The sequence below is a fragment of the Lycium barbarum genome, chromosome 6 (genome assembly GCF_019175385.1).
Source record: "Lycium barbarum isolate Lr01 chromosome 6, ASM1917538v2, whole genome shotgun sequence".
NCBI lineage: Eukaryota > Viridiplantae > Streptophyta > Magnoliopsida > Solanales > Solanaceae > Lycium > Lycium barbarum.
Window position 1 is genome coordinate 16,473,389 of NC_083342.1, and position 118,832 is coordinate 16,592,220.

At 36.1% G+C, this 118,832-nt stretch overlaps 4 protein-coding genes, 2 long non-coding RNA genes and 1 pseudogene across 9 annotated transcripts; 4 read left to right on the top strand and 3 right to left on the bottom strand.

Annotated features, from left to right (window-relative positions):
- Positions 1-1,475: 1,475 nt before the first annotated feature.
- LOC132643509 (aquaporin TIP1-2-like) lies at positions 1,476-3,114 on the bottom strand. The gene is made up of 3 exons (XM_060359941.1): positions 2,863-3,114; positions 2,519-2,769; positions 1,476-2,014 (listed from the first exon to the last, which is right to left on the bottom strand). The coding sequence occupies exons 1-3, from the start codon at positions 2,990-2,992 to the stop codon at positions 1,619-1,621; spliced, it is 777 nt and encodes a 258-aa protein (XP_060215924.1). The 5' UTR covers positions 2,993-3,114; the 3' UTR covers positions 1,476-1,618.
- Positions 3,115-35,737: 32,623 nt separating this feature from the next.
- LOC132643877 (uncharacterized) lies at positions 35,738-39,171 on the bottom strand. Its single transcript, XM_060360399.1, has 2 exons — positions 36,877-39,171; positions 35,738-36,761 (listed from the first exon to the last, which is right to left on the bottom strand). Exons 1-2 carry the CDS (start codon positions 38,519-38,521, stop codon positions 35,977-35,979), a joined length of 2,430 nt encoding a protein of 809 aa, XP_060216382.1. The 5' UTR covers positions 38,522-39,171; the 3' UTR covers positions 35,738-35,976.
- A 25,724-nt stretch (positions 39,172-64,895) lies between these two features.
- On the bottom strand, positions 64,896-67,612 carry LOC132599606 (uncharacterized). Of its 3 annotated transcripts, XR_009566891.1 has the most exons (5): positions 67,055-67,612; positions 66,299-66,644; positions 65,955-66,061; positions 65,674-65,745; positions 64,896-65,264 (listed from the first exon to the last, which is right to left on the bottom strand). It is a non-coding gene; the product is annotated as an uncharacterized LOC132599606 (long non-coding RNA). The 3 variants fall into 3 exon arrangements; XR_009566890.1 differs by having other exon boundaries at positions 64,896-66,061; XR_009566889.1 differs by having other exon boundaries at positions 64,896-66,644.
- Positions 67,613-71,662: 4,050 nt separating this feature from the next.
- Positions 71,663-76,356, top strand: LOC132643510 (uncharacterized). 2 transcript variants are annotated; one of them, XR_009583635.1, is made up of 2 exons: positions 71,663-74,496; positions 75,194-76,356. It is a non-coding gene; the product is annotated as an uncharacterized LOC132643510 (long non-coding RNA). The 2 variants fall into 2 exon arrangements; XR_009583634.1 differs by having other exon boundaries at positions 71,663-72,146.
- A 15,815-nt stretch (positions 76,357-92,171) lies between these two features.
- On the top strand, positions 92,172-94,748 carry LOC132643878 (uncharacterized; annotated as a pseudogene).
- A 13,713-nt stretch (positions 94,749-108,461) lies between these two features.
- LOC132643879 (uncharacterized) lies at positions 108,462-109,790 on the top strand. The gene has a single exon (XM_060360400.1). The coding sequence runs from the start codon at positions 108,462-108,464 to the stop codon at positions 109,788-109,790; it is 1,329 nt and encodes a 442-aa protein (XP_060216383.1).
- A 3,077-nt stretch (positions 109,791-112,867) lies between these two features.
- On the top strand, positions 112,868-113,950 carry LOC132643881 (uncharacterized). The gene is made up of 2 exons (XM_060360401.1): positions 112,868-113,170; positions 113,234-113,950. Exons 1-2 carry the CDS (start codon positions 112,868-112,870, stop codon positions 113,948-113,950), a joined length of 1,020 nt encoding a protein of 339 aa, XP_060216384.1.
- Positions 113,951-118,832: the final 4,882 nt, after the last annotated feature.

The following is a 118,832-nucleotide window of genomic DNA, read 5'->3' on the forward strand; positions in this document are numbered from 1 at the left end:
CAACTTTCCCCATATTCTATATCAACTCCCGAACATTCATAACAACATTTACAATATAAGAGGCAACAATCATCATTCATCTATATTACCCACATTTCACAATTTCACTCCAATTTCTTCATAATCATGATAATAGTTCATTATTGCATTTTCTCACATATAATACTTATCCCACGTTCTAAATGTCATCCATAACATACTTACAATCACAACACATCAATATTCATAATTCACTCCAAACTACTGTTCAACAATGGCACTATTCACACATTCATGACCCAATTTCTATATCTTTCTACAATCCAAGTGTTTTAACTTTCAACCCCTTAAACAACATAGAATGATCATAAAACTCACCTTAGATAATGGAATGATAAGCTTGGAGTGGAAATTCTCTTCTTGCACAAAAACCCTAGTCCACTTCCCTTGGGATTTCTTGACTTAGATGAACTTTGGTAGGTTTCTTACACTTGATTTTGTGGGTTTAATGTAGTTGGTCATGGATTTCTCTTGGTTTCTTGTGGATGGAGAGTGGAGAGAATTCTAGAGGTTTCTATGTCCAAAAATGGTGAAAATATGATTTTGGGTCAAATTTGGTCTATTTATAGTGGTCCAGAAAATTCTGGACCGACACAACATGCTGCGAGCTTTGCTAGCCGCATGTTGTGTCGCAGACCTCGCAACATCACCAAATTTCACTGTCACACTTTGCTGCGCAACTGCGTGGCCGCAAAGCGTGCTTTGTTGCTCGCATGTTGCGCCACAAAGTGCGCCATAAAGTGACATTTTGCCAAACTTCCACCGAAACTTAACTCCGATGATCTGACAAGTCTTAAACCTTCTCGAGGCTTACTAAACATGGTTTTTCTCCATTATATACCCAAGATGGACATATCTATCCCCATGACCTCGAAAACTTTATCCTACTTCCCAAGGCTAGGACAATTAGCATTCGGCGAAACTCAACGTATGAAAATGAGAGGTGTAACAGATATCTCAATATTAAGTTTAGTACTAAGTATGCCTTATTTGGTTGATTGTATAATAGATGCAATCACACTATTGGAAAGAGTGGGCACAAGTTTTTTCAAAGAAGAGGGGGTGATGGCGGGTGGTGCAATGATAATTCTAGTTATTATATAGTCTTAATCAATTATTGAGCATTAACAATAATACTCCTATAACAAAAATAAATACATAAACCCAATCAAATTGGGGGAAGGCAAGCAGGCAAAAGTTAAGTTCTCTTTTGAAGAAAAAGAAAGAAGGTTGTAGCTGGTGGTGCTGTGATAATTATGGTTATTATATAGTCTTAATTAGTATTATTATTTAACAGTTTAAGATGCTTTCCCACATAAGTTAATCAGAAAGAGTTAGCCAATGAGCTGTTAGTCCAACACTACATTGAAGTAGGTAATGGTGGGCTTAGAATTGACAAAAGAAAGCATCAAAGTTAGCAGCAAAATTCCAGCAAATACAAGACAAATGCATCTTTTTTTTTTCTTTCTTTCTTCAAGGTTTTACAATTAAACAAAAACCAAGCAACCTAGCTAAAGTTTGAAACAAAAGAAAGAGTGCAATATGTCCACAACTTGAATATCCAACATTTGGTTCTGGACTAAACAATTGGATGATAATATCCTTTATAATCATCAGCGGAAAGTTGCTCATGAGTGTAGTTATCACTGAAGATAATTTCATATACCAAAGCAGCAGTGGCTGAACCGACGAATGGACCGAGCCAGTAGATCCAATGGCTATGCCATGTCCAACTAACAACCGATGGACCGAAGGATAAAGCAGGGTTCATTGATGCACCATTGATACCGCGAGCCAAGACGTTGGCACCCACAATGAAACCAATTGCAACAGGGGCAATGATTCTCAAGTAATCTCTCTTGGGGTTAACTGTAGTTGCATAAACAGTGTAAACAAGACTAAAAGTCATTACTATCTCGAAAACAACTGCGTTCCATGGTTTCGCTACTGCTGAGAGAGCGAATGCTGATGTTTCCTGCACCATTTATTTTCAAGTTCATTAGCTAATATAAATACATGTAAACCTCTAGGCTGAATCTACACAATAGCACTTCTTAGCAAATCATTTCATTATTTGTGTGTATTTCTCTCATAGACAAATCTAAGATCTAGAGTTAGTAGATTTAAAATGTGTATGATCCATTTATATGTATATATTTACAGTAATTTTTTGTGTATATGCGTACATAATTTGAGCTGAAAGCAATAAGTTCATGACTTGATCTCACAAAATTCGCCCTAGATCCACTTCTAGTTATTGTTATTTACGAAAGTCTTTGCTAATTTAGTGAGTGTTGACTTATGGTTATTAGTGAAGGAGACTTATCCATTAAAGTAGTTTTAGTTAAATTAACATGATTCTTTTTCTCAAAGAATCTCAAACTTTCTATTACTTCTATCGAAGTCTTTCCCTTTATATTTATGATGATGAATATGAGTTACTAGCTAGCAAAGTTCATGGAGAGGGAAGTGACATTACCAAGCCATTATGAGCCACCTTGAGGAGCAAGCAAGCTGCAGTAGATCCAAGCAATTGGGCAATCCAATACAAAACAGTCCTACAAAAGCTAAGATGACCTCCAATAAAAGCGCCAAATGTGACAGCAGGATTTACATGACCTGCAGATATGTTTGTTCCCACTGTAATTGCCACAAAAAGAGCAAATGCATGAGCTATTGCCTCCCAAATCAGCCCAGCTTGCGTGGCCTTTCCACCACTCGTTAACTTGGCTGTAAAAAACATACAAATATTTCATTAAATCCAAACACGAAATGCACAATCATCAGTATGCCTCAATACCAAACAAGTTAGACTAGACTTACTGGCTATGACGGAGCCTTGAGCTACAAAAACAAACATAAGCGTGGAAAAGAATTCAGCTGCGGCAGCCCTGAGGGTATCAGGATGGGTAGCCTCTTTCAAATTTCCAATGACAATTCTTGGAATTGGCATATTTGATTTTTGGGAGAAGAAAAAAGGTTTAAGATTTAGCTGCTACTACTACTTTTTCTTTCTACCTCTGTTTTGCTTTATTTCCAAAAAGGATACGTTATATAGTGGAATAAGAAACATTTTATTTTTGGGTACGAACGAAACTACTAAGAAGCATGGTATGATTTGGGAAGAGCAGGCTTTAGTAGACTGGATGGTTATTTAATTAATCACTTATTCAAAACGTGTCGCAAGTAGTTGAGCTTATCTTATCAAAACTCTTGACGTTTAAAATAATTGCCTATCATATGGAGTAACTTAAAATAAGATATCCGCGTTAAAAAAAAAAAGGATAATTTCAATAATATACCGTATCCAACATAAATATTACATTCACATAGCCATATTTTTAATTTATATTCGCGTAGTTAATTTTTTTTCCGTAACAGTGTTCATACACACGATATACAACATTATACACTTATTGTAGATAAGAGATAAACCTGTATAAAAGTGTATAATAATGTATAAAAGGATCATTTCGGATAATATTAGAAATATGGGCCATTTGGGATAAATATTTTCGCCAAATAGACATAGAGTGTTATTTTCCCTTAAAAAAATACAACTTCAATTTCTGGTGTTTGACTCTTGGAATGCGTGATGATAGTTGAGGCAACATATCCTTTTCAGATTTGAAGACAACTATATATATAGAGAGAGAGAGGCGGGGGGGAGGATAAAATGAAAAACACAGGCGATAGAACAGATATGAACGCAGGATCTAAAGTACTTATTAACAAGTTCCGGATTTGGATAATTTTGTAATGTATATATATACACACAATTTAAATTTCTTTTGTAATTGAACCGGTCTATAGAACCAGCTCTAAATCTACCTCTATTTCACAGAGGCGAGGTTCAATTTCTAGGACTTAGAGAATCATGCACAAAGTATATTGTTCTTTTTATACAAAAAAAAAAAAAAAAAAAAAGGGAGAAGAAGATTTTTGTCATTGACGATAAAATTGGTCAACAAATTTGATCCAGGCAGACCTAACAATAATAATAATAATATAGTACTACAAAAATTAATAAATAAATAAAGATAGCGGATTCAATGACATTAGATTAGTCCTTTTATTTTTCCTAAAAAAGAAGAAGAGGGAAGGTGGTGGCTGTTGGTGCTGTGATTTATTATATAGTCTTAATTAATAATTATTGAACAAAAAAGTATGAGAGGCAATGCTACACAATATTATATTAAATACTTTAAAATATTAAATGTAGAAAATTTAAAATATGCATTATCCAAAACCCTTAAACAGGAAGTGAGCATGGTGACTTGATAAGATATGTCTTTTTTCACAAATAATGCATTTTGTACACGTAAGATGTTCTTAGTTTTAATTATTTTTATGTTTAATACATGGACTTTTTCATTTTTTATTCACCATTTAAATTTCAAAATTAAAACACTTGAACTCTTTATATTTGAAATCTTACGGCACTTATTGTAAGATTTCTAATATATAGGAAGTTTAAAAGTATTTGATTTCAAAATATAGAAATAACTCTTATATATATCTGTATAAGATTTTCATCAAGTATAGGAACTAGGAAGGTGTAGATCTTTAATTTTGAAATACAAAAATAAGCTAAAATATGCTCCTCGTGGTTTTGTCTTACTAGATTTTTATATGCATATCAGTATATTGTTCCTGATTTGTACATGCACAATGTCTTTTTGATGAATTTTTTAAATTTTTATCTATTACGATCTAATGTAAAGTGGACTATACATTCAAGATGTTTGATGATATAACTATAAACATGATCTCTATTTTAGCTAAAACTTTTCCAAGTATATGATCAAGCTCTGGTGGAGGACTTTAATAGTTCTATTTCTTTTTAAAAAAAATTCCCAGCTGACATTTGGGGGTGTTGGATCTCATACGAAAGGTTTAAATTACAACACAAGGATAGGATCTATCCATAAAAAAGAATGAGCTTACAACAAAAAACAACTTATTGCTCATTCAACTTCTATACATGAAGTTAGTTTAACTAACAAAAAAAATTAGCCTTATTAAACTTTGATCTAATGGAAGACACTTGTCTCTTATCCAAGAGGAAGGGTCCTTTTCGCACCATAAACTTAATAATTATGCTAAGTAATTGGTAAAGTAGTAGTATAAAGTATAAACTTCAAACTTGGAAGAAAGGAAAATGGGTTTAGAAAGGAAACAAAACAAACTCAACAAAAAATAGAAATAAAGGTGCTGCAAGCGAGACTCGAACCTAAGTGTCATATAAGGAACTAAGGGGCACAACAACCAAATGTACCAAAGCAATGGATATCTCTCAAGGGTCTTTTTAAATACACATACATTCGTTAAGGTATATACATCATATATGTATAGGGTATTCCCGAGGTTAGGGGGGACACGTGACCCCCTCCTAATAGGGTGGGTCCGCCCCTGACCATAAGGGAGATCATGATCAGATAAATATGTATACTCCCTTCGTATTAATTTAAGTGTTTTACTTTTCTTATTTGTCTGTCTAAGAAATAGTGTTTCTCTCAATATTTAGTAAGTTTTGACAAGTTTTAGACCACAAGATTTAAAGGACTACACACATCTTCAACTTAAGATCACAAGATTCAAAATTCTCCCTTTCTTTTTTAAACTCCGTACCCAATCAAACTAAGACACTTAAATTGGGACGGATGGAGTATATGTTCCTATCTTGAGAGTTCAAAGCCATGGTTGCCAGCCAATCTGCAAGCTTTCCTATAGCAGTGAGAGAACTTGACAGTAGCATTTTGAGTTTTCTTATGTCTCCTCAATAATCCTATTGTGTCTGAAGCTGCTTGCCTTCTTGTCCTTAAGCATCTCAGTGATCACCACAGAGTCCAATTCAATAATGAGATGATGTGTCCATTATGTATACACCAGTTTACTCCATACTAAGATGTCCTAGCTTCTGCTATATAGTGGCAATGTCTATTCTCATCTCTGAGTGCCATGATAAGATATCTATTCTCATCTCTAAGTGCCCCTTCAAGTACAGCCTTGTCATTGTTTTTGTTGAAAATTCCATTTGTATTGAGATTGAGAAATTCTGGTTCTAGTTTTTCCCTGCAGACCACCAAAATTATGGCCACTGGTTGCAGTTTACCAAGTTGTGGCAAAATTCTTTCCATGGGAAGGTGAGCTTGCATCCTGGGAAGGTCTTTTGAATGATTTCTTGTATTATCCATCCCAACCGCTTCTCCATTTTGTACCTACTAATTGTTTTCTGACTTCCATACCTGCAAGCATAAGCTTACTTCCAAACAACCCAACAAATAATGATAGAGCAGTTTGGAAGGAAACTTGATCAAAATTAATCTCCAAAAAGCCTATGACTCAGTTGAATGGGTATATTTGAGGCAGGTGATGAAATGAAATGGGATTCCCAAGCAAATTTACTGGATGGGTACTAGAGCGTATGTAGACAGTGAGTTATTCCATATTGATCAATGGGGAATCTTCAGAACCCTTTGATGCTGCCAAAGGCTTAAGGCAAGGGGATACTATGTCCCGCTTCCCATTTGTCATTGCTATGGACTATCTCAGTGGAGTTTAGCAGGACTGAAGTACAACAGGCAATATGAATATCACCCTAAGTGCAAAAAATTGAACATTACTCATTTGTGCTTTGCAAATGATTTAAGTTATTTGCAAGGGGTGATCTAGACTTTATTACTGCTATGAATGCTTGTTTCTCCTAGTTCTCAAAAGCATCAGGACTCCAAGCTAATCTAGCCAAAAGTTCAGTGTATTTTGGAGGGGTGGCACAGAAAGACAAAGATCTATGCATCAATCATTTAAGATATGTTTAAGGGGAATTACTAGTAAAATATTTAGGGATTTCACTATCTACCAAGAAGCCCACTCTATTGCAGAGGCTACCCTTAATTGCAAAGATCATTGCCAGAATCACTTCGTGGACTGCAAAAAAAACTTTTATATGCAGGGAGAGTTCAACTTGTACAAACTGTCCTATTTGGAATACATGCCTGCCGGCTCCCAAACTGTCCTATTTAGAATACATGCCTACCGGTTTCAACTAATGTTGCCTGTTCAAGTTATGAAAACTATAGATGCATATTGCAAGAGCTATATTTGGTAGGAGTTAATACAATTACTAAAAGAGCTCTTGTATCATGGGAAAGGTTATGTTCCCCCAAGTTAGCTGGAGGATTAAATCTCATTAACCTGCATTTGTGGAATCAAGCTGCTATAGCCAAAACAGTTTGGGACTTATCTCATAAACAAGACACTTTGTGAACAAGAAGAGCATCATTAGATAGATTTACTTGCACCTGTTGGGGGAAGTTCTTAGAGTATCTTGAAAGTGTCTGCTATTCCAAGCTACAGCAAGACCTACAGCCCAATTTATCATGTGGGTAGCTTATGCACATTATTTTTTTCTCAATGAAGACTAAGAAGAAACACTTCCTACCCCTAGGCATGGTACGGTATGATACGGTATTTGACACTTCGGTTCGGTAATTTCAGTTTTCGGTATTTAACAATATTATACCATTGTCATACCAAATTAATTCGTCATACCATTATACCATGGTTCAGTATTCTTAAGTTTGGTTTCAGTATTGTACGGTACGGTAATTCGGTAACCATAGGTTATTCGACTCCGACTTACATATATACATATAATAGAGAATTATGACTTCGGCTATTCAAGAAACGTCTCAATTATATTATACTAACACCTCTACACAGGTAAAAGTATTCAAAAGAAAGTACAAGTAATGCCCTTCATTAATCAAATACACAAAAAAGACATTTCAATCAAGATATATATACTTCGGTACACAAAAAAGGCATTTCAATCAATTATATCGTACTAACACCTTACACATGTAAAGATATTCAAAAGAAAGTACAAGTAATTCTAACATCTAAACAATTAGTTTGTACTAATACTAATTATGTATTTGTTAGTATTGTAATAATATATATAAATTGTATATGTAACTATATGGAGTATTTCGGTATGGTAATTCGGTATTTCCTTTATAAATACCGAATACCAAACGCTTTAAAAATGCATACCAAATACCATAATATCGAAACTGTGGTATCAAAAATTTCGATTTTAGTATGGTAAACGGTATATACCGTACCGTGCCCACCCCTACAGTTCCTAGTAAGAGACTTTACGATGTATGTACTCTAGAATTACTGGTTTGAGAATTGTGTTTCTCATATTTGGTTGGTCAAAATTCTTAGAAAATAATTTTTCTAGGAAAATAAATTCATTAAAAATAATTAAAATGACCTCCTTAGTGAAAGTAGGAAAAACAAGTTTTATTGTGACAGCCCACATTGATTATCTTATCTCCACCCTGCAAAACATCAAAAAACAACAAATGACACCCCTGTGATAAACTGGACTCTGTCCAATATTTTTCTAAGCATTTGGTTACCTATTTGATAGCTATAAATTTCATTTGGGCAAAAAAAAATAAAAAATTGTAGCTGACACTGAAACGTGAAAATTTGATACAAACGGGAATGTAGTTTAGGTTACTTGACACCTCTAATTTTCCAGTTCAAAATGTGATTCTAAGCCTTACAATTAAATCTGTCTATTGGGCCGGGCCGATTCGGTTAAAACCCCAATCGGAACGTCCCATTGGGACTGGGCCCGATGAGGTCCTGGGACTGGTCCAGGTACAAGTCCGGTCGCAGCTTATAGTGTGTTGGGATCGAAATAATCAGAGCACCATGCGGAAGCCAATAATTGCAAATATTGAATGACGATAAATCAAAAACAAAAGATAACATACTAAAAGAGATAGAATAGTTTAATATGGTTTGATCTGATCTACATATGAAAAACTAATATGAAATATAAAAAATATTGAGAGAATAATCTACTCCTAAATAAAATTATTTAGCTACTATATTGTGCATGCTCTTGTGTTTCTGCAGGAAGGAATCAATGATCCTCAATTTATGGAAGTACGTACTAAACTTTTCCTCCGGAAAAAGGACAAATATGGAAGAGTCCTTTTCTACCAAGAAAATTTTTTTCACCAAGAAAACTTTTTTGAAGTAAAATACAAGTATGATATAGAATCCAAATAAGTCAGGAAATTCAGGACAAATTCTAACAAGTTGAACCACCCCGATTAGTAAGAATTTTTTTTTAGAAAAATATAGCTGATTCACTTATTAATTCTAGGACTTGGTCCAAAATCCAAATTCCACTATCAAATTTCTTGTTTTAGTCACTTAAACATGAATAAATCAATATAATCATTATGGGTAAATGTAGAATCAGTACTTGAGGTTCTTTGATGATCCCAAGTTAAAATTCCATTAATCCCGTAGCTAGTTCCTCCAAAAATGGTTAAAGAATGACAAATATCCCGAAACTTATTCCCTTTTATACTAGGTCTCGGCATAGATGGGGCATCGAGTCCTCAGTGGAAATCCAAACCAGGTCCAGGGCCACCGGGACTGCGACCGAAAGCACCAGAAAAGTGGCTAGGAATAAATCCGCAAAAGCGACCCGAACCATCCCTCTCCCTTTGCAAAACCTGGTGTTCAGATTTGCGATGCACCAGATTCAAACATGCACAAGCATTGGTTCTAACTGAAAAACCATGTGCTAAAACACCCCCTAGCTCGTCGGATTCCAACTGAACCTCACCAACAAGTCCCAAAATATACTACCAAGCAATCCAAAGGTCTCAAAACGAGGGGTTGGAATATTATTACAATCAGATTGACAGCCTCTTTCAAATTTGCAATGACATTCTTGAACTCGGCATTTCCATTTTCTGGAAGAAAAAATGCTTATGAGTCAGCGCTCTATACTAAATTGGCCACTTTATATAGTGGATGAAGACATGAAGTAACAGATGATAATTTTATAGACAATATAGCTGATTGCAATCCGGATAAGGAGATTTTCCAAATGATTTAATCTCAAAGGAGTGAGAGCCAAAGAGTTTTAGAGTAATACTCCCACTAAGTAGGTAATCGCGAACGATCTATACTGGGTGGGGGGGGGGGGGGGGTGTTGTTTGGTATGGAGGAAAATGTTTTTCACTGAAAATATTTTCCTGAAACATGTGTTCTTGAAAAATAAGTGAATTTTTTACTTATTTTCTCATGTTCAGTCGGTTAGTGGAAAATAAGTGCATTTTTTGCTTATTTTCTCATGTTCGTTTGGTTAGTGGAAAATAAGTGCATTTTTTGCTTATTTTCTCATGTTCGGTTGGTTAATAAAAAACATTTTTCGGAAAATACCCATTCCCCCGCCAACCCCACCCCACCACCCACCCCACCCCACGGCCACTACCCAACCAAATCCCACCCCGGCCACACAATCACCACCCTCGATTGCATTTCATCTTCACCCACCCCTAACCCACACCACCACCCACCCCCAAACCACACCACACCCCACCCTACACCACCGCTCCACCCAACCAACCCTCCCAAATTTTCTATTTCATATATTTTATTTTACTTTTATAAAAATGAAAAAGAATTTCTTACCCCAACCCCGCCCCTTTCCCCCTCACCCGGGTGGTGGGTCACAATGCGCGGGGGGGGGGGGGGGGGGAGGGGGTGAGTGGTGTAGAAAACCAAAAAAAAAAAAAAATTAAAAAACTTTTAATTTCTTTTTTTTTTTGGGAGGTGGATTGGGGGTGGGGGGGGGGGGATGAGGTGAGTTGGGTGGTGGGATGGTTGGTGGAATGTCACTTGTAAGACTTGTTTTCCCTACAAGTCATTTTTCTCATTTTTAAGGAATTTGTTTTTAAAAAATATATATATATTTTAAAATTTTTGACCAAACAAACATGACAATATTGGAAAACATTTTTCCTCCTTCCGGAATACACCCTAGAAATTGAAAAAAAAAGTAAAGAAGAAAATAAGGACAATAGCTTAGATCTTCAAACGAGTCATATTGGTTCTTCTCCCTTTTTTAAAATATTGGACCCAATTCTTGCCAAGTATTAATTCTCCGCAGCCCCCAAAAAATAATCGAATCTCTAAAATTAATCTGTTCGACAGATTAGTTCTTCAAGATGAATCATATTTAGACACAATATACTTCTAAGAAGAGTTCCCATCCAGAGATATAAGAAAGGATCCCCCGACTTAAATAAAGTTTCAACGTCAAATTAAGAATATGATCTAGTAAAATTATCACATACTTATTCAAGTGGAGACATTGCATAATCCTCATCTAACATAAGTATTACTCCATCTATCCCAATTTATGTGATGCACTTTTCTTTTTAGTTTACCTAAAGAAGAATGATACTCCTTCATAGATCAAAGTGGGTGCTCGAGCACCCATTGACCGCGTCTCGAGCTTTATGTATTTATATATAAAAGTCAATAAACAGGATATATTAAATGCCTAAGCACCCTTAGGACAAAAGTGATGTTGGGTGCGTTGGTTAAAAAGGGATAATAAAAGTTGTTGCTTGCATGAGATTCGGGTTTGATCCTCGCTTAGAACCTTATCGTTTTACTTCTTTTTGGCTTTCCTTTCTTTTCCACTGTTTATTTGCTTTTCTGGATTTTCAATTAGTTTGCTTAATCGTGGTAATAGAAAGAAAATAAGTATCACTTGTATTAATGTTTCATAGCCTTTTCTTTAGTGTCCTAACCTCAACACAATAGTTTTTCTTTTTCTGCCGCTTTACGTTTTTAGACTACCATAGTTTGTCGTTTAAGGCAAGCACCCATGATCATAAAATCCTGGGTCCGCCACTGCCTTCCGTCCCATAATAAGTGTCATCTTAGCCAAAAAACACGCATATTAAGAAACTAATAATGCAATGTGAAGTTTATCAAATTATCCCTATATAATAAAAATAAATTACTTTTACCTTTTGATTAGAACATGCACAAGAAATAAATCTTTTGACATTGAGAATCCAATAATACCAAGTTACTATGTGGCTTTTCGAATCATCATTTAGATGTTACTTTATTGTCTAAGGGTAGAATTGAAAAAAATTAGCCAATTTATGTCTTGGTTTCCTAAGGTGACACTTATTACGAGACAATTTTTTTTTTTGCTAAGGTGACACTTATTATGGGACGGAGGGAGTACCTTTCAATAGTTAAATATAATTTTACTTAAAATTTTCATTTACCCTTAATGATCATGATTTAGCCACACAAATATCTATGACTTGTTTTGGATCACGAGTTTCAAAAGTCTTTCTTTCTTAAACTCTATGCCCAGTGTATCATGTAAATTGGGACGGAGGAATTAAGAGTCCTTTAATAAGCTAAGCTCCTTCCGATATTAATAACATTCACTTAACTTCATACATCTGAGCGCTCGTTACAACCATCGGATAGTCACTTCGCATACCCTTGTAGACTCATAGGAATATATACAATGGACATACATCAATAAATTTGCATGAACATATCACATTGACTGATCGAGTTGCTTTAGGGTAGATGAATATGAAGAATTTCTATTCAGAAAGGAAAAAGGAAAAAAACAAAAAGCAATCATATTTCAGGAGCAATCTTAGCATTGAACTAGGGGTGGGCGTTCAGTTCTTCGGTTCGGTTTTCTCATACTTCGGTTTAGCTATTTCGGTTTCGGTGTTTTGAAAGTGAATACCAAACACCGAACCAAACTAATTCGGTTCGGTTCTTTCGGTTTCGGTTTTTTGAAGTTTGGTTCGGTTCGGTTCGGTTTCGGTTTTTTCAATTCGGTGTTTTCAATTCAGGCTTTCAGCGGCAGCAGCAGCAGCAGTTCAGCAGTAGACAGCAGCGGACAGTTTTCAATTGAGCAGCAGTTTTCAGTTTTCAATTCAGTTCAGCAGTTTTCAATTCAGCAGCAGTTTTCAGTTTTCAGTTCAGCAATTTTCAGTTTTCAGTTCAGCAGTTTCAGCAGCAGTTGAGCAGTTTCAGCAGCAGCAGCAGTTCAGCATTTTTAACAGCAGCAGCAGCAGTTCACCTATTTTTACCAGTGGTCTCAAAATGAGGAACCTATTTCATTTATTACAGATTCCATGCACACAGACAGACAGAACTCAATTGGCCAGATACATATAAAAGAAATAAATATTTGATAAAAGACAAAACACAAAGTAAACCAAGCACGACTCAGAAGTCAGAAAATACATAAGCAGATGGAATAGGAACACTGGGAGTCATTATAAGCTGCATCAGTTGCAATGAACTTTACCATAAATGAGAGAAGTCCTGTGAGTATGCTGCATGCAAAACAGGGAAAAATTAGCCCAAGCAAAGACGAAGGGTATTTATCCCATTTGATAATAAAACTTCTCATTTCTTAGCAGTAAAAAGATATATAGGACATGTTTTTACTGTTTTTTTTTTTTAAAAGAAATCAGAAACATGTTGAATATGCTTCAACAATCCCTTGTTATTGTTCTGCGGGAAGGAATTTGAAACAGAGGTTGTGCTACACTCATAAACTTATTGAAGTCTTCCTTTTCTACAAAGCTAAATGGTAGTTCATCAATAATTATCATCTCAACTAATTGCTATCAGTATCATTGCTATCAGTATCATCTGTATTAGGTATGCTACTAGTTGAATCGACAACACTTAATTTAGTTTCATCCTCCATCTACGAAAATTAAAGAGAAAATATAAGGCATTGTATTTGTAGGCCACCACGTTAAAAACCAAAACCTCAACGAAAAATAACAGCACAACCACCAGCCACCAGGTATGATAAAAGTCTTTTTCTTTTTTCCATATACATAGAGATCTCAAACAACTACTCATTTAATTACAACAAATTCACAACCACCACATATCATGTTACAACAATCAAAACAGTAGCAAGAAGCTCACATCAACTAGTGAAAGAACAAATGAAGTCGATTAGGAGAAGTGTGAGAGAGAGAATCTGAAATTAGGTGTTATACCCCGTATTTTTATACGTCAAATTATTCATAAGTTAATCGACATAAGTTAAGGACGGGATTATTTTGGGATATGTAATAGGAACTTTTAACTCTCAATTTTAATGAGTGCACGAGTGTTTATAAGTTTCAACTAGTATGAAAATATTAGTGGAGATTAGAGATTTATTTAACTATGATTAAGTTATTAAGTGGCACATATTGATTAATTAAATTTAACCAAGTAAATTAGTGGGACATGTGTCAATGTTATGGGCTACATATATATGGTCATAAGATGACTCATAATACACCATTTCATTCACAAAATTCATCCATCAAAATAGAGTTAGTGAGAGAAGCTCTCAAACTAGAGAGAGAGAGAGAGAAGTTCGGTCACTGTTCACGACGCCGGAACTGTTCACGGCGGCTACTGTTCACGCCGGAACTGTTCACGGCGGCTACTGTTCACGCCGGAACTGTTCACGGCGGCTACTGTTCACGACGGACTGTTCACGACGGCGGAACTGTTCACGACACACTGTTCACGGCGTCACTATTCACGGCCAAGAGGAGAAAAATCCAACCCCATTTCTAGCCTTCCCAAAAATAATTCCTTGGTGTTAACCCACTATTTGGATGTCCCTAAGTAGCGTGGAAGCATTACTGGAGCGATCAAACCATCCATTTTTGTAAATCGCAAACCCTAACTTTCTTGTGGAGTAAAGAACAAAGGTAAAAATTTCTATTGTTTTATGGGATATAAATGTTTTATGCATATTGTGGTATGTTAATATGGATGAAATTGGTGAAATATCGTATGTTGGAAGTGGGTTGTGTGCTTGGGGAGTTAGCCGTGTAAATGGGGGTGTGATTGGGTTAATGAATAAAAAAAAATTTTGTAGCATGTTTGATTGTTGTAGAGTGGAGAAGAGAATAAAAATCATTAATATATGTATATGTGTGTAGTGTGGCCGTGTATAGCCCCAATGTTTGGCAAAGGATGAATCGATATCGCTTAGTGTTTTAGTTGTCGTCGTTATGAATTCTAGTTTGGAAATGAGAGTTTAATGTCCCAAATTGATATGGTGAATATTGCGGACTGATTTGGAGAATTTTGTGAAATTAATGCAATCTTTATATTTATGAGAATTATATCGTTATAGTGTAGATTGTTGATACAAATCATGACTTGAAAATGAGGAATGTGGTAAAGGGGCTGCTCTCGGTTTTGGGGCTGTTTTCGGCCCAATTTGGAGAAATTGTTGGATCGTTGGAAATATTATGTGAATTGTTTAGAATGTTCTTGAATGTTGTTAGTATGGGTTTGGGTTAGTATTTGAATGTATAGGCGTTGATGTTGGCTTGAAGGTAAGCCATTAATTGAATATTTGGAAAGTTGTCGAATGATGAAAAAGAGAGTATTAATGTAATATTGTCTTTCGGATTGGTTATTGGAGTTGCTAGGTTGGTTATTGTGGTTGTGGTTGTTGATTTTGAGCGAGTTAAATTCTCGGGATGGCCTATTTACAAGGGAAATGCTGCCGAATTTTCCATAGGATTTAGAGTTAGTTTGGAATGAATAATTGCTTAAGTGCCTATGGTTAATATTGGATATTCGTTGGCATATTTGTAGACCTTGAGGAGCCCGAGGCGTAGATTGGGATTAACTTTAGATCGGCTAGCTTGGAGTGCGTACGAGGTATGTAAAGTAACCTCCTTTCTTTTTGGCATGTCTTAGTTTTACATAGGCTAAATTAGAGCCTTAAGGAAATTCCAAATCCGAAATCCGAGCATGTTTTGATTCGTATATGTTCTTTGGCACTCTTATGTATGATTTGATGAAATATGAACCCTTATGTCTTTGAAATAATCGTTTTCCGAATTTTGCATAAAAAGGGTTCACTTTAAAGAAGTTCGTAACTTTTGGAATGCCATACCTTTCACAAATATGCTCGGATTACTCAAATATTTTTGTAGAAGTCTATATGACATATGATATGTATGTTTTCTATAGGCGGGCCCGACTCGGGTAAATACCCACCCGTGGGTCCCGCGACTTTCCTTTATGAAATTTGGAAACTTTGGAAAGAATTTGTTAAGACTATTATTTCGATTTTCAAATATGATCATTTTTACTTATGTTTGAATTTATGATAATGATTTTATGCATATGACTACTCACGACTCTACTCGTGCGTTCTTTTATATCTTTCGCCGGTTCCCGGGCCGGTTCTGTTATCGTGCGCACTTTGATATACTCCGAAGTTATGCTGTGTTATGGTTCTCCGAGCTACTCGCTAATGAGGGTCGGGTTCCACATATATTTGGTGTTATGCTGTGTATGGCGTTATGTTGTGATGTGATATGTGACGGGGATACGGAGATTTGAAACTTTCTGGTGTTATGCTGTGTTATGGCGCCATCGACGGGAGTGCGACCATATTCTTCTGTACCCTATGCATGACTTACATGTTTGAAACTAAACATTTTGATATGATTCGATTTGTACTTATGTTCGGCACTTCTGCTTCGTTTATGTCTCAGGTTTGTTTTCTGTATATTCTGCTTTGCATACTCAGTACATATTTCGTACTGACCCCCCTTTCTTCAGGGGGGGGGGGGGGGGGGCTGCGTTTCATGCCGCAGGTACAGACGCACAGTTTGGTGATCTACCCATTTAGGACATCCTCTTCTGCTGTTTGGAGTGCTCTTCTCATTTCAGAGCACACATTTTGGTATACATTTGTTCGCTATGTATATATGTAATTGTTCAGGGGTACGGCGGGGCCCTGTCCCGTCATATGATTCTGTCGGTCTGCTTAGAGGTCTGTGGACATGTTTGTGGGTTAGGTTCTGTATGGATGTATGTACATGTCGTTTGGGCGATCCCATACGCCGAGGCGGCCGGTCCGCATATGTTGTTTGGGCGATCCTATACGCCGAGGCGGCCGGTCCGCATATGTTTATATATTGCTTGGTTAGCCCTGTGTGGCTTTTGTTGGTATTTTCTGCGTGCAGGGTATATTGGATAGTCCGTAAAACAAAGGAAACTCTGCCGAAATTTTTCTGGAAATTACCTAAATCTGAAATAAAGCCTTGTCGACGTACATATATATCGGCATACGGTTGCGTTGAGATGTGTTTGAACAGTTTGATATAGTTTGAGACGGCATATAGTAATTATGGTCGTATATGCTATCTGTTTGTGATTTGATTTGGATAAGTGTGTTACAATTTGATATGTTTGTCTGTCTGGGTGTCCAAGTAGGGCACCAGTCGCGGCCCACGGGGCTGGGTCGTGACATTAGGAGAACTGAGAGAGAGAAATACTTACTCCGTCGCCGCCGGAACATGGAAGAGAAGTCGCCGCCGAGATTGGAAGAGCAGCCGCCGCCGGAGCTGTGAACAGTGAAGCTCTGAGATAGTGAAGTGAGAAGTGAAAATTAAATGAGACAGTCAACTGAGAAGTGAAAATTAAATTAGGAATAGGGATACGTTAGGTTAGAACTTAGATCAGATGTGTGAAGAACTGAAGATGGAAGAATGGAAGATGGATACGTTAGGTTATTTGATACAAAACAATGAAATGAAAGTGGACTTTTTTTTTTGTACTTATCTAACCTCTGATGATTGATATTTGATACAAAATAATGAAAGTGGGCTTGGGTTTTATTTATTTTGGGCTCAAATTTAATGGGCATGGGCCTAACTATTTAATATTTCGGTTTAAACCGAAAACCCGAAAAACCGAATACTAAACCCCGAACACCGAACCGAATCCCGAAATTTTTGAAAATTGAAACCGAACCCGAACCGAAAACCCGAAAAACCGAACACCGAAAAACCGAATTAATTCGGTTCGGTCCGGTTTTTCGGTTTTCGATAATAATACCCACCCCTACATTGAACTGTATGGCGTAAACATGTGAGACCTATTGGTCAAAGCGGACAATACATGCATCACAAGCATAAAAATATTTAGATCTTATAGATAAATAAAAATAAAATGGTTTGGTCCAATCTTCTCTTTCCATTTAGGACCATTATTATTAACGAATCTCCACTCCATTGGTTTACAACATTATTTTGATGAAAATGATCTCAAAAGGTGAAGTAATAATTTTATCTCTTGCAGACAACTCCACGTCCATAAATTCCATCGTTGCAGTTCAAACTTGGCAGCTCCAAATTCAACGGAGCCTTATAAATGTTAGATTGTTCTCCATTTGCTTGAAACCTAGCCACGGAACAGTCAGTATCAAAGAGTCCTGAAGCTGCAAACTTTTTATCGCCTCCCATTATTGGCATCAAAACACCCATCTTAACTCTGCTCACGTAGTCCTTCCTATAAGTCTGCCCTAAAACGCCATTCACTTCATCACTCAAAGATAAAAACTTGAATCCAAGTTCAAGATGAGCAAAGCAGTCATCATTCGTTATGCCATAGTTATGAACTCGGGATTACACCCTATAATTATAGAGTTACTTTTTCGTTTTTTTTTTTTGTTTTCTATTATTTTAATGTCTTTTGATTTTTAATTTGTTTTTTATTTCTATTATTTTTATTTATTTTTTATTTTTACTTTATAATTATTTTTATTTTTTAAAAATGTATTTTTCTTTTTATATTATTTATTTTTCATTTCCTTTCTTCTCATTCCCAACCTTTACTTCTTGTGGTTTCATGTAATTGCTCGTATTTTTGTATTTTTTAATTTATTCATTTAGCATAACCGTGTTTTTATTCTAATTTTTGAAACTACACCTCTTAATATTGGAGAGAATGAGTCATTAACAAACTTAGTATATAACGAGTGACGTTATTAAAGTAGAATTTCGTTGTGAATGAGGTTATAGACTTATATTTTCCCTTTCTTTTGAGTTATTTACTTAAGTTTCGTTGAAACTTACTTATGTAATATTGGAATTTGGCATAAGAGTATTATGTTAAACTTTTTCTTTTGGATTTTGAATTTAGGTCATATTTTCAATTTTAAGTTATTTGCTTTCACATTGCATGTTGTTTATTTTCACTTACATTTGATGGATTTTTTGTGTCAAACATTTGAATAATGTTATGGCATTATATATTATTTTTTTTGGTAAACATCCAATCCATGACGTTCTCACAAAAATCTTCTTTTAAGTTTTATAATTAATTAAAATGAAATATTATTAATTTGAAAAATATATATCAATTAGATTAACATATACATTCTTAAAGGTCCAGTAATTGAAGTTTCTTCTATCATCCACTTTGACAAAACATAAATATTAACAGTATAATTTTTATTTTTTTAATTACACCTATAAGTGAATTTAACATGTGAATATTTAACTTGATTGGCTGTTTCCTGAGATTGGGCGGCCGAAGACAGAACATGGCAAAACAATAAATCACAAATGTGAAATTGTTTGTCTTGTGAGTAAAGGGATTAATGTATAGGGTGGTGTTTGGGGTGTAAGTTATGTGGAAAGCAATTAATGTGAACATGGATATTTAGAACCCTAGTATGTTACTCAAAGCAAACACCTTTACAACCAATTCGATTGAATCTCAAGTATTGTATGCATGATTTTCTGTAGCTCCTGGCAAATACAGAGCATAGTATCACTTATTATTTCTGCATCTATAGTTTAAAATTGTGATTTATCTATGAGGGGATTTTAACATATATTTGTTGTATTTTATTGTTGCTGATGTTATTTATTCCTGTTCTCATTATTCTTCTTATTATAGTTTTTGAGTGCAAATCATTTACACCTTTAACATTTAAACTGCCCTTTCAACTTTGAACAATAGACATTCTCTCTGCAGCCACCCCCCACCCCCTCGCCCCCCCCCCCCCAAGAAAAAAAAACTTATCCTATGTGATGTCTATTTTATCTTTTACATTTTCAATCTTTCACCTATGTATTACTTGTCGGGTTGATTACACTAAACACCCCGGTATTATGATTCAGTTTCTGATACAACTGTCTGTATTTTAAAATCAAACACTTATACCCCCTATACGATGAAAATCCTACAATATGCCCACTATCAGGTATATTCGAAACTAAGTATATTGAAGTATCATTATTAAATGCTAAATTAATCATAAATAAGAAAAATTGTGTTAATTTAAGATAATTTTGAAGTGGAAGATAAACTAAACAAACTAAAATAAAAACGGGAATTTCCTATATCGTAAAATATTATCTATACATACCATATTAAGAAATAAGAACTCAAAAGTTAAAAAGTTGAATTACTTAAATACTCCTCCTATTAATCTAATAAATAACACTTGATTAACCCTTAAGCGACCTACAAAGAGCGCCTACCTCCACCCTTTTAGTGCCCATTTATTAACTATTACACTAATTCTATTTGTTTGTCATAGTTACTATTTAGAGAGTCAAATGATATTTACTTTGACCATAATTTTTTCAAATACGTTCTAAATATTTTGAAATGTTAACTATTGTGACTATATATGACAAGAAAAATTCTATACGACATCCGGAAGATGGAAGTATATGTTTCTTCTAATGCATGAAAATTAGAGATTAAAAATTATGATACACACATGAAAAATAGGTAGACATGAACAAAATTGTTCATTACCAATAGTATTACACTTTTGCCACAATTTACTAAAATCTGCACCATAATTAATTTATCAAGAAACTAGCAAAAATTGATACCAATACCATATGTACTTGATAGAGATGTAAATTAGGTGTCTCTATCACAAATTGATGATGTTATACCGGTCATGCTAAGGAAGTATATATTGATCGAATTTTTATACAATTTTTATAAAATACTATTTTTATTTTGCACGACTACTCAATATGTATGCAATAATAAAAAGTTTGAGGTTACACTTTCTTAAAGATTAAAGAAAAAAATTTAAGATGTGAAACATTTACAATCATAGTCAATGTTGCTCATATTTACATTTAAACAATTAAACTTTACAACAACAACAACAAATCCAGTATAATTCCACAAGTGGAGTTTGAGGAGGATAGGATGTACGCAGACGTAACTTCTACCTTTTTGGGGAAACTTTGTTGTTGAAATATATAAAAATAATGAAACAATTATGCTGAATATTTTGATACATTAGAACTGTTAAAATTACTGTATAAAGTTTTATCTTCAAGACATATTAACAACATATAATATAACAAAAAATAATGGTAAACACGAAAAATAAATTTTAACCGAGTGAAGTGATAACGTCCAAATCGACTCCCTAAAGAGAAAGTGTACTCGGTCGTATGCAATATAATTTACCCAACTATGAGTTGGGGTCGATCCCACAGGGAACAACATAATAAGCGATTAAGAAAGTAAGGAACTTTCACTTACTAAGCTAAGCCAAACACTTGATAATATTTTGATTTTAAGAAAATTATAACTAATGCGAAAATATAAACTAATATAGAAAGCAAGTAAAATGATCGATGACCACAAGCATGAATACAAGATAAATTACTCTCAAGTAATGATCCAACATATTTTACAATTTTACAACTATGAGCGGGTTTATGTTAATAGATAATGATTTCTAAAATCTCATTAAAAGTCTCTCAACCAAATCAATGAATTTCACTCTAAGCTTTCTCAAGTCTTAGAGTGTGATGTTCAACACAATCAATTCAACCTCAAGTTAACTATTGTATCTCTAGCTCAAGTTATTAGATGGATTTAATGACCCAAATCCTTACTATGTAACTCTTTTCCTAACTTTCACTTTCTTTCTCAATCAAAGTAAAAGTATTTAGGCACAAATAATGTTTGCAACCATTAAGAGACATTTAAGCATGAAGAGTTGATAGAAAAACATTAACCCACTCCATCCCAGGTCCAGGGCCACCGGGACTGCGACCGAAAGCACCAGAAAAGTGGCTAGGAATAACTCCGCAAAAGCGACTCGAACTATCCCTGTCCCTTTGCAAAACCTGGTGTCCGAATTTTTGATGCACTAGTGGTTCTAACTAAAAACCCATGTCCTAAAACACGCCCTAGCTCATCGGATTCCAACTAAACCACACCAACAAGTCCCAAAATATAATACCAAGCGATCCAAAGGTCTCAAAGTGAGGGGTTGGAATATTATTACAATCAGATTGATAGCCTCTTTCAAATTTGCAATGACATTCCTTGAAGTCGGCATTTTCTTCTTCTGGAAGAAAAAATGCTCGAGTCAGCTGCTAGTCCTTTTTCGTTCTAGCTCTATACTAAATAGGCTACTTTATATAGTGGATGAAGTAACAGATGATAATTTTATAGACAATATAGCTGATTGCAATCCGGATAAGGAGATTTTCCAAATGATTTAATCTCAAAGAGTGAGAGCCAATGAGTGTTAGAGTAATACTCCCACTAAGTACGAAAATTTAACTCCAGGTGACTTTTAAGTTTGGAAATTACTAGAGGTGACTTGTAGGGACCACATCAAGTCAAAATCCAATTAAATTTGGGATTAAGAAAATTGGGGTTGAAAATGTATTTTGCCAAACTTGTTAATCTTTTATAAAATACAAAAAAGACCCCAAACCATTTAATCCAACCCCCCATTTATTTCAAACTCAACATCGGTCCATATCAAAACACATGAACTTCATTCAAAACACACGATCATCTCAACTGCTCCTTTAAACTTTCAAGTTCAAACCCACGAACTGATCTCAACTGCTAAATGTGCTTCTTCAAACCGTCGTCAACCTCTTCAAAAGCCGACTCAACAACGAACTGCTGCTCTCCATTTCTCTCAGGTAAAATCGCTCAACTTTTTCTTCTTTTAAAGTTAGGATTTTGAAATCAAAGTGAGAAAATGATGATTTTGGTCAGAGAAGAAGAAGAAGAATAACATGGGTTTGTCTGCAATGTTGTTTATTTTGTTGTTCAATGCTTGAGAAACCCTTATTTGCTGTATTTGTTCGAGTTGTTGGGGATTGTATATTTGTAAATAGTGTATGTGGTTGTGAAATTCTGGTTTTTGGTGTTGTTTGTGTTCTCGTTCTCCTTAGGAGTTCTTGGGCTTGACAAAACCCGTATTTGCTCTGTTTGTTCCACTTGTTGGGGTTTCTGTGTTGTTAAATAGTGTATGTGGTTGTGAAATTATGGTTTTTGATACTGTTTGTGTTCTTGTTCTCCTTGGGGTTTCGAAAAAAGGGTTTGATTTTTTTTTTGAATTTTTTCCAACAGCTGAGTAAGTTGTTGCAGCAACTTCAGCACTTGTTTGACAGTTGAGGTTGGTTTATTTTGTTTAACTTGTGATGGTTGTGTGTTTGTATTGAAATAAATGTTTTTTCTGGTTCAAAAGTTAGGGTTTTGAAATAAAAGTACGAAAATGATTAATTTTGGTTAAAGAAGAAGAGGAAGAACATGGGCAGGGTGTGTCTATGCAATGCTGTGTATTTTGTTCAATTTTTTACTGTTGTGTATTTGTAATACACTGATATTGCACCTTGATAGTGAAATAGATGTTGTTGTCCTGTTGTTGTCCTTGTAACGCTTAGGAAAAAGGGCCTTTTGTTTTTTACCCAACAGTTGAGTAATCTGTTGCAACAAATTTCTAATCTATTGGTAAAAACCCAAACAGTTGCCGAGGAAGCTGCAGCAACTGTTCTGATGGTTTCCAACAGATTAGTCTGTTGGAACAACTCAATCATATGTTCCAACAACTTTACCAGTTGTTGCAACAGATTATACATCTGTTGGAAATAATCAATACAGTTGCTGAGGAAGTTGCAGCAACTGTATTGATATTTTCCAACAGATGTATAATCTGTTGCAACAACTTATGAAGTTGTTGGAACATATGATGGAGTTGTTCCAATATATTACACACTTGTTGCAACATATGCTTCAGCTGTTGTAAAAATTCATTATTTGTTTACTTTAAATGGTGCACAAATCAATTGAAAGTGTTTTTGCTTATCTCCTGTGTGCAGATAAAATGTCTTCACGAAAAAGAGAAGGGGAGGAATCATCTACAGTTAGTAAAAGAGCTAAGGGGGCATTATTAGATGATCTTGCTGAACAGGAAAATATTCTTTCTGAACAAACTGCTGAACAGGAAACCTCTCAAGTAGGAGTTTCTGGCCAAGAAAGTAAAGAAGATCAAGTAGAAGAACAAGAAGATAATAAAGAAGAAGAAGAAGAAGAAGAAGAAGAAGAAGAAGAAGAAGAAGAAGAAGAAGAAGCCAAAGATAAAGAAGAAGAAGAAGAAGAAGAAGAAGAAGAAGAAGAAGAAGAAGAAGAAAACAATGATGAAAATGAAGAAGAAGAAGAAGAAGAAGAAGAAGAAGAAGAAGAAGAAGAAGAAGAAGAAGAAGAAGAAGAAGAAGAAGAACATGATGTAAATAATGATGACAATAAAGAGGATAAAACTGCATCTTTTGAAAGGTTGACGACCGGGGCTGTTGATTCTTCTATTGGGACTGATATTGAAAAACCTTCCACTGATGAAGTTGTCAAAACTTTCAGTATTGAGAAGTTCCGTGTGCAGATGCCGATGGATAAACTAGGTGATTTGAATGGTGATCTTGTTGTAAAATCAGTCATGGGCAAGCCCTTTGATTACTTTAGAAAAATACTTCAAGAGGAGGACTTGGAGGATTTCTTCAGGGCCATATATTTTGGCATGTATCTAGATTTTCCTGGGGACAACAATGCAAGGTTTCAAATGATCATTGTGTATGGTCTTCTCAAACGAAGAAATATTTGTAGCAAAACTGATGAGATATGGATAAACTACTGCGGCATGCCAGTTTGTTTTGGCATCAACGAGTTTGCCATAATCACCGGACTGAAGTGTCATGCTCCTTCTCAGCCTCTTCTTACAGTTACATTAAAGAAGGGAGCCAAGACACTCAAGTCATCCAAGGGAGCCAAGACACTCAAGTCATCCAAGGCAGCCAAGAAAGGAAAAGCCAAGGTTGATAATGATTTGGATTTAGTGGATGTTTGTGGAAAAAACTACAAGGTAGCAGATTTGCTAGCAGACTTGAAGTCAGAAACTATGTCAAGAAAGCACAAGGAGTCATTGCGCTTAGTTTGGTTTGTGAATTCTATCCTTTGGGGAAAGGGATGTAAAGAATAATATACAACTTAGTTTGATTAAAATCTCGGAGGATCATGAGGCATTCAATAACTATCCATGGGGTCATAAAAGTTTTAAGTTGACTGTTGAATATTTGTGCAAAGCTTTGAACCCTAATGTGAAGACTTCCAACATCTATGTCTTCCCTTGGGCCTTGATGGTAAACTTTCTTTCTTCAATGTTTTATCTTTTTAATTCTTTTTCCTTCGTTGATTATTCTGATTTTTGGTGGCATAAGGAAAGGACAGGCAGAAAGCGCGCTAATCAAATCCTATCCCTTCTTAGTCCCAGCTAACCAAGTTCATTTGAAGCCATTCCTCACCTACGGAGTCAAGTCAGGGACTATTCGGAATAATTTTGTTTTCCAAGGATCCTCAGATGGTTGACTACCAAAAATAGCAACAAAAAAATGAATCTTGATCCTTTTAACCCCCCCAAGGAAGCGGTAAGTCAGAATCTGTTGGAAAATATCCCTGAATAGTTTTATAACAAGTAACTACTTGTTGCAACAGATACATTTATCTGCTGCAACAACCTCAGAATATGTTGAAAAAATCAAAACAGTTGCTGAGGAAGTTGCAGCAACTGTTCTGATATTTTCCAACAGATAGTGAATATGTTGCAACAACTCCTAAGATGTTGGAACAACTTACTCAGTTGTGGCAACAGGTTCATAATCTGTTGGAAAATATCACAACAGTTGTAGAGGAAGCTGCAACAGCTGTTTTGGTTTTTCCAACAACTAAAGAATATGCTACAACAACATAGGAGGTTGTTGAAACATATGTGGGGGTTGTTCCAACAGATTACACACTTATTGGTTGAATATATCTGTTTGTTTGTTGTAGGTTGTGCACCCAAGGCTTATCCCGACAAAACAAGAGGTGCAAATGTCATGTCTTGTTAGTTTAGGGCATAGGAATATGTGCATGATGAATTGATTGATCAAATAAAAGAAGAATTGGCTGGAGCCACAACCATCATAAGGGTTGGTGTTGTTGATGGTGGTGGTGGTGATGGTGATGGTGATGTTGATGTTAATGCTGTTGGTGATGGTGATGGTGTTGGTGATACTGTTGATATGAATGTTGTTGTTGATGTTGCAAGACAAGCAGTGGAAGGTCTTGCTGATAAAAGAAGAGATGATGATGGTGGTGGTGATGGAGTTGGTGGTGGAGTTGGTGGTGGAGTTGGTGGATATACTCCCCAAAGTGGTGGTGGTGGGCAGACCACAGATATCCCTTATACGTTGGGTAGATATTCTTCAGTTGGTGCCGGTTCCTCCAAGGTGTATTCTTGTGCTTGTGAATGCAGTACTTGCAGGCTGAAAATGGAGGGTTTGATAAACAAGGTTGAAGAGTTGCTTCAGGCACAAAAAGATACGAATTCAGCTATAAAGAATTTGATGTCCAAAAGGGGTGTCCAGCCATCCAAAAAGCTCAGGTCACCCTATACTCCTATTGGGATTCGCAAGAGGGCAAAAATAATTTCCAAGGCACTTGCTGATTGTAGAGCAAGGAAAACAAGTACCCCACAGAAGTCTATTGCTACTTGTCCTGCTGAAGTTGTGCCACAAATGCTGAAAAAAGTTGATATTTTCAAGCGTGTAAACCCCCCCCCCCCCCCCAAAAAAAAAGAAGAAGCTTGAAACCTTGATCAAATCCAAAAAGAGTAGGAGAGCACTGTACTCAATGCATGAATTTGGGGCCGAAGACTTTAAGGTTATGACAAACATGCACGAATGGTGGGAGGATTGAGTAAGTTTCAACACTTATATATATGTATATAATTCAGTATGCTATTTGAACAAGTCATGTAATTCGATGAACTTGTTGCAACAAGTTAACTAGTTGTTACAACAAGTTACTAACTTGTTGCAACAAGTTAACTAGTTGTTCTAACAAGTGAATAACCTGTTGCAGCAAGTTCACTAGTTGTTCCAACAACTCTAACTACCTGTTGCAGCAAGTGGCTGACTGTTTTGATACTTTTACTGCAGTATGTTGATGAAATCTTATTGCTGATGCGTATGAGGCAGCTCAATTTCCCTGAGCACTATGATTCCTCTGATAGAATCATGGACCTCAACTTCTACCATCACTGTCGCAACAGGTACTTAGGGTTGTCCGATGAGTCTACAAATGTGGGTGCCATACCCTATGATCAAAGACTTGCTCTCTTTAGGTGGGACGATAATGGTCTCGCTTTTCCCAGAGGTAGTGTGCCCTACCCAGGTAGATGCGAGTGGATTGGTGCCAAAAGGATCATAACTGTCATGAATATTAATGACAACCATTTTGTCACTATTGAGATCATCATTGAGGAGGGTATCATAAATGCTTATGATTGAAATATCCCATGTAATGAAGACAGTGCTTTCTTCTACCACATGCAGCCGTTATTGGATTGTTCCCTAAGTTGCTAAAGCAGAGTGACATGTTTTCACACTTACCTGAAAAGTTGCTGAATGAATCATGGAAGTATGATCGGAAGAAGGATATCCCCCGCAATGAGACCAATAAGGCATGTGCTTCCTAGTCACTTCCTTTTGTTGAAGCTTTGCTTACCCGCATGAATATGACCAAGCCCGATACCTTATTGAGTGACAATACTGTAGAGAGGATGCAATGGAGGTGGGCTTGTGGAATTATTGATAAGGTGTTGGAGCCCTAATGTGGGGACAAACAATTTCTCTTAAACTATGTTTGCATTAAACAATTTCTCTCATATTTTTCTTGCATTTGAATTATGGTGGATGAACACATTATGTAAATTTGTTAAATATATATTCTATGCTCAGTACCCTTATATATTGTTTAAGTTGTTTCAGTAGTTTTAAGCAAGTGACATATATGTTGGAACAAATACCTAAATTGTTGGTAAAAATAAAACAACTAGTGCAAATATTGCAACAGATGTAAAGATGTTGCAACAAGTAAGAATCTGTTGGAGCATATGGATCTTCTGTTACAATAATTTATTTAGTTGTTCCAACAATTAAGGAATTTGTTGGAACATATGGATCTTCTGTTGCAAATAATCCAGCAACTGCTGAAGATGTTGCAACAAGTAAGGAATCTGTTGGAATATATGGATCTTCTATGGCAGTAATTTACTTAGTTGCTGCAACAATTAAGGAATCTGTTGGAACATATGGGTCTTCTGTTGCAAAATAATCCAGCAACTGCTGAATATGTTGCAATAAGTAAGGAATCTGTTGGAACATATGGATCTTCTGTTGCAACAATTTACTTAGTTGTTGCAACAAGTAAGGAATCTGTTGGAACATATGGATCTTGTGTTGCAACAATTTACTTAGTTGTTGCAACGATGTACTTGCATTGTGACATAAGTATTCCATTGTTTATCACTAAATATGGTTAATTTCCTTTGTTTATCACTAAATATGGGTGAATCGGGTAGTTCACATTAATTCACTCTAATGATCACTCGATTTAGTGCATACTGACTTAGGAGATCCTCTTTGCTGACTCAAAATACATCAAATTGATTAAGTATTCCATTGTTTATCACTAAATATGGTTGATTTTCTTTGTTTATCACTAAATATGGGTGAATCGGGTAGTTCACATTAATTCACTCTAATGATCACTCGATTTAGTGCATACTGACTTAAGAGATCCTCTTTGCTGACTCAAAATACATCAAATTGATTAAGTATTCCATTGTTTATCACTAAATATGGTTGATTTCCTTTGTTTATTACTAAATATGGGTGAATCGAGTAGTTTACATCAATTCACTCTAATGATCACTCGATTTAGTGCATACTGACTTAGGAGATCCTCTTTGCTGACTCAAAATACATCAAATTGATTAAGTATTCCATTGTTTGTCACTAAAAATGGTTGATTTCCTTTGTTTATCACTAAATATGGGTGAATCGAGTAGTTCACATCAATTCACTCTAATGATCACTTGATTTAGTGCATACTGACTTAGGAGATCCTCTTTGCTGACTCAAAATACATAATTGATTAAGTATTCCATTGTTTATCACTAAATATGATTGATTTTCTTTGTTTATCACTAAATATGGGTGAATCGAGTAGTTCACATCAATTCACTCTATTGATCACTCGATTTAGTACATGCTGACTTAGGAGATCCTCTTTGCTGACTCAAAATACATCAAATTGATTAAGTATTCCATTGTTTATCACTAAATATGGTTGATTTCCTTTGTTTATCACTAAATATGGGTGAATCGAGTAGTTGATCACTAAATATGGGTGAACCAAGTAGTATCTGTTGCAGCAAGCGTAGTATCTGCTGCAGCATGTGAGGAATCTGTTGCAACAACTGTAGTATCTGTTGCAGCGGCTATAGTATTTGTTGCAGCAAGTGTAGTATCTGCTGCAGCACGTGAGGAATCTGTTGCAACAATTGTAGTATCTGTGCAGCAAGTGATTAAGTTGTTGAACAAATCCTTACTCTTGTTGGATAAAACACAAGTTGTAACATATAACTTAGTTGAAAAAGCCCCAACATGTAACTTAGTTGTTGCAACAGGTTTATTACTTGCTGGAAACTATTCAATAATTTATTAACAAATACACACATTTGTGATTTGAACAAGTTAAACATAAATTACCATGCTAAGAAACAATAACATTAAAATGTCATAAAGTTCCAACAGATAACTATTATTAAAGCATAATGCAATTTACAACTATGGAGCATTTAGGCTTGGACATGTTGTTTTTTTTGTGGTCAGCTGTTTTGCATAAGGAGCATTTGTTTTTCCTCGTTGGAAATGATTCCCCGATTCCACGCCTCCTCTTTGTCCGCCTTCTTCCGGGTTTGCTTGGATCAATATATGGAGGAGGTATTTCTCTCTCTAAAATCTCCAAAGGAACTTCCCAAGGTTCTTCAGAAGGCACATGACAAATTTCCTCACAATATGCAATTATGTAATTCTCCACCTTATAATATGGAGATGAGTAGTCATAAATCCGCCTTCCAAAGTCGTCACCATATTGGACACGAAGCGCTGCCATTTCATGTGGACAAGGTATTTTGTCCAGGTCAAAAACTCTACAAGTACAAGATCTACTTTGCAGATCGACTGTCGCAACTGCACCGTGACCGATGACGCTGAACTTGTAGTTGACTATTTGATGGGCTAATAACTTGTTCCCCAAGTTGACAAATTTTGAATTTTTTTTTCAACTGAAGGAACAAAGATGTTTGGTGAGTCCATGAACTCCATACGCCTCTCATGAAATTTTTCTGCAAATCTCGTGTTTATGGCATCAAATAAAGCAGTAATAGGAAATTCTCTTTCAACATTGAACATTGAGTTCACCGACTCAGCAATGTCGTCATAAGATTATACCTGTGAAAATAAACAATAACGTAATCCTTAACGTACAAACGATTATAGCTGTTGGAAAATATCAAACAACTGCTTAAATATGTTACAACAACTAAGTGACATGTTGTAAACAAGTGAGTTAGTTGTTCCAACAGATGTGTTACTTGTTGGAAAGAGCTTCAACTATTGTCTTTGTGTCATAACAAAATGCAACAACTAATTGAGTTGTTGGAACAACTAACTTACCTGTTGTAACAAGTGAGTTAGTTGTTCCAACAGATGTGTTACTTGTTGGAGAGAGCTTCAGTTATTGTCTCTGTGTCATACCAAAATGCAACAACTAAGTGAGTTGTTGGAACAACCAACTTACCTGTTGCAACAAGTGAGTTAGTTGTGCCAACAAATGTGTTACCTGTTGGAAAGAGCTTCAGTTATAGTCTCTGTGTCATACCAAAATGCAACAACTAAGTGAGTTGTTGGAACAACTAACTTACCTGTTGCAACAAGTGAGTTAGTTGTTCCAATAGATGTGTTACTTGTTGGAAAGAGCTTCAGTTATAGTCTCTGTGTCATATCAAAATGCAACAACTAAGTGAGTTGTTGGAACAACTAACTTACCTGTTGCAACAAGTGAGTTAGTTGTTCCAACAGATGTGTTACTTGTTGGAAAGAGCTTCAGTTATAGTCTCTGTGTCATAACAAAATGCAACAACTAAGCCAGTTGTTGGAACAACTAACTTACCTGTTGCAACAAGTGAGTTAGTTGTTCCAACAGATGTGTTGTTTGTTGGAAAAGTAATGTATGAATACCTATTTCCGGGGAAGAATACCCTGCTCCATCTGTGGAATCCAACACGTTCAAGATGTTCGGCGGCCCAAGGAACGGTATCTTTGATTTGATTGAAATGGTCATTGAACTCATCTATATTGTATGATTTTGCTGCTTTATAAAACTGAGATACGACCTTCGTATTGTGAAAGGTGGTTCGGAGATTTTCCCCAAGGTGCTTCATGCAACAACCATAATGAGATAAAGGGAAGACATTGAAACTGCCTTTTTGATACTTGGATGCCTATCATAAAAGAAAATTATTCATATTTACCATAAAAAAAAATTTTAAGAGTCATGAATCTCTAACATTCTTGGAAATGAAAATTTTCATGGAATTCATACATGGTTTGGTAGGAAAAGAATCATGCCTTTAGAATCTCAATAACATTATAAGGATCATGAATTTCGTGGATTTCTAGCATTTGTGAAACCAATAATATTATGGGTATGACACAAAGGTTTAAAACGAAAGGATCATGCCTTTAGAAAGAAGGGGACTGGCCTTAACATACCTGGAAGATAATTTCTCGACTTCCATCTTACTTCCTGTCTTGCAATTCACTTAAGATTATTCGTCACCTCGTAATCTACATATACAACCATTCATACTATTGTTAGAATCATCATCATACGCTCGTCTTAAGCCCTTAATTAAAATCCTTTTAAATTCTGTCGAAATTCGGGCAACATCTCCCCTGTTTATATGCCTAGCTCAAAATTCCAATTTAGCAACCAACAACATCAACAACAATATCCTCCACATTCTACAAGATAATTATATGTATTTTCATCCAAAATTCTCTTCAAACTCAATCCATAAATCAACAACATCAACACAACAAACTATAATCTCTATTCTTGCAAATATTCCTTAATCAAAGTTTATAAAGAGAGAGATTCAATGATTCATACCTTATATTTACTAAAGTAGCAAGATCTTCAATATCCACTTGTTTCCAAGCTCACTACAACACCAATTGAAATTATAATCGCGTCTACACATTGTCCGGACTTCGATTAGCACTCCGTAGCTTGAAATTTTGCTCAAAATCCTCACTTTTATGTGGCACAAAAGCCTCTCTTGTTTGCTGAAAATTCTGGAACAATTTGGAGAGTTTTGATGATGAAAATGGGGGGGGGGGGGGGGGGGTTAGCCCTTTTATAGTGAATTGGGTCGGCAGTACTGTAGCGGTACTGTAGCAGTCCTGTTTCTGCTTTGCAAGCTCAGTTTGCAACGTCTATAATTCTCTACTACGATGTCCTATCAACGAGCGGTTTGTTGCCTTAGAAACTAGACTCGACAAACTTAATTTTAGGCTTTTGTTTCACCTTAAAACTCCTAATATACTAGGAGATATGCCCTCCAAAGCTGACAAAAAATCTGCCCAACATTTCTCAAATTTTCGTCAAACTTATTTTCTTCAATTTGCTTGATCTCGAAATCTTTCGAAACTCTCCATACATGATATTTATCATTTATTATACATGACAATGGCCATGTTCTTGTGTTTCAAAATAGTCTTTCCCGATTATGACTTACGAGATCATAATCATCCTTTACTTAAACAATATACTTAATAATGCCTCGTTCCTCATACTCCAAAGTTATTTTACCTAGCCATAACTCGACATACTTACATTCAAATTTAACCAGTGCTTCTCCGAGGTACGGGGTGTAACAACTACAATAGTTGTTGCATAAACTACAGCAGCTTCTGCAGAAACTACAACAGTTGTTGCAAAAATTTAGAAGCTCTTATACAACAGTTTTAGCACTTGTTGCAACAAGTACAATTGCTACTGTAAATTGTTGGAAAATCAGTACCAAAACCCAGATAAATAATTGAAACAAAACAACAATATTTTACTTACCAAATGAGCGGAAATTACTTCTGAAGTAATGCCCATCCAAAAAATTGCAAAATCTGCTGGTTTCGTTTTTTCTTTGTTGAGCAAATTCTTCAAAATGCCGCACCAATGGAAGAAGAACAGACAGGGGAAGCAACAATACTTATGAAGTAATGCCCATGTAGACACTAACGAAATCCAGCCAAAAAAATTACAAATCTGGTGGTTTAGTTTTTTGTTTTGTTGAGCAGATTCTTCAAAATGGCACAGCAATGGATGAAGAAGAAGCAGGGGAAGCAGCAATGGAAGATGAGGAAGAAGAATGGAGGGAGAAAAAGAATGAGAACAGGCAGATGGAAAAGAAGAAGAAGAAGAAGAAGAAGAAGAAGAAGAAGAAGAAGAAGAAGGAGAAAGAACGAACCAAGGAAGGAGAAAAAGAACAGTGGAGGGAAAAGAGCAAAAACCGGTGCGGCAATTGGCGCCCTTTTTTTTTGGACTCATTTTGGTATTTTAGGGTTTATATTGGCTGGGTCAAAGTGTTAAAAATAAAGTTAAGGGTCAAAGTGTCAAAATGAAAACTTTTGGGAAAGGTCAAAACCTCTTAATCACTAATAAAAAACATCACATCCACTCAATAATTAAAACTTGAGTCACCTCCACTTAAAGAAAAGACTTAAGAGTCACCTATAGTTAAATGCCCCCACTAAGTAGGTAATCGCAAACGATCTATACTGGGGGGGGGGGGGGGTGTTCGGTATGGAGGAAAATGTTTTCCATTGAAAATATTTTCTTGAAAAATGTGTTCTTGAAAAATAAGTGAATTGTTTACTTATTTTCTCATGTTCGGTTGGTTAGTGGAAAATAAGTGCATTTTTTGCTTATTTTCTCATGTTCGGTTGGTTAGTAAAAAACATTTTTTGGAAAATACCCATCCAAGCCCCACCAACCCCACACCACCACCCACTACCCAACCAAATCCCACCCCGGCCACACAACCACCACCTTCGATTGCACTTCATCTTCACCCACCCCTACCCCACACCACCACCCACCCCCAACCACAACCCACCCCACCCCACACCACCGCTCCACCCAACCACCCCTCCTCAATTTTCTATTTCATATATTTTATTTTACTTTTATAAAAATGAAAAAGAATTTCTTACCCCCACCCAGCCCCTTCCCCCCCTCACCGGGGGGGGGGGGGGGGAAGGTGTAAAATACCAAAAAAATAATAATTAAAAACCTTTTTTTAGAGGGTGGTGGGTCGCAGCGCGGGGGGGGGGGGGTGCAGAAAACCCAAAAAAAAAATTAAAAATTTTTAATTTTTTTTCTGGGAGGGTGGGTGGGGAGGGCGGGGGGGATGAGGTGAGTTGGGTGGTGGGATTGGGGTGGTGGGATGGTTGGTGAAATGTCACTTATGGGACTTGTTTTCCTTGTAAGTCATTTTTAAGGAACTTATTTTAAAAAAAAATATATTTTTTAAAATTTTTTACCAAACAAACATGATAATATTGGAAAACATTTTACCTCCTTCCGGAATACTCCCTAGAAATTGAAAAAAAAAAAAGTAAAGAAGAAGAAAACAAGGACAATAGCTTAGATCTTCAAACGAGTCATATTGGTTCTTCTCCCTTTTTTAAAATATTGGACCCAATTCTTGCCGAGTATTAATTCTCCGCAGCCCCCAAAAAATAATCGAATCTCTAAAATTAATCTGTTCAATAGATTAGTTCTTCAAGATGAATCATATTTAGACACAATATACTTCTCCTAAGAAGAGTTCCCATCCAGAGATATAAGAAGGATCCCCCCACTTAAATAAAGTTTCAACGTAAAATTAAGAATATGATCTAATAAAATTGTCACGTACTTATTCAAGTGGAGACATTGAATAATCCTCATCTAAGATAAGTATTACTCCATCTATCTCAATTTATGTGATGCACTTTCCTTTTTAGTTTGCCTAAAGAAGAATGACACTCCCTCCGTCCCATAATAAGTGTCATCTTAGCCAAAAACACGCATATTAAGAAACCAATAACGCAGTGTGAAGTTTACCAAAATTATCCCTATATAATAAAAATAAATTACTTTTACCTTTTGATTAGAACATGAAATAAATCTTTTGACATTGTGAATCCAATAATACCAAGTTACTATGTGGCTTTTCCAATCATCATTTAGATGTTACTTTATTGTCTAAGGATAGAATTGGAAAAAACTAGCCAATTTATATCTTGGTTTCCAAAGGTGACACTTATTATGAGACAAATTTTTTTGGCTAAGGTGACACTTATTATGGGACGGAGGAAGTACCTTACAATATTTAAATATAGTTTTACTTAAACTTTTTATTTACCCTCAATGATCATGATTTAGCCATGCAAATATCTATGACTTGTTTTGGACCACGAGTTTCAAAAGTCTTTCTTTCTTAAACTCTATGCCCTGTGTATCATGTAAATTGGGACGGAGGAATTAAGAGTCCTTTAATAAGCTAAGCTCCTTCCGATATTAATAACATTCACTTAACTTACATACATCTGAGCGCTCGTTACTACCATCGGATAGTCACTTCGCATTCCCTTTTAGACTCATAGGAATATATACAATGGCTGATCGAGTTGCTTTAGGGTAGATGAATATGAAGAGTTTCTATTCAGAAAGGGGGAAAAAAAAGCAATCATAATTCAGGAGCAATCTTAGCATTGAACTGTATGGTGTAAACATGTGAGACCTATTGGTCAAAGCGGACAATACATGCATCAGAAGCATAAAAATATTTAGATCTTATATATAAATAAAAATAAAATGGTTTGGTCCAATCTTCTCTTTCCATTTAGGACCATTATTATTAACGAATCTCCACTCTATTGGTTTACAACCTTATTTTGATGAAAATGATCTCAAAAGGTGAAGTAATAATTTTTATCTCTTGCAGACAACTCCACGTCCATAAATTCCACCGTTGCAGTTCAAACTTGGCAGCTCCAAATTCAACGGAGCCTTATAAATGTTAGATTGTTCTCCATTTGCTTGAAACCTAGCCACGGAACAGTCAGTATCAAAGAGTCCTGAAGCTGCAAACTTTTTATCGCCTCCCATTATTGGCATCAAAACACCCATCTTAACTCTGCTCACGTAGTCCTTCCTATAAGTCTGCCCTAAAACGCCATTCACTTCGTCACTCAAAGATAAAAACTTGAATCCAAGTTCAAGATGGGCAAAGCAGTCATCATTCGTTATGCCATAGTTATGAACTCGGGATTCTTGCTCTGTAATAGGCACAATCTTGGTTGTGATAGTGAGAAAATTTTCAACATCTATGACAATCTCGTTAGTGTTGCCGATTCTTGTAATCGAGGTCATAGGTACAGTTTTAGATTGCCACCTTGCACCTTCAGTTTCAGGAAGAATTATTGGTTCACCGTCGAAGTGGAGAGCGAGGCGGTCGATGGAATCATCCCATATTGCTGTTTTTAATGCAGCAACTGAGATTTTGTGAGTGCCATAAAGGATACCAATAGATTGCACCCAAGTGAAATCTCTCTTCATGTTCTCATTTCTCCTTCCTATGAAGTGGGCATTGATGTGAAATTCAGGGTCTGAAACTAGGCAAAAATCTTCATCCTTCTTGCCATGGAAGTAGAAGGTAATCCCGTCTCCACCGATAAAACGTGGATCTTGACAAACAGCTCCGGGCTTGTCACACTCTGCATAAATAAAAAGTACTCGATAAATGCATAGTTTAGTTTTAACATAAAAATAAAGAGAAAATAAAAGGAATTCTTGCAAAAAATAAATAGGAAATTATTACTAATTACTTACTACAAACTGGTTTGCAAGAGACACAATCAACTTGACAACTGTCAGGGCAAGAGGTAGGGCATACGTGTTGGACTGCATAACAACTGGGGTAGTACTTGTTCTTACACTTGACCTTCTTAGGTGTGGGTGGTTTAGGAGCAGGTGATGGATAATATGGAGGAGGTGGAGAACCAGATGAAGGTGGTGGAGGAGAATATGGGGTACTTGGGGGAGGAGATGAGGGTGGCGATGAAGGTGGTGGAGTTGTTTCCTTGGGAGGAGATGGGGGTGGAGTTTCTTCCTTGGGAGGAGATGGCGGTGGAGTTTCTTCATTGGGTGGAGATGGCGGTGGAGTTTCATCCTTGGGAGGAGATGGCAGTGGAGTTTCTTGCTTAGGTGGAGATGGTGGTGGAGTATATTCCTTAGGTGGAGATGGGGGTGGAGTTTCTTGCTTGGGTGGGGATGGGGGTGGAGTTTCTTCCTTGGGAGGAGATGGCGGTGGAGTTTCTTGCTTAGGTGGAGATGGTGGTGGAGCTTCTTCCTTGGGAGGAGATGGCGGTGGATTTTCTTCCTTGGGTGGAGATGGCGGTGGAGTATATCCCTTAGGTGGAGACGGAGGTGGAGTTTCTTGCTTTGGTGGAGATGGCGGTGGAGTATATTCCTTGGGTGGAGACGGAGGTGGAGTTTCTTTCCTAGGTGGAGACGGCGGTGGAGTTTCTTGCTTTGGTGGAGATGGCGGTGGAGTATATTCCTTAGGTGGAGGTGGCGGTGGAGTTTCTTTCTTTGGTGGAGACGGGGGTGGAGTTTCTTTCTTTGGAGGAGAGGGAGGTGGAGTTTCTTCCTTAGGTGGAGACGGAGGTGGAGTTTCTTGCTTGGGTGGGGATGGGGGTGGAATTTCTTCCTTGGGAGGAGATGGCGGTGGAGTTTCTTGCTTAGGTGGAGATGGCGGTGGAGTTTCTTCCTTGGGAGGAGATGGCGGTGGATTTTCTTCCTTGGGTGGAGATGGCGGTGGAGTATATTCCTTAGGTGGAGACGGAGGTGGAGTTTCTTGCTTTGGTGGAGATGGTGGTGGAGTATATTCCTTAGGTGGGGACGGAGGTGGAGTTTCTTTCTTAGGTGGAGACGGTGGTGGAGTTTCTTGCTTTGGTGGAGATGGCGGTGGAGTATATTCCTCAGGTGGAGATGGCAGTGGAGTTTCTTTCTTCGGTGGAGACGGAGGTGGAGTTTCTTTCTTTGGAGGAGAGGGAGGTGGAGTTTCTTCCTTAGGTGGAGACGGCGGTGGAGTTTCTTCCTTTGGAGGAGACGGAGGTGGAGTTTCTTTCTTAGGTGGAGACGGCGGTGGGGTTTCTATCTTAGGAGGAGACGGAGGTGGAGTTTCTTCCTTAGGAGGAGATGGCGAAGGATAAGAACCACCATCATCAGGAGGTGGCACTGAGCCATCAACACAAATAGGCTTGCAAGAACGACACTCTGTTATGCAACCATTTGGACAGAACTTGGGACAGACATGAGGAAGATTTTTACATTGCTTTATCTCATCATCTGAGCAATGAGAATGGCTTGGATGATCAGCTATTCCAGGCGGAGTTTTGGCCTCTGCCAATGCTATAAACATTAGCAAGACAATCCCCAAACCCACAACAATGTGGGTTGTCGATCTAGCCATTTCAAGGACGTGTGGTAGTATCCCTCAGTATATATGCTTATTAATTGGCCGCTCTCTAATTGTTCAACTACTTGTGTTGAATGAATGATGAAATTTCCATTGCTACATCACCCCCATTTTATACTAGTGGATAAGGAAAACTCTAAGCCTATTAGTTTGGAGCTGATAATTGTACAATGTAATTGATAATTGGTATTTAGTACTTTCATTTGAAGGTTGCGTTTCACATGCTTCTTTTCCCAAGGAGAAGCTAGTTAAAAGAACTCAATATTCTCTTCAATGTTGCTATATTATCCTGCTGCTTCTAACATGAAGATGTGGTATCACTTGATCATGAAGCTAGGATACAATTTCCATATGCTTATTACACCATCTAATTATAGAGTTACTTTTTCGTTTGTTTCTTTTTTGTTTTCTATTATTTTAATGTCTTTTGTTTTTTTATTAATTTTTTATTTCTTTTTTATTTTTACTTTATAATTATTTTTATTTTTAAAAAATGTATTTTTCTTTTTTATATTATTTATTTTTCATTTCCTTTTTTCTCATTCCCAACCTTTACTTCTTGTGGTTTCATGTAATTGCTCGTATTTTTGTATTTTTTAATTTATTCATTTAGCATAACCGTGTTTTTATTCTAATTTTTGAAACTACACCTCTTAATATTGGAAAGAATGAGTCATTAACAAACTTAGTGTATAACGAGTGACGTTATTAAAGTAGAATTTCGTTGTGAATGAGGTTATAGACTTATATTTTTCCTTTCTTTTGAGTTATTTACTTAAGTTTCGTTGGAACTTACTTATGTAATGTTGGAATTTGACATAAGAGTATTATGTTAAACTTTTTCTTTTGGATTTTGAATTTAGGTCATATTTTCAATTTTAAGTTATTTGCTTTTACATTGCATGTTGTTTATTTTCACTTACATTTGATGGATTTTTTGTGTCAAACATTTGAATAATGTTATGGCATTATATTTATAATTTTTTTTTTTGTCAAACATCCAATCCATGACGTTTTCACAAAAAAAAAAAAAAATCTTCTTTTAAGTTTTATAATTAATTAAAATTAAATATTATTAATTTGAAAAATATATATCAATTATTTTTTGCAATATTAGTTACAAATATATGATTATTAATTAATATATTTTCAAGAAACAATATGTTATTAAATAATTATTTAATATCATTTATAAAGGTAAATATTTTTTAAATATTAATTTTAATTTTTTTATAATTAAATTTTATTTTAAAATTAAACTAATTGTGTAATTACACTTGTACAACCAAACAACACGCTTGTAATTACACTATAGTTACGTTATGACAAATAAACAGGTCGTTGTAAACACTACTGTGTAATTACTACCCTAGTAATTACACCAATTCCAATTACCCGGTGGCTTGCCAAACAGGCTCTAAATGAAAATGATGTAGTCTAATTGCAGAAAGAACAAGGCAAAACGATAAATAATAAAGGCATGAAGATGTGGTATCACTTGTCCATAAAGCGAGGACACTACGCTTTCAAAATGCTAATTATTGATATATGTACCTTTCCTTGAACATTGGAGAAGCTTCGAACTAATTTATAGGAAGACCCAAAATGAAGAAATTTATTAAGATGTCATATTTCTTCTGCATGCCCGGAGAAACCATATACGTACGTAATACATTTGAAAAGAAAAACTAAAGTTTATTGGGATAAAATGAAATGAAGAAAGACGTAGTTTAACTGGAAAGTGGAAACTGATGTGTGATCTAAAATGATTCATGCATGGCAAAACAATGGAGGAAATAGGTAATGGGAAATTAGATTAATATATACATTCTTAAAGGTCCAGTAATTGAAGTTTCTTCTATCATCCACTTTGACAAAACATATATATTAACAGTATACTTTTTTTTTTAATTACACCTATAAGTGAATTTAACATGTGAATATTTAACTTGATTGGCTGTTTCCTGAGATTGGGCGGCCGAAGACAGAACATGGCAAAACAATAAATCACAAATGTGAAATTGTTTATCTTGTGGGTAAAGGGATTAATGTATGGGGTGGTGTTTGGGGTGTAAGTTATGTGGAAAGCAATTAATGTGAACATGGATATTTAGAACCCTAGTATGTCACTCAAAGCAAACACCTTTACAACCAATTCGATTGAATCTCAAGTATTGTATGCATGATTTTCTGTAGCTCCTGGCAAATACAGAGCATAGTATCACTTATTATTTCTGCATCTATAGTTTAAAATTGTGATTTATCTACGAGGGGATTTTAATATATATTTGCTGTATTTTATTGTTGCTGATGTTATTTATTCCTGTTCTCATTATTCTTCTTATTATAGTTTTTGAGTGCAAATCATTTACACCTTTAACATTTAAACTCCCCTTTCAACTTTGAACAATAGACATTCTCTCTGCCGCCACCCCTCCTCCCCCTCCCCTCCCCCCCCCCCCCCCCCCCAAAAAAAAAAAAAAAAAAAAAACTTATCCTATGTGATGTCTATTTTATCTTTTACATTTTCAATCTTTCACCTATGTATTACTTGTCGGGTTAATTACACTAAACACCCCGGTATTATGACTTAGTTTCTGATACAACTGTCTGTATTTTAAAATCAAAGACTTATACCCCTATACGATGAAAATCCTACAATATGCCCACTATCAAGTATATCCTAAACTAAGTATATTGAAGTATTATTATTAAATGCTAAATTAATCATAAATAAGAAAAATTGTGTTAATTTAAGATAATTTTGAAGTGGAAGATAACTAAACAAACTAAAATAAAAATGGGAATTTCCTATATAGTAAAATATTATCTATACATACCATATTAAGAAATAAGAACTCAAAAGTTAAAAAGTTGAATTACTTAAATACTCCTCCTATTAATCTAATAAATAATACTTGATTAACCCTTAAGAGACCTACAAAGAGCGCCTACCTCCACCCTTTTAGTGCCCGTTTATTAACTATTACACTAATTCTATTTGTTTGTCATAGTTACTATTTGGAGAGTCAAATGATATTTACTTTGACCATAAATTTTTCAAATACGTTGTAAATATTTTGAAATGTTAACTATTGTGACTATATATGACAAGAAAAATTCTATACAACATCCGGAAGATGGAAGTATATGTTGCTTCTAATGCATGAAAATTAGAGATGAAAAATTATGATACACACATGAAAAATGGGTAGACATGAACAAAATTGTTCATTACCAATAGTATTACACTTTTGCCACAATTTACTAAAATCTGCACCATAATTAATTTATCAAGAAACAAGCAAAAATTGATACCAATACCATATGTACTTGATAGAGATGTAAATTAAGTGTCTCTATCACAAATTGATGATGTTATACCAGTCATGCTAGGGAAGATATATATTGATCAAAATTTTGTACAATTTTTATAAAATACTATTTTTATTTGGCACGACTACTTAATATGTATGCAATAATAAAAAGTTTGAGGTTACACTACCTTAAAGATTAAAGAAAAAAATTTAAGATGTGAAACATTTACAATCATAGTCAATGTTGCTCATATTTACATTTAAACAATTAAACTTTACAACAACAACAACAAATCTAGTATAATTTCACAAGTGGGGTCTGAGGAGGGTAGGATGTACGCAGACGTTATCTCTACCTTTTTGGGGAACTTTGTTGTTGAAACGTATAAAAATAATGAAACAATTATGCTGAATATTTTGATACATTAGAACTGTTAAAATTACTGTATAAAGTTTTATCTTCAAGACATATTAACAACATATAATATAACAAAAAATAATGGTAAACACGAAAAATAAATTTTAACCGAGTGAAGAAAGGTGACACAAACCCAGTTGATTGCGGTGTACAACTTCAAACTATAACAGTGACCGAAGTAGAAGAAATAACTAGACTACTAAAGCATCGTCTCTCTCTTCCCAGACTTAGACTCTGCTTATTGTTCGTATTCACAGGTTTAGACGAGATTCAATCCTCTTAACCTCGAGAAACAAGCCACTATATGAAATCCATATTGATCATTCACAAGAATTTGTACTTTATTCTTTAATGTATATTTATTTACTTAAAATTATATTTTCTTTTAATTATATTTGATGGACAGAACAAGTAGTAGATCCCAATTAGCTTATGATTAGTATTTCAATATTGGCATAGCTTAGGTTTAGGTATATTACTAAGATTATGATTGTAGAGTCCAACCTCAATCTAAATAGAAAAGGTATGGCTGTTGTTACGGTTCACATTTTCGCGGGCGCGGTTAGCATTCGGAAAAGCTACTTTGAACTCGTTGGTGCACTTTCGGACTTTATTTTAAAAGAGTCGCCACCTAATTTTTAGAAAATTAGGAAAACCAGTTTTTGAAGGGTTTTATTCATACACCGTGAAAAATTCTTCTTAATCCAAAATTCTAGCTAAGGGTTCTGGTGATCCCCCTAGGGAAGGTGTTATGCACCCTAGTATTAAGGATCCGTACTATACGGTTGACCTTCGAATTCCAATGTGTGAGTGTCTGCATGAACTATTTATTTGGCGTTTATTTCCCGAAAAAGAGTTTGTCATTTTGCATATCATTTTTTGACAAGAATTGAATATATTCCCTTTACATATAGGCTATTTAGGTTTGAATTTATAATATCTGAGTAAGATTAGTTCCTTTCATATATAAGGATAGTAGTAGTTTTTTTAAAAATAAAAAAAGTCTTTTGAAAGTGCGGGATGAATAATTTGTTCATGCTTGACTCATACATGGTCCGGGTTAATCCGTTTAATACGTTTTTTTAGAACGCCTTTATCTAAAACCTTATTTTTCACAAATGGGGGATTTAATTTACAAGAGTTTGTTTATATGACCAAACTAACTTTTAGTCTTTGAATTTTATCTTTAAAACCAAATTGTTCGTAGCCTATGAAATAACATTTTGACATGGGCTTTGGCCTAAACTTATGTTCCTTCTTTTTTTCTAAAAAAATGGTTAGGGTCTGTTGGGTTTTGGCCCAAGTCTTATTTCTTTCTAATTATTGGGCTCATCCCAAAACATATTTTTTTCTTATCTTTTTTCTGAAAAATTTGGTTAAGTTGGGCCTTAGCCCTCAAAAACCTCCGTTTTTCGTCTGAATTGAACCCAGAAAACTTGTGTATTTTGATATACAAATATGCTACATATGCATATGTTTAGAAATCATTTTTCGTCTGAGTTTTAGTCCAAAAGAAAGAACTCATTTTTTTAAAGCATATCATTTACACACATTTTTGAAGCCTATTTTTTCTGCCTGGACTGAAAAAGAACTTTTTGAAAACTGAACTTATAACTAGGAAAAACGTTTTTCTAGTTTAAAATGTTTAAGCCTGGTTTCAGGAAAAATGACAACAACATATGTTTTTTCAGTAAAGATGAAACTAATCCTCTTTATTCCTTTACTGTTTTTAGCCGTTTTTATTCTTTTAGGAAGTGTTTATACTAATTCGGGTTTTGAAAATCACGTTGGCGCCTAAGGTCGAACTAAACGGCAAATGCACCGTTCACCTAAGATGCATAGTCCAAACATAAATGATTCCAATAATAATGTGAGTTTTGTTTTACAATCATACAAATACAACACTTTAATCCAAAGAAGCTGGCATAATGAAATTTAAGGGAAAAAGTGGGATATGTTAGGGGTGTACCAAACCCCTAATAGACCATTTTTACCCGTGGTTGGGCCTTCATGCCATTCTCACCCATGACTGGGCCTTCTATAATATTAACTTCCCTTTCTCTTCTTGGACTTAACCGTATTTGAAAGAATATTCCTATTGGGCCTTTGACCCAATAGGCTGGTTGGACCATGGCCCAAATGGCCGTGCAGTAGGAGAAGGGGAAAAAAGAAAAGGAATCGAATTAGTCTATATTTGATGAACCTATTACTAGCATAACTATACACATATATGCATATACATCCCATTTGATTACAAGTGCATAACTAAAGGACTTGATCATACACTATTGGCTTCACTGAAAACTCCAAATCATACCATACCAGAGGGAAAAGGTTGTCACCACCCTTATTCCTGACACCACACAAGTTCCAAGGGTTTCACGAACCTCAGGCATGACTGGATATTGGGGAGTGGCTAGACCTATCCCCTAAACCATCTCAAACTCTCAAAACCCAGTATTGTCATAGTATACAACCAGAGTCCCAAAGTTGTGCACAAGCATCATCACATAGGAAGTAGTTCACATACAAGCAACATTAAAAGTAAGTTCAAAACCATGGCAAAGAGACTGAGGCAGATGTGATAATGCAATGATGTATATAGAAATAACACAACAGTTTCAGGATACTTAGTCAAGCAAGTGATACAACAAGCCATACTCTTTTATTCATGTATACATGTTGTCATAACTAACCTATTCTCTTATATACACATAGTATACTTATGATGTACACATGTGATTTGTATATCAAGTATATACCATATGTACATTCCTCTTCCTTTTCATTAACCTGTACATATTCTGTATATATCCAGACTTTATGTGTTTAACTTTTAGCGTTAGAATCATTTCATTGACTTAATTAATTCTTGTCCCTTAGAACAGTGTTCAAGGACAAAGCTAAAGCTAATTGAAGTCTAACTTTAACTCTTATACACATCAAATAAGTGATTCATCAACTCCATAGGTTAATAGACCTCATAATAGGAAATGAGAACTGTTTACTGCAATAACAGAAGCACAGTAGAAGGATCTAGACAAAGAGGAAAAAATTCTATAACTTATGATCACCAGGACAGGGTTAGAGCACCAAGAGGTTTGAGCTAAGACAACAACAGATGAACTGAGATTGTATCATTTTATATTCCCAGGAAGAACCATAGAACTGAACCTTTATTTTAATCAAACAGCAATAAGAGCACATTCACAACAAGATTTCATGTAGTTGCTACTTGACATAAAGAAAGAAAGAAAGAAACAGCTATGTATGTCAACAAACCTCATAAAAAAGTAATGACATAAAGTTCAAAACAATTCTTTGCAGACTCAGATTTTTTAAACTCCTAACAGGACACTTGTTATCAATAGTCTTAAACTTGTTCATTTCTCTTTAAAAGAAAGCAAAGATCATCCTCTGAAATAACCAGTTCCTTTTTCTTAACTTCCTAAGTTACCTTTAGACCTTTAAACAAACTAATTTTCCCAACTCTTTCTAATTCCAGCCCTTTGATAAAATGGTGAGATTTAAAGAAAGCCAATATAGTCTCAAGACAGGAATGCCCCCCCATGGTCTATAGGTTGGTCTTGACACCTCTTGTAACACTCCGTAAATTCGGGTTAGGTGTGAATATGTAAAAAGCTAGTGTTAAGATGATATTATACCTATAAGAATCCATTCTTGATGAATTCGGGTGGAAGATGGTCGTTTTGAAGTCATACCAACAGTTGGAGTTCTTAAGGGCTCTTAACTTCACCTAAGTTTTGATAGGTCTGTCTTCGGGGCGATTTTCATGAAAATTTGTTGCGAATTTGGAAAAACATCCTTCATAAAAGTTGTATATCGTTGAAATATCTTTCCAACGGTAGGTCGCCCAGCCCAAGAAAAGCTATGTAAAAAAAGTTATATCCGTTTTACTGAAAGGCACAAAAGCTGGAGAATTCGCCCAAAGTACGCCCAGAAAGTACGGGCCGTACTTTAAAGAACGGGACGTCCTTTTGGACGTGATTCTTCCGTTCTTCACTGGTATTGGCCGCCTAAATACGGGCTACAAGTACGGGACGTACTTTGTAGGCCGTATTTTCTCCGTTTCTGGCAGAAAATTGGGTTTAAAATGGGTATGGTCTTATTTTGTTTCCATTTTTTTTCATCCTTCCAAACCCTAAGCACAAAAATCATCCCTCCAAGTCTTCCAATTAGAGGCAAGAACACCCTTAACATTACTAATCTATTCTAACATCAAACCCATGATTCTTACCATGATTCTTGTGATCAAAACCTAGGGTTTGCAGCATAATTCTTCCTAAAGTGATTCAAGCTAGGGTTTGGGTGTTCTTCATTAGGAAAGTGAATTGTTAAACTTTGTTTAACATATTTAGGTATGTCTCCCTTTTAAAAACCTTGTTTTGGATGTATGTCTCTTTTGAAAAAATATTTTTTGACTATTAGGATGATTTGTATGTCTCTTTAAAAATAAAATCCTTTTTGAATATAAAGGTAATTTATATGTCTCTTTTGCAAATTCTCTTGAAAGATTGATTCCTTATAAAACCATATTTTGAATGATATGATGAATTGGTTTTACACTCTTGAAATTTATTACATGTTTTGATTAATGGTTAATGTGCGTGAGGGGACAAGCCCATATTAAACCTTGATTGTATTATCCTCTATATACGTATATGAAATCATAATATTTTTCTTCTATAAGAGATGATCAGTGATGATGGTTAATTGTTAGTATTGATGATTTTACAAAGAAACTATGACAAAGGAACCTTGTTTAAAGAAGTGGAAACGTTTTCAAGATTATCTATGAAATTATGGATATTCATAATGGCATAATGAACTTTAATGCTATTTGATGGTGTGACTACTTTGAAACAAATTGTGAATCGGCTTCTATGCTATGAACTTTGTTGTTGTGTTTGGCCTAGCCACTCGGGAGGAAGGGTAGCCACTATGGATCCTAGTGTGGTAATTGCCTAGCCATTCGGGAGGAAGAGTGGCCACTACTGAGTTTGCTACCCGGGGTGTGATTCATGCCTAGCTATTCAGGAGGAAGGATAGCCACCGCTGGGTTCGCTACCTGGGGTGTGATTTATGCCTAGCTATTCGGGATGAAGGATAGCCACTGCGTACTACATAGTCCGGTGTGATTTATGCCTAGCTATTCGGGAGGAAGGATAGCCACCGCGTACTACATAGTCCGGTGTGATTTATGCCTAGCTATTCGGGAAGAAGGATAGCCACTGCGTTCTACATAGTCCGGTGTGATGTATGCCTAGCTATCCGGGAGGAAGGATAGCCACCGAGAATTCTATGTTCCGGTGTGGTGCGCTAGGCGCGATATGATTGATTCTTTGGCCTGTATTGGCATGCGTGATATTCTCATTCCCTCATGGAACTATTGTTAACAATCATGATCAATTTGAAAGGCATAATTGAAAGTTATAAATTGACAAAAGGCTTTGTAATCGGTTTTGATAATTCTTATTAAGATACACATGCTGAATACCTGTTTTTATATTGATTAATGGCTTTGTAAACTGTTTAACAAATGATATTAAGAATCACAAAGTGGAATGACTATTTTTATACTATCCTTTCAGAACTGATTTCTTTATGTATTATCATATTTTATTTTTATAATACTTGTTGTCCCTGAGGCACTCACTGAGTACGAAAGTACTCAGGCATACCATTGTTGTTTTTGATGGTATGTTAGGTAACAGAGAAGAGCAGGTTCGTGATACTCTTGACGCTTAGGAGAACTTGTTGCTCCTGTTGATTTGGTGAGCCCACATCCTTATTCGTGGGACACTTCCTGTTTCATTTATTATTCTAGATTTCCGGGTTGTGTCTCGAAGTTAGATGATTGTTTTATCTCTTAGAATCTCCATAGATAGTTGTCAGAATTGTGGGTAGATTGTCAAAGTCTCGTACGACTTAATGGACCACGTTTATGACTATTTACTTATAAAGACTTCCGTTGATTTAATTCATATATTCATGATTTGTTACATTTAATTTATAAACTGTTGGAGGCGAATGTTGAACCTGGCGGGTTTAAGTATTATTATTATTGTGTTGTTTAGGTTCTTCTGATGTTATTCATGACGTCGGATGCCGGTCACGCCTAGGGTGGGTTTTGGGGTGTGACAATCATGGTATCAGAGCCTAGGTTTATATGTGTCCTAGGATATTTCTGTGTCTATGGAGCTGTGTCTAGTGGAGTCTTCCTTATGCAGCCTGATCACTTGTATTATCGAAAGACAACTAGGGCATTTATAAGTGTTTCTCATTCTTCTTGATTCTAGATTATGCTATAGAGCTTGAACTTCCTTTAGGATCATTCTGACGTGTTCGTTACTCGTGCTTTATGGAGATGACTTTAACTCGTGTTGCAGATGTTAACTAAGTGAACAATGGTGCTATGGAGTGCACATTGTTCTGATGCGTAATTTGATGGATGGTACAGAGTTGCTGAAATTGTATTATAGGTGTTTGGTATATGTGGTTGTTGTAGGGTTTGGTTGTTGATAAATTGAGACAGGTATAGAAACAAAAGTAGCCCTTGTTACGGGGAGAACTCTGCCACAAATCTTGTTAGGCTGAAAGGAATAATTAAGGTGTGATATGTTTCAAGTACAGGAGGTTAGGGTGAAGGGAACAATTGAGGGTCTCTTGTAGAGAATTAAGAATTATCGTACATTAAGGTTATATTCTTATTGGGTTAAAAGATCTATACTATTTTGATGTTTAGTGGAAGAACTTTATTTTATGCTTGAAACTCGAAAACAATCGCTGGTGGAATAATTAATTAAGAAGATGATGTAGTTGATTTAGGATTTAATTTGTTATTTTTAGTTTTGGCATGAGGTAAGTTAAGCTTGAATCATGTGTTGTTGAATTAGCCTCCTTGTCGGAGTATATTGTCAAGATTGACATATTGTGTGCTTCCTAGTCAAAGCATATAGTGTTGAACCTTTTGAGTAACTAACTCTTGGGAAAGTGAGATGAAGGTAGAAACCCCCTTATTCATATGAGACTTGAGTGTTCTAGTCGTTAGAAATCCTCGTAAGGGCTATGTTGTTCTTATTTGGGTGAAGATGTATTTTTATCTTTCTGGGGTCGTTTAGTACAAAGAAAGCTCTACTTCGTGATTTGGCTCATAGGGAGTTGGCTGGAGTCTCAGATGTTGTGGTCACAGGTATTCTTACTATATGTTCTTTTGAAGCGTATTCGCTGATCGATTCGAGTTTGACTCTTTCTTATATAACTCAGAATCTTGCCCTTGATTTTTGTGTGGAAGTCGAACAATTGTTGACACCCTTTTTCTATGAATACCCCTGCTTCCTTATTATCGCTTCTATAATGTATAGAGACTGCGCCGTTGTAGTTAAGGGTTGTGAGATTACTGTTGATGTGTTTGAATTAGAAATGATGAACTTTGATGTGATTTTGGGGATAGACTAGCTTTCTAAGTGTTATGAAACTCTGGATTGTCAATCAAAAATAGTTAGGCTTGAATTTGCTGAGGGACTCGTTATAGAGTGGAAAAAAAGTGATGTTGCTAAAACCTTGGGGTAGACTTATGTCGTATCTTAAGACTTGCGGGATGAACTCGAGGGGGGGGGGGCATAGTTCTATCTAGTTGTTGTAGTGTCACTCAAGCCGTGTTACCTTCATTTATTCCCTACTGCAGATATATGTTGAACCTTTTTACTATGTATTCCCTGTGAAAGTTTAGATTAGAGGCATGAATTCCTCGTCCATGTGTTTAAGCTTGAATGATGTATTCATTATGTGGTTAGTCGTATGATACCTCTGAGAATGATCCTCTTTACTAAAGAACTTTTGGAATTTTGAAATTTGAGGTTTAGTGAAAAATCTTAAGCCATGACTTTCATTCAGGGACGAATGATCTTAAGGGGGGGGGGGGGGGGGGGGATAATGTAACACTCCGTAAATTCGGGTTAGGTGTGAATATGTAAAAATATAGTGTTAAGATGATATTATACCTATAAGAATCCATTCTTGATGAATTCGGGTGGAAGATGGTCGTTTTGAAATCAAACCAACAGTTGGAGTTCTTAAGGGCTCTTAACTTCGCCTAAGTTTTGATAGGTCTATATTTTGGGCGATTTTCATGAAAATTTCTTGCGAATTTGGAAAACCATCCTTAATGAAAGTTGTATATCATTGAAATATCTTTCCAACGGTAGGTCGTCCAGCCCAAGCAAAGCTATGTACAAAAAGTTATATCCATTTTACTGAAAGGCACAAAAGCTGGAGAATTCACCCAAAGTACGCCCAAAAAGTACGGGCCGTACTTTAAATTACGGGACGTCCTTTTGGACGTGCTTCTTCCGTTCTTCACTGGTCTTGGCAGCCTAAATACGGGCTACAAGTACGGGACGTACTTCAAAGTACGGGACGTACTTTGTAGGCCGTATTTTCTCCGTTTCTGTCAGAAAATTGAGTTTAAAATGGGTATGGTCTTATTTTGTTCCCATTTTTTTTCATCCTTCCAAACCCTAAGCATGAAAATCATCCCTCCAAGTCTTCAAATCAGAGGCAAGAACACCCTTAACATTACTAATCTATTCTAACATCAAACCCATGATTCTTACCATGATTCTTGTGATCAAAACCTAGGGTTTGCAGCATAATTCTTCCTAAAGTGATTCAAGCTAGGGTTTGGGTGATCTTCATTAGGAAAGTGAATTGTTAAACTTTTTTTTAACATATTTAGGTATGTCTTCCTTTTAAAAACCTTGTTTTGGATGTATGTCTCTTTTGAAAAATCATTTTTTTGACTATAAGGATGATTTGTATATCTCTTTAAAAATAAAATCCTTTTTGAATATAAAGGTAATTTATATGTCTCTTTTGCAAATTCTCTTGAAAGATTGATTCTTTATAAAAGCATATTTTGAATGATATGATGAATTGGTTTTACACTCTTGAAATTTATTACATGTTTTGATTAATGGTTAATGTGTGTGAGGGGACAAGCCCATATTAAACCTTGATTGTATTATCCTCTATATACGTATATGAAATCATAATCGTTTTCTTCTATAAGAGATGATCAGTGATGATGGTTAATTGTTGGTATTGATGATTTTACAAAGAAACTATGACAAAGGAATCTTGTTTAAAGAAGAGGAAACGTTTTCAAGATTATCTATGAAATTATGGATATTCATAATGGCATAATGAACTTTAATGTTATTTGATGGTGTGACTACTTTGAAACAAATTGTGAATCGGCTTCTATGTTATGAACTTTGTTGTTGTGTTTGGCCTAGCTACTCGGGAGGAAGGGTAGCCACTATGGATCTTAGTGTGGTAATTGCCTAGCCATTCGGAAGAAAGAGTGGCCACTACCGACTTCGCTACCCGGGGTGTGATTCTTGCCTAGCTATTCGGGAGGAAGAATAGCCACCGCTGGGTTCGCTACCTGGGGTGTGATTTATGCCTAACTATTCAGGAAGAAGGATAGCCACCGCGTGCTACATAGTCCGGTGTGATTTATGCCTAGCTATTCGGGAGGAATGATAGCCACCGCGTACTATATAGTCCGATGTGATTTATGCCTAGCTATTCGAGAGGAAGGATAGCCACCGCGTACTACATAGTCCGGTGTGATTTATGCCTAGCTATTCGGGAGAAAGGATAGCCACCGAGAATTATATGTTCCGGTGTGGTGCGTTGTGCGCGATATGATTGATTGTTGGGCTTGTATTGGCATGTGTGATATTCTCATTTTCTCATGGAACTGTTGTTGACAATCATGATCAATTTGAAAGGCATAATTGGAAGTTATAAATTGACAAAAGGCTTTGTAATCGATTTTGATAATTCTTATTGAGATACACATGCTGAATACCTGTTTTTATATTGATTAATGGCTTTGTAAACTGTTTAACAAATGATATTAAGAATCACAAAGTGGAATGACTATTTTAATACTATCCTTTCAGAACTGATTTCTTTATGTATTATCATATTTTATTTTTATAATACTTGTTGTCCCCGAGGCAGTCACTAAGTACGAAAGTACTCAGGCATAAAATTGTTGTTTTGATGGTATGTTAGGCAACAGAGAAGAGCAGGTTCGTGATACTCTCGACGCTTAGGAGAACTTGCTGCTGCTGTTGATTTGGTGAGCCCACATCCTTGTTCGTGGGACACTTCCTGTTTTATTTATTATTCCAGATTTCCGGGCTGTGTCCCGAAGTTAGATGATTGTTTTATCTCTTAGAAGCTCCATAGATAGTTCTCAGAATTGTAGGTAGATTGTCAAAGTCTCGTACGACTTAATGGGTGCTTGCCACGTTTATGACTATTTACTTATAAAGACTTCCGCTGATTTAATTCATATATTCACGGTCTTTTACATTTAATTTATAAACTGTTGGAAGCGAATGTTGAACTTGGCGGGTTCAAGTATTATTATTGTGTTGTTTAGGTTCTTCCAATGTTATTCATGACGTCGGATGCCGGTCACGTCTAGGGTGGGTTTTGGGACGTGACACCCCTCATTTGGAGGGTAGGTACTATGAGTCAAGCTAGGCTGGACTCTTCCCTGCCCCCTCTTTGGGGTGTCTTGAAAAGACCGTCCCAGGCCAAGTTGTTCAAACTGCTTTTAAGAATACTCACCATATCCCCAAACAACAACATCAAACCAATTTCAGCTTATCACTATTCATCTTTTAAAACTCAGACTCAATATTCTGTTACCTCATTCCATAGTTCCTAACATGATAGTATTTTAAACACATCAACATCATGGAATCAAACCTTAATACACAGAGTACAACTTTACCTTTTTTTAATCCAAGTTACACTACAATGCCCACTAAAGTCTAAGCCCCACAGTTCAGGTCTAAGAACAAAGGGTTCTCACTAATCTTAGGTTAACTAAATGCCTTTTTCCTAAGTTCAAACTAAGTCTAGTACATCACATAGGCATGTCCACACATAAATGTATCACACCAATTTTAAATATACTCATCATGAAGCAAATAGAAAAACAAGCAGGTTAAACTCTGAGAACGTGGATTTAGACCCTAGTGAGTAATTTACCCCTAGAACTTAGTTAATAGCAGTTTTTAATCCCCTTAATTATGACAAAATGTGACAAACTCTTACCCTTTGTTTTAACTTAGTTTTAAATAACATGAAATTTCAAGAATCCCCTCAAGGAATGATAAACTATCCATGGCCAATCCCAAGATCTCAATGAATCCCACAGTCATGAGAACAAGGTTTAGGAGACAAGGAAGCCTGAGGGTCCTGAAAGAGAAACAAGATAGGGTGAGGTCATCACCTCCCATCCCTCTCCTGAATCTTACTTTCAGTTAAAAAGGACTAAAGGCCCCATTGGTCACTACCTCTAGTTCATACCTAAGCTCACCTTTTACTCTCCCAGGACAATCTCAACTCCTTTACCTTATCCTCACTCCTAATGGCAATCACTAAGACCTTGTGGCCAGGACTAGTTTCACACTGCCCTTAAACCAAATTTCCTCTAAACATCTAGTTGGCCACATAAGTTAGCAGTTTTAATCAACTCAGTCTATGGTCTCAACTATGAAACATTATTTTGAATTCCTTTTTAGACATTAACACTTTGAGAAGGTTTGAACATTTTAATCATTTAAAAGCTTAAGTTTAGACTTAGCACTAGCCTTTAGACTTAAACAACTCCCTTTTTCCAGTTGATTAATCATTTTTCATAGTCAAGAGAACATTAGGACTCAATTATCCTTTTAATCCCCTTAGACTTCTTTCGAAAACTCAAACATGAATTAAATATGAAAAAAAAAGGGTCTGATAGCATGAATGTCAGGACTGAACTCTGTTCAAATGAAACAAACAGGACACACAATCATCCTAGTGGTATCTAAGTATTATAATTCATTTTAGATGATTTTTTACAACTTCATGGACCTTCATTAGCTTTTAATGAACCACTTAGGAGCCTGTTACAAGACAAATGGACCTTAATCCCAGCCTTCACTTTAAGCCTTCTATATCATATTCTAGGATGTTGTTGTTTCAAATTACCTTTAATGTCTAGCATACAACTATTCAAAGTTATCTTAGACTCAGACCTACTCAGATGCAAACATACCCTTCTTGACCTTACTCTAATGCCTTAAACACATCAAAGACTCCTATAAGTATGCCTAGATTCCTTAAACCTCACCTCAGTTTAATCATGATCCTTTATTTGTTTATCCTAATTATAATTCATGCTACCTATTTAACATAGAAAAAGCATACAAACCTATGAAAGTAGATTGAAGAATCAAGTTTGACATAGTCTCATCCAAGAAAGAGCAACTGCCTTAAATGATTTAAAACAGATCATCACAACATTTCAGCATTCTACTGCATTCAAATAGGATCAGTATTGATTTAAAGGTTTACTAAATTACTGATTATGACTCATGTAAACCTATTCTTCTCATATTTAAGGTTTGAAGCAGCAAAATAGGAAATTTCAATCATCTAACAAAACACCACAACAACCTGCTCATTCGCATCTATGGCACAAAATCAACACATTATCTAAAACTTATATATTCAGTCCATATCAATAACTATTTACTAATGTTAAACATGTACTCTGAAAATAAAGGAAGTAATCTCCACATTCAAACAAACTAACGAACCTTAAACATTACCCAAGCAGCACATTGTCACTTAGTTGAACAAAAAATAATCCAACAAACAAACTAATCACCAAACATGCTACTATCACATAAACCAACTACTAAACAGTAACAAAATAATAAATAAAAAGGATAGAATGTTACCTTTTAAAAGTGCAGCCTTGGTCAAAAATCGAATTTGAAAGCCCTTTGTGCTTCCAAGACCACACTCTGCCACACAGACTCGAAAACAAAAAGGAAAATAATTTTTTAGAACTCAGAAAACCTCAAACTAGTCAAAGTCTTAAAAATTTTATACTTAAGAGGCTTGAACTTCGAAATTTCTAGCCTTCTTTCAATTTTTCTAATTTTTCTGACCTCTGAAAACTCTTTTTCGAAAAGTATTTTTGTAAGAGAAATAGGACCCCAAAAATTGTTCAACCTTCCAAAACATCAATGCGGGACAAACACTTTTTCCCTAAAAATGAACTTTCAAAGCAAATCTATAGCTCAAACGACTCATCAAACAAATGAACGGCCAGATCTGAGCCTCATTTGGCTCGATCCAAACCCTTCAATCCCAACCAATGGAAATCAAGAAAGGTACAACAATAAAGCATGTAAATCACATAATAATAAAGAAAATAAAGCAAAAGGGTGATTTATTACCGTCTTTGGGATCATATTTTCGTGAAATCAAGTGAAACATTTAATGTTTCACTACAATAGACATGCAAAAGTTGTGCTTCTCTGCTAAACCTTGATTTTTTGCCACTTTTGGCGGAGAGAGAAGAGAGAAACAAAAGGCGGCACTAGGGTTTCACGAAAGAGGAAGAGAGAGAAAGGGGGGGGGGGGGGGGGGGAGGGATGTTTGGAAATGAAAAATGAATAAAAGGGGTATACCACCTTATCTATATTAAGGGATTGGGCCGGGTCTTGCCCATTTGGGCTAGACTCAGTCCAGATTTAAAAAAATTAAAAGGTCGCTTTTTGTATACATATATATGTATTCCTAGTGTATACATGTATATGTATACCTGGTATATATGTATATATATGAAAAAAGATAATTTGCTAATTAGATAAAGATTAAAATTGATGATATTTTAATTATAGATAAAATTCGGACATAATTAACCTATTAAAATAATTTAAAAATTGGCCAATTTTGTTAATGAGCTTAAAATTGCGAATATGGCCTTAATTTATTCTGATCCAACTAATTATTTCAATTATGACCAAATTTTGCCTTAATTGATTTTAATCTAGCTAGTTATTTCAATTATGGCCATATTTGGCCTTATTAGCAGGTTTAAAAATTAAATTGCATTAATGACCTTAATCAATTTAAGCCAATGAATTTGGTTATTTCAATCAAGGCCATTAAGAGGCAAATTTTACAAAAATGACCCCAATTTCCTTAAACCATGAATTGATCAAATTAATTGTAGCCATAACAAAATAATTAAATAATTTAAACATCAATTTGAAATAAGGACCACTTAATTGACTAATTAAAACATTTATAGATAATTATAAATAAATTTTTGAAAAATTACACAATTATGCAAAATTAACAATTAAAGGGTGAAATGGTTAATTATTTAAATTACTCAAACTCCATGGATTAAAGGGAATAAAGTGTTTACTAATTTTGATTTTGACAATTTAACAATTAAATAATGATTATTATTTTAAAACAAAAGTCCCTTTTTCTTTGATTAAATCTAACAAGCATCTCATAAATGTCATAAAAGTGCCAATTAATTTCTAAATAGATTTGTGATGTCATGAAAACCTTTCACTAATTTAAAGGAGTAAAATATTGATCTGCACAACCTATAAAAATCATTTAAACCCTTTAAGGTTTAGCCCATTTTATTTACTTTCCAAGGACTCTAAGTAATTAAAGTAAATTACGGGAGGTCAAAAATTAGGTGTCTACAGCTGTATAATGAATTCATTTCTTCACCTAGAGAGGAAAGCAGAGAAACATAAAGAGTTGTATTTTTACACTCAATATGGTTCTATATCTTCAACATGGTATCAGAGCAGGCAGAGGTTTTGAGATTAAATCTTAGCGGCCGCCACTCATTATCAAAAAGATAAGATGCACAAAATTTGGCTAACTAGAACCATGACAAAAGAGTCAATGTTCCTTATTTATAATTGGCTGCACTTTGACCAAACAAATTTGGGAGAGCCTTGAGGATTATTACCTACAAGCTACCAAGGATAAGTAATTTCACTTGAAGCAACAAATTCAGGGTATCAAGATTAGATCAAAATCTGTAGATGAATACATAAAATAAGTCAAAAGAATTTTTGATAGTCTCGCCACTATACACAGACCGTTAGATGAAGATAGCAAGGTTATAAATTTTGCTAAAGGTCTTGAAAACAAATACAAAACCTTGAGGTCTTCCATGCTAGGCAAGGCTCCATATCTAACCTTCACTCAGTTTGTTAATGCACTAAGAGAGTACGATATGAGAGAAAAAGCTAGCGAGAAGTGTTGATCAAGATACGACTACTCAAGCCTAGAAAACACAAGATTCCTTTACATCAATTCTGGAGCAAGCTTGGAGTTCTATCCTTGACAACGTCCAGCATGAGGGGGGATGATGGACAGGACATGTAGTAGAGCCTAATTAGCTTAGAATTTTTAGTATTTAAATAATGGCATAGCTTAGAATTAGCTGTATTACTAAGGTTAGGATTGTAGAGTCCAATTCCAATCTAAATAGAGAATGAAGTCATTGCCTCCCGTTAAGAAGAGAAACATAAAGAGTTGTATTTTTACACTCAATCTTATTCTATAATCTTCTTCAATATCAACATTGTTTTAGGAAATCATATGCAATTAGATGACTCGGTATACACGTGTTTAATGTTTAATGTGTAGGAAAGTTACTATTCATAGTCGGTATATCTTATTAAGTAATTTGTGATCATTTTTTATTTATAGGTTTGAAAAATACACGTTTCAGTAAATGTTAACTCTCTATTTTAATCAAGTGCATTAATGAATATATTCAATAAAAATATATATCTTCTTTATTAAACTTCATAAAATTAAATACATATGAACTTTTTCCTTATAATTTTAATTTAATTTTAATAATTAAAATTTAGCACAATTTTCAATTGACATCCACAACTACCATCGTTAGCTATCACCATGCATCATCAATTTCTATATATATATATATATATATATATATATATATATATATATATATATATATATATATATATATATATATATATATAGAGAGAGAGAGAGAGAGAGAGAGAGAGAGAGAGAGAGAGAGAGAGAGAGAGTTAAAGGAACTCCTCTTCTTGGACAAAATGATCAAGGAATACTCGGAAACACATCTCGAAGAGTTTGAGATAGGAATCCATGAAGAAACGATCCAATTAATCAAGATACAAAATGAGAATCGTATCCATACGATTTTGCACTTCTCGACAAATATCATCTGTTTTATTATTCTAAGCGGGTATTCAATTTTGGGTAATGAAAAATTTGTTATTCTTAATTCTTGGGCTCAGGAATTCCTGTATAACTTAAGTGACACAATAAAATCTTTTTCTATTCTTTTATTAACTAATTTATGTATCGGATTCCATTCACCCCACGGTTGGGAATTAATGATTGGCTCTATCTATAAAGATTTTGGATTTGTGCAAAATGATCAAATTATATCCGGTCTTGTTTCCACCTTTCCAGTCATTCTCGATACACTTTTTAAATATTGGATTTTCCATTATTTAAATCGTCTGTCTCTGTCATATATATATATATATATATATATATATATATATATTCTATTGATATAATATTAGATTAATTTAGTATTTTATATTTATTAATTTTTATATCCAGGTACCTTTCATCACGATCGTGGATCACCTCTCGCAATCAAGAGGTTGAGGTAGTCATACTTCACTAACACGATAGTGGAGAGTATGTCTCTCCGTTGAACGATCAACCAAGCTTTGCATTTGTGACCAGGACCAACGCGATCGTGAATAGGTCGAAAGTTTGACCCTCCACTATCGCAATTCCCACTCCGCATTTATGATTCAGTTAGCCTCCCGTTAAGTGATCAACAACATTTCGCAATTGCAGCCCCAAACCTCGTGATCGTGGCACTGCATCAGATGTACTAGAAAATTTCTGTTTTAATTTAGATTTCCAAACTTGTTTGAAACCACCTGAGAGCCCCTCAAATTTCAATCCAAACCATATCATAAGTTCATAATCAATATACCAACTTATATAATCAATATACCAACTTATATGAATGATCATAACGTGAATTAGAATGCAAACACTAACACAAGGGGTCAGGTAAAAAGAAGTTCCAATCAAAACATGGCAATTGAATCGTTTATTCTTTCTTCATTGTTTTACATTTAAACAAAGGCAATAACATTAGCCAAGAGACAACATAACAAGCACGCTTGAAGGTCCAAAATTTGGTTTTGGGTAAAATAAAAGTGAAATTTTAAGTACATAATAATCAGTGGAAGGGTGTTGCTCGTAAGTGTTCTGGCCAACGAAGATGGTTTCATAGACCAAAGCAGAAATGACATACTGCACCAACAAATGCACCATGCCACTAGATTCAGTATTTATTCCACGTCCAACTGAGCACTACTTGAAACCACCAGACAGGATGTTGGCACCAACAACTAAACCAATTGCAATTTGGGCAATGACTCCCAAGGTACCCCTCTTGGGTCACTTTTAATTGTGTAAACAGTGTAAACAAGATCAAAGATTAGTACTATCTCGAAAATAATTGTGTTCCATTGTGTTGGAGGGTATGGTCATATTACTGTACTATTTTATTTATAATTTCAAGTAGTGAATATAATATATTAAAACCTTTAGGCGGATTCCGATTTCAAGAAATGCAGTATATCACTTCTTAGTGAATCGTTTTATTATTTACGTGCATCTTTTGTTATTTATTACAAAGAGGGTGGGTGTTGCTGTACTATGGTGAGTGCAATTGTTCATGGTTATTGGTGGCGAAATCTGAGACTAATTCAAAATGGTAAGTTCAATTGAACCCATATTCAAAACTACAGGTTTGTCGACGGCCATCGATGACTTATTAGCCTATTTTAGTTAAATCAAACATGATTTTCTTCAAAACCTTACAACCTTATTGTTGACTTTGCAGAAAAGTCCTTTTTCTTAATGTATGTGATGACTATATGAGTATTAGCAACGTGCTTGAAGTGGGGGGCGTCATTACGAAACCAGTAACAAACTTGATGAGCAGGAAAGCGCTCGTGGTTCATATTATCGTGTGGTTTTAGCTTTACATCTAGGGAAAATTAGAGGCAAATATCATTCGGCCATCTAGTTTATAGAATATGTACACAGTGTATACTTTCTACTAAATATGCATATATACTATACATACCTATACAACCGAAGTGTATACTTTATACTAAATATACATATAATATACATACATATACACAACATATACAACCAAAGTGTATACTTTATACTAAATATACATATACTATACATACCTATAAACAACATATATACATCTTTAACGTATGGGTAGTGCATATATTTCGATCATGTTGGTAAACTAGTTGGTTGAAAGGTATATTTACGTAAGTTCCCTTACATTTAGTTTAAAATAAACAATTATTTTACAAAATCAAGGAGATATAATTTTTTTTTTCTTTCAAATTTATCCTTATTTAGATAAGGGATTTGTATGTCTCAGCTAAAAACATCATATGATATGGACTGAGAAAGTAATGGACAACAGAGAGGTTTCTTGGCCAAAAATTTGCCTAACCTTTCGGAATACTGAGCACTGCATGTAGGCAGAACATGGGACATTAATATTGTTGGAGAGTAGTCTGGAAGCATGTTTTGTATTATACATCTGTAGGAACAGACACCCTTACGTTTTAGTGTTGTGTCACTAAAGGGAAAGAAGATTCTTTAGTTGTTGTACTGCTGCGCTTCATTTAATTTGCAGTTGTATAATATAAAGTCTGTAAATGCTTCTTCCGTTTATTTTTACCTGTTCACTTTTGACTTTGCACGCCCTTAAGAATTAATAAATGAAGTATATATTTTACCTTAATACCCATATTAATTGGTGTATAGCTTAATGTTAAGGGGTAAAACAAAAAAAAAACAAAAAAAACTTTTCTGTTAAATTCAAGACAGAGATGAAAATTTAGAGAGACAGAATAATGGGAGAATTCTTTCTACCTTTCATTCATCATAATGACCTCCTTATATACAAGTAAGGTTTCTCCTTGCCCTAATCTAATAAGGTAACCCAATTCTAAAAGAACTAAAATCTTATTTTACCATAATTACAGTTTCACCATAAACAACTATTACAATTATACTAGAATAGGGTTCCTACCGACCTAAGGATTTTACCAACTTGCCAAGTAAATACTGATCCTGCGATTTGCCTAAAGCTTTTGTAAACACATCGGTCAATTTCTCATTGGTAGACACATGACTGGGAACTATGATTCCGGACTGCAGCGCATCCCGGATATAGTGACAGTTGACTTTAATGTGTTTACTCCATTCATGAAACACAATATATAATGCCGCTTGACTGTCACAGTACATTTTCACCGAATATTTATGTTTAACACCCAACTATGCAAAATTTTCTTTAGCCATTTCAACTCACAGACCGTCATTACCATTGATTGATATTCCGCTTCCGTTGATGAGCTAGAGACAACGTGTTGCTTCTTGGTCTTCCATGATACAGGTGAATTCCCGAGGGAGATAAACCAACCAGTAAGTGATTTTCAAGTCAACGGACATCCAACCTAGTCCGAATCACACTATTCATATAGCTAGAGATCACATTCTCTTCTCATCACAATGCCTTGTCCTGGGTTCTTCTTCAAGTAGCGCACCACTAGGACTGCCGCACTCTAGTGTGCTTCCTTCAGTTGCTGCATGAATTGGGACAGAACATGCACGCAATACGACAACTTAGGTCTCGTAAAAACTGAAGGTATATTAGTCTACTGATCAGACGCTGGTATGGTTCTGGATCTCCCAATAATGCTCCTTTGGCCAGCGCTAAACCGTAATTTTGTTCCATAGAAGTATTGAGTTGTTTAACTCCTAGCAAACCAGCCTCACAGATTATGTCCCAGGCATATTTCAGTTGACAGAGAAATAGCCCAATAGGTCCTCGTGCAACTTCAACTCCCAAAGTAATTCAAGGGGCTCAATCCTTTATGTGAAAGCATGCACGTAGGTATTCTTTGAATCGTTCAATGGAACTATGGTCGGAGACAATCAAGTGATCCACATAGACTAAAACATTAAGTTGCCTAACTCCCCAGGTGTATCGTGAATAGAGAGTAGTCGGAGTACTCATATTTCATCAATGCACTTGACAATTTCGCAAACCAGCACCGTGGGGCTTGTTTCAAACCATACAAAGATTTTCGGAGTCGACTCACTTGGTCCGGAAAAGGTACACGAAATTGAGGTGGCAATTTCATGTAAATTTCCTCCGTAAGATCGTCGTGCAAAAAGACATTATGAATATCCATCTGATGCAACTCCCAATTACACGCAGCCGCAACTTCCGGGAAGGTCTAAATGGTTACTACCTTAGCAACCGGAGCAAACATTTCATTGTAGTTAATTCTTTCCTCCTGTTTATTTTCGAAAATAACCAACCGAGCTTTATATCGCTCAATTGTCCCATTAAAGTTGTATTTGATCTTATACACCCATCGACATCTGAGTGCTTTCTTATCTGGTGACAATGTGTCTAATGTCCATGTTCCATGATCTTCTAATGCTTGGATCTCTTGCTGCATGCCTTTCTCTAATGTTCCCTTTTCATGGCTTCTGAGAAGGTTCTTGGCTCAGTTCTTATGGTGATTGCTGCAAGGAAAATTTGATGTTGCAAGGAGAAATTATCACAAGATATATAGTGAGCTAAAGGATAAGATGCACCTAAGGGTTTATAAGTATCGGGCGGGCACGTTGATGGACTTTTTCCTGAATGGTTCAGTGATGTAGTAGCACAACCGAATCGATTTATGTTTCTAACGTTACCCGACCCAATTGTTCCTCCGGTGTTATATCGTTAGCCTGGATATCTTTTGTCTGTACTTCCACCCCATTTTCTCTATTTGGACCAGCATCTGTCTTGTCCAATTTTGGCTGTTCCGTGGATTCGTTATCCGGTATTAGTACTTCATCTCTCCGGGTTTCGTTTGTTCCTACATTAGCAGTCCAATCTTCCTCGAAGTCTTATTGGTTTCTCTCTTCCTACGTTTTGTTCTGGGTTACTTCTATGTTGTCGACTAAGTCACCTGATCCTACAGTAACATGAAACTTAGTCTCGTAGAAGTCCACATCTCTTGAGACTAAATATTCATCATTCTCTAAGTCATACAATCTCAAACGCTTTTGTCCGTAAGGGTATCCCAAGAATACACACCTACGATCCTACGCTTACACTTGTCCCTTATTTTTCCCTTTGTATGTGCATAGCACAGTGACCCTAGCACTCTCAAGTGTTCATAATGGGGTTCTTCCCCGTACAAAACTTCAAAGGGGTTTTCCCATTCAAAATTGAAGATGGACTTCTATTGATCAAATATCCTGCAGTCAACACATATTCACCCTAGAACCTGATTGGAAGATGACCCTAAAATCTTAATGCGCGTGCCACAATAAGAATGTGATGGTGTTTTCTTTTGACTCTTCCATTCTTCTGTGGTGTCCTTGTGCAAGATGTTTTAAAAAGAATTCAATGTTCGAAGAAGTAGTTCTTCATACATGTGAATTTATTTCGGTTATCACTTCTAACAATCTTCACCTTCTTACCAAGCTGCCTATCTGTCACACCCCTATCTGGAGTATGACGGGCTCCGACCCGTAGGCCGGGAACCACTTCACTTATCCATTACTTTGAACATTATAAATCATAACTCAAAGAACACATGTACGCAGAAAAGGCCCAACATAGGAATATTCGATCATTCAGCACATATGTTCATATGCGGGGTCGCCATAACATAACGTATATCATAAAGCCAACAAGGCTAACAGTAAAGTATCAAGAGCTCAAAATAAGGCCGACAAGGCCACCAAAATATTATACAATAATATGAACCGATGGAGCTATAAAACATCTAACTGTACACACACGTCTATGAGCCTCTACATAGAATACAATGATCATAAGGATAATACCAAATAGACTGCAGCTCGGAAGTAAGTGGAATGCTCTTGAGAATCTTCTGATAGAACACCTACGGGTCTGATCCATCTCTCTGCCTACCTGCGGGCATGAGCCCAACGTCCACAAGAAGGGACGTCAGTACGAATAATGTACTGAGTATGTAAGGCATTAATAATAACATAATATAGATATGGAAGGTAACATGGAATAAGAGAGATAACCTGTACATCTGGATGCCACATAAGGCGGAGGTCATGCATGCTTAGCCTTTAAAAAAAACATTTCTCACTACCAGAAAAATGGCTTTTAGCGGCAATAAAAATTGCCGCAAAAACCTTTACCGGCAATTCATTATTTGCCGTTGAATCCACCGTCGCTAAAGGCTTTGCCGGCCTTTAAATTGAATGCTGGTAAAGGTCTCAGTTATTGCCGCTAAAAGATCTAGATTTTAATGGCATTTATTTAGCAGCAATTAAATAGCCGCTAAAGCTGACCTTGGATAGCCTTTTGTTTTGGTTTTAATGGCTTTTGTAATGGCCAGTAAATATCTAAATAATTGCCGATAGAAAGATGAGCTTTTTAACACATTTTAATTGCAGTTTATCTTTTAGTTTCTTGTTTCTTGGTTAATGCTTATATCGACAATAAATATGTCAATTTGTCAATGAAGGTGATTCAAACATCATCAATGTTTTTTTTGTGATAATATTCACACATGCATAACGAAATAAAATATTCATAACAAAATATGCTAAATTCATCCAATCATAATATATTACATTAAATTAATAACAAAGATAACTTCTCATAATTTCAGAGTGAACAACATTAAAAAAAATTAAAAATTAAAAAAAAAAAAGTACACCATTTGAATCTCTCAGGTAGTGTTATTTTGAGTCTAGTAACTAGTGTCATTAAATATCTAAACTCAAGACTATAGTAAGCTTATTGACATTCTCCAGCTGTGGACCATTATCAAGTCTTCAACCCATTGAACATCTTTTGCTTGTCTTCTCGTAGCAATGTCACCTATATCTCTTCGCCTTCCACGATTCTAAACCAGTTGGGTTTTTATAGTTGCAGAGAAATCTACAAAACCATTATGCCACATTACATTGAGGTATTAATCACTAGGAAGAAAATGCAAATTCTAGTATAATACAACAACAACAAAGAGGATATGTATCTAAGAATAAAAATGCATGTCATTATTGAAAAATAAACTCAATCTGTGATGACAAGAGTATAAGTTTTCAGACAAAATAGTACCAGTTTCAAAAAAAAAAAAAACAGACAATAAGAATTTTAATTAGATAACAAATAGAAACATGAATCGAGAGAAATGGACAGGAATTAAACCATACGAGAAATAGTTGCTACTTCATATGGTATAATAGACCTCTGAATAATGATCCCACCTTTAAAATACTTGCTACTTTCTATGAACTGAATATCTTGTAATAAGAAATAGATGAAATATCAGTATCTAATTTCTAACCTGGCCTAGAGGAAGAATAACATCAAACCTGTCCATATCGAGACACGCCCAAGTTGGACAATATGAAAGTCTCTGAATAAAAAAACCATCGGATTTCAGTCTTACATAGCAAGAATATAGATAGGATTATGAAATGTAGAATAGCCACATTAGAATTTACAAATAAGTTAAAACTGAGCATATAAAAAATTGTTGATAGAATTAATACACAACAAAAGAACACTATGCCTGATGAAATAAAGACAACACAAGAGACAAAGCAAGAGGTACTCTATTCGTACAATGGAGACTTCCGCTCAATTTTGGAATGCCCATCTCGGTCACCAGCAGTTTGTGTGTAGCCATATATGTGAACAAGAACAGAAGCATCAAGAACAGTATATTCTAGCTGCATAACAGTACAAATAAGAGGTATGACTATCAATTACTATAGAATCAAAAACCATAATAATGCACGGCGATCAGATCATATCATTCACAAGGACAAACCAGCATCTTAACCTCATGTCTTTAGAAAAGTACAACAGTCCACATACTAGATGTGAAATACATGCGGGAAGCTATTCCACATACTAGCACTACTCTATCTGTGATACTATAAATGTAGCACATTTATTACATATACCTGATACTGAGTTAAAGGTCGTTGCTCCCAGTTGCTATTCCTTCTTGTTTTGTTCAATCCAGTACCCAATATTTCAGAAAGAAACCAAATATAATCAAGAACTACTATTGATTCATTGTTTATATAATAAATATTTTCACTACAAAACAAACAAGTTTTTATACTCTGCGTATAGATATGAATAAATTATACATGTGACAACAAACAAGAACATAATACATGTATGAATTACCTTTGCCAGACCAATGAGGCCACCCCTTCGCTTTTTTAACACAAGATATCGAGTAGCATGTCATAGTGCTTGGAGCATTGCAACTGTCCATAAGATAGAGCATCATCCTGTTTTCTGAAAAATTCTATAGATCAGCTCAGCAACTTCTGAAGAGTTATTTAGTTTTTCATAAGAAGTATTTCCACTATCCCAACCTCTCATGATTTACAAACTGACCAAGAACTTGCCAAATCAAGTGTGTAAACTACTTCATTTTTGGTATAGACAAAACAGATACTAATTGTTGGTAGTTTCTTTTCCATTAAATATTGTTATCCCAGTAACAACATCTCTGAGAGACAATTTTTCAAACATCATATAGGCTTCCGGACACCGCAAGTAATACAATATTAAACAAATGAACCAGAACTTGACCACAAGCACTATTGTAATAAACAAATTGTGCTCAACTTTTTGTATTCCGAATTGATTAGAGAAATATTAAGAAATAACTCGTTGGAAAGATACGAAGAAAAATAACAAACCTTCGTACTAAACTTAGTATGCATCTGGGTCAAATCAAGTTCCATTTTTTCAACATAAACGCACCGTATTGTCCCCTTATTTATCGATTCACGCAGAAGTAAAGAAGACGTCGGCGAATAAATTAATGATGACGCTTGAAAGCCGCATTCCAAACCAGAAGTAGCACACCATAGCCTTGATAAAGTTAGATTTATGAACTTTATCGAAAAAATAATCAATGAATAACTGGACGACTGAGGGAGTCAATTGGGGATTTAATGAAAAAGGTTTGTGGTATTGATAGGCATGAATTGAGCTACTTAGAATATCGAGTGAAACGTGATTTTCTTTGTCCAATGTCTTCTTGTTGCTGGTTGAGAAACTCATATGTTTAGGAAGGGGTTGGAAGTTTTGATGCAGGCGACTGGCAAGTGAAGTTCGAGTCCCGAAAAGAGAGGGAAATGGGCAAACATAGGGTTTGCTTTTGGAGGGAATACTAAAAATAAATGTTTTGACTCTTTTCATGGCCATTTCTTCTAATTGCTGATAAAAATGTAGTGTTTTGTGGCCAATGTATATTTGCCGGTAATACTTGCTGTTTAAAGAATAAATGCTGGCAATTATCTTATTGCCATTAAATAATTGCTGCTAAAGGCCCTTTTTGTGGTAGTGTCTATACATATACATAGTACCATGCCCGGCCATTAAGGCTCGGTGTCATATATATAGTATCATGCCCGTCCATTAAGGCTCGGTGTTATCATCATTAGCCCACGTCCGGGGCAATATCATAACATGCCCACTGCAGTGGTGTACACATCTACGTGCCATGCCCGGCCGACTATAGCGCGGCGCGGTGTGATAAAATACATACATATATATAAAGCATGCATGAGAGCCCAATCAAAAGCCACAATTATATCGGAGTGACGTAAGGTCGGTAGTCTCCGATTATATTATGGATTAATCATCATCGTTTATCCCACCTTGAATGAACAAGGGTCATAAGGTGAGATTACCAACAATGAAGGAAATTAAGAAATTGCAAAGTAAGCTCAATCACCTCATAATTATATAAAGCTCATGTACTTGGAAATCTCTATGAATAAATAATCTCATAATATCATGAAATCTGTATGCCTTGGATCTTCGATAAATAAATCCCTCATAATCATCGTCATGGTTATCATAAAAAAATTATTCATCTTTCGCACCATAAAAACTTTAAGAGTGATGAAGCTCTGCCATTCTTGGAAATGAGGATTTTTATGGAATTCATGCATGGGTTGGTAGGAAAAGAATCATGCCTTTAAAAGAAAGAGGAATAGCCTTAACATACTTGGAAGATAATTTCTCGACTTCCAACTTACTTCCTGTCTTGCAATTCACTTAAGATCATTTGTAGCCTCATAATCTACATATACGACCATTCATACTATTGTTAGGCACATCATCATATGCTCGTCTTAAAACCTTAATTTAAATCCATTTACAATCTGCCAAAATTCGGCAGCATCTCCCCTGTTTATATGCCTAGCCCGAAATCACAATCTAATAATCAACAACAACAACAACAATACCAACATCACAACAACATTATCAACACCAATAGGCTCCATAAAACATCCCACACGATATTTTTCAAGTTTCTCGACTATCCAACTTTTTATACAACTATTTAAGAACTTTATCTCCGTAAATAAACTGAAATTAATATTAATAAGGAGAGATTCATACCTTACTTTGAATCCAAGTCAATTCCAATGCAAGACAAAACTATAATCGCAATTACACGTTGTCCGGACCTCGATTAATACTCCGTAACTTGAAATCTCTCAAAATCCTCGCTATTATGTTATATATAACACTCATATGTGACTGAATTTTTTATAGAGCATTTGGAAATTTTTGTGAAGAAAAAATGGGGTTTTGCCTCTTATATAGGGTGCCAAAGTCGGCATCACTATAGCAGTACTGTAGCAGCACGCCCTGCTCTGCCCGCCTAACTTGTAACGTCCATAATTCTCTATTCCGACGTCGTATTAATGAGCGGTTTGTTGATTTGGAAACTAGACTCGACGAAATTCATTTTAATCTTTTGAAACACCTTAAACCTCCCCATATACATGGAGATATACCCCTCCAAAGTTGACCCAAAATTCTGTCCTTAATTCTGCCAACTTGTTCCAAATTTTCGACAAACTTATTTTCGTTGATTTGATTGGTCCCAAAATCTTCCGAAACTCTGATTACATGATATTTGTCACTAATAGTACTTGATAATGGTCATGTCCTTTGGTTCCAAGGCTTTCCTTCCCGATTACGACTTACAAGATCATAATTCATCATTTACTTAAACCATATACTTAATAATGTTTCGTTCCTCACACTCCAAAGTTGTTTTACCTAGCCATAGCTCGATATACTTACATTCAAATTTAACCAGTGCTTCTTAGAGGTACGGGGTGTAACACTATCTACCAAGGATTTTTTTTTCAAGGTTTGGGATACTTCTTTCTTATCGATTAGGAGAAAAATCCACACGGCTCGCGAACGATCATCCACAATAGTCAAAAAAATTAAGCACCAGAAGATGAAAGGGTTCTACATGGTCCACATAAATCACAATGAATCATATCAAAAGTATCCAAAGCTATATTATCACTTAAAGGAAAATCACTTTTTGTTTGCTTTGCCCTTTGGCATACATTACATTCTTTATCTAATCTAATAATACTCTTTTTTAGGCCTAATGCCATAATTCATAACTTGTGCTGAAGGATAACCTAGCCGCTTCTGCCAACGATCGAACCAATTGACTATCTTCGCCTTCATAGCTCGTATCCATGACACATTCCGGAAATAGTAAAGTCCACCTCGATGCTCACCCATTCCAAGCAGCTTTCTCATGGTGGGGTCCTGTATAGAACACATAATTTTGTTAAAGTTTACATCACAATCTAAATGATCAACAAGTTGTGACACAGAAATCAATTTGCATGTTAAATCCAGAACACAAAGGACATCCTTCAACCAAATCCTATTATTTAGCTTGATTTTTCGTTCTCTCGTGGCCACCGAGCTACTTCCATCCAGAAGCCCAACCGGACACTCAGGAATGTCCCGCTGGTCACTCAGTTCTTCCGGATTACCTGTCACATAGTTGGTAGCTCTGGAGTCAATGATCCAGGATGAGTTTTCGGCCTTACGATCCATCTTTCCATTTGGGTTTATTCCTTGAGAATTTAACAGGTGAATCACAGTCTTCCGGATCTCTTCGCTCAAATTGTGAGGTCTTGTTCCGTCTGTGTTCACCTGTCCTATCTCTGTCTAAGTTCCTTCCCTGGCAACCACTGCGTTAGCCCGGTAGTTGCCTTTTTCACGTTCCGATCCCGATCCACCCCTCTGTTGCTATTGTTGTCCTCTTCATCGTCTTCCGATTTTTTCATCCCCCTTTTTTATGTCGTAGCTACCAATCCGGATAGCCAATGAGTTGAAAACATCCATCCATGATGTGTTCAGATCTCTTACAATGTGTGCAGAATGCACCATCATTTTTCCCTTCCCTTTAGTCACGGTGAGGGTTCTCCCTTGCATGGCAAAAACCATGGTTTCACTCCGGTCCTCCATTTTTCATGTGATTCCTGTCACACGCTCTTCTTGCACCAGCTTCGAGTAGACCATTTTTGAATGATGGCAATGGTTTCTGGGTCAATATGTTCAACCTCACCGTTCCATAGATAGCTTCATCCAATCTCATAAGGAAAAGATGTATTTTTTCTTTTTCTCTTTTGGTTTCTAGGGCCATCACTAGATTGCACGTGCACTTTCCACACTTGCAAGTCAGAATCTGTTTGTAATTTGTCAATTCCTACCACAACTTGGTGAGTCTTCCATAGTATTCCACTATGGTCCTTCCCTTTTGCTTGCACTTCGCGAGTTTGGCCTTAAGTTGTTTCATCCGAGGGCCGTTGATAACGGCAAACCGTTCTCGGATGCTCGTCTACAATTCTTTCGCTTCCTCTTTATGAGAAATCTTTGAGCGAAGCGTTGGTTCTATGGTGTTGCGAATCCACTACACTAATAGCGAGTTTATAGTCCACCAATTTTTGAAATCTGGTAACTCTTCATCCAGCTTCTTGATTGTACCATCAACGAAGTCAAATTTCTTCCTAGCTCTTAGGGTTGTCCTCATGGATCTAGCCCATTCTTCATAATTTCACCCTTTAATTGGACTTGTGTCACCACAATTTCAGGGTTATCATTCGACATAATGTCATAAGCAGAGATTGTTTTTCTTTGGATTTTGTTTTCTTCACCGGCAATTCCTTTGCTTTTATCATCGGTTTCTCCGTAACCTACCATTGTTTTAGGGTTTATGTGTTCTTTCTAACATGCCTCTATTACCATGTTAAATTCAAGACAGGGACAAAAATTTAGAGAAACCGAATAATGGGAGAATTCTTTCTACCTTTCATTCATCATAATGATCACCTCCTTATATACAAATAAGGTTTCTCCTTGCCCTAATCTAACAAGACAACCCTATTCTAAAAGAACTAAAATCCTATTTTACCATAATTATAGTTTCATCATAAATAACTTGTACAATTATACTAGAATAGGGTTCCTACTGACCTAAGAATTTTACCTATACGCCGACGTGTCTGGACCAACTGGTCCAGTCACATTCAGTCTCAATATTTTCTCTTGATATGCTAAAGTGGACAAGTAACAGGGAAAATCACTACAAAATAAAGGCGTAAATTGTGGGAGTTTAATAGCGAGGGTCAGCCTAACCTCCGCCAAATTATATCAAATTGCGGGGGTTCAAACCATCCGCTATCTTATTTATATATATATATATAAAAAAAAAAAAAAGAGAGAGAGAGATTATAGTGAAATATTTGTACAGGCTTATTTATTAAAAGAAAAAGACATTACAGTCTTTTTTTTTTCTCCCAAAATATTTGTACTTCCAAAACACATATTTCATTTCCCTCTCTAACTCCCAAAATATTTGTCACTCCTCTCGCTCTCTTTCTCACTCTAGCAGAAGAGAAGATTATTCCCTCATCTAGCTTATTTTTCGTTCATCTATATTTTTCAACAGTAAGTGTATTTTTTGCTTCTTCTTCAATTGTCTCTTTCTTAAGGTTTATTTTTATGAAATTTTAAGTAGATCGGTGTAGAATTTACCTTTTTTTTTTTTTTTTTTGTATGTGTTGCTCATGTGAAAACATTAACTTAAATTTCAAGAGATTAGCTCAAATTTCATGCTTCATTCTACTTTAATTTTCTCAAAATTGAAATTTTTGTGTGTTTTTGAATTGCACGTGGTTTTCTCTGTTTATAATTGGCGTTTCAATATTGTTGAATTGTATGTGGTTTTCTCGCTGTTGATTATGATGAAAAGAGGAAAAAGGTTTTTCTTCATCTTTCAAATTTGTTTTGTGCTTTGATTTTAGTTCTCTGTTTTAACTTACTTCGATTTTACTTTGATTTTAGTTTTCTACTTCGATTTTAGAATGAAGCTTCGATTTACTTCGATTTTAAATGAAGCTTTATGTTTGTATTTACTTTGATTTTAGTTTTTTGTTTAGATTCTACTTCAATTTTAGATTTCTGCTTCAATCTAATTCGAAATCTAGAACGAAGCTTTATGTTCGTATTTTAAGCTTCAGTTTACTTCATCTTTTCGCATAGATATTGTTCGATTTCATATTGGTATTGTATTTCGCATAGATGTTGGTCTTTTATTCATCTTGCATGTTCAATTTTCTGTGTTGCTTTATATTGTTCTCTTCTTACAGGTTAGAGTCTCTCTATAATTTGCTTCCTTTGTCTCTCAAGCTTTAGGTTAAATTTTGCTCTGTTTTGTAATTTTTAATACTTGGCTGAATGTTAGTTTATTTTTGAAGGAAATCGTGCTTCAGTAATGTGTAGCTTGTGGATGATTTGTTTAATTTCTTTGTTGAAGAATTCTGTGATGAATGTTGACCGATGTTAGTTTAGTTTTGTTGAGGATTCATACTGTGCACCCTTAACTACTTAGGATGTGAATTTATTTATGAGGACATATATTTTCATAGCATCATTATTTAATTAATTCTTTACTTCCAGTTGTACAACCAAACAACTTTAGCTGTAATTGCACAAAGTTTAAAGAGAATTTGTCAAATGTACAAGTGATTTTCAGTCTATTCTTCATAATCTATATATTTTCTTTTCCCATAGACCTGCCTGATTATGAAAGCATCAACTTAGTTTTAAGGGATTTTCTCAAAATGTATAACTTTGCAAGCTTGGCAAATGTTCTGGTAAATATGATCCTACTCCTAGCCTTGAAACTTTCTGAATGTAACAAAGTTTCAAAATTTTAACCCTCTTCATAGTCATTTGGTTTGATGATCGAATGTTCACTAAGCTTTCTAGATGAACTATTAACTTCACCGAATATATATATATATATATATACAGTGCACCCTTAACTGCTCCCTGTATTTTTTTTTGGTTAAGTTTGTTTCCCGTGGTTAAGTATTATTCAGTGAGCCTAGAAGGTCCCTAGATGTGGTTATAAAGGTATAAGCTCTATAATTTTACAACCATATCTTTATTATTTATCTTTAGACTTTATATTTGCATGTAAAAGTATAAGCTCAATCAGTACATTGTTCCGTTCTGTAATTTTAGTATCTGCTGGTTATGGACTAATTTAAACTAATTTCAAATTTAAATCGAATTTTATGTTCTTATTTTTTCCAAGTCTTTGCTAAATACTTCAACTATCGAAATCAAGAAGTTATAATTGGTCAAATGCTTTTCATTTCATGAAGTAAATATGTGGTTCTTATCTTTAAACCTTTCAAGGTATTTCTTTTTTCCTTTATAGTAACTGGATGTTATCCTTTTATAGGAAACTACTATGTCTTCCCTATTCCTTTTGGGTTCTGATTGTTAGGAAGCTAGGAGATCCAAATTTTAGGTTGGGTTTTTCTAATTTGGAGTCTAAGAGGGAACGATAGGTGCTTTTGTGTTTTTGGGGTGGCTTTCTTGAATTGGAACATGTGTGCTCTTGCTGTTAGAATATCACCCCTGGAAACATAAGAAATAATCATATGGAAGACCATATTAACTCCTCTATTATTCTATAAGAAACTGTAGAGTTTCTACTAGTTTGGCATACTTGATATCTCTAAATCATAGTTGGGATATGGATGTCAGTGGGTGAATCACTAAATTTATCCCATTTTCGCAACTTGAAATGCTCGTTAGATATTTGTATTTAACCTGTGTAGTTAAGGTTCTCTGCTTTCTTGCTTCTGAGTTCTGATCATACTATTAGAAGTGAATTTAACTTTCATATTAAATTAATTTGCAAGTGATGTATTTTATGGATAATGGGCACAACTGTGCAATATGTACTCCTCTTGTCTTCATTTGCAGATTACCGTTGTTGAAGGTAATTTATCTCTTGTCTTCTTCTCTATTTCGCTAATTGTTTATCACTCGTCTTAAAGTTGATATTCTCCATGCTCGTTTAAGCTTAATCTTTTGGTGAAAACTCAATTCCATGAAGATTTAACAAGGCTACTTCATGTAAAAAGAGAGTGAAGTTTGATATTTTCTGAATAAAACTGGATTAATTCTCTCAGGTGTATTCATTTATTTTTTCTGAATAAAACTGGCATTTGTCCAGGAACACCACTAGTGAGATGTCAATTACTGGGATTAGATGTCCTTTAGGAATATTAGAGACAAAATAAAGTTGTGATACTTTATAATGGACAAAACTGGGCATTATGTACAATTCTCTAACATCTACTATGATGACTGATCAATTTATTCAACTTTAATCTTCTGCGGATGGTTTCTTCTTTGCTTCATAAAGAGTTAAAGGTTCTCATGGAGTAGCCTTGTTCTTTTGGAATTGATTCATGACATTCCATCTTTTGTATGTTAATCAAAGAGTTGATACTAGTTGGTCTTGGATTTGAATGTATATTTTAGGAGCATGAGGATCATCATATAATATGATTTCAGTTCTTTCTGGTTTACTAGTTGATTTCGGTGAAACCTTATCTTTTCTATTTTTCTTCACTATCCGCTTTCTGGTAATGTATTCACAAATCTCTCTCTTTTTTTTTTTTTTTTTGCAGCCGAGTGATGCAGCTAACTGTTAGCTGATCCATGGATACAAGATTTTCTAACTCTAATAATCATGTAATATGATTAGTTGACTAAAGTGATTTTTTGACGATTTCAGCTTAGTATTTTGTAGTTTAATAAAACGTTGATATTTCTCAATTTTGATATTCTAGTTTAGTGTTAAATATATCCAGATCTGTCTTAGAAAAAAGTTGAGAAAATACATAACCCCCCCCCCCCCCCCCCCCCCCTCAACGTATATTCAGATTAATTATGACGCACCCAACCTTTGCAGGCGATCTATTACTGCCCTAGCTTTATTTTTTCTGTATTTTTGTACTTTTTTTGGTTGACATGGCACAATCAAAATTTGATGTCCAGTTGCACAGTAGAGAGTGTTGCACGCTCTCCGCCTGATGTGCCGTGAAATTACGGGATATTCGATTCTAATTTCTTAAGCTTTTGTAACTCTTCAAGCACTTTTTTGGTGTTACTTTTCGTGTGTTTTTGTCATTTTGTAGGAAACGATATTCGGAAAGCATAACGGAGCAAAATGAAGGAAAATAGGCCAAGGACACACTTTGCACAACATGTGAGCCGCATGTCATGTCTGCGGATCCACAATTCCACCGCATAGCATGACAGGCCACTCGCATGAAAGGTTGTGCAATTTACAAGATCAACATGCGACTCGCATGTTGAACTTGCGAGACAACAGTGTTAACGCAAACCTTGTCCGAAATCTGGGAAGCCTGAAGTCAAGAGCATAACATGCGGCTGCTGAGCATGTTTCGCGTCTCGCATGATTGTCTTGCAACACAACATGCGAGACGCACGTTGCGCACGTAGGGTTTTTTTTTTTTTTTTTGTATAATATTGGTTTTCTATTCAGTTTTATGTGATTTAGAAGTGATCGGAAGAAACCAAGTGAAAATAAAGTCAAAAAGAGGCCAAACTGGACAGTTTTGCAAAAACGGGACAGATTTGCAAAACTGAAACTTTGGGGTTTATTTTGTCATATTTTGACTTGGGAAAGTTGAGGAGCTACAAAAGAGAGACTTGAGGCATATCATTTTCATCTTTGGCCATTTTCATCAAGCTTGGAGAGCTAGGTTTTTGCATCCACACTTTGGGATTGAAGATTTTGATAAGAAATTTCTTAATCCTTTACTCATTTCTTCTTTTCCTTGCTATGTATTGATTATTTAAGTGTGTAGCTTTCTATTCCATTACTTGAATCTTGTTTATGAAAATATTCTTGATTAAAGTTTGGTTTGAAGCTCTTGTTTTGCTTATGTATTGAATGATTTTTATTCTTAATGAAGTGGGTTATTGTTTCTTTAATTAATCTCGTTCTTGAATGTTTTCAAAGGGATTAGCTAACCCTAGAACTCACCCATTTAATTTGATTTGAGCTCGAGAGAGGAAAGTCAATTTGGGAAAGATTAGTTAACAAGGATTTGTGGCATAACACTTATCTAATGACTTGAGCTCGAGACAGGAAAGTCACTTGGGATTATATTGATTGTGCCTAATATCACACTGTAAGGCTTGAGAAAACTTAAAGTGAAATTCATTGATTTAGTTGAGAAACTTTCAATGAGATTTTAGAAATCATTATCTATTAACATAACCTCGTTCTTAGTTGTAATATCGTAAAATACGTTGGATCGTTACTTGAGTGTAGTCTCCTATTATCCATCCTTGTGGCCATTGATCATTTTACTTGCTTTCTAGGTTAGTTTACATTTCCGCATTAGTTATAATTCTCTCAAAAATCAAAATATTATCTATCGTTTGGCTTTAGCTTAGTTGGTGAAAGTTCCTTACTTTCTTAATCGCCTAGTATATTGTTTCCTATGAGATCGACCCCGACTCATAGTTGGATAAATTATATTGCATACGACCGTGTACACTTTCTCTTTGAGGAGTGAATTTGGACGTTATCAATTTTGGCGTCGTTGCCGGGGAATAATTTGACGTATTTGGGTTAGTTTGGGATTTTAAGCTTGCTTGCTTTGGTCCAAACTTGTGAATATGTGTTTGTGATTTTTCGTGTTTCTTTGTGTTAGTTTTTATTTTTTGTTATTTATTTTTGTTACTTGTGTCTCTATGGCATCTTGGAATGAAAATGGGTTTGATGGTTGCAACCTATATTTTGATGACCCATGTCCATATTGTGGAGGATCCCACTTTTGGCAAGATTGTTAAAATGCTCCCGGGAGAGAGATGTGTGCACCGTCTCAATCCTATAATGAGAGTATTTGTAATATATGTGGTGGTCAAGGTGGACATTGGGTGATTGTCCCAATTATTTTGCTCTCCCTCCCCTAAGTTGTTCTAACGAAAATGCTAGTTGTGCTTTTGAGTTTGACAGGGACAATGACATGGCAAATGAAGGACAAAGTGCCGGATTTGAAGGCATCATGGCAATGCTCCAAACATACTTAGATCGGGAAGCTAAGATGGAGGAAGAGCGAAAACTCGTCCAACAATCCATTTTAGAAAATGGAGAAGCTATGAAAAAAATGAATAATTCATTTGAGGATGTCAATTCCTCAATTGTCATGGAAGTGTCGACTCCTCAAAATGAAATGGTTGAAGAAGAGATTTCAAGTTTAAAAGATGAGCCCGAAAATTCTTGTGACCACAACGAAAGTTGTGAAATTGAAGTAATGGTTCAACTTGAAGAAGAAGAGCAAAATCTTGAAGAAGAAATCTCCAATTCTCAAAAAGAAGAAGTTGAGAAAATTTTGAAAAGCATAATGGGTAAGAATGAAAAATATGGGCAAGTCTTGACCAAATTGTGGGAAGAAGTTCAACATGGAGATGATGAAATTATCCAAAAGGTGTATCTCACCATGGATGGATTTTTACAAGAGTTGAACGACTCTCACAATGAAGAAAAACTTGAATGAAAATTTTGAGCCAAGATTGGCTAATGAATCAAGCTCAACAACTTGAAGCCTATGGAGATCACCGTGAAGGCATTTTACGGATGATGGAAGAATTTCTAAAAATGCATGTTGAGCAAAGTCAAGAAGTGGAGCTACTTGAAATTGCTATCCGGAAATTGGAGGCCGAATTGAATGCAAAGATTGAAACATGTAATGCTCTATATCAAAGGGCCATGGATTGTAATTTTGAGTTGGTTTCCAATGAAGAATATGTCAAGATTGATTTTCATGAGCTAATGGTGAATTGTCAACCGACCAATCCCAAAATAATGCAAGACGCTGAGATTGAAGAAATGATACTAGAGTTGCATAAAAAAGTTCATGAAATGGTTTTTTGAAGACTCTAGTTCATTTTTGGGTAAGGATGTCAAAAATGAAGCGAATTTGAAATTGAAGCACATTGGACCACATTCCAACCATTTTTCAACATTGTGCTTAGTTGATGATATGGAAGTTGAACTAACCGAGCCTATGGAGAATTTTGGAGATGAAGAAGAAAGTATTTTCATTTTGAAGTTTGCTATGCCAAGAAGACAAAATGCAATGCCTCACTTACGGGCCAAGAAGTGCAAAATGCGACACCCGAGAGTTGACCTCTTTTCTTTCCTACCACCACCTCACGAGCATCACCGGAATCTTGATTCAAAGTTAGGGTGCAAATTCATATCTTCCACATGGAGGGAAAAATGGTAAAGGTAACCGTCGTGCCGCGACTTTAACTTAAGCGCTTGGTGGGAGGCAACCCATCGTTTTAAAAATTTTAAATCGTTTTTGAAATTTTATTTTTTTAGAATAGTTTAGTTTATGATTTTTGACTAATCTGCAAATTTTCAGAATTTTTGGAGTTGTTTTGAGCAGGTCGGATTTCTGGACAGCCCCAAACCAGTAGCTGCTGAAAATTGCAGCACTGTTAATTGGACCGTTTTGCACAGTTTTTGCAAAACTGCACATTTTCTGCAAAACTGTCCAATTTTTTTTTTTTTTTTTGTCATTGTGCAGTGAGGACACTGCAATGTTTTTAGTTGGGGGTGACATGTGGTAGCACATTATATTTTAGTTATGCTTGATTGTGTGCCTTTGCCGGGCTTATTTTGTGACTGTTGGTGTGGCTATGGATAAACGTTACAAATGGAACTTGCTCAAATTTCTAAAAATTTTGTTCTTTTGGCATGTTGTGGATTAGTCACTCTTATTATTTTATTTTCTTTCTTAGCTTCTTTCATTAGTCTTGTAGTTTAGGTGTAGGTGCTCCTTTGAGGAAAAATATGGAAACTCTTGGCTTGTTTGGTACTAATAGAGTTAGTCTCTTGCATGTGAAATGTTGAAATGCGAATACCCTCCAATTTTTTTGTGAAAGTTAAAAAGCAAGGTGCATAGGAAAGAATGACCTTTGTGATAACTTTTTGGCTCATTTGGTGACTCTTTACCTACTAGTTAGGTTTACTTTGAATTATGAGATATTGCTCTAGTTGTTCTTGCTTAGGAAGTGAAATTGCTCCATCTTGACTAGTTCATATGCCATGTGTGGTGAGTGTTTGTTGAATAATTCTTATGTTTACTTTTATCATCTAGAACTTGCCCGGTTAGTCTTTCAATGCTAATTTTGATTATGTTGGTTGGAGAGATGACCTTGGGCTATCTTTGTGATTTTTGAAAAAGCCTCTTTAGCCTTTCTAGCCTACCATTGCATAAATAATATCACTAGTAACTCCATTTGAGCCTATGACATTTTCTTTGATTGCCATATTACAAGCCTTTACTCTTCTTGATGAAACTCTCTCTTTTGAGCCTTTCCTTCCTTGAACGTTAAATTGTGAATTTGAGGGTGTTAGTATTGCTTGAGAACTGGTGAAGATTGATGTTGTGGAAAAGTCAAAAGAAATGAAGAAAATTTGAAAAATACAAAAACGTTGCAAACTTTTTGTGCAAAAAAATGTATCTTTGTGAAAAAAAAAATTAGAAATCAAGAAAATGGTTGCACAAAAAGAAGTTGGAATAATTGAGGAAACGAGTATGCAAAGGAAGGAGTGATGTTTTGAAATGAAGAGGAAAGTAGACAAAAGGTTTTGTGTAGTGTTCAAGGAGGGCGTAGTCACTTGTATCCCAAATACTTATCCTACCCTTCCCTAAGCCTACATTACAAGCTAAAAAGTCCCTATGTGATCTCCAACCGAATGTTCTTGAGTTAGTAATGATTGAAAATAAGGGCAAGCTTATGGTGTGATATTTGTTAGCACTAGAATTTCTTTATTGAGTGTGAGTGACTTTGTGTATATGTCCCTTGTGTTGTTGTTGTTGTGAATATAGTGATTTTGAGACTTTCTTTCTTGTAAGGGCATATGGATTACGATAGATTGGTGATGTTGAAAAATTTCAAGTTGAGTCAAATGAGCATATCTAGTAAGCTAGTGGTTTTGAGTCACTTATTGAGGCTTGAGTGTTGTCGCTTAATTGTTTTGAAACTCCATTGCTTCTAGAAATTATATTTTGAAATGAGGGAGTTATTTGGTTGAAGTTTCACATGTTTGTAGCCTAATTATTTGTACCAATCAAAGTCATATTTTTGTGCTTAAAGTGGATCCTCATTGAGATTTTGATTTTGATTTTCTTGAGGACAAGCAAAGACTTTAAGTTGGGGGTATTGATGTGCCGTGAAATTACAGGATATTCGATGTTAATTTCTTAAGCTTTTGTAAATCTTCAAGCACTTTTGGTGTTACTTTTCGTGTGTTTTTGTCATTTTGTAGGAAAAGATATTCGGAAAGCATAACGGAGCAAAATGAAGGAAAATAGGCCAAGGACACACTTTGCACAACATGCGAGCCGCATGTCATGTCTGCGGATCCACAATTCCACCGCATAGCATGACAGGCCACTGAAGAATAGAGAATGAAAGGTTGTGCAATTTGCGAGATCAACATGCGACTCGCATGTTGAACTTGCGAGACAACAGTGTTAACGCAAACCTTGTCCGAAATCTGGGAAGCCTGAAGTCAAGAGCATAACATGCGACTGCTGAGCATGCTTCGCGTCTTGCATGTTTGTCTTGCGACACAACATGCGAGATGCACGTTGCGCACGCAGGGGTGTTTTTGTATAATATTGGTTCTCTATTCAGTTTTATGTGATTTAGAAGTGATCGGAAGAAACCAAGTGAAAATAAAGTCAAAAAGAGGCCAAACTGGACAATTTTGCAAAAACGGGACAAATTTGCAAAGCTGAAACTTTGGGGTTTATTTTGTCATATTTTGACTTGGGAAAGTTGAAGAGCTACAAAAGAGAGACTTGGAGCATATCATTTTCATCTTTGGCCATTTTCATCAAGCTTGGAGAGCTAGGTTTTTGCATCCACACTTTGGGATTGAAGATTTTGATAAGAAATTTCTTAATCCTTTACTTATTTCTTCTTTTCCTTGCTATGTATTGATTATATAAGTGTGTAGCTTTCTATTCCATTACTTGAATCTTGTTTATGAAAATATTCTTGATTAAAGTTTGGTTTGAAACTCTCGTTTTGCTTATATATTGAATGATTTTTATTCTTAATGAAGTGGGTTATTGTTTCTTTAATTAATCTCGTTCTTGAATGTTTTCAAAGGGATTAGCTAACCCTAGAACTCACCCATTTAATTTGATTTGAGCTCGAGAGAGGAAAGTCAATTTGGGAAAGATTAGTTAACAAGGATTTGAGGCATAACCCTCATCTAATGACTTGAGCTCGAGAGAGGAAAGTCACTTGGGATTATATTGATTGTGCCTAATATCACACTTTAAGGCTTGAGAAAAGCTTAAAGTGAAATTCATTGATTTGGTTGAGAAACTTTCAATGAGATTTTAGAAATCATTATTTATTAACATAACCTCGTTCTTAGTTGTAATATCGTAAAATACGTTGGATCGTTACTTGAGTCTAATCTCCTATTATCCATGCTTGTGGCCATTGATCATTTTACTTGCTTTCTAGGTTAGTTTACATTTCCGCATTAGTTATAATTTTCTCAAAAACCAAAATATTATCTATCGTTTGGCTTTAGCTTAATTGGTGAAAGTTCCTTACTTTTTTAATCGCCTAGTATATTGTTCCCTGTGGGATCGACCCCGACTCATAGTTGGGTAAATTATATTGCATACGACCGTGTACACTTTCTCTTTGAGGAGTTGATTTGGACGTTATCACCGCCACATTGGCGCCACGTCAGTGCCACATCACTGCCACATCGTCGTCGTCTTCTTATTCTTCTTCTTCTTCTTCTTCATTTCAAGAAATCAATTAACCCATTTTCCTCCATTAGCACACACATATTCATTTTCATCATCAATCATAAAAAGCTTATTTTCAAGAAATCAACCAACCCATATTCTTCCTCCATTAACACGCACACATTCAACCCATTTTCTTCCTCCATTAACACACACACACATTCAACCCATTTTCTTCCTCCATTAACACACACACATTCAATTTCATCATCAATCATACATATCTTTTCAAGAAATCAACCAACCCATTTTCTTCTTCCATTAACACACACACATTCAACCCATTTTCTTCCTCCATTAACACACACATTGAAGGGCAACCAGTCCATTTGAAGGGCAGTTCGTGCAATTTCTTCATTGTTTATTTTGTAAACAATGAAGGGCAATTAGTGCAACCAGTTCATTTGAAGGGCAATTCGTGTAAATAATGAAGGGCAACCAGTCCATTTGAAGGGCAGTTCGTGCAATTTCTTCATTGTTTATTTTGTAAACAATGAAGGGCAATTCGTGCAACCATTGAAGGGCAATTCGTGTAAACAATGAAGGGAAACCAGTCCATTTGAAGGGCAATTCGTGCAATTTCTTCATTGTTTATTTTTTAAACAATGAAGAGCAATTAGTGCAATAAATATTTTTGAGCAACCAGTCCATTTGAAAGGCAGTTCGTGCAATTTCTTCATTGTTTATTCTAAAGAAAATGGGTTGAATGTGTGTGTTAATGGAGGAAGAAAATGGGTTTAATGTGTGTGTGTTAATGGAGGAAGAATATGGGTTGGTTGATTTCTTGAAAAGATATTTATGATTGATGAAAGAATTTGAATGCGTGTGTGTCAATGGAGGAAGAAAATGGGTTGAATGTGTGTTGTTAATTTTGAAGAAAATGGGTTGAATGTGTGTGTGTGTGTTAATGGACGAAGAAAATGGGTTGAATGTGTGTGTGTTAATGGAGGAAGAAAATGAGTTGATGGATTTCTTAAAATGAAGAAGAAGAAGAAGGGTTTAGTGATGAAGAAGACAAAATTAATGGAGGGTTTAATGGTTAATTAGAGGTTAATTAATGTAAATATAATTAATAAAAGAAAAATCAAATGAAAAAAAAGAAAGGAAAAGTGTCACTGACGTGGCAGTGATGTGGCACCAATGTGGCGGAGAGTGTGCAACACTCTCCACTGTGCAACTGGGCATCAAATTTTGATTGTGCCATGTCAGCCGAAAAAAGTACAAAAATACAGAAAAAATAAGGCCAGGGAGGTAATAGGTCGCCCGCAAAGGTTGGGTGCGTCATAATTAATCCGAATATACGTTGGGGGGAGGGGGGTTATGCATTTTCCCAAAAAAGTTTGGAAAGTTATTTTTGGTAATAATGGAAAAATCAAATCCACCACACTGATTTTGGCCACAATTGCCCAATAAGGGCAGGACAATAAATTCACATAGGTATCTACTTATGTCAAATCAGTGACATTTCTACCCTTCTCTCCCAAAATTCATCTTAACTCAAAATTTGCATCAAATCTCTCTCATCAATTCAATTTTAGATTTTTCCAATACATGGAAAATCTCAAAAGATGCACACATATATCCTTTCCCATAAACAATCAATGTTGATATTCCCCTTCTTTTTGTTGTATACACGTACATAGGTTTATACTATACACAGAAATACAATTATCTTGTATATAATTCATTTATTTTTTACTACAACACAAGGCACATATAACTATGAATTTTTGCTATGAATTTAAAAATCATAGCTAATATATAATAATAGCCACAAAAATTCGAATTCCATAACTACAAATTTATAAAATTTCTTAGCCACAAAAATTAAATTAATTGACAAAGTTAATTCCTCATTTTTGCTATAATTGCTAACAGCCGTGGAAATAATTACCTAAATAGCTACAACTTTTTTGCTACAATAAATTTTTGTAGCTGATCATAAGTTTTTGCCACGCGATAAAATTTGATATAGCAGTTATAACTTTTTAGCCACAATAACTTATTTAAAACGAAATGTTATAGCTAAATAAATATTATTGCTTCAAGGTATGAAATTTTTTTGCAATAGTTAAATGATATAGCCACAACTTTTTGCTATAATAAAAACTTGTAGCTAATCATTAATTTTTGCCACGAGTTGAAATTTACTATAGCGATAGTAACCTTTTAGCAACAAAAAGTTATTTAAGACACAAATGTTGTAGCTAAATAAATATTTTGCTCCCAGTAAACTTGTGAAAATAGTCAGCTTAATAGCTATAATCATTTGTCATGACAAAATAATATAGCCATAAATTTTTATCACGAGTTAAATTTTATTGTAGCAATAATAATCTTTTAGCCACATTAAATTATTTGAAACAAAATCTTGTAGCTAAATGAATATATTTTCTTCAAGTTATATTTGAGAGAAAGTGAGTATGATTTGCTTAATAATTACAATTATTTGTCATGATAAAATGCATAATTACAAATTTAGAGTGATAATAAACTTCCATAAATTATAATATTTGTTATACACGTGAGGTTATCACTGCAATAGTAATATTTAACCACAATAAATCAACTATAAGAATTAATATTTTTGCATTGATTACGAAAATTGTGATAACAGTTGGTTTAACACCGTTAAGTTATGAAAAGAAGATTAAATATAAAGTTTAAATAACATTCAAACAAAAGAATAAAGTGAAAAAAGTAATCTTTAACAATACATCATTTGTATATCAATCTACTTGTAACCTCAAAACTTACCAAGCTCATAATTATTTATTCTAAATTGTTATTTTTGCATGTAAATTATGTAATTTTGTAAGTAAAGACAAATATTTATTGATGATTGTAAAGATATTTATGTATATGTGGTACGTTATTATTTTCAAATAATTTCTTGTAATCACTCATTTTCAAAAAAAGCATTCACATTGAGGACTTTAATGGTTGTAGAGATACATTATGTATATGGTCCTTAATTATTTCTAATAAGTAATTACAAGTAATTTCATATATTTAAGAATTTAATTTTAAATGAGTTCTCATATATTGATACATATTGCGGTGGTGTTGGTGCATTTAGTTTTGATAAATTGATAATAATATGTGTAATGCCATTTCGTAGCAACATAATAATGGATTTATGGTTACATCACAAATTAAATAGAAAAAAAACATATTAAAATAATGAATTTTTTTGATTAAAAAATAGCTTTTGTTGCTAATTCTTGCACTAACGTATGCTGAAACATTTAGACACAAAATCTCTATCGCTTACATTAATTCATATTAGTTTTACATAATTTTATTATTAAATTATACCAAAAATTAAAAATTTAATATGGTTGGTATCTAAATGAATAACTAATTATGTAATAATCTTTGTTAAATAAGTATTAGTTGTAAATACCAATTTTAAAAAATAATGAAATTATATCTAATTAATGCGTGAAAAATATTACATAGAGTTTAAAATAACAATAATTTTTTCCAACTACATTGTAATGGTACATTACTATCTTAATAACTTCTTAACTATCATAAATCAAATTGTACAATGTATATATAATATAGTTTGTATACAAAAAGGATCTTGCATCTCTTTTGACTATTCTTTGATATTTTATTATTAATTTACACCAAAAATTAAAAATTGAATATGGTTGGTATTAAGTTTTATAATGTTAAGGATTTAATACGATTGATATATAAGTTATATAACAAAACTAGCTAGTATATCATAATTCATATTAAACAAAGTATTATTTACAAGTTTCACATGTAATTTAAATATATATATTTAGTTAAATTGAATAATTGATTATATCATCAAATTTAAACAACTAATATGTTGTATTTATTTACATTGATCACTAGTCATACTCAATTCATATTAGTATACAAGTTGTTGGTATAATTTAGACGAGAACATATATTGCTGCTGGTGCCGTGCTAGAACTGTTGTTGGTGTCGTCACAACTTAAGTAATTGCGTCGTGAATCTAAATATCTAAAACATTATTTGAATACTGAACATATGATTTTAGTCCCTTTTCATAACATATCATATTACCATAACTTTAAACGATCTACGTATTGGCTAGATGGAATACGCCACATTTCCGGGTTTTTTTCTTTTCTTTTATTAATGATGTATACTTATTAAGTTATACACACTATATTTATTTTGTTTTTGATGAGTTGGTTTTATTTTAAAATATTATCTTTAGATAATTTCAAAAGAAGAAAAGAAAAGGGAAACACAGAGAAAAGTTAAAAGCCCAAAGAAATCAAAATGTCCTCTCCCAAATTCTCCCTCCTGCTCCCGAAATTTTCCCCTCCCGTTTTCTCCCAGATTCCTATTCCCACCAAATTCTATTTTCCCATTAAATCAGATTTCCGTATATAGATATTTTTTGAGTGGACTGTATATTTCTTTTTTACATGTAATTATTTTCAAATTAAATAAACCGTATAATTTTCTATACATATAAAATACACAAGTATGTAGGGACTTTTCATCTTCATTTGTATGAAAATATGGACCAATTTTAGTTGCTCAATAGTTTGGGAATAGAAATAAGTTAATGTATTTACTAGAGTATTTTGGAGGGAAAATTGTTTGGGAAAACATTGCAAATTCCAAATAAGGTTATGGTAGTCTTTTCACAATTGATTGTGGCAGCGTTAACTATGGGGGTTTGGTCAACCTCCGTGACAGCAAATAGCGGAGGTTATTTGTTGACACCTAATTTTGTCCCTTATTTATTCTAATTTATTTCCTTGGGCTTCTAAATTTATTAACAATCTAAATACTTTATTTTCACCACTTTTTTTTTATTGCTACTACTATTAATATTGTTATCCTTCTTATTACTTTCATCTTCACTATTTTACTATCAACATTACTAGCATTACTTTGTCACAATTTTTAATGGTTCGTCATCATTTCATTTTCGGATTTGTACTCGTTAAATTAATTATAAGTCAATACTTTATTAAGTGTTTTATTTTCTACATATTAATCACTAATTGTCATCATAATATATATATAAGTTAATCACTTAGGAGTTGTAGAAGTTAATTACTAAGAAGCCCAAAGGGAATTAAGTTGAAGGAAGAAAAGGTCCATGAAATTCGGCCAAATTGAGCCCATATCGTAGCCAAGTTAGCAGCCCATTAATGTTTTTAGACCAGCCCATTATCCCTTTCAACCGACTCGGCCCACATCTTCTACTTCATCAACCTAAGCCCTAAACAAACAGGCGCCGCACCAATCTCTCTCTCTCTCTCCCTCTTTCATATTCCACACAAAATTCCCACCTTTACTCAACCATGGCAGACCGTTACCATACTATTTTGGTGCAAGTATTATCTCTTTCTACCTTTGTCTGAGCGTATTTTAATGTCTCTGTCTCGTTTCGTGTTTGGATAGTACATGAAATCTCGAAGCTCAGTGGAGATCTCACCATTTCGGGAAGACCTGGAAAATCTCGTGCTAAGCATGCCCCTTTGGTTGAAAATCGAATCGGGATTGGCGAGTTTAAACTCGATTTTCTTTATAATTTTTCTTTTGCCATTTTAGTACAAGAGCTTTATTTGATTTTGTCTTCTTCCATCTTTTTCTGATCTTGTTACTGGCGAATCCTTACAAAATCTCAAACGTTCAGATTTTGAACTGGTTTTTGACTGAGATAATTCAAGATCCCGCCCAAATTGAAACCCTAGATTTTTGACTTACACCTATAAATAGCGTCTCAAGAGCTCAGCCGAAAAGGGGGAGGAGAAAAAAAAATCCTCGAAATCTCATCATACACAACATTTTATCTTTGGACTACTACTCTAAACCTTGAGATTTAAACTTTTCGTTCGTCGGGGTTCGGATCTGTCCATAATGCTAGTGTAGATTCAAGGCCAACGCTTTGTTCACTGCACCACGAACAGGTAAAATCTGATGCTATTTTGAATTATTGTTTTGTTAAAATTCTGTTAGCATAGGAAAATCATGTTTTATATCTTGTTATTACCCTTTGTGATTCAAAAACATGTTTGCATTTCTTATTTCATGCAGCTGCTATAGCTGGTGAATAGTAAATAGACATTAAACTTCATGTCTTAGTTTCTGTCATTTGTTGATATTCGAATATGTTTTATGAAAGTTCCATAAACTAAATCATGTTAACTCTGCTCCTAGAGTTTCTGAACGTAAAGTTCTTTTCTCCTGTTTTTAAAAAATCCAGATTTTTTTTTGTGTTATGTAAATATTAGTTTAGATTTTATTTAGTCAAGGTTATATGCTAAGTATGCCAATCAAAGTATGTAGGATTTGTTTCGTTCACGATATGTGTTTTGGTTCCACCTAGCCTATGTTCAGTTTATTTTTTTTTTAAAACATGTGTTTAGCTTAGTTGCTAATGTGATTATGTGATTTGTCTGTAGGATAGTCGACTTTAAAGAGCGTTATGTGCTGCCCTGTGTTGATCTCAATCCCTTGACAAATGATTTAGCTTAAATATGATGCTTAATTTAAATTTTGAATCTGGTTCATGTGGAAAGATGAAAGGTTATGCAAATAGATTTCATGAACTTGTAGTCAAAATATTATGTGTAATTAGCATTGTTCATTCTTGTTGTTAGAATGCAGTAAAAACAGTTTAGTAGTGGGTTAAGACTGATATTACTTATTAAGTTAAGAAACTGTTAGTTCCCCTTACATGACTTTATAGTTTGACATTTTTGATAAGTTCTCGGTTCTTATGAAAAGAGTTTACGTTGTGGTGTGTGGACCTTGGTCATGACTTGGTTAAATGTCTGACTGTCTACTCTCTTAATGATTCATGAGAGTTTTTAAACTTAACAAGGGTCTTCAATATGTTTTCAAACTAACTGTGAAAGTCCCATACATAAAAATGAACTTGAGATACTATTTTAAGACTGTAACATAACCCTTTTTAACTTGTCTTCATCTAGTTTAACATAAAAACTGCTTGGAGTTTGCTTAACACTGAGTGAAGAGGTTTTTTGTCCTTTAATGAACATTCCCTACTTTGTTTTCTCTGGTTAATCTGAAATCTTGGGGTCTGTGGTGCATCAGTGATGGTCTAAAAGTGTTTAGGTTGTTCTTATGTGTTGATCAAAGTCACTTTTAGTCTATTAAGGTAGTCCATAACTCATTTGGAAATAAAGTGTACTTCATCTATGATAGTAGCCAGTGGTGCCTTTGCATGTTTATAGTTTCCTGATATCAACTTCTGTGTGCCATCATATGTCCATATATGACTTAAGTTATCCTATCTTAATGAAAACTTAACCTATTTGTTCGAGAAAATTCAAGGCTAGCATAAACCTTTCTCTGAGAATTGATATGTGACATGTTTGGCCATGTTCTTGCCTTAGGAGACTTCATATGCCTATTTTGAGATTGAATTGATCCTGCTATATCTAAAAGTGGTTTAAATCTTCTTCTATGAATTATGTGTTTGCTTAGTTGTGTAGCTTTTCTTGTCTATGACAAATGTAGAATCAGCATTCTCCCATACTGTAAACCTCTTTGCTTTCTGATAAACCTTTTCTTTTGATCTGTATTAGCATGATAGGAATTTGCAGTTTGTTTATTACATGAATGTGAAACTCATGTATACATTATGATGTATACATGAGAGTATACCCTGTATATACTATGAGTTCATTTCGTGAATTGGACATAGACATGATATGTTTGGGCCTGCCCATTATCATTTACCACTTTATCACAAAAAATGGGCATGTTCCTCTACCATTTAGCTGGTTCGCATTTGCAGTTGAAATTGGGCCTCGCCCTTGCGTGTTGCTCTTTATTCTACTTGAGCTTACCTGCACTCTCTATTTGTTCGGGCTTCTGAAATCTTTAAGTCATACCAAAATAGCTTTAGTGAGAGTAATTTAACATTACGTGATGTAGTTTGTTTTGCTATAGGTAGTCGTCCAATTAGTATAGAATTTCTGTAAGAATCTCCTTATATCTTGATGATATGTTTCAGCATCGTTGTCGTTGTCATGCTTTGCGTTCTCGTTTTACTTTCAACTAGTTATGTAATCCAACAGAACCGTTAGATTATATCGCTAATCTTTATTTCCCCTTCTTTTACATGTACACTTCGGAGCAAAATGGAGTCTTTATAAAGACTCTCACTGCCTGAGCAGTCTCATTTTGAGACTATGCCGCCGCTAGATTCGGGACTCAACATCATCGCAAGACCTGAACGTGCATCTACTCTATCACTCACACCTCTCGCTCTCTCAAAACTCATCTGAACAAAAACCGAAGAGAAGCGAGATGAAATGACAAACATCCTGCTATACTCTTCCTTTAGTTACTTATTCCGAATATCAGCCTTGATAGCTCTCTTTCCGTTGTTTTGCCATGATTAGCTGTGTGTTTGTTTTGTTGACTTTATTTGGAGTTTGAAGTGTCCCAAGTTAATTGATATTTGGTCTGGTCGTCTAGAGAAGCACATAATTGAATTTAGACCCCCTTTTAATGAAGAAGCAGGTCTCATGCATTTTACTCGTCAATGGCAGTAACTAGGACATTTAAAATCAGTTAAACAATTAGGAGTTTCATGAGTTAAGATACGTTTTTTTTTTTTTTAAATCAGCTGAACTTTCAGAGGAAGTAATTTCAGAAAATCTTGACATTCGGATTTTATTAAGGTCTAAGGTCGTTCTCCGTAATGAACTAGTACCTAATTTTTCTAAGTCTTTAAACCAAAGCCAGCTATTTCTTTTTAAGATATGTAACTATTTTCCATAAGTTTAATTTTTCTCAACTTTTGCACTTTTTGATTTTAGTATTTTTATCATCTATGAATAAGCTTTATAACTAACACTCATATTCAGCATCAGTTAACTATTTTCCTCTCAACACTTGGACTTTAAAAATGTTTATGTTTTATCTTATGCTTACACTTAGCCTTATAAATAAGTTCGGTCGGTTAGCCATTTTTAATGGATCTTAAAGGGTGCTTAATACCTTCCCTTTAGATTAATTGAATCCTTCTCTAGAATCTCATAAACTTAGAAGACCATAAACGGAGTTAACTTTAGATGATAACTTTAATAAACTTTAGGTGTTCTAATTCACCATAAATAATTAGGTGGCGACTCCTTAACTTTAATTAACCCCGGAATTACCGGAATGTTGTAAACCATTTTGACTCCGGTTAAAATGGGGTATAACATTATTAACCTCTAGAAATTGCGATTTTGACCTCCGCTAATTGCACCGTTTTTTGTAGTGAATTTATTTTAAGTATAATAGACAAGTAAAAATGAATGGAGGGAGTACTTGATAACATGTCTTCACAAATATCATAAAATCATAAATATCATAATATGTCTCAAGTCGAAATAAACCTTATCTGAGATCCAGTGATCAGTAATGAAAAAAATATTGGTGAGATTTAGGACATTTTAAATAACATGGAAAAGGGCTTATCCCGTCATCGTAATTTATAACCAGTGATTGAAGGTAACAAAGTTTTTTGTACACAGATCAGTTTTCAACTAGACTACATATTTTTCAATTCATTTTATCCCAACAAACTTTATCTTGCGTTTTTCAAATGCATTATGTACGTATGGTTCCTCCTGACATGCAGAGTAAATATAGCACCTTGATTTCTTCATTTTGGGTCTTCCTTTTAATTAGTTTGAAGCTACTCCAATGTTCAAGGAAAGGTACTTATATACATAATTAGCATTTAGAAAGTGTAGCATCCTAGGTTTATGGTCAAGTGATGCCACATCGTTCAGTTTTGAAGCAGCAAGATAACACAGAAAATATTGAAGAGCATATTGAGTTCTTTCAACTGACTTCTACTCTGGAAAAGAAGCATGTGAAAGGCAACTTCAAAAGGAACATACTCTAACAATCATCAATTAAATAATGCAATTATAAGCCCCCAAATAGTAGAGTTAATAGAGTTCCCCTTATCAACAAGTATAAAATGGGAGATGCTGCAATGAAAATTTAATCCCTGATTCAACACAAGTAGTTGAACAATTAATTAGAGAGTGACTAATTAATAAGAATAGTGAGAATACTATCACACGTTGTTGAAATGGCTAGATCGACAACCCACATTGTTGTGGGTTTGGGGATTGTCTTGCTAATGTTTGTAGCAGTGGCAGAGACCAAAACTCCCCCACCCTGGAATAGCCGATCATCCAAGCCATTCTCACTGCTCGGATGATGAGATCAAGCAATGTAAAAATCTTCCTCATGTATGTCCCAAGTTCTGTCCCAATGGTTGCATAACAGAGTGTCGTTTTTGCAAGCCTATTTGTGTTGATGGCTCAGTGCCACCTCCTGATGGTGATGGTTCTGGATCTTATCCTTCACCATCTCTCCTCCTAAGGAATCAACTCACCGCCATCTCCTCCTAAGAAATTGTTGTGAAAAAATGAATTTAGTATCTCAAAAAGAAATGGTCCAAATTATATCTACATTCATACTATTAATATCATATTAATTAGTTTTTAATATACTACTTAATTGTTTTGACTAATCATTATTTTGTTAACAATTGGAGCCGTTAGCTATCATATTAATGTTTGGGTCTTTACTATGACTTGAATGACCTTTACTATAATGTGAATGAACGTTTTCTAACATTATTTGGTCTATTTTGGTGGTTCTTCTACCTATAAATAAACAGTCCAACTTTTTTGCTTTGGGGATAAAAAGAAACGAGTGAGACACATTCATACAAAGATATATTCTTCCTTCTATGTTGGGTTTTCTACTTTGTGAAATTTTTGTTAGATTCTGGCTCCTAGTTTTGTACTAGAAGAGCTTGTTGAATCCTGGGGGATACACCCATACCGGGTGAAATATCCTTAAGGATAGTGCCATTGGCATGCCTCAAGCTACGAAGAATTCTCTACAATTGTTCGTGATCAAGTATTTTCCTCAAGCTTAGAAGAAGTCCTTACAAGTGGTCGTGACAAAAAGAAGTCCCTACAAATGTTCGTGATGAAGTATATTCCGTAAAATTTCCAACAGAAATAAACTCCGCCTCCATCCCCACCAAAGGAATATACTCCACCGCCATCTCCACCTAAGGAATCAACTCCACCACCATCTCCTCCTAAGAAAGAAAATCCACCTCCATCCCCACCAAAGGATTATACTCACCGCCATCTCCTCCTAAGGAATCAACTCCACCTCCTTCTCCTCCTAAGGACTCAACTCCACCACCATCTCCTCCTATGGAATCACCTCCACCTCCTAAGGATGAAACTCCACCGCCATAGGATGAAACTCCACCGCCATCTCCTCCTAAGGAATCACCTCCACAACCTTCGTTGCCACCCTCATCTCCTTCCCCAAGTACTCCATCTTCTCCTCCTCCATCATCTTCATATTCTCCTCCACCATCCTCATCTGGTTCTCCACCACCTCCACCTTATCCATCACCCACTCCTAAACCACCCGCGCGTGCAAGAACAAGTACTACCCCAGTTGCTATGCTGTCCAACATGTGTGCCCTACCTCTTGCCCTGCCACTTGTCAAGTTGATTGTGTCTCTTGCAAACCCGTTTGTAGTAAGTAATTAATACTAAATTTCTAATTTTTTTTTCTTTTTATGTTATAACTAAACCATGCATTTATCTGAGTATTTTTATTTGCATGGAATGTAGATTGTGACAGAGATTCTCATTTCATAGGAAGGATAAACGAGAACAGGAAGAGAGACTTTACTTGGGTAAAATCCTTTGGTATTCTTTATGATACTCACAAAATCTCAGTTGTTGCACTAAAAACAACAACATGGGATGATTCCATCGATCGCCTTGCTATTCACTTCGAGAGTGAACCAATATTTCTTCCTGATAGTGAAGGTGCAAAGTGGCAGTCTGAAACTGTACCTGTGACCTCGATTACAAGAATCAGCAACACTAACGAGGCTGTCACCGATATTGAAAATGTTCTCATGATCACAGCCAGGATTGTGCCTATTACAGAGCAAGAATCATGAGTTCATAACTACGGCATAACGAATGATGACAGTTTTGCTCATCTTGAACTTGGGTTCAGGTTTTTCTCTTTAAGTGATGAAGTGAATGGTGTTTTAGGCCAAACTTATAGGAAGGACTACGTGAGCAGAGTAAAGATGGGTATCCTGATGCGAGTAATGGGAGGAGACAAAAATTTTGCAGCTTCCAGACTCTTTGATGCTGACTGTTCCGTGGCTAGGTTTCAAGCAAATGGAGAACAATCTGACATTCATAAGGCTCCATTGAATTTGGAGCTGCCAAGTTTGAACTGCAATAGTGGGATTTATGGACGTGGAGTTTTCTGCGAGTGGTAGAAATTATTATTTCACCTTTTGAGATTATTTCATCAAAATAAGGTTGTAAACCAATAGAATGGAGGTTCATCAATAATAATTGTCCTGAATGCAAAAATAAGATTGGACTAAACAAAAAAGAACACTCCGATATCATCTCCTCAGTATGATATTTTTTATTTCAATAGTGTGATTGAGAATGTGTACTCAACGTACCACTTACAATTATTTACCTTTCTTGTATATAACATCGTCACTACAAAAAATATAATAATTACAGCGTTAATATTATGACTTCTAAAAAGCTGCCGCAAATTGAAACATAGTATTATGGCAGTTTCTTAGACGACATAATAAATATTTGAATAACTTACGTATCTCTCTCCCTCCACAATATCGACACTTTGCAAATCCTCTGTATATCGGCACTTCCACAATGTCCCACCCACAATTCGGGTCTCAATGTTGATTTGGTAATATCTACACTTCCGCAATATCCATTCAAACCAGCTCCAAGATAAGAATTTTCTTCAACTTCCCTTATTCATGTCTTCTCCTCAGCCAATTGGGTAAATTTATATTGTTTCCCTCAATCCCTCTTACTGCTAAATCGTTTGTTAGGGTTTTAATTGTTGAAAAATGTACTTTTGAATAGTATAAATTCATGCACTTTGTTGTTATTGATGTGGCTTTTAGGATATCTATGTTATTAGATGCATAGTCTTTACATTATTTAGGTACACTATTGTGTTTTCAAGGAGGCAAGTAGGAGTGTTCAAGAAAGATCGAAAAATTGAACCAAACCAATAATCAAACGAACCCGAGAAAAAAAACTGAATTTTACCAATAATCAAACGAATCCGAGAAAAACAACTGAATTTTTAATTTTACAGCCCGACAATATTTGATTTGATTTTAATTTTAAGTAGAAAATAACCAGAAAAAATCGAACCAAACCGATTTTGTGTATACCTATTTTAAAAACTATATATATTTGTGTGAGTGTGTTTTTAATTTCTAGTCTTATCAAAATTTTATAGTAATATATATTATGTTTTTGTACTCTGAACACTTTTTTATTTTTATTTTTTATAATTAGACTAGATTGGGCCTTAATATTTCAAACTAAGGGCCCGTTTGGCTTAGCTTAAAGAAATAGCTTATAAGCCAAAAAAAAAAAAAGTTGAGCTACCCCAACTTATTTTTTTGGGATTATTTTAAACGCAAAATGGCTTATAAGCTGGCCAGCCAAACACTCAAAAAAGTTGAAAACAGCTTATAAGCTGTTTTCAGCAACTTATAAGCCAATCCAAACGGGCTCTAAAGGTTGACCCTATTACAAAGCACCAGTGCAGTTTCAAAAATTTGCGGGGATTGTCCTTCATATGGACTTGTCTTTAGTTTTTAACCCTCAAATTGCTGGTCTTTAATTTTTGTCCCTACTTCTTATTTAATGAAAATTTATGGGCCAAAGTATCTCTATTCACTGGTCTATGAAACCATAGATTCTGGGTTCGAAGCCCAGTAGAGTAAAAAAAGAAAACAATTCCGCAAGGCAATGTTTTCATAGAAACTATGCCTATTCGGGGCAAAGTTATGCCTTAAGGCATAGTTCTGTAGTATCCTACAGAACTATGCCGGACAAGACATAGTTTTGCAGGATAACTTAATTTCAACAGAACTATGCCGGACAAGGCATAGTTTCTATGTAAGTTAATTTCTACAGAACTATGCCAGTTGCTAGAGACGACATATTTTCTACGTAACTATGCCTTGTCCAGCTTACATAAAAACTATGTTACACCTCGTAGTCTTGTACGTGAAATCTATTAGGCGTTAGCTGTTTAAGTCTAGACGTGGAGCATTTCCTAGGATATGGGAGATTGTATGCATCTATCTCATGGATACGAGGGTTTAAGTTCATATAATAACCTATGGAAGACTCTGGGACCAAGCAAATCAAGGAAAATAAGTTTGTCGAAAATTTGAAATAGAATTTTGAGTCAACTTTGGAGGGGTATATCTCCATGTATATTAGGCGTTTTAAGGCGTTTCAAAATCCTAAAATGAAGTTCGTCGAGTCTAGTTTCCAATACAACAAACGAATCGTCGATAGGACATCGGAGTAGAGAATTATGGACATTACAAACTCAGCTGACAAAGCAGAAACAGAGCTGCTACAATACTGCTACAGTACTGCCGACCCTAGCCACTATAAAAGGGTTAAAAACCCCATTTTTCTCCATCATAATTCTCCAAAATATTCCAGAAATTTCAGCAAACAAGAGGGCTCTTATATCACATAGAAGTGAGGATTTTGAGTAAATTTCAAGCTACAGAATATTAATCGAGGTCCGGACAACGTGTAGTCTCGATTATAATTTCATTCTGTGTTGGAGTTGTCTTGGAAACAAAGTAAATATTGAAGATCTTGCTACTCTAGTAAAGATAAGGCTCGGGTGAAGGGCAAGCATCGGTGTAAGAAATTCTTTAAGTGGTGGCTTGACGGATAAGGTATGTAAGGTGTTCGTTTCCCTCTTTCTTTGGCACGAATCCAACTAAAATATAAACACAAGCGTTCCATAACAAATCCACTCTATTCCCATGCTTTGTATTTCAAATCTTAATGTCTTGTTATTTTATTGATTCTTAAAATATTATTTTACTTATCATCATCGATTACTCCTTTGGACTCGATACAAATTCCATAAGCTATTCGGAGGCTACCGACCTTATGTCACTCCGAAAGGCCAAGGTCAGATCATTGATTTCTCATCCAAAATCAGCTCCAGGTATTACCATCAGGCTTTCCATCCGCATCGAGGAAGGAAAGCGGGAGGCCTCAGGACATTGCGTTTTTCATCCGCATCGCGGAAGGAAAGTGGGGTCCTGCACAGCTTTCCCGGTTCGGACCAACAATGGTATATACATATAAATAAATGTAATGCACTATTTTACTACACCGTGCCGCGCTATAGTCGGCCGGGCATGGCGCGTAAATGCGCACACCACTGCAGTGGGCATGTTATGATATTGCCCCGGACGCGGGCTAATGATGATAACACCGAGCCTTAATGGCCGGGCATGATATTACACATATAAAACCGAGCCTTACGGCCGGGCATGGATACTATCTATTACGTACATATATGCATATATATGTGTAAGCATACCGATGATTTGATCATGCATTGTATTTTGTGCTACTTCCAGATGTTCGATTTTCTTTTGCCTTTATTAATGTTGCATTATATATTAATTATGTTGTTACCCTCTTGCCTTACATACTTAGTACTTTTATATGTACTGACGTCCCATGCACGGGACGCTGCATTTCGTGCTGCAGGCTCTGACAGAGTTATCGAGGAGCAACCACAGTAGGATTTTCCAGCTTCAGTGGTGTTAGCAAGTACCACTACTCCGGGCTTGCTATCCTTTGGTACTTTTCTGTTAGTATAATATATGTTCATATGTATACTCTTAGAGGCTCATGGACATAGTGGGATATGTAAATATTATGTATGGCCTTGTCAGCCTTGTTTTGGGTTCTTGATATTTTTCTGAATGCCTTGTCGGCTTTATGATATACTTTATGTTGTGGCGACCTTGTCGGTCCACATATGTACATATGTGTTAAATTATCGAATATTTCTATGTTGGGCCTTTTCTGCGTGCAGATATTCTTTGAGTTATGGTATGTGATGTCCAAGTAACTGTTAAGTTTGGTGACTTTCGGCCTACGGGTCGGAGCCTGTTATACTCCTCGTTGGGGATATGACAAATTGGTATCAGAGCGGTTCAGTCCTAGGGATGTCCATGAGCCGTGTTCAGTAGAGTCCTGGTTATCGATATGCCGTGCACCATATCTATAGCTAGAAGGCTACAGGACATTTAGGAAGATACTTTTCTTCATGATCTAGATCGTGCGATAGAGCCAAGTTAAGAATGCAACTATCTAATCCTTCCGTGTTTAATTTTCAGCAATGCCCCCGAGGAAGAAGAAAGTTAGCAAAATACTGGCTACTGCTGGGGAAGGCCCGAGTAGAGTACCGCCAGCTGAGTTAGGGCATAGCGAGGCTCAGAGCGCTACCCCTATGCACGCTACCTTTACTCCATCAGGTGCAGAAGAGCAAGATAGGGCTCCAGTCCCTCCGGCTGCTCAGCCTCCAGCTCCTCCCCCTGCTGTTACAAAACAGGACTTGCGAGATGCAGTCCAGTTATTGACTAGATTGGTGGCTACTCAGACTCAGCGGCAGGCTGGCCTTTCGGATAGGGCTGTTAGTTCTCGTGTACGTGATTTTTATACCTTGGACCCTCCGGTGTTCACGGGGACAAATCCGAAGGATGACCCTCAGAATTTTATAGATCGAATGGGCCGCGCTTTGAGGGTAATGCATGCTTCTAACACAGAATCAGTGGAGCTAGCTTCTCATAGATTGTGGGATGTGGCCGCAGTATGGTATGAGTCTTGGCAGCAATCGAGAGGGCCGAACGCACCTCCAGCAGTATGGTCGGAATTCACCAGAGCCTTTCTGGATCATTATCTGCCCGCTGAGGTTCGCAGAGCTAGAGCCGATGAATTTCTGTTGCTTCGCCAGAATAATATGAGTATTCGGGAATATAGTTTGATGTTTAACTCCTTGGCTAGATACGCCCCGGCAATGGTAGCTGAAATGGAAGATAGGGTACATCGTTTTGTGATGGGACTTGGGCCTCACTGCAGAGCGGCATGGATATTGCTCGTATTCAGGCATATGCTCAGAATTTGGAGGACCTTGAACGTCAGCAGCGGATCGATCAAGACTCGAATAGGGGCCGTAATAAGCGGGCCAGATCCACAGGCTATTCAGATACTTATCAGGAAGGTTATAGGCCCTATTCTTTTAAAAGATCAGCCCCTTCAGTAATGAGTGCACCTTCCCGATTTCAGAGGCAGCGTTATGATCGGCCTATTTATTCAGGATCGGGTCAGAGTTCGAGAGTACCGGCTCCTTCTTATAGGGGAGAGTCTAGCCAGGCAAGGCCTCCCTTGCCCCGTTGTGACCAGTGCGGTAAAGGCCACTCTGGCCAGTGCCGCCAAGGTATGGGGGTGTGTTATTACTGTGGACAGCCTAGTCAGGTTATAGGAAATTATCCATCCCGTGGTAGAGGAGGCCCGGCTCAGCCAACAGGTTCAATCGCAGGTTCTTCATCCTCTGTTCGCCCTCCTGGACAAGGTTCTTCTCCAGCCCCAGCAGGTAGAGGTAGGGGAAGAGGTCTGGTGTCTGCTTCCGGCAGCAGCCAGAATCGTATTTATGCACTTGCAGGACGGCAGGATCTTGAGTCATCTCCAGATGTTGTGACAGGTATTTTATCCATTTGTTCTTATGATGTCTATGCATTGATTGATCCGGGTTCCGCGCTATCTTATATCACACCTTATATTGCTGATAAGTTCGGTATAAAGCCCGAATCTTTGTCCTAGCCTTTCTTGGTTTCTACTCCGGTCGGGGAACCTATTATTGCAAGACGAATTTATCGTAGGTGTGTGGTTACGATATGTGGTCGTTAAACAGTTGCTGATCTAGTGGAGTTAGAAATGGTGGACTTTGATGCTATCATGGAATGTTGGTCCAAAACTGTGAAATTTCAGTTTCCGGGTGAACCAGTTCTTAAATGGATGGGCAATACCCCAGCACCAATCGGTAGGTTTATTTCCTACCTTAAGGCGCGAAAAATGATTTCCAAAGGGTATATTTATCATTTGGTTCGAGTTAGGAGCACTGAAGCTGAACCACCAACTTTGCAATCCGTTCTTGTAGTTAATGAATTTCAGGATGTATTCCCCGATGAATTACCAGGCCTCCCTCTCGAAAGGGAAATTGAATTTGCGATTGATGTGTATCCGGACACCCAACCTATGTCTATTCCTCCTTATCTTATGTCCCCCGCCGAGTTGCGCGAATTGAAGGTACAATTGCAGGACTTATTATACAAGGCTTCATTAGGCCCAGTACTTCTCCATGGGGAGCACCAGTATTATTTGTGCGCAAGAAGGATGGCTCACTAAGAATGTGTATTGACTACCGGCAATTGAATAAGGTGACTATAAAGAACAAATATCCATTGCCTAGAATTGATGATTTGTTTGACCAGCTACAGGGTGCTAAATGCTTCTCAAAGATTGACTTAAGGTCAGGGTATCATCCGCTACGTGTAAAAGGGGAAGACATTCTGAAGACAACTTTCCGAACGAGATATGGGCATTTTAAATTCTTAGTTATGTCTTTCGGATTGACAAATGCTCCTGCGGTGTTTATGGCGCTAATGAACACCATATTCCGACCCTTCTTGGATATTTTTGTTATTGTATTCATTGACGATATATTGGTATATTCTCGTTCGGAGAGGGAACATGCTGATCACCTCCGAAAGGCGTTGCAAACATTGCGAGATCAAAGGCTGTATGCCAAATTTTCTAAATGTGAATTTTGGCTAACTTCAGTGGCTTTTCTAGGCTATATTGTGTCCGATGAAGGTATTAAAGTTGATGATCGGAAGACTGAAGCCGTTAAGAATTGGCCCCGACCAACAACCGCTTCGGAAGTCCGAAGTTTCTTAGGTCTTGCTGGATATTATCGAAGATTTTTAGAGGGATTTTCTTCTATAGCAGCTCCCCTTACAAAATTAACTCAGAAGGGGGCCAAGTTTCAATGGTCAGAAGCGTGGGAGCGGAGTTTCCAGAAATTGAAAGATAAGTTGACATCTGCCCCTGTCCTCACCCATCCAGAAGGCACCGAGGGTTACGCCGTATACTGTGATGCATCACGCACCGACCTGGGATGTGTGTTGATGGCAAACAGTAAGGTGATTGCTTATGCCTCCCGATAACTACAAAAACATGAGCAAAATTATCCAACCCATGATCTAGAGTTGGCGGCAGTGATTCACGCTCTAAAGATATGGCGGCATTATTTATATGGAGTTCATGTCGATATCTATACAGACCATAAAAGCCTTCAATGTATATTTAGGCAAAAGGAATTGAATTTGAGGCAACGAAGATGGCTCGAATTGCTAAAGGATTACGATGCTGAGATTTTATATCACCCCGACAAAGCTAATCTTGTAGCTGATGCCCTAAGTAGCAAATCAATGGGAAGTCTATTGTATGTGCCAGTAGAAAAATTGGAAATGACCAGAGAACTTCATCGCTTAGCAAATTTGGGAGTTCGCTCACTAGATTCGGAAGACACTGGAATTGCTTTACAGAATATATCCCAATCGACACTTGCCTCAGATGTAAAAACTCAAAAGTATGAAAATCCAGTTTTAATTTAACATTAAGGAAGGAGTGCAACAAAATCGAATCTCAGCCTTCGAACTGGATTCAAATGGGTTTCTTAAACATCGAGGTCGTTTGTGCGTCCCAAATGTAATTGGGCTTCGGGACAGGATCATGTCAGAATTTCATTACTCCCGGTATTCGATTCATCCCGGGTCCACCAAGATGTATCATGACCTCAAGAGCTTTTGCTGGTGGAATGATATGAAGAAAGATATTGCTTACTTTGTAGCTCAATACCCCACTTGCCAACAGGTGAAGATCGAGCATCATAAACCCAGTGGCTTATTACAAGAAATGGAGATCCCAGCATGGAAGTGGGAAGTGATTAATATGGATTTTGTCACGGGATTGCCCCGTTCTCGTCGCAAATTCGATTCTAGTTAGGTGATTGTTGATAGGTTAACTAAATCAGCTCATTTCTTGCCAGTAAGAACTACCTATACTGCTGAAGACTATGCTAAGCTATATCTTAAGGAGATTGTCTGCCTTCATGGCATTCCGCTGTCAATTATTTCAGACAGAGGCGCACAGTTTACGGCAAAGTTCTGGAAATCTTTTTAGGAAAGTCTTGGTACTCGAGTAAATCTTAGTATGGCTTTCCATCCGCAGTCAGATGGGAAAGCTGAGCGGACTATTCAGACCTTAGAAGATATGTTACGAGCTTGTGTACTAGATTTCCAAGGAAGTTGGGATGATCATTTGCCTTTGATAGAGTTTGCTTATAATAATAGCTATCATGCCAGTATCAAAATGGTTCCGTATGAAGCTATATATGGTAGGAAGTGTAGGTCCCCTACCGGTTGGTTTGAAGTCGGAGAAGCAAACTTATTTAGGCCAAACCTTGTTCATCAGGCTATTGAAAAGGTAAAGTTTATTCAGGAACGATTGCGTACAGCTCAGAGTCGTCAGAAATCTTATGCAGATGTATGACGACGAGAATTAGAATTTCAGGTAGGTGATTGGGTATTTCTGAAGATATCACCTATGAAAGGTGTGATGCGGTTTGGTAAGAAATGGAAACTTAATTCCCGATATATAGGACCTTATAAGATCATCCGAAGGGTAGGCGAGGTGGCTTATGAATTGGAGCTGCCATCAGAACTGCAAGCGGTTCATCCAGTTTTCCATGTGTCCATGCTTAGGAAGTGTATTGGAGATCCATCCAGAATCGTACCTGGTGACGATATACAAGTTACAGAAAATCTGACATACGAGGAAGAACTAATTGCTATTCTTGACAGACAAGTCCGCAGACTTCGAAACAAAGACGTGACTTCAGTGAAGGTTCTATGGAGGAGTAAAGATAGGGAAGACATGACATGGGAAGCTGAATCAGAAATGAAGTCAAAGTATCCCCATTTATACCCCGTCACAGATGATACTACTCCGAAAGAATTCTTGCAAGGTTCTGCTATATCCGCAAATCACTTACAAGGTAAGAGTTATATTTAAACCCCCCCTCCCCTTAAGAGTCAATAAGATGAGAAATATTATTCTAATCATTGTATGACTGTGTGTCATTGATTATGGTATCATGTAGGACTTGTGATTAGGACTTGTGACATGTAGAAGATTAGAGGTGCTCTAATCACGAGAGATAATTTACTAACGTTCCGTGGAAATTTTATTAACCCTCGGGTATTCCGACATTCGAGGATGAATGTTTTTAAAGGGGGGAGAATGTTACACCTCGTAGTCTTGTACGTGAAATCTATTAGGCATTAGTTGTTTAAGTCTAGACGTGGAGCATTTCCTAGGATATGGGAGATTGTATGCATCTATCTCATGGTTACGAGGATTTAAAGTTCATATAATAAGCTATGGAAGACTCTGGGACCAAGCCAATAAAGGAAAATAAGTTTGTCGAAAATTTGAAATAGAATCTTGAGTCAACTTTGGAGGGGTATATCTCCATGTATATTAGGCGTTTTAAGGTGTTTCAAAATCTTAAAATGAAGTTCGTCAAGTCTAGTTTACAATGCAACAAACCACTCGTCGATAGGACATCGGAGTAGAGAATTATAGACATTACAAACTCAGCTGACAAAGCAAAAACAGAGCTGCTATAGTACTGCTACAGTACTGCCGACCCTAGCCACTATAAAAGGGTTAAAAAACCCCTTTTTTCTCCATCATAATTCTCGAAATTATTCCAGAAATTTCAGCAAACAAGAGGGCTCTTATATCACATAGAAGTGAGGATTTTGAGTAAATTTCAAGTTACGGAATATTAATCAAGGTCCGGAGAACGTGTAGTCTCGATTATAATTTCATTCTGTGTTGGAGTTGGCTTGGAAACAAAGTAAATATTGAAGATCTTGCTACTCTAGTAAAGATAAGGCTCGGGTGAAGGGCAAGCATCGGTGTAAGGAATTCTTTAAGTGGTGACTTGACGGATAAGGTATGTAAGGTGTTTGTTTCCCTCTTTCTTTGGCACGAGTCCAACTAGAATATAAACACAAGCGTTCCATAACAAATCCACTCTATTCTCATGCTTTGTATTACAAATCTTAATGTCATGTTATTTTATTGATTCTTAAAATATTATTTTACTTATCATCATCGATTACTCCTTTGGACTCGATACGAATTCCATAAGATATTTGGAGGTTACCGACCTTATGTCACTCCGAAAGGCCAAGGTCAGATCATTGACTTCTCATCCAAAATCAGCTCCAGGCATTACCATCAGGCTTTCCATCCGCATCGCGGAAGGAAAGCGGGAGGCCTCAGGACATTGCGCTTTTCATCCGCATCGCGGAAGGAAAGCGGGGTCCTGCGTTGCTTTCCCGGTTCGGACCAACAATGGTGTATACATATAAATAAATGTAATGCACTATTTTACTACACTGTGCCGCGCTATATTCGGCCGGGCATGGCACGTAAATGCGCACACCACTGCAGTGGGCATGTTATGATATTGCCCCGGACGCGGGCTTATGATGATAACACCGAGCCTTAATGGCCGGGCATGATCTTACACATATAACACCGAGCCTTACGGTCGGGCATGGATACTATCTATTACGTATATATATGCATATATATGTGTAAGCATACCAATGATTTGATCATGCATAGTATTTTGTGCTACTTCCAGATGTTCGATTTTCTTTTGCCTTTATTAATGTTACATTATATCTTAATTATGTTGTTACCCTCCTGCCTTACATACTTAGTACTTTTATCCGTACTGACGTCCCATTGCACGGGTCGCTGCATTTCGTGCTGCAGGCTCTGACAGAGTTATCGAGGAGCAACCGCAGTAGGATTCCAGCTTCAGCGGTGTTAGCAAGTTCCACTACTCCGGGCTTTCTATCCTTTGGTACTTTTCTGTTAGTATAATATATGTTCATATGTATACTCTTAGAGGCTCATGAACATAGTGGGATATGTAAATATTATGTATGGCCTTGTCAGCCTTGTTTTGGGTTCTTGATATTTTTCTGATAGCCTTGTCGGCTTTATGATATACTTTATGTTGTGGCGACCTTGTCAGTCCGCATATGTACATATGTGTTGAATTATCGAATATTTCTATGTTGGGCCTTTTCTGCGTGCAGATGTTCTTTGAGTTATGGTATGTGATGTCCAAGTAACTGTTAAGTCAGGTGACTTTCGGCCTACGGGTCGGAGCCTGTCATACTCCTCGTTGGGGATGTGACAAACTATGCCTTATCCGGCATAATTCTGTAGAAGTTAAGTTATACTACAAAACTATGTCGAAAAAGCATGCTACATGAACTATGCCTTAAGGTATAATGTCGCCTGAATTGGCACAATTTCTATTAAAACCTTACCCTGCGAATTTTTTTTTTTACTCTGCTGGGTTTGAACTCAGAATGTTAGGGGTATTTTCAGTCACTTTTTTATTACTTAAAGTGTCGAAGGGCAAAAATTAAAGACTAACGATTTGAGGGACAAAAATTAGAGACCACCCCCGAAATAGGACATTTGTGCGCACGTCTCGTGAAGTTTTATTTCCAAACACCTAATGTGCAAGTCCCCCAGGCCCAAAAGGTCCTTCTCTCTAATTCAAGTGTACTGTGTGCAAATGTATGGAAGATGATATGTGCAAATGCAATGTGTATAGAACGTGAAGAAAAATTTGAAATTTAACGTTGCCACTTGTTTTTTTTTTTTTGAAAAAAAAAAAATCGGCCATAGGTGGCGTCTTCCTTGCATATGTATGAAAAATTTGAAATTTAACGTTGCCACTTGTGATAGGTTAAAACGGTCTTTGCCAGTTTGCGATTAACAATAGTGTTGAAACAATTTTTATTTTCTTCAGATTCTGTGCTGCTTTGCTAAAAGCTTAAACTTGCATTTTTTTTTCCCGTGTTCATTGTTCATATATGTGAGCTGACTTCTATGTCTTTTAGAAAACCAATAAAAATCGAGATAACCAAAAAAAAAATGACTTAGTTTGATTTAACGACTTAAATAATTGACTTAACTGGCTTGATTACATTTTTTTCACAAAAATCGATTCAAATCGAACCGTGAACACCTTCGGAGGCAAGGTCATAGTATGAGTGTGAAAATATATTTTAGTAGTACGAGTCTAGAATTATCTATTGGCACCTATATAAACTCATTTTGTGATCTTATAAGGTAAGAGTGGAGTTTTACTAATGAAATGAGTAAGCTTAATGTCTATTTTCTCTTCCATCCTCTTCGTGCCCTATGATATTATCAAGGGTCCGCTTTATATTTCCAACATTAATTCTTCTTATTCATTAGTTAGGATTTATGCATGAAGGGATTTTGTCTACTAAAATCATTTTTGAAGAAGTCAATTTCTGTTGAGTTCAGAGACAAATATGACACATGTTACTACGGCGGATCTGGTAGGATTAGCTAGAGGACTATGCTGATTTAGGAACGGCGGACTATGCTTATTTAGGAATGGCGATGTTCAAATATGTCAATCTAACTCATCCTCCTTTTACATTAAAATTTATATACATGATATGGTATCAAATCGAAAATATTGGTGTGTATTTTTCTATAAATTTAGGTACTAATAAAGCTACTCGTAGAACTCAATTGCATGAACTTATTGTTAAGTTGAGTTGATGGGGCTCGCTTTAGGTAATGGCCGGAGATTTTGATGTTATAATTGATAACTCGGAAAATTTGGGTGTGTGTGTGGGGAGAGGGGGGGGGGGGGGGGGGGGAGGATTAGAGAAACAACGTCTTTAAGTGATTTTAAAGATTTTTCATGGGATGTAGATTTAGGCTTATTTAAAACTGTGGACCTGGTGGTGTTATAGAAAAAATGACGGCATTATACAAGAAAGACCCAATAGAGCTATGGGTTCCTGGGGCTGGAGACTAGAATTTAATGATGTGAATATCCTTCACTTAGAAACGGAGGCTCTGATCATACTCCTTTAATTATGAATACAGAAGCTAGTGTTATAAAAAAAAAAGCAATTTTATTTGAGAAAAGATGGAGCGAACGCGACTATAACAAGATCGTGGAATCGAGATATGGGATATTTTGAACAATTTAGAGTGAGCTTTAAGTTAAAAAGTGTTGTTCATCCTTACTAGCTTGGATTTGAGGGGAAAAGGGAAATTTTAAGAAGATCATTCAAGGTGTTAAGGATAGGATTGCGGAACTTAAGATGAATATTATGAATTTTGATCTCAATAAGTTGGAGCATATCTGCCCAAGACAACATTTTTTCTCTCTCTTCTCTCTCCTCCACAACGGCTTTAAAAAGAACATTATAACAAGTGTGCTTCACGCTCCTCCTTCATGGAGACGCCGGGAGGCCTTCCTCCGGCGCGTCAAGTGAAGGAGGCTCCCCCCTTGGGGGGTGGTACCCACCACGGAAGGAATTTTACAAAAACCAACATTTGCTGAATCAATTGCAGCTCCCCCAAAAGCTAATGCACTTCCTACTCATCGAATGAAAGATCAAATTTTTGCTCATCCAGCAACACATAATGGAGTCCCGGCGGCAATCTTTAACATAGAAGATTATTATGGGACGATGGCGGAAGACTGTCGGTATACGCTGGTTGGAAAGTTCCTCAAGCCAAGACCTCAAATCGATAAAATTAGGTCGAAGTTCAACGAAATGATTGTTCTGAAAGGTTCTGCTACAATTGGGGTCTATGATAACTTCAATGTGTTCATAGACCTCAAAAATATGGAGCATTTCAATATAGTATGGTTTAGAAGAATGCTCGAGTTTGACGGAGCGTAGATGTGACTCCAGAAATGGAGTCCAGATTTTAAACCTGAAGAAGATCTCCCTATCGCTCCGACATGGGTTCTTCTACCAGGTTTGCCATTCCACCTTCACAGTTGGCATTACTTGAAACAACTTATGTATTCGGTAGGAACACCTTTAACTCTTGATAATGCTACGTTGGGTCGAACTAAACCAAGTATGGCAAAAATCAGAGTCGAGGTCAACTTACTGAAATCACCGCCTGATAGAATTTGGATTGGTGTCGAATCTGAATCTACACCGTTAAAAGGCTTTTTCCAAAAACTAGAATATAAGGGGCTCCCCAAATATTGCACACACAGCAAAAAACTAGGTCATAACATGACGGAATGCCGAGTCCTAGAAAGGAAGAAGAACAAGAATGTCCCTAATCTCCATGAAGTTAATGGGGAAAATATCAATATAGAAGCTACAGGGGCAACTGGTCTGCCTATGGCTCAAAAACAACTAGATGTCGAGAGGCAAAAAAACAATGATTTATCAGGGAAAGGAGACAATATGAACAATCAAGGAAATCAGAAAACTGAGAAAGATGGCCAGGGGAATGTAAAGGAAACAGATCAAATCGTGATGGGCACAACTGCTAAAAACATCAGGGAAGTTAGGAATGATCAGGTGATAAATATATTAAGCATGAAAGAAAGACAGAATAAAAAGAAGAAGAATGAAAAAAAAAAGATGCATCAAAAGAAGAACAAGGTTATCTTTAAATCTGTAGCATTGTTTGAAACCAATAAGAGGAACAAAAGAAACAAAGTCACCAATCCTCCCAAAGAAGCAGGAAACAACCAAGATATGAAGGGCTTCCAAGGAGAAGTAGAGTCTCATTTGATTACTGATAACAAGGCTGGAAAGAAAAAAGATGAGCAAATTCAGGATTCTCTAGGGGAGGAAACTCATGTAAGCAACACCAAAGACGATCACGACAGTGCTAACATCAACATCGAGCAAAGTATAAATATGCATAATATCAATGGGGTTATAGAGGAAGGGGAAATTACTTCTCCAGCACAAATTAGCACCTCGAGTTTTCCATCAATCATCAGGAATCATAAAGGTATCAAGATGCTATCTGAACTCCAAGACTTCCCAATGGAGGAGCAAATTATTGTCCATGATAATGGGAAAGAGAACAACAAGAAGGATATGGACCCGGGAGACAAGCATAGAAAGGAGGCAAAAGGAAAACAGCAACAGAAAACCAAGAAGAACAAAAAAAATGAGGGGAAGAACAACAACAAAGTCAATATTAACACAGTCAACGAAAACAACAACATGAAAGTTACTGCTATATCCGATACGGAGGAATCAACTACTAAGGACAAGGACTATAATCCTAACTCACAAAGCCAAGGAAAATGGTTCGCTTCTGATTCTAGAGGAAGAAGCAGAAACAGAAAGAAAGAGAACACTACCAGAAGGAAGTATCCTGATAAGATCAAGGAGAGGAAACTCAGACAAAGTGCCCTTCCCCCCTCTATTCCATGATTAGTACAATTTTTTGGAATATAAGGCGGGTGAAGTCCAAGAGAGCAATTCACAGATTGAAACTGCTCAATAAGATCAATAAAGTAAACTTTGTGGCTTTATCAGAACCTTTCATAAACAAGATCAAAATTGATGGTTATAAGAAGTTTTTGAGATTCCATCATTGTATTGCAATACTAATGGAAAAATATGGTGTTTTTGGAACAACTTTGACCATTATGAGATCTTGGAAAACAATGACCAACAGATCACCATTAAACTCAAGAACTCTCCCACTGATACAGGTACCTATATTACTGCAATTTATACAAAATGTTCTGCCTTGGAGAGAATTGAATTATGGGATTGCATTATGGAGGTCAGTCTTAAAGTAGATGGGCCATGGTGTATGGGAGTAGATTTTAATGTTATCATGGATACTGATGAAAAGCTGGGGGCTAAAACTTATAGAATCGGTAAGAGCATTGACTTTATAAATACTATGGAATCTTGTGGTTTGTCTGATGTTGGTTTTACTGGACCCAAATTTACTTGGTGTAACAACAGGAGGCTGACCAAAAGGATCTGGAAAAGGCTTGATAGGATCCTTATTAATGATGACTGGACACAAAAATTTCAAAACAACTTGGTAAGGCACCTTGCTAGAATAGGATCGGATCATAGGCCACTTCTGTTCAAATTCAATGATGACCAGCACTGTAGTATCAAGTATTTCAAGTTTTTAAACTTTTGGATTAATCAACCTGATTTTCGTCAAATGGTAGAGAAGTCCTGGAAGGAACAGGTTAGAGGAAATGCAATGTGGATTCTTCAAATTAAGCTAAAAAAACGGGGTAGAGTGCTTAGCCACTGGTCCAGACACAATATTGGAGATGTTCATGAAAATGTACAGAGTTGGGAAACTAGAATGGAACTGCTAAAAAAACTGGATATTATGAATAATTCTGATCATTCTAGGGAGGATCTCAACAAAGGTTATGCAGAATATGTCAAATGGCTTAGCTTACAGGATTCTCTTTTAAAACAAAAAGCTAAGATTAGCTGGTTCAAAGATGGTGACAAAAACACTAAATATTTTCATAGTGTCTTGAGATTCAGAAGAAGGAAACTTGAAATCCAAAGAATAAAAAACCACAGAGGTAGATGGATTCAAGGCAAAGAAAAAATTGCTAAAAATGTTGTCAAGCATTTTGGTAAACAGTTCAAACTCAGCCTCAATCTAGAGCAACATAATACCATGGACCATATTCCCCGGATTATCACTACTGAGGATAATGAGACTCTCACCAGGATGCCTAATAAGGAGGAGATAAAAGTTGTTATGTTTGGCATGAATAAAGATAGTAGTGTAGGCCCTGATGGTTTTAATGGGCATTTCTACCAAGCTTGCTGGAATATCATAGAAGAAGATGTTGCTAACTTTGTTAGAGAATTTTTCAATGGTAAAAGTCTTACCAAGTTCTACTCTCATACGTGTTTAACTCTGATTCCCAAAGTAGAGTCCCCTTCTAACTTCTCTGAGTTTAGGCCTATTAGCCTCAGCAACTACTCTAACAAAATCTTGTCAAAGATCCTTGCCAACAGATTAAATCCCCTCCTTCCTAAACTCATCTCAGAAAATTAGAGTGGTTTTATATCTGGGAGACTCATCACCGATAATGTGATGTTAACTCAAGAAGTAATCCACCAGATTTCTAAAGATAACAAAAGAGGAAATGTGGTGCTTAAATTAGACATGGCTAAGGCCTATAATAGACTGGCTTGGCCTTTTTTGTTTAATGTCCTTCTCAAGTTTGGTTTCAATTCCACTTGGATTAGTCTCATTAATAGAAGCATTTCCAATGTTTGGTATTCTATTATTCTTAATGGTGTAAGACATGGATTCTTCAAGTCTTCCCATGGTCTAAAACAGGGTGACCCAATATCCCCTTCCCTCTTTGTTGTTGCTGCTGAAGTTCTGTCCAGGTCCTTCAATAGCCTTATTACTAATTAGAATTTCATCCCTTTCTCTATGAGTACCAATGGCCCTCAAATAACTCATCTAGCCTATGCTGATGACATAGTGATATTTAGTAGTGGTAACTCTAAATCCATCAGACTGGTGATGAAACAGATCAAGAGATATGAAAGGGCATCTGGACAATTAGTAAATACTGATAAAAGCTACTTCTTGACCAGTCCCAAAACTTGTGCTTGCAGGATTAACAGGCTTATTGCACTGGTTTTATGAATAAGGATTTCCCATTTACTTACTTGGGGTGTCCTATTTTTATTGGACCAAAGAAAATCTGTTATTTTGATAGCATGGTGGCCAAAATCATCAAGAGAATCAATGGATGGCAAGGTAACATGTTATCCCATGGAGGAAGACAGGTGCTGATTAAAAGTGTTATTCAAGCTCTCTCTACTTACAACCTAAGTGCTATAGATCCTCCTAAGAAGACTCTGAAGCTCATTGAACAACATATGAACAACTTTTTCTGGGGGACATCAAAAGGTAAAAATAGATATCACTGGAGCTCTTGGAGTAATATGTGTTTTCCTAAAGATGAGGATAGGATAGGAATTAGAGGGATGCAAGAAATCTCAAACACTCTGGCAATAAAGAGATGGTGGAGATTTAGAACTATCAAATCCATTTGGGCAGATTTCTTAGTGGCTAAATACTACATAAGGAAACATCCAGTGGATAGAAAATGGGTCCCTGGGAATTCAAAAGCCTGGAAAAATATGTTTTTAGCTAGAGATAAGGCTGAAAAATGCATAACCTGGAAAATCAATAAAGGAGAATGCAATTTCTGGTGGGACAATTGGCTGGTTTTGGTCCTTTAGCTGACTACTTCTCTGATTATAGAGCTGGTGGTGGAAACAAAGTCATGGTAAAACACTTCCTGATAAACCATAGATGGAACATGACTAAGTTGTATAATACATTGCCTGGAAATATTGCTCTTCACATTAGCACAATTGACACTGGTCAAAAAGACAGTGAGGATTATGCTATATAGGAAAATATTGAGAATGGTTGCTTTTCTAACACTTCTGTGTGGCACCTAACAAGAAGATATAGAACTAAGATGCCCTTTCTAGATAATATCTTGCATAGTTCTATCCCATTTAAAATATCTTTTCTCACTTGGAGATTGATTCATAAGAAGCTTCCCTTCAATGAAGCAGTGGTTAAATTTGGAAGACATGGCTCCCCTACTTGTATATGTTATACTATTCCTGAAAATGATTCCATTCAACAAGTCTTTGTTGAGGGACAAGCAGCTGATCATATCTGGAGAATTATTGGAGCCCCTTTGCGCATTAATCATCAGCATATCCCAGTTAATGGCTTGCTACAACACTGGTGGAATCAAAAAGCCAAAAATAAGGTACACAAAATTATTTATAAAATTGCTCCTATTTTGATATGCTGGGAAATTTGAAAAAATTAGAGTTCTTGTAGGTTTGGAGAGCAAAACAAATTCTCGCTCTATAGGCTGGAAAATCAGACCGTATGGAACATCAAAACTGCTCTAAATGTTGCTGTCCCAAGCATAGATTTTGGTGGTAATTGGATCAGTACTTGTGAGACTGCGGAAAGAATTAAACCGGTGCTAAAATGTACTCCCATCTATTGGAAGAAGCTAAATACTGGTAAGCTAAAATTTAATACCGATGGCAGCTTTTGCAAAGCATCCAAAACAGCTGGAATTGGCGGGATTATTCGAGATGAAGAAGGAAAACTCGTCATGGAATTTTCTATTCCAGTCGAATGTGGAAGAAGTAACTTTGCGGAAGCTATGGCTGTCGAGTTTGGAAGCTCATGGTGCAGAATTAATGGCATAAATGATATTCAAATGGAGCTTGATTCACAGGTCATTGCCAACATGCTCACCAAACAGAATTCGAAGAACTTGAAGCTCAAGCATATAATCAGCAAGATCCTAAAGAATGTGAAGGGTACTAATATTGAATTCTTGCACTGTTTCAGAGAAGCAAATTCCGTGGCAGACTACTTAGCTAAACTTGCTTCATCAAGTAGAGTCAAGTCCTTATATCATTCTCACGATAGTTTACCTGGAGAGGCAAAAGGACTGGTTCAACTGGATCAATGGCAGTTACCAACTTTTAGAAGAAGATTTGAGAAATGTAATTTCTTTGTTAGTTAATATACCTTTTGTATTACGGAAAGAGAATTGTATAGGCTGCCTCTTTCCTTAAGATTGGCTTTCAATCTTCTTTTGTAGATTAGAGGCAAGGTTCCATGTCCCCTTCTAATCATTGTAATCTTATTACATATATTAACATGGTAGGGGTCAAGCCAAACCCCCCACACCTTAGGTCCACAGCCTAATGGTGATGGCTTATAATTAAAAAAAAAAATCTCAATAAGCTGAAATTTCTTAGAAGAGAGTTAGAAAATGCTTACAAGGATGAAGCCTACTGGAAACAAAAATCTAGAGCTTTATGGCTTCAGGAGGGAGATAACAATACAACCCTTTTTCTTATGAAAACCAATCAAAGGTATAAGTGTAATAACATAATAAGAGGGTTTTAATTAGATGATAGTCATTGGGTCTCCGAGCAAAGTGATATTGTAAAGGATGTCGAAAAATTCTATATTCACTTATTCACTACTTCTAAACCTACTACATTTGATTCCATCTTAAATTTAATTTCCCCCATAGTTGGTAACTCCTTTAATGATAGGCTTATTAGAGATGTTTTGGATGATGAGATTAGAAAAACAGTTTTTAATGTGCATCCTTTTAAAGCTCCTGGAGTGGATGATATGACTCTTTTTAAAAAAATAAAAATAAAACATTAGAATATTTTATCTAACAATATTTGTGAAGCTATAAGAAGTTTCTTTCATTTAGGATACCTTGAGCGACCTCAAGCTAACATAGCTTGTTAGATTCCCATCAATTTGGCATGATTATAATCTACCCAATATAATATGGTCCAAGACATCAATCTCCCGATTCTATCTTTTGTCTCTACCCGCCTCTATTTCACCAAGAACCCTAGTTCATGATTTCCAACCAAGAACAGGAAAAATTTATTACTCAAAAGATGATTTTTAACTCATTTTTACCCTAAATAATCATCTTAAACTCCTCTATGAAAATGGGGAGGAAACATTACCTTTTTGGTTTTGAGTCCGAGCTAGTTTGAATCTTGTAGAGTACAGATTCCTACGGATTTGGATCCATTAAATGTTACATCTTACACTTAATTAATAAGCGATGATAAATGAGAGGATAGGTTCTTCCTTTTTTTTTTGGTGGGGGTGGAGGGGGGGGGGGGGGGGGTCAAACTGTTCATATTTAATTGCTAATGACATAGAGTTACATATGATGAAGGAGGACTAGGCCTTGCCTTCTTGGAAACTTGTACATGTTGGGCAAAAAAACTTGCACATCAGTGCCATCCTACTATAACTTAAGGGGGGTCAAAATAGATCATGCTCGGTTTCTTCTTCTTGACTCTAAAAACAGGAAATTTCCATCTATCCATATTAAGGAGGCCCTCGATTTGTCCTGGCAAAGAGTTTGAGTGGGTAAAGACTCTTGTTTCCTTGGAAGTATGGCTCATACAAGCAAGTTTATCAGCCACTTTGTTGGCTTCTCAATAACAATGATTAATAGTTACTTCATGCCTAAAGGCCAACCTCCTATTTTCTTCTACTGTTTCTTTGATCCTCCATGGTGCATTCCACTTGCCTGTGATGCATTTACGGAGGAGCATAGAATCTGTTTCAGCAATAATGAGGTTATGACCATTATTTATACACCACCTAAGACCAAACAAGAATGCCTCTGCCTCACCAGCGTTGCTGGTACCTTTTCCAAGTGGAAGAGTAAATGCCATGATGCATTTACCCATAGAATCTCTTATCACCCCACCCTCTCCACTAGTTTCTCCCACACAAGAACCATCCGAATTCATTTTGACAAATAGAATGGGGGGTTTGAGCCACTTTACTGTGATGAAAGTACTGTCCTCGATCTTTGCTTACATGATACTGAGAATGCTGGTCCAGCATTTAGGAATTTCCATTCTCGAGAAGGGTTTCCTTGTTAACTGGTTGATGTTGAAAGAGATAAGTGTTGACACCCAATTTTGTCCCTCCTTTATTTAATTTTATTTACTCGGGTTTCTAAATTTATTGACGAGCTAAATAATTTATTTTCACTATTTTTTATTTTTTACTGCTACTACTATTAATATCGCTACTTTTATTTTCAACATTACGAGTATTACTTTATCACAAATTTCAAAAGGGTTCGTCATCACTTTATTTTCATTAAATTAATTATACTTTATCAAGTCCTTTATTTTCTACATATAAATCATTAATTATCATAATATGTTTTGTACTAGTTATTAAATTAGAAACTCAAAAATAATTTAAATTAAAGGAGGAAAAAGGGGCCAAATTCGGATCAAATAATCAGCCCACATTATTCCTTACCCGGTCCAGCCCAACCAAATAATTATCCAGCCCAACACATTACTCGATCCGGCCCACTTCCCTTATTCTTTTACCGTAAACCCTCTCTCTCTTTCTTTTCTCTCACCAGCCGCCTACCCCCTTTCTCTTTCTCACCACGCCGCCGCTCCCCCTTCCCTTTCCTCTCTCCTACGCTCTCTCCCACTCACCCTTGTCCCCCACACGCCTCTGTCTCCTCCTGTCACGACCCAACCCCGTAGGCCGTGACTAATGCCCTAGTTGGGCACCCTAACACACTTATCCAGATCGAATCACATACAGATAACGTACACGGGCACAAATATCACACGCTGCCCCAAATCATATCAAACTGGCTTAAACATATTTCAAACGCAACCATATATATATATATATATATATATATATATATATATATATATATATATATCAAAAGCCGACAAGGCTATCAAATGGCGCAACGGCCCAAAACATATACGAATGCAAGCCGACAAGGCTGCTATGGCGAATAGGGTCATACAAACACACCTGTACAGAAGTAGGCACGACCCACAAATGCGTCTACAGACCTCTAAACAGACCAACAGATACATATGGCGGGACAGGGCCCCGCCGTACCCCTGAATCAAATATATACATATGCAACGAACGAGGATATATACCAAAATGTAGGCTCCGAAATGATAGGAGCACTCCAAACAGCAGAAGAGGGTGTCCTAAACTGGTGGATCACCAAACTGTACGTCTGTACCTGCGGGCATGAAACGCAGCCCCCGAAGAAAGGGGGTCAGTACAAAATATGTACTGAGTATGCAAAGCAGAAGCTACAGAAACAAATCTGAGGCATAAACAAAATAGTAGTACAGAAAATAAGTACAAATCCAATATATCAAAATGTTTAATTTAAAAAAAAATATAAGTCATGCATAGGGTACAGAAGAATATGGTCGCCCGCCCGTCAATGGCGCCATAACACAGCATAACACCAGAAAGGTTTCAAATCTCCGTATCCCCGTCACATATCATAACGCAGCATAGCGCCGTACACAACATATCACCAAAATAAGTGGAACCTAGCCCTCCAACGAGTGGCTCGGTAAATCATAAACACAGCATAACACCGGAGTATATCATAGTGCGCACGACAACAGAACCGGTGAAAGATATAACAGAACGCACGAGCGGAGTCATGAGTAACCATATGCATAAAATCATTATCATAGACTCAAATATAAGTAAATGACCATACTTGAAATTCGAAATGATAATCATACCAAATTCTTTCAAAAGTCGTCTGATTTACATAAAGGAAAGTCGCGGGACCCACGGACGGGTATTGACCCGAGTCGGGCCAGCCTATGGAAAACCTACTTATCATACGCCATACAAATTCCTACAAAATATCGGAAACTCCGAGCGTTTCTGTGAAAGATACGATATTCATAGTTACGGAATTTCTTTAAAACAACCTTTTTGTACAAAGTTTGGAAACTAATTATTTGGAAGACATAATGGTTGCTATTTCATCACATCATACATAGGAATGCCAAGAACATATATATAAGGATCATATCGTACTCGGATTTCGAATTTAGAATTTCCTCAAGCTCGTGATATAGTCTATTGAATAGTCTTTAATAGCCATTACATACAAGTTATTTACAAATCAACATAGTCAAACAAGAATTTGGATTACCTGAAGGTGCCAGAAATAGGTGAGGATACTTTTTCTTCATCTGCTCCTCAGCCTCCCAGGTCATTTCTTCCCGGTTATTATTCTGCCACAACACTTTAACAGAAGCCACGTCTTTATTCCGCAGTTTTCTTACCTAACGATCCAATATGGCTATAGGCTGCTCTTCATAAGATAGCTCCTCTGCGACCTGCATATCACTCGTAGGAAAAATTCTGGAAGGGTCACCAATACATTTACGAAGCATAGAAACATGGAATACCAGGTGTACCGCTCCCAAATCATCTGGCAGATCCAATTCATATGCCACCTTGCCTATTGTACGAATAATCTGATACGACCCAATATATCACGGACTGAGCTTTCCTTTCTTGCCAAATCTCATAACCCCTTTCATAGGTGACACTTTCAGGAACACCCAATCGCCAATCTGAAACTCTAATGGTCGACGTCGTTTATCAGCAAAAGATTTCTGTCGACTCTAGGCCGCTAATAGTCGCTCTCGAATCAGTTTCACTTTATCGACTGCCTGCTGGACCACATCTGGACCAATTAATTGAATTTCACCCACGTCAAACCAACCGATCGGAGATCTGCATTTCCTGCCATACAAAGCCTCATATGGTGCCATCTGAATACTGGAGTGGTAGCTGTTATTATAAGCAAACTCAATAAGCGGCAAATGATCATCCCAGTTACCCCCGAAATCAATAACACAGGCACGCAACATATCTTCCAGCGTCTGAATAGTGTGCTCGGCCTGTCCGTCGGACTGAGGATGAAATGCTGTACTCAGACTCACCTGGGTCCCCAATCCTTCTTGAAATGATCTCCAGAAATTAGCTGTAAACTGGGCACCTCTATCGGAAATGACAGACACTGG

Excerpts from the sequence above, each read along its gene's own strand:
- LOC132643509 (XM_060359941.1), bottom strand. The coding sequence starts at position 2,992 with ATGCCAATTCCAAGAATTGTCATTGGAAATTTGAAAGAGGCTACCCAT. Across the intron at positions 2,770-2,862 it reads TCAAGGCTCCGTCATAGCCA|CCAAGTTAACGAGTGGTGGA; the intron begins GTAAGTCTAGTC and ends TGTTTTTTACAG. Across the intron at positions 2,015-2,518 it reads AGGTGGCTCATAATGGCTTG|GAAACATCAGCATTCGCTCT; the intron begins GTAATGTCACTT and ends TAAATGGTGCAG.
- LOC132643877 (XM_060360399.1), bottom strand. The coding sequence starts at position 38,521 with ATGGCTAGATCGACAACCCACATTGTTGTGGGTTTGGGGATTGTCTTG. Across the intron at positions 36,762-36,876 it reads CTCTTGCAAACCAGTTTGTA|AGTGTGACAAGCCCGGAGCT; the intron begins GTAAGTAATTAG and ends TTATTTATGCAG.
- LOC132643879 (XM_060360400.1), top strand. The coding sequence starts at position 108,462 with ATGGCAAAAATCAGAGTCGAGGTCAACTTACTGAAATCACCGCCTGAT.
- LOC132643881 (XM_060360401.1), top strand. The coding sequence starts at position 112,868 with ATGCCCTTTCTAGATAATATCTTGCATAGTTCTATCCCATTTAAAATA. Across the intron at positions 113,171-113,233 it reads ATCAAAAAGCCAAAAATAAG|AGTTCTTGTAGGTTTGGAGA; the intron begins GTACACAAAATT and ends TGAAAAAATTAG.